The sequence below is a fragment of the Mirounga leonina genome, unplaced genomic scaffold (genome assembly GCF_011800145.1).
Source record: "Mirounga leonina isolate KUSES-001 unplaced genomic scaffold, KU_Mleo_1.0 Mir_165, whole genome shotgun sequence".
Lineage (NCBI taxonomy): Eukaryota > Metazoa > Chordata > Mammalia > Carnivora > Phocidae > Mirounga > Mirounga leonina.
In genome coordinates, this window is record NW_023270415.1 from 12,152,653 (window position 1) to 12,296,831 (window position 144,179).

Below are 144,179 nucleotides of genomic sequence, written 5' to 3' on the forward strand. Positions count from 1 at the left end.
TGCAGTGCAGCAAGCTCTAAAACACAAATATGTCATTTAAAAAAAGGTAATTCTGGGATGCCCAGGTGGCTCAGTCAGTTAAGCATCTGATTCTTGATCACAGCTCAGGTCTTGTTCTCAGGGTTGTGTGTTGAAGCTCCGCATTGGGCTACTTTAACCATGGAGCCTACTTAAAGAAAAGAAAAGAAAAGAAAAGAAAAGAAGGTAATTAAAAAATAAAAAATAAGTTTGTCATTTAAAATAACTGGGTAGGAGTGCCTGGGTGGCTCAGTCGGTTAAGTGTCTGCCTTTGTCTCAGGTCATGATCCCAGGGTCCTGGGGTCGAGCCCCACATCAGGCTCTCTGCTCATGGGGAGCCTACTCCTCCCTCTCCTCCCCACTCATGCACTCTCTCTCTCTTTCACAAATAAATAAATAAATAAAATCTTAAAAAAATAAAATAAAATAACTGGGTGTTATACACAACTGATAAATTATTGAACACTACATCGAAAACTAAGTATGGGGGCACCTGGGTGGTTCAGTCAGTTAAGCGTCTGCCTTCGGCTCAGGTCATAATCCCAGGGTCCTGGGATCAAGCCCCAAATTGGGCTCCCTGCTCAGCGGGAAGCCTGCTTCTCACTCTCCCACTCCCCCTGCTTGTGTTCCTTCTCTCGCTGTGTCTCTCTCTGTCAAATAAATAAATAAAAATCTTTACAAAAAAAAAAATGAAAGAAAAGAAAACTAAGTATGTACTATATGTTGGCTAATTGAATTTAAATTTAAAAAAAATAAAGTAGGGGCACGTGGGTGTCTTAGTCAGTTCAACATCTGTCTTTGGCTCAGGCCATGATCCCGGGGAGCCTGCTTCTCCCTCTCCCTCTCACTCTGCCTGCCCCCCGACTTGTGTTCCCTCTCTCTCTCTCTCTCTGTCAAATAAATAAATAAAATCTTTAAAAAAAGAAATAGAATAACTCAATAATTTAAAAAATAAGTGCAGTTTGATAAAAAAATAATAAAATCATTTCAATAAATTATCTCACATACAGAGGGATAGATAAAATCCTTCTAGTCTAAGACACTAATATTTAATTGTTATCATCTAAAAAGAAACTGAACTTGGTCTAAATAGCAAAACTTACAGGATAAATCATTCTCATTTGAAAACCAATGATAAATACCAGCCACTGAATGAATACTACGTGTGAAAAGATCAGAATCTTACCATACAACACACTTATCCTTATAATTTTAATTTTATTGGTTCTTAGCCTTCTCCTACTCTTTGTTTAGCTGTGTTCCCAAATAACACTGCTCTTTTGTATTTTCTGTAAAATAAGTGACCCTTATTTTCTATCTATGCATTTTAAATTCTCAATTAGGAAATATCTATGTATTAATTTTGGATATTCCCTAGAGTTTAAAACTAGTTAAGTGGCTTAGATCTTTATCTCTATTATTATGAATTTTTAACCACTGATAACATCAGTGGAATTCAGCAATCCCATATTCCTATTCTTTTAGAGATATAATTATTTTTAACTGGTTTATAGTTTTAGTCTTAGTTATTCAATATTAAAAGAAAACATATTGATGATTTCAAATTGGGTATATAATAATGCATTTAGTTTGAGTAAATAAGGGAATTTGGTAGACATAGACTAGATTCTTTTCACCCCCCACAAAAAAAATGTCAAGCTACCACTAAAGAATTTTTCCAGTAAGCTCAAGAATGTAACTATCTATCATGTCAATATGTTAAAGATTTTTAATGTTTTTCTTTTTGTACATTTGCTAGTGCATTTTGCCATAGCGTGTGATGTGGACAAAGATCACATTTTCAGTGACACCATATTTAATCAGTGCTTCATACACAAAGAAGTGGAAACCACTTATTCTGAGAGCAATTGATAGTATATCTCTTAGTGATGTTGGCAAGAAAAGCTGGGTAAGAAAGTAGCTCTCATCTGAAAAGTATGGATGAAGAGCCCCAAAATGGGGCATGTGGAGGCTTAGAAGAGAATTATCAAAAAAGCAGATTACGGATTGAGTCCTGGCCCAGGAAGAAGGCTTGTGAAATTTTATAATTAAAGGAGGTTTTTCAGATATTTGCAAAATTAACACCATGAAGGTGTTAATTCTGGTGTTTCATAAATAACAGTCATTTTCCATAAAACCTATGAAGCTAATTATTATTATCCTAGCACATTGATATGGATGGGATCATTCCAGAAAAGTATTTTAAACCTAAAATATATACTGCTTCATAATTTACCAATTATACCTATCATGTTTCATTAGTCTATTTTATGACTTCAGGTGGAGAAATAATAGATTGCTGACTCAGCTCTACAGTGAGGAGAACAGTTCAAGGTATAGTAATCATTCGTCTATTCTATGCAAATGAAATTAAAATAGAATTCAGATGCCATGCTTTAGTGGGTCTAACACTTATTTCCATAATGTCAATCAACATAAATCAACTGTCTTATCATTAATACAGTCTGATCTATCTCAGGAGAAGACTTTTCAAAGCAAAAAAGAGAAGAAATGTATTTTTGCTTGACATGCTTACTGTTTCCTTACATAAGAACAACAGCTTTGTGCTAACAGATGAATTCTATCATCCTAGTTTTGGAATTAAATAAATGCTTTCAGGCTACTAAGACATCACTCAAAATAACTAAATTCATGCCAACAAATGAGGCATAATGATCATAGCTCACAGACTTAATAATAGCAGAACTTAATAATAGCAAATAATGTTTATTGACTGCCTATTGTGTGTCAGATGAACACTATCCCATAGAAACATCATGGCAGCCACAAACACAAGCCACATACATGATTTTAAATTTTTTAGGAGCCACCTTAAGAAAAAGTAAACAAAAAGAGAAGACGGGTTTATAAGAAGATATACCTAATAAATCTAAAATATTATTTCTTCTATATGTCATCAATATTAAAAATTATTTTATTTTTATTTTGTGAGTGTGCTGAGTCTTCTCAATCCATTTTGCATTTACATCATCATTTACATTTACAGCTCATGTCTATTTGGACTACCCCCGTTTCAAATGCTCAGTGGCTGGGGCCAACTGTGCTGGACTGTGTAGTGTGAGACATGGGCTAGTAAGTCCCTTACCAGGCCTATTTCATTTGGTCCTCACAACCACCCTAAGAGGTAGGCAGCACCATCACCCTGAATTACAGATGAGAACATGTAGATTAAGTAATTGTTCAAGGTCCCACAGCTCATAAGTCACAGAGCCAGGAAATGATCTCAGGGGTTCCTTTTGGGTTGGTTTTTTTTTTGTTTTGTTTTGTTTTTAAGATTTTATTTATTTGAGAAAGAGAGAGAGCATAGACGGAGAGGGAGAGGGAGAAGCAGACTCCCCGCTGAGCAGAGAGCCCAATGCGGAGTTCAGTCCCAGGACCCTGAGATCATGACCTGAGCCAAAGGCAGACGCTCAACCGACTGAGCCACCCAGGTACCCTGATCGCCGGGGCTCTGACTTCAAAATCTTCCTCACTAGATTATCACCAAAGTACAGGAGTGGGTACCCATACATCAGGATAATGGATAAGTATGTTACGTAGGATCAGAGACAAGAGAAATCCAGAAACCAGTTCCACAAGTTCCTCAAAGAGGGGTAATTGGTTGTGATCTTTTTGTAAGGATCCCCGCCTTGTAAAAGATTCCAGACTCAGGAAGAAGGGCCGAAGTGTGTCGAGTTCTAATGTGGACAGTTCAACTTAACGTGAACCAGCTAAATGCACCAACTGGAACCTTAGAAATTCTCCCCGGACCCTGCACTGTGGTTGGAGCCAATCCTTCTGACATTTCTGGGAGGCATAGAACACAGGAGGAATAACACTAGTTTGAGACTCAGCGGCTTTGAAATCAAATCCCAGTTCTCTTGTTTCCTGGCTGTGCAACCAGAGACAAGTTTCATATCCTTCCTGAGCCTCAGTTTCTTTAGGTTTAAAAGGAGCTTTCAAGGGCGCCTGGGTGGCTCAGTTGGTTAAGCGACTGCCTTCGGCTCAGGTCATGATCCTGGAGTCCCTGGATCGAGTCCCGCATCGGGCTCCCTGCTCGGCAGGGAGTCTGCTTCTCCCTCTGACCCTCCTCCCTCTCATGCTCTCTGTCTCTCATTCTCTCTCTCTCAAATAAATAAAATCTTTTAAAAATAAATAAATAAATAAATAAAAATAAAAAAATAAAAGGAGCTTTCAAAATACACTTTTTATAGGCTGGCAATGCAGGTGGAATTATGTAAAGACTCTAATATCACCTCTAGCATGTGGTAGGCATTCAGTAGTATCTTATGTTACTATTCTTCTGGAAAATTAGTGTTTAAGGTCACAAATTCAGTATTTGTCACTTGTACTGTGTCTCAGGTAGCAAGTGAGAGAGCTGGATTTGAACCTAGGCCTTCTGCCTCCAAAGCCCATAAGCTAAAGCCATATGCTCTCCTGCTTCTTCAGGTATATATTCCTATGTATACATATATGCATATGTATTTGTGTAGGTGTGAATATAAACATACATGGGACTTTCATTCTTATATAAGTATCTGTGAGGGAATCAGAAAATCATAAAAAATGGTGATTTACATTCAGATTCATTCTTGTCCCTTTCACAAAGGCTTTGAAAGCTTTAAGATTCAGATTTATTTCAACCTCTCTATCCAATAAACTAGAGAACCAGGCAATATATTAAAGCTTCCTTAGCAGCAACATTAATTCATACCATAGAAAAATAATTGTGCAGACTTGTACAAAGTAAAAATAAAAGTGTGACTTCCAGTTTCTGGAAATAGCTTGTAAGTCATCACCCTCTTCTTCCAAGAAAAAACTGGACAAACTGAAAATCAATGACTTTCATGATCACCCAAAAAATCGAACCCACCATGATGGTTTCCGATGGGGGAATGACCAAACCAGCCATGATGCATCCATACAGTGGAAGATTCTTCAATGATGAACAAGAGCATGAACTATCAAGCAAGGGAAAAACATGGCTGAGTCTTAAATACATATTGCTAAGTGAAAGAAGCTACTGTAAAAAGGCCACATTTGGTATGATTCCAATTATATTATATTCTGGGAAGGGCAAAGCTACAGAAAAGGCAAGCGGATTGATGGTTACCAGGAGTTCAGGGTGGTGGTTAATTTAATAAGTGAAGCACAGGGGATTGTCATAAGGCAGGAACTATTCTTATGATATTTATGTAAGTAAGTATTACTTATGTAACAGTGGACACTATGGATACTATGGATTTCTCAAAACTCATAGAATTTCACAGCACAGAGTGAACCTTAATATATACCAATTGGTAAAAAGTCATTTGGGACTTTGGGGGTCTATCCGAGAAAGGAATGTAGACTAGAACAAAATAATCTAACTGTATTACTAAAGTATGGAAAAGCCTCATTAATGCTGGGGGTAAAGAAGTACCTTTGCAAATGAGTCAAATCTGTAAAACTAAAGGCAAAAGAAGCCCTATGTCAGCCTCATACCCTAACCGATCAAGTTGTTTTTTAATTTTTGCTTTTTACCATGGAGAGTATAGGCTATCGATTCTGAAACAACTATGCATGTATGCTTGACACTGAACAGTTAAGTGGATGGATGGTGGATGGCAGATGGTGTAGCAGTTGGATTTTACAGCCAGCGAGGAGAGGTCAGAAAGTGGCAATGGATTCAAGTTAGAAACATCAGTATGAACTCCTGTTTAGCTTAATATAGAAAAATGGTTACATATTGACAGACACGGGTATATACACATTGGTTAGTATATCCACGTGCATTTCTTTGCTCTCTCATCTGAGAAGGCCTGGAAAGGACAAGTCCCCAGGAACAAGGAGGACACTTAGCGTCCAGTTCTTGATTTCTAATACAATTCTCCATTAAAAGAAACCAGGGCTCCCTGGAGAAATGGCTGATTCTAAAACTAAAAAATGGAGCATCTTATAATGTCAGAAAATAAGAAAGTGCTCAAAACTCACACACAGATACTCACGCACACGTATGCACACAGGCATGCACAGACATACACCCTGATGGGGTATGTCAAAGGATTCAACTGAAAGAGCTGTCAGTGGCCAAAGATGGAAAAATTTGTGCAAGAAAATAAACAAAGTAGTATTGGATTAAAGCATAAAATAAACATCCATGAGTCCATGCTGATATAAATAAGTAATAGAATAAACAAACAAATGGATACAATGAACAAATCTCCTAGGCAGAAGAATTCCTAATAATTTATGTAGATACCCTCAATGAGGGGGAGCATAACTCCCCTTTGTTAAGTGTGAGTAATTTAAAATTACTTCCTTCCAGAAAATACAATGTAAAAAGGCAGGAGGTGGGGAATAACTACACAGTAGGAAAACCTCAAGAACACTAGGTCAGCCAGGTGATCAAGGTCAACAGCAATAGTGGTCATTCATGATGGTGGTATGTTCCCTTGATAGGGCATGATGGGTATGACACTTAACCTCTCTTAATCTTCCCAAAAACTCATAACCCCAACCTGAAAATGAGAAAAACATCTGACAAATCCCAGTTGATGAACATTCTACAAAATAACTGACCAGAACATCCCCAAATTGTCAAGGTCATCAAAAACAAGGAAAGCCTTAGAAATTGTCACAGGCAGAAAGAGCCTAAGCAGATATGACAAATAAATATAAAATGGTAGCCAGGCTGGGGTCCTGATATATTAAAAGAACAATGGGTAAAAAAAAATGGGAAAATCTGAGTAAACTGTGGACTTTAGATAACAAAAGTATATCAGTATTGTTTCATTAATTGAGACAAAGACACCATCCTAAGGTAAGATGTTAAGAATGGTGGAAATGGAGGGGATATATGGGTCCTTCGCTGTTCCAACTTCACAATTTTTTTCTGTAAACCTAAAAGTATTCCAAAATAAAAAGCTTAATAAAAAATAAAGATCCTCCCCCACACCTTATAGGTAGCTATTGTTACCTTTCTTCTCAGAAATAATTCCATATATGTTGCTGCATAACGTTAAACATTGTATTTTGCATATACTCAATACAATATTATCTTTGAAACAGAGTTACACCTTTTAAAATATATACCGGTATTATAGAAATTATATGAATTCTTCATCTTCAATCTTGAATTCTGAAAATTAGGACAAAACTAGGTTCTAAAAACTGCATTTGCAAATGACCTTAACATACATAACCTTATTATTTAACTCTGTGAAATGGACACAACAGATATTTCTGTCATTCTCAGAGGGTCAAATAAGAAAACCGAGGCTAAGAAAGAAATCCAGCCTTTGTTCCAGGCAATGTGACTGATGAGACAGACTCGGGACTGGGATCCAAGTGTTCTGGCTCCTAGTCTGACACCTTACTTCCTGTCCCACGCAGTTTGCCTCTTACGCTCTGTCTGGTGTTCAAACCACCATACTGTAATTAGCAAATTAAATACTCAACTATATGAGAATCAAGGATGCAGCATCTTGTTGAAGGAATTCCATCAATAGAAAAATAACTTTAAATACCAAGTATTCAAGTGCAAGAGTGTGTGACTAAACCTAGCCACGGGAAACTGACAGCTGTCTTTGTCATCATGCATGTATCATGCAACTTTTCCCTATTGACAGCCCCGAAATCAAGACAAAATGTTTTTTAAGAAATCAAAGGTGAGATAAGGAATACTAAAAGGGCCAAAGTCATCAAATCTGGGGAGAGAGAATATGAAACTCTGCTGTGAAGCTTCAGTGGGCAGCTGCCGTCTCTACTTTCATGAGGACTGAGAGAAATTCTGGGGAGTTGTGTGCTTTGTGCTTTTGTGTGTGTACTTTGTTTCTTCATTATTGTTTTTGTCAAAAGTTATAAAGACAGAGACTGGTCTTCATTTCAGAATATCTTAAATTGTGCCAAATGAATTCAGCTGCGAATGGATACAATAAAGACGAGCAATAATAAATAAACTATTGTATTTCTGGGTAACAGAAGTGGTTCCAGCTGTTGGTCTAATTCTATCTATGTAGAAAACTGCTTTCAGCAAACATCCCAAATTGCCTGACTAGCTTGGCTGATTGAGATTTCATTTGAGACCTTACAAAATGTAGTTCCTAACAATTAGGTCAAAAGTATAACAAAGTAAATGAGAAGATAGAGTATTTCCTTAAAGAATTTACATTGAACTGAAGGGGCTAAGGATACTTACCAAAATGTAATTTAATATTAACAAAAACCGGGAGTTCGCAGGTACTAAATTTGGAAAAGCTTCCTTAAAACAATTTGTTTTCATTAAGTATTTGTGGGGGGTGTGTATTATAAAATGGTGAATTCATTTATTATTTGTTCTGTTCACAGAAGAACCTCCACTCAGGGATTAAACTATACGAGCAACATTCAAATAATCAATAACGTCCTCAGATTTATTAAATCAACTTCATCCCTTCACATCAATCTTTCATTAAATTTCTGTCTTACATCATACCTTGGGAAAAAAAAAGATGAAAATTTTGTCAAATCTAAGGAATCAAATAATTATAAGCCTGAAGTTAGGAGATTTTACTGCTTTGAGGGACGTAAGAGATGATATGATGCATTCGCTTTATTTTATAGTTGGAGAAGTTGAGCACCAAAGTGGCGCGTGAACCAAAGTGCACCATTTGGTATAGGTGATTATAAAAAAAGCTGTCCTTGTTGTTCTCTTTCGTAAGGAATCACGCTCTGCTGTTGTTACAGCAGGCTTCCCTCCATGAATGTCTCTCCACAGAAGGCCAGTCCCACCTGCTGCACAGGACCATCCGGGCTTCTCAACGTTTGGTTTGCAGAAAAGCAGCATCAGAATCCCCCGGGTGTTGGTTCAAACGCAAAACCTTCAGCCCAATCCCAGACCTCCTAAATGAGAGCCTGCGGGGGTTGTAGTTCTAAAAAGCCACCGGGTGATTCTTCTGTGTTGTTTGTGAATAATTGCATGAAACTGGTGAGTATACACCTTATCTGATTATAACTCACCTGGAAGGCTTATTGAAAATGCAAAATTCCACACCTGTGCATAGAACCACATGTGTGCACAGCCCCCCCCCCCCCACACACACACACGAATGTAGGTTTAAAAATGGTGAAAACTGGATATGGCCTGCTGTCTAGTTAACAGCAACGTACCAATGGCAAGTTTTAATGTTGTTCTACAGCTGTACAAATTGTCACTATTAGAGGAAGCCAGATGAAGAGTACACAAAATGCTGTGTACACACACATCCCCAGTGCCTCACTAAGAGATTATGATTCCGCAAATCGAGAGTAAATATAGGAAGTGTGTGTGTGTGTGTGTGTGTTAACAAGAACCCCAGTCATTCTTCATGCTACATCAGATCCTTGTTTCATCCTACCTGCCCACCCCCCACCAGCATATAGCAGTGTGCCTACATCTCCTATGAGGACTTTTAAAAGTAAATTTCCCCATTTTTGCAATGCGGGAGCTTTATTCAAAATTCCACCTAAAATTTCAGAAGCACTTACAGATAAAGAGGATTTGCAACAAAGATTTGTACTCTATAAGTAGGATAGACTTCGGATTCATTACATGGTTTGATGGATATGTAGAGGAAATGTTGGGAAAATGCACTGTAAATCTGGCTCAAAGAAGGTGAAAAGCAACACAATACCTTTTATTTTTTTTTAAAGATTTTATTTATTTATTTGAGAGAGAGAGACTGAAAGAGCACATGAGGGGGGGAGGGTCGGGAGAGTCAGAGGGAGAAGCAGACTCCCTGCTGAGCAGGGAGCCCAATGCGGGACTCGATCCAGGGACTCCAGGATCATGACCTGAGCCGAAGGCAGTCGCTTAACCAACTGAGCCACCCAGGCGCCCACAATACCTTTTAAAACAAAATAATTTAAATGAAAACCACACAAACAGTGTATATCTCTTCACCATTGGAATACTTTGAGATAAAAGAACATTTGTTCAGAATATAAATAGGACAACATAGAAGTCATAATGAACCTCATACCATTTATTAAAGTACAAAGACATAATTAGTGAGGTAATACCAGTCCTTGTACTTTTTAGGTACATTTTAATAAAATTAGGTAATGAGACAATGAGATAATAGAATTTTTATCATAAATAATAAACCAAGGTCTAGAGTAAGCATGAATCCATGAGAATGGCCCAGCACAAAATTAATAGAAAAATTAAAAAACCGGAATGTCTATATATGGTTATCTACTCCTGTTGTATTTTTTTCTTCATCCCAAGCCTAACCTGCTGTTAGTTGCAAATTCTGTTCACAAAATACAGAGCATGTGGATACGCAGGTTATTAGGCAGTGATCTTAAAAAAAAAAATTCAACAAAAGCAAAATACATCCATAAAGACCAATCAGTCTCCACTGTGGAAAGTCAAGGGCAATCTGCTTTAAATCAGCATTTTTTTTAAAAGATTTTATTTATTTATTTGACAGAGAGAGAGAAAGTGCACACAAGCACAAGCAGGGGGAGAAGCAGAGGGAGAGGGAGAAGCTGACTCCCCCTCAAGCAGAAAGTCAACGTGGGACTCGATCCCAGAACCCCGGATGATGACCTGAGCTGAAGACAGATGCTTAACCGACTGAGCCACCCAGGCGCCCTACAATCTTTACTATTATATATGCATTCTTTTACAACCAGCTTCTAGTACATAGGAAACAATCAATAAATTTTTTAAATTAAATAGTTAATTAAATGACAATAACAATTGACAAAAGGAAGATGAAAGCTTTTATCTACTCAGAACTGAACCAGGCTTGCATTTTTAGACACTTTCTAAAAATGAAGAAAAGGGTGACAGATCCTCTTTGAGACCAGCTTCTATTACTCTTCCCATGATATCAATGCATTCAGCTGGTGACATTAGTAATCTTCATATATATGGAAAATAAATGGTTATTTATGTATTTTTCATTTCAGTCACTTCATACTCCAAGGTATTCAAATACCCTCACAGAGTCAAAGTAAACAAATTTTATCATTGATGAAATTTTCATATAAAACTATATTCTTCATGATACTGAATTGTTTTCAATGCTAATAATTTCTGTCAATGAAAGTAACTATTTCCTTTGTGAAATTAAATTCCTGTTATAATTTTATTACCTTTGGCAATCATGTCTGCCAGTTTCTAAAGTTAAGCTTGCCAACGAGATCATTTAAAAATATCTTGTCTAAGGATGAGCACTATTTCAGAATGACTTCTCAGGCTAGGATTTCATTGATTATCACATTTCTGGTAACTTGGAGAGATGATTCAATTGACAGAAGAGTACATAGAAAATTTGGTTTCCATTTCAAATTTTAGATTCTACTATTCATCTGTATTTTCATTCTGTTATTCATATATTACTGAGCTTTTATTGAGTGTACAACCCTGTGCCATGTGAAAGCTGTAAGATGTATAAATATTAATAAGTAAGATATACTCATTGTCCTTATGGCATTCACAGTTGAGAATGGGAAATAGAGGCCCGCAAATACCTACAGTACAATACACGTCATTGTTGTTATATTGGTAACATTCTTCATCTTAGTAACTGGCGAAGTTAAGATTCAAAATCAGGGAACCTGCCTGAAGTCAGCAGGCTTAGACAGTTTACTACACTGGGGTAGTAATGACTTCATTTCAATTCTGTGTCTGAGAGAAAGATGGTGTCATTAGGAGAAATAGGAAATTCAGAAGAAAAAAAAGTAACTTAGAAGGTTAAAAAAAATTGATTTTGAATCTACAGTATTTATTCTGAATATTGGCCAGATAACAAACTAGACATATATCATCGGCATTTGTAGGACTAAAGAATAGAGAAAGTTACAGCTGGAGATGCAATCTTCAAAGTAAAACCAAACACAGAAATTTGATTTGCCAAGACAGTAAATCATTCCCGTGTCACCTAGAAATGCACCCTTGTCCAGCTGTCATTTTTTTTAATGTTGAAAAAAGTATACAACTGCCATTATGGGAATGGTTGAATTATCAATTAAGAAATGACCTACCTGAAAATAAGATTTAATCAAACACAATTATGAGTTATGCTTGCTCAGTAAGACAAATGACCTAACAGAAGGCATTGCTTATTCACAAAAATACTTAGAGTCCCACAGCTACATGAATACCAGTTTTCATTGGCGATTATAATAATTATTAAAATGAATAAAAGTTTTCTCCAATTTAAAGTCAACAAATAAAAATATAAGATTATTACTGAGTTCCTAGAAATGACACCAACTTCGCAAAAACAAACAGTATAAAGGATGCTGCTAAAATGTACCCTGCATTTCATTTTCTCACATCTATGGCTTGAGCATGAAGTGTCTTTCAAAGTAATACGAGTCTTTTTGCTTAGTGAGTTTATACACTCTCTATCCAATCCCCAGCTGATTTAATCTAAGTAAGTGAATAAAATCTAGCAGCACAACATAGATCAAATAGAGAGATTTGTAGATGCATTCTCCACCTGAAGTATTTGATGTATAGAAGCTACAATTTAGGGATCCTTCAAAATACCATATGGCAAAGCTTAAAAACAGTCCTTACTGGGTAGCTTTAGATGAATCACACTGTCTAGTTTTTTCCAATGGCAAGTGAAATGAACAGTAATCGTTTAAATGGGAGGAAATTAAGAAATTAATAGGTTTTGAAGAACAAAAAAGGGAATTAACTTGTCTAAAAGACTCTCAGACTGAACTGGTGGGGATTTCCAGCTCTGCTTTCTGGCAGGGAAAATCTGTATTGAAACAAAATTTGTGGAAATAGTGGAAGGAATTGAAGTCTTCTATTGCTTTAAGATAAGGGACTAAACTTTGTATGCTGTGTTGCAGTCAAGTAGGTGGCAGGTCGGCATGCTAATAGATGGCATCACATGGTGAATTTGAGTAAGACCTTCCTACCCACTAAGGGTCACCTTGCGCAGATCACGTCTCCTCCACCTACTCTCAGCTTCATCTTTGGTAAAGTGGGGACATTTGACTGGATGATCATAAAGCCCTCTTGAAATCTATCTAATATTCCATTACAAATGTAAATTCTCAACAAACATTTTATTCAGTTCTTGAATTAATGAAGAAGAATCACGTTGAAGAATTTTCCATTATCTTGGGTAAAGCTCAGAAAGGTTGAAGAAATCTATTGCCTCTGATTTTTTCTTTCCCAATAGACAACAAATCCTGTACATTCCTGAGGCTTCTTTTCTCCTAAAATAGAATTTAGAAGTCAGGAAGAAACACGGCCAGTAACTCTCAAAGAGTTGAGGTGTTCAGTGATGACCTCACTCAGGGTTTTATGGCACTGGAAACTACGCCTACTTCTTGGAAGGTAAACCATTTTTCACAAAAGATCATAGGTGAGTCCCAACTGGCAGTCAGAAAAATGCACAGGACTTGAAGACATACTTCCTTTCCATTAAGTTCCCCTTATAAATTATTTCCGGCTATTAGTGGCACACCAAGCTCATAAAGGCTTTGTAGAGCAATGGACAAGTGTCACCAAACCCAAGAAACATGTAAAAATTGCTTCCTTCTGAGGTTGCTTTTCCATGTGGTGAATGGAAGTTGTAGAGGAAGATTTATCAGATTCTCATTAAATGGAGCTCTGACTATGCTAGGGGAACCAGTGTTGGCTCAGATAAAGTTTAAATCTGGTGGCTTTCAAAGGCTGATGAATGTTAATGAACCCGAGTGTAATATCCACCAGAATAAGAAGGTAAATGGAATAACATTTCTTAGTAATTTACCATGAGCCAGGCATTGTGTTAGAAAGTTTATGTACATCTTTTTGTTCATCTTTAAATATCTCTAAAGAAGTAACTAATGCAAAGTCTTACTCTGTAGATGACAAAAACAGAAACCAAAAATCTGACACTTATAGAAATTAGATAACTTGCAAAAGCCCATACCTTGGTAAATAACCATGAGGGGCATGGTTTTGAGCCTCAGGCTCTCTGAGGCCAAAGTACTTCTTTGTGACCAACCCATCTTACTACTGTAACCCAGCATAAAAGATTTATTTCCTTATCTTCTTAAAGCAGTTGGAGCTTTGATTCCTTCCACTACTTCCAGAGTTTCTTCTCAATAGATTTTCCCTGCCAGAAAGCAGAGCCTCAAATCACCAATTCAGTCTGAGTTCCTTTCAAGAAGGTTAATTTCTTTTTTGTTCTTCAAAACACTGATTTCATAGTTTCCTCCCATTTTAAACGATTAATGTTCATTTCAGTTGCCATTGGGGAATCTGGAGAGGGTGATTTGTCTCATGCTACCAAGTAAGGACCGTCCACTGGGAATGGTGCAGGGTAGGGGTAGGAGGAGAACAGGGAAAGTTGGGATGGGGGGATGGGAGGAGAGAACAAAGAGGGGGTCGGAATGTGGCCAGAGCTCCTGAGATCTGAGGCCTTGGCATTGGTGGATGGAGACAAGATGATGTGGCAGGTTTAGTAGCAGTAAATATAAATTCTTCAAGCTCTATATGAATATTCTTGGCAGCACCCAACCAGTTCATGTGCAAATTAAAAAAGACAGGGTCAAGGGACAATGTAATGAAGAGGAAGGGATTTCAGGGCTGCTGACCCAGGTAGTAGGAGTCAAGCCTTGAAATCTTACTTTTAGGATCACTTTTCACCCTGATGATTCAAGTAGGCCAGGGCAGCCTTAAGGAAATGCAGATAATGTGTAGTCTTAGAGTTTATTTTGGGGTACTTCCTGAGACGATTGTTTTAGGGCTATGACCCACTATAATGACCGTTTCTTTTATCACCTGCACATGCCCTAAATTAGCTAACATCTCCAAGTCTTAGACATAAAGTCAGATCATGCAACTCAGTTGTAATGCTGCACTTTGAGAAAAGGTATTCATTCCGTGATTGAAAGATAAGCATGTGACCTACTTTACATTGCACATTTCAAAAAAAATTGGTGACTCATTGGAAACAGGGCATCCTAGGCCTGAATACCTGACCACTCTCCATTGGTGTTCTCTAAGCCAGTTGGCCCCATAGGAAGGGTACTTTGGCCATCTCCCCAGGGCTGCTCAAGACATTGTGCCTGCGGGGCGCCTGGGTGGCTCAGTTGGTTAAGTGACTGCCTTCGGCTCAGGTCATGATCCTGGAGTCCCGGGATCGAGTCCCGCATCGGGCTCCCTGCTCGGCAGGGAGTCTGCTTCTCCCTCTGACTCTCCTCCCTCTCATGCTCTCTGTCTCTCATTCTCTCTCTCTCAAATAAATAAATAAAATCTTTAAAAAAAAAAAAAAAAGACATTGTGCATGCCCCTCATCCATGCCGCTGAACTTGCACATATACATCCAGGGATAGGAATGCTATCTCCCCTCCTCCAAGAGAGTAAAGAGGGACTATCTTCTTGGAAGTCCTATTGGCTCCCCAAACAACAATATCTTCTAGGGCATGCACCTGAAAGGGAAGCCCCACATGCTCCTAGTACTCGTGACTGTTCCCCTACTCGCCCCTTCCTCCTGCTAGTCTTAGAAGGACAGGAGCTGACATTAGACTTGGACTTTATTCTACTCATACACTGTGTGTTTGTGATCTTGGTGTAAAGGCCCACTCATTTAGAGTGAAATGAATCTTCTCCCAGTTCCATTTCTAGAACTAGAAACTTAGTGGTTAATCTGCTCAGCCCAAGAGATAACGCATACAAAATGCCTTGCACAGTAACCCAAAGTTATTACATGTTTTTACTTTTATGTATTCCTATTGTTTTTTATTACTAGTTATTACAGTACTTTCAGATATATACATTAATATGTATATTCTGTAGGTCTGGTATTACATAACTTGGTTAAGGGAGCTCTAAGTCCATGTGGGAATTGAAGGAAGACAGGAGTTGGGGAGCAAGCTTGTGAAGCTATAATGGGAGAAAGGGTAAAGCAGAAAAGATAGGGCACAAGCCGATTCCAGCATGTTCTACTTATCAGATATCCTGAGAGTCATGGGACAGAAAAATCACTGTAAGAATGCAATCTATCCTTAGCTCGTGCCACGAGAAGCTGGTGGAAGGTGCACTGTTGCGCTGTTACATGTGAACACTATTACGTAATCAATAAGGACATCAAGTTACATCACTTTCAGTTTTTGCACTATTGCCAATAAGTCAACTTCCCCAGTGCTCGCATAACTTGCTTATATGACAAGTTTTCTTTGCAATTTTATTCAGATCAGTCCAAGGTCTGCCAGATATCTCTTGAAGCATCAGAGATAGAGTATAGCCTAAGGATACGCCAAGAGGAGCTTCTTCACTGGAGACAAATGCACTAGGGTCTTTTGAGGGATCCTATTCATTTCAATTGCTGCATTGAGCTCCTGTAGCAAAAATGGGTTCAAGTCCATTCTGTTCCTGTTAAGCCAGTTTTTCTTCATGCGTTCAGAAGTGCAGCAAAAGTTAATTAATCCGAAAGCATGTGGTTTTTCAACAATATTGTCAATATTATAATGTTCCTTTGCAGCTCTAGCCTAGCCCATTTATTAGATGAAGGGAAAATACAGATGGGTTGAAAAGCAAGGCTGTACTTTGTTGTAGTGGGAAAAACTATCAAAGAGCTCATCTGAATCATTTTCTTTCTTCTAATATATGGGCTTCTGCAAAAGTTCAGAAGTTAGTGCTTTTATTATTATTATTTTTCTCCCACCTTCTTTTTATTAGCTGCACTTTTTATAGGTTAAGACAGGCAAAAAGAAAACCTATCAATTATTCCTTTTTGGACTTCAGTGAAATCTCTTTAAAAGAAAGAAAAAGAATTCAGTATAATTTCTGTAGAAAATGCCCTCCCACCAGTATAGTTACATGCAAGGCAGAGAAAATGTCTACTGTTTCCTACAATAGGAAATGAAACAGCCTAGCCTGATAGTTCCGGAATGATTGATGGAAAAATGCCAAGAAGGCATATACTGTAGTCTATGATGTCTGCATTAAAACAAGCTCAGCCCGTGACTGTAAGTGAAAGACAGCTTGCCTACATATGGGCACTGGAGAGCTTGTGGGTGGCTGCCATCTTGGTTCCCTCCAGCCATGCAGTGGGCGATAACCCACAGGACCTTTGGCAGAGGAGGGGACTCAGAATCAGTTCACCCAGATACACTTCCAGAAACTTCCAGCTGAGCAGGATAACATTCTTTATTAACAATATCTTCCAGAATGCAAGTCCCTGTCCCTACTCAGTACAGCCTTAAATAATTTAATAGTGACTCCAACTTAAAATACCTTACCCATTTTATTTTGTATTACATTTTGTGCTCTAGCCACATCCTTTTCTAGCTGAGATCCCAGTGGAGCAGCAAGTTGGAGCCCTTTCCATCTCAAAATTAGGTCAGATATCAGAGACGTTCAAATAAGAACCTCCTCTTTTTCACTCATCTTCTTTAAGGGCCAAGCAGACTAGAAGTCATCCACCAAAATATCCTTTGTCCTTCTATGAAAATGTTTAGATATTCTCCGTTTTGCTATAAGAAGAAAGAAGATTAAAGTACTTGGTTTGTTTAAAGTGGCTGCCGATATTGGATAGAACTAAGTAATGATATACTTCTCAATAAACTAATCAATGTTGATAAATTTTCATTACAGCTTGCAGAGTTGGATTGTAGAATTCTTGTGCTTTGTCCTTCCCACCAATGTAGCAGAGTAGAAAACCACGAGCCATTCGATGCCTCAGTGCCTGCTGTGTTGAGTGCCAAAAGATACAAAAGTGCTTCATATCTGTGCCTTGCTTTCAGCGTGCATATGTCCTAGAATACATGAAGAGATAAAGTCATAACAGCCCTCATTCATTAGAATTCACTACGTGCTAAGCATAGTGCTAATTTCAGACGTTATTTTATTATGTCTCATGTTTTATAGGTGAGAAAATGGCTTTGTAACTTGGAATTGGAATTCTCCTCTCAGGATTCGAAGTTAACTCTAGGTCTCAAGAACATTTGCTGAACAAATGAATGAAAAAAAAGGTAGAATTAAATGTGTACCAGAACACATATTCAAAGGAAATCTGTTGTCCATTATCAATATGATATATATTTAGAATTATTTTTCCCAAACAATCTTATAGTCATGACAATTGGCATGTGCCAGGACATCCGGAACATCTCCAGGGTCCCAGTTTTTACTTATAGTAAGAACAAGATGAGTTAGTTGGCTGGATTAGATATGCAGTTCTGGGCTATGGAACAATGATTCTCAGAGTGAAGCTAAATATGCCCATAGATTGAATCTTGATTTTGTCCTTACTTACTTACACTAAATGACCATAGCTCAGACGATAGGGTTTTTTTTGTGTGTTCTTAGCAATGATCATGCTTTCATAACACCAAAAGGAGAAGCCAAGAAGCAACAATATTATCTTTTGATAACTCAAGAAATGGGGCTGCTTTATGAAAAAGGAAATGCAAAATGGCCCCAGGTAAGCAAAATATATATAATTTTTGCTTTGCTCACAGCAAATAATAAAACAAGTGTGCTTTTTGTTGCTGTTTGTTTTCTTTTGTTAAAGAAGTGTTCCATTGTTGACCTCATTCAAGTACGTGGGAAAGGCCCGATGTGGTGGGAAGGGCATAGGTTTTGGTGTAGGAGAGGCCCAGATTGAAACCCCAGCTCTGCCATTTACTCTTTTTGTGGCTTCAGATAAAATATGGGATCTCTTTGAGCTACTCCCTCATATGGATCTTTAAAATTTACCTTATAGGGGCACCTGAGTGGCTCAGTCGTTAAGCAGCTGCCTTCAGCTCAGGTCATGATCCCAGGGTCCTGGGATCGAGCCCCACATTGGGCTCCCTGCTCAGAGGGAGGCCTGCTTCTCCCTCTCCCACTCCCCCTGCTTGCGTTCCCTCTCTTGTTGTCTCTCTCTGTCAAATAAATAAATAAAATCTTAAAAAAAAAAAAAACCTACCTTACAAGGTTTTAGAAATACTAAATGACACAGTAAACACAAATTGCTCCCTATGTAGCAAGAAAGGTTCCTTCCTTCCTCCTACAGAAAAGCTCAAAACTGCCCCTTTCACTCAAGACAGAGAATACTAGATTTTGAAACCTCGCAAGACAGTTTTATGTTCTTGACAAAGCCTGAAATCGACGAAAGAAAGAGAAAACAGCAAGGCAAACCTAAGGGAGGAGTGCAGGGAAATAGGAGAAGTGAAAATGTAAAAGAGAAAAAGGAAAAGAAAGTTACTTCTAAGTTCCAGTGAAACCTGACTCAATACCGGGATATTTACAATAATGATGACTAAGCCTTCTAATATATGCCACCGTGGAGCCAAGTTTCACATACAGCAACATTTAATTTAGAAAGTAGGGAAATGCTACAATCTGGATAGACATATACCAAGTTATCTCAGGAAAATTTATTTTTCACATATGAAATTGGAATAAATCTATTTTAATGAAGGCTTCAATTGTCCTTTTCTAGATTAAACCATATGCAATTTAAAGAATTTAGATGTACTTCATTTTAAAACATCTTAAAAATCCTGTAAGGCAACTCCCTAAGGTATCACATACTTTCTGAGCCCCCACAAGTGAAGTGTGATTCAAATTAGTCCTCAAGCTGTTCAAATAAGAAGCTAAGGCTGAAAGTAACACAGTTTGAGGAGGAGATGTACGTATTTTTAAAGTTACTTATATCTTAGAGATAAGTCTGACAAAATGGATTAAAAAGTGAAATCTGAATGAATAGGTTTAGATTAACCAGTGAACTCCTCTAATCCTGAGGGCGAGTCAAGATCATTAGGAAGATAAATATTTCTTGCTCAAATCTGCTGGTTGCTGCGATCAACCTCCCTGACAGTGGTCCTCCAGAAAATGGTATTATTCTTACGCATAATATCATTTGAACCTAGGATGTGCTGCTTGATTTGAATTAACTTCTAGCTGGCCCCATCACATTGTAATCTCCCTTCTCCCTCCACTAGATTCTGCCTTAATTCCGAACCAGAATATTCAGATGGCAGTATCTTCAGTTTGCATTCGTTTTCCCCAGAGCTCTGACATCCAAGAACTGTTGTCAATACACCCATTTAACTAACTGAGGAATTATGGTGGAGCGATCCTTCTGACTCGGGCATCCGGACATTTAGTTCTGCGCGTACTGCTAACCTTCAGAGGTAAGTCACTTAACCTTGCCGGCCCTCATCTCAGAGCCCATCTCCAAGGTCCTCTCCTGCTCAATCATCCTGTGATTCTGTAATGTACTTGCTAAGTGCTTTGCCTAACACACAATTACCCGGCGGTCCTCCTGAACTGGAAGTGGATGATCACTTGTCAAGGGCATTGTAGAGGCTATTCGTGAATTAGTAAGAGGTCAGATTATGACCCCTGCCGTCACTTCCAACTGGGATTCTGTTCTGGCAACCCGGTCTGCTGACTTCTAGCCCAAAGCACTATTCATCAGGAGGACATTACCTCTTCTTGGAAGTAGCCAATTTCTAGTTCATTAATAGAGAGATTGCAAGCATTCAAAGCAGGCTGTGTGAGCGAATGATAAATATAAACCATTACCAACTTGTCCTCCTACTAAAATAATTGCATAGAGAATTCTTTTCATCTCACTGTAAAATAATTCTTGCCATGGGAAAGAAGAGAAAACAGAGGCATCATTTTGGTGCCCCCCAGTGGGGAACTATGATGGCTGCAGGGAAATTACACCTTTCCAAGCACTGGGGGCGTCCCACAGCCACTTGAGTGGAACTGTTGGCCCTCTTGTCTTGTTCATTCCTATTTTTGTTCTACAAGTTCTTCTAGAGTTTTTCTAGCTCAGCCCAGAGAGCCTGAAGTTAGCTAGAAAGAGAGAGGCCATTCTGAATATCCTCAGGAACCTATGGTCTTTTCAGGGATTCCAACTGACTTGGATATGTTCCAAAGGGTCCAAAGGAAGTTGGGGGACCCCCCAGATATCTATCCAAGCCTATATAAAGAATTTGGGAGCTATTTAGTCCTCCCTGCACTCAGAATAATGAAAAATTGGATAGTTATTTCTTGGAATAGTTAGATCCCATTCCATTCCCTGCTTTCCACAGCTTACATTCCAGAGGTGGAAATTCTCAACTAGAGCCATATGACAAAACCATGGCTTCATTTTGCTAGCAACTTTATGAGCATTTGAGAATGTTGGTTGTAAATGCAGAAGCTCTGGTGTCATTTTGTCACAAGAGCCAGTGACCAGAAATAGCGACTCTGAGACAGCTCCTCTGAGTAATAGGGTATTGTTTAAGAGTGAGGCATGCTTACTTCTCCATTAATTTTTCCAGTGATACTCTCAGTACTTGTGACTTTCATTTGAACCAGGTCTCCAGCAATTACTATCTGCATAACTTACCTTGGATAATATTTTCAAACCTCAGAGCTTCTGCAAAACTTGGATACTGTAACACATCTCATAAGATTTTTACAAGGACTAAAATGGGGTGATATAAATACAACAGAGAACACAGAGTAAAACACATAATGAACCAAGAGATATCTATTAACATTTTTTAATTTAAACCAACTATATGTCATGAGCACCTACTGCATAAAGGGCAATTTGTTGGGTACACAGTCCTTCTAGCCTTGGAGATTACTACATTTGGTAGACGTGTATAAGCGGACTTCATATATGCCAAGCATTCTACATAGAAGCCCTTAAAATGTCATTAAAGATACAACAAGGGAGGGATGCCTCAGCCGTTAAGCATCTGCCTTTAGCTCAGGTCATGGTCCCAGGGTCCTGGGATCAAGCCCCACATCGGGCTCTCTGCTCGGGGGGAAGCCTGCATCTCCCTCTCCCACTCCCCCTGCTTGTGTTCCCTCTCTCACTGTGTCTCTCTGTGTCAAATAAATAATAAGGAAATCTTTTTAAAAAATAATTAATTAAAGACACAACAAGGGAAATGGAAACTGATACTATAAGAGGCACTTAATAGCTCACACAAAAATACAGGAAATATCCCAAGGTAGTGTGAGCTTAAGTGCCAAATGAACAGTTCAGATGACCTCTGTCATAGAACTTCAGAAGACATTGTTCTGGATTAAAATGGTCTGGGAGGGCTTTATGGAAAAGGACAGATTTACATTAGAAGAAAGAAAGGAGGTAAGGAGATTAAAGGAAATTCTAAGTTGGGGCACCATGCAATCATTCTACAACATGAAAAGTTGGAAGACTTGTTTGAAGAACAATGAATTCTGTAGAAGCAAAATATTGGGAACTATAAATAACTAGAGACATTATTAAAAGCAACTCTGAGTCATGAGCCATGAGGCAAAAATTCAGGCTTTTATTTCTTAAGCTAATAAATATAGTGTTTATCTTGTAGGTCAGGGATGAACACAACATGCATGGTGTATATCTGCCTACATTCCTTCTTCCCCGAGCTATGACAGCCACCACTAAACAATCATCACACTCTTTCTCACTGAGCCTTAATGAGACCTCAGAATCCTGCTTAATACTTTATGTTAGGTAGCAACACCATCCTACAGGGTTGGATCAAAAGATAAAAACAGCTTGCCACTCCTGCACTACTCTAGACCACAAAAATAGGAACATATCTTAAGGTAGGTAGAGAAGCAATTGGATAGGATACTGGGTGGGAAGACGGGGGGTCATTTAGAGGCTGATCATACTAACGTAGAGATGAGATGTCAGCACATTCTCATTTACTCAAGCATTCGCTGAGTGCCTGTTGTGTGCTAGGTAATGTGGTGGTGCTGGGACCCAGCAGGAAGTAGGGTGATGGCAGTAAGCAGCCTAACTGAAGGCTTGTGTGGGAGTGCCTAGAAAGATCGTGGCAACATAGACAAAAGCAGGAAGTCAGGGGAAACTGATCTGGAAGGAAGAACAGCTTGATACATGTTAGAAGTAAATGAGTTTTCCTTGGGAGACTGTACAAAGAGAAAACCCAATGGATATGATTTAATTATGAAGAAATACATACGTACAAGGCAGTAAAATAATAAAGATCCCATGAAGAAGACAAAAAATTACTCATCAGAGAACTAGGAAAAAAGAACAAGCACAGTCTAGAATTCTGGGAGGCAAAATAGGAGTTTCCCAAAGAAAGCTGTGGCTAACAGTAAGCACAGGTTATTGCAAGGAGAATCGAAATGGATTTGACAATTAGCAAAGTATTGGTGACATGAAGGAAATTTTAACAGAGGAGAATGTATATTTAGCTTACAAGGGTGTAAAGAAGAACAAGGAATTCTAGGAAATGGATATAGCAACACATCAAAAGATTTGGCAATAAAAGGATACAAGGAACAAATGTTAGCCAAAGGGAGCGTGAAAAGATAGTGGATGCCTGAATATGTTGAAAACAGAAGAAGAAGTCAGTGGTGGAGAAGAAGAGATTGAAGATGCTGTGGAGAGAATAAATGGTAGGAGCCACACTCTGAGATGGGAGTAGAAGGCAATTTTAAGAACCTATGTGGAAGATCAGCGAGAAGGGCAAGAATAGCCCCTCATTCAAGGTGGGAAGCAACAGTGTAGAGATAGAAATAGTCAAAATAGTAAATAGAAATAGTTGAAGGGAAGGACAGATTCAGAAGCTGTAGGAATCTACAATCTAATGAGGCAGGCAGAACAGATATGGGTCCTGGGAGTCTTTTCCTACAGCTAAATACAAATTAATGTCGAGGCTGTGATAGGACACCTAATTTGGCTTTGTATAAAATGAAGAACTACCAGAATAATAGAAGTAAAGATGACAAAAGGCTAAGTAAAGGTAGAGGCCCTCGAAGATTTACTGCAAAAATAGAGCAGCTCTTTTAACAAAGAACTAATAAAAGCAAAACTCCAACATTAAAAAAAGAAATTTTCCATATCCCATGGTTACAAATTTTTATTTAAGATTTTACTCCTACTATATATCCAACTATAATGGCTTTATTCTAGCTATTATATCCAATCCCAATACCCCAAGGTGCTTTTTACACTATAAAGCATCTTCCTGCGTTATTAGAGTAAATTAGTTAGCAAAAGAACGAGATATTAATCCTGTAAAGGTCACATCCTCTTGATTACAAGAAGCCAATAAAATGGAATTTTTGCCTTTAATAGTTGGATGTCACAAGAGGGAAAATTGAGAGCTTTACACTTCCCTCTGTAATGAAGAGATTGTTTTGTTCAAAAAAATTCTATTCCTCAAAGTGTCACTGGTGTTTGTTTCTCGAGACAACTGAAGTGGCGTGGTCATCGGGGAGGGGATGAAAATTGTATAGGCAGCCCTGAGGAAAACGCTCTTGTCTCTCTCTCATCATAAAATGCCTAACATTTACATGAATTGTCTTCAGGCTTTTGATAAAGATAAGCTTCCTTTCTTCATTCCATTTGCAGACAAAGCAACCAGGGAGAGGGAAGTAAAGCATTTCTTGACTAAGACATACTAATGGGCATCTGAGACCAGAGGTATGGTCATTGGGTTCCTAATCCATTGCTCCAAACGGGGTCCCGCTGCTTCCAGCTCACTTGAAGAGCCCTAATCGAAGTCGCTTTTGCTGGAAATTTGGATTTCTTGATGTAGGATAAAAACTGAAGCCAATCACATTTTCTTCTCTGCCTTAGCAATCAGTTCGTGAACATCCTAATCAAACTAGCAACGTTTAGCTAGAACCTCAATGTGCCAGGCCGAGTTCTGAGCACTTAAATGGATTATTTCATTAACCCCTCACCACAGTCCTCTGAAGTACATATGGATAGTAGCTCTATGTTGCCAGAGATCTAGCCATCTCAGCTGCAGAATTTCACACAGTTCACACAGCCAGGAGACAGGAGAGCTGGCTAGGGTTTGAACCCCAGAAGCCCGGAGTGGAGGGCTGTTCTTCCCACTCCACCACACTGCCTCTCTGTGGACCACATATATTGTATCCCTGGACAGGTATGTGTGCACAATGACATTTACCTCTCTCAGCTCAAACAAAAATCAATAAATAGAGTCAAAAGTCCCCAAGGAATAACAGAAAATGCGTGGCTATGATTGAGACACATGATGACACTAGAGGGTAAATGCCAGAAGAATGTGGGAGGTTGGTCAGAGTCAGCGCACACTGGGACCAGATTACAAGTCTCAGGATGAAAGTGGCCCAGTGATACAGAGAGAGCATCTCTTGCGGTGACTAACGGTGCTGACTCTGAAGTCAGACAGCCCGGGTTCCAATCCTGGCTCCACCATTTACTGTCTGAACAAGGGCAGGTTATTTTCTTTCTCTGGGTCTTACTTTCCCCATGTGTAAATGGGAAGATTAATAACACCTATAATATGTATTTTATTGTTGTCCAGTAAAGATTCAATTATGTAATTCATTTCAAAAAACATGCAACAGTCTCAGGCACACACAGAAGCATTAAAGGTATGTTAGCTCTTGGAACTGTTATTAATAGAAGTAGGAGGGAGAGGGGAAATAAGACTAGAAACAGCAGTAATAATACTAATGCTGGCCGTTCTGTTAGCAGTAAAGACCCCAACTATGCCTAATCTATCACCTTTGGTGGATGGGGTAGGGGTGGTGGGTACTGTCCCATCGTCCTCCAGGGCCCCCACCAGTGCCTAGCTACTTACATCTACTCTACTGGAGATGTAAGGGTGTAGAGGGAGGTAAGTGTTGCTAGTTTTAAACATCTTCTCAGCTCCACCTCAGCATTTCCATTTTCCTTCAGTTTCTTTTAGTTTGAAACAATAATGTGAAAATATATCCATGATCACAATAACACTTTTAGATCATTCATTGTACTCAGAGTCATCAGATTCCCATCACTCTGTGTGTGTGTGTGTGTGTGTGTTTGAGAGAGAGAGATAAGGGGTGGAAGAAGGATGCAAAAATAAATCAAGCCTGGATCCTTCCCCTTTGAGCCTGCAGTCTAAACTGTGGCCTACAGTTGGAGTTAGGAGATGGGAGTTCTGCCCCTTACTGGGGGTCTGGTAGGTTGGAAATGAGTGGAAACACATTGAGCTGCCACACTACTGAGGAGACCTACTGGCTTCCAGGACTGCTAAGCATCCTCCAGCATTCAAGATGATTTTGCACACCAAAGAGTAGTCCCACCCAAAAGGCCAGCAGTGCCCTCTTCGTGAAACACTGAGATAAACTATAAGCTGTATTAGAAACTTACACATAAAACACTAAGACATTCAGAGACTAAAGATAACTTCTTGTTATATGATCCTGGAAAGTCTTTGCACAACAGCCTGAATTTAAACAGGATCTTGAAGAATGGGTAGGATTTGAACAGCCAAAGGGGTGAGGAGAAGCACAGATGACTTTTGAATTCCACGGTGCCTCATAACTAGGGTAACCATATCATTTAACTTCTACACCAGGTCACTCATAAGGAGAATAGGGACCACGAATAATTAGCAACCAAGAAAACGAGCACAAATTGAAACGGCCCCAACAAATTGAGAGGCATGGTTATCTACTCCTAACAAAAAAAATAATGACAAGGAAAGCAGTCTTGGCTTGACCCATGAGGATGCTAAAGAGTTAACATGGCACGAGGCTCATTCAGATGTGAACAGCACCAAGATGTGACTCAGTTTCCATGAAAGTGAGAAATGCTGAGACAGGTGTCCTAACACCTGGGAACTGATTTCAGTTTGTCAATACCAAGTGTAAGGTCTGGCAATTCACTGACACCTTTTGGGTAATGTATCTCATCTGTATAAGGAATAGGTGGGAACATCTGATCTTCTACAGCTCTGATACTATAAGATTTTTCTTGCCAAGACAGAGACTTATCAAACCATTTTTTATTGCCTCTACATAGGTTAACTCTTTTCCTCAGCTCTCCCGTGTCTTTGTTTTAACCAATATAGGCTTTTCTACTGTAATGAAATATGTGCCTTCCCGAAGGGATTAAAAAAAACCTCATGTTCTGCAAAATTACACACTAAAAATAATAAGGATTTGAGGGTGGGGGAAATAAAGCCAGAGGCAGACCCTCAAACCTACAATCTTGTAACCAGAGCACTAATAAAACCAACATAACCCTAATTAAAAATCTAACAGAAAAAAAAGACACGTCCAATTCCCAATTTAAAATAATATTGCAGTAGATATAAAACTTTGCCTTTAAATAACTGTAATAATGATGGCTTGATTGAACGGGAGCATGCAGAGGAGTTGAGGTTTTTAGTTTGGAGGCACAGGATCAGAGAACCCATACAATATACCCTTCCAGCCAGAACACGTGGCAAACTGGGCAAAGAGGAAATGCTTGGCAGGGGGGAGGCAATGGGGGACGGTGGCTGTGCACACTTTCTCCCACCCAGCCTGCTGAGCCCCACCGCACTGGTGTACTTGGAGATCAGCTGGTATTACTTGGTGACACAAATCATTAAAATGCTCGGAAAAATTGCTTATGAACCAACACAATTTCCACATTATAATAAATGGATTCTTCTATTTACTAACCAAAGATGAGCTCATTTGCATTAGAGAAACATGCAATGGAGTAGAAAAATTTATCTGTGCGGTCCCATGTATCTGGGCATATTACCGCTGACTTCGGTCATTCATTCATTGGCTCATTCCACATGCCCTACCCACCTGCCATGTGCAAGGCACTCTGCTAGGACTCATGGGAAGCAAAAACTAAATCTAAATGACATTAAATTGTTATTTGTTCCAAAGTTTGATCGACATTTTTAGTAATGAATTCTCAGGTCAGAATGTGTATCAACCAGAAAGGCTGCGATCATTTTGAGTTGGACCCAGGAGCAGTCATCTGGACTCATATGGCCACATATGTAATATTCTGAAGTGGGCTGAGGTACCTTTTCTCCTTTTCTTGTTAAAGTCGTTCTCTCAGAAACTGATTTGTTTTGTGCTGCTTTCCATTCACATCACGATCCAATCAAACCACAGAATATAGGAAAGATCAAAGTAGTGCAGTCTAGCCATCTACAGTAATTCATAGAATATATGAGGCATTAAAATTTTCATTCCTCATTCTTGTAAGAAAGACTATAAAGGTAACCGAAAATGATGCACAATATGAATTCATTCCTGAGACAATGACTGTAGCAAGAATGGGAAAAGCATAAACCAACAGACCCTTTTTTTTTTTGTGGCCTCGCTCTTAAGCTTTTTTTTTTTGGAAAAACATTTCTTGCTTGTGTCGCTCACACTTTTACTTTTATCCTTGATCTCTTCAGCTCTTCTCTTATCTAAATGGTACATGAAAAAAGCCCAGAAAAGTTTTCAAGTATTGGCTTCCTGCGTTTTCATCCAAAGCAATTTTACGAGCATTCCCCTAAACATGAACAAAAATTTCCAAGGTCATGCCTAACAGATGCAGAAACAATTGATTGAAAAATGAAAACTTCAGTTAGACAGCCCGCAGGAGGGGCGGGTGTTTACTCTGTAGTTTTTACCCCATGAATTTTACTCTTGTTGGTGGATTTCTTTTTCTGTTTATTAACCATTTTTCCCAGAATACGTTTTTTAATTCCACATATTTGTATTCAACAAAATAAGCCTGAAACAGATGATTTACAGCAAATTAAATGTCCTCCATTTTCAGAATTTTGGCCGGGAGACTATCGGACATAAACATTGCAGGCGGAGACAAATATGTGAAATTGCGTCTCTGAACCAGTAACCAAAGTCAGGTCATCCAGAAATTCAAATTCAAAACTTTAAAATTCTTTGTTTTTTCTTTCTTCTCTGTACATAGTCTTTCCACTGAATAGAAAACTCAGGAAATAAAACATATGTGGCTACATCATAACATTAACCAATGGGTAATAAAGGCAAATGATATTCTAAAAGAAAATAAACTTAGTTTGTGAGTTTTTATTTTTATAAGATTTTTTGTTTATTTGAGGGAGAGAGAGCAGAGCGGGCAAGAGAGAATACAAGTGTGGGGGAGGGGCAGAGGAGAAGGAGAAGCAGACTCCCCGCTAAGCAGGAAGCCCGATGTGGGGTTCCATTCCAGGACCCTGGGATCATGACCTGAGCTGAAGGCAGATGTTTAACCGACTGAGCCACGCAGGTGCCCCATGAGTTTTTATTTGTAATCAGAAAGGTTCAAAATGAAGGAGAGTCTGATATTCTACATATCATTCCCCAAGCCATCCATGGTGCCATGAACCTCCCCACCATGTTGGCTGTCCCACACTAGACAGGTGTTGATGATCAAAGGAGATGGACCGATTCAGGGACCTTGGGCAACAGCAGTACCAGAGTGCCCCAAGACCCCTGTGGGTCCCCAGGTTACTATTAAGAAGTTGAGGAACTTAATCTTTGGGCTGCCTCTTCTTCTTTAAGTGGTTTCTCACATGCAATGGCTACCTCCCATGTGATTCATGTTCCTCCCAGGGCTCTCTGGGAGGAACACCAATCACACTACAGAACTGGTCATTGTAAAAGATGCCATAAGAAGGGTATAGATTCATGTCAGATGGATTTGGCTTCATATTCCAGCCCCATTACTGACCAAGTATGTGAATTTGGACACTATTTTGTCTCTCCAAGCCACAGTTTCTCCATCTACAAAATAGGAATAATAAAATTTACTGAAAAGTGTCTTGAGGATGATCAGATAACTTACATAAAGAACCAGACACAGATTGGTTCTTGGCACAGACTCTGAAATGACTTGAGGTTCAGATCCTGGTTCCGTCATTTAACTACTGTGAGACTTGACCACTGATCACTTCATTTCTCAGTGCCTCGTCTATGAAGAGAGTTAATATCACCTTTCTCACAGGGTTTAGTTATGGTGTTCATTATTTGTTTGTTTGTAAAGTATTTAGAAGAGTGCCTGGCATACCATGAAAATTTGGTCTTATTTTATTCACTATCCCAAACATCTGACAGTCAGCAGCTATGTATAATGGGTGAGTTGAAGGGAAAACAGTCCTTGCCAATAAATAGGCCATATGTTAGTAACAAAAAAAATTTTTTTTTTCTCCAGGGCAGACGTTTGGTATAGATGGGGGAAAAAGATGAACATGAAGGTTTGAGGCATGGCATGTCCCTGTTACGAAGCCGAAAGAAACAAAGTAAGAGAAGCAGAATCAAGTATGAGCCCCACACATTGACTTGGGTTGGCAAAATTCAGTGGAAAAGTTGGAAGAAAAGAAATTAGATACAAAAAGAAAGGAAATCTAATAAGTTGCTGCTATAGATCAGGCACTCAGTGAGACTTCACTGTAGTTCCAAAACATTTACCGAAAAATTGCCCTGCACTCAGTAACAAGGGCACTGTGCTGGGAGACAAGAATTCCAAACAGCTGCATGGGCCATGCGAGAGCTGTGCCCCAGCAAGGCCAAGTATGTCATTGCTGATACTGTGTGTGGTGTACATGATGATAATAAAAGACTGGTTAGCTTTCAGTCATTGGTGTTATTGCTTACAGATTCCCTGCAGACAAGCCCCCTAGCACCCAGTGCAGACTGCATTCACCGGATTTCCTGGGTCCTCCACTGACACCAGATGAGATATACCTACCTGTCGGCAAGGGGCGTGCAACATAATAAGGAACCATTTAGGTGAGATATTCATAACCTTAAACATTAAATGGGAGCCACACCTTCTATTAATGACCAAAATAAATTCCAGTTGATGTAAGTATTTAACTGTACAAAATAGAATTACTTTAACATCGAAAGGCAAAATCAAAACTACAGTGCAGGTAAATTTTTATCTTACCTGAATATTAGGCATGTCTCTTTAAAACCTAATAGATTGCCAGATTTAGCAAATAAGGAAACAGGACACCAGTTAAATTTGAATTTCAGATAAACAAGGGGAAAATTTTAGTATAATTTTATCCCAAATACTGCACTCAAATTTAACTGGTGTCTTATGTTTTATCTGGAAACCCTACCAATATGGCAAAATCCATGTGATGAACATTTTATTTCATGAATCCTCATTGGGCTCCTACTATGTGTCCAGCATGGTTCTAAGCATTGAGGCAGAGGAGGATTCACCACTAGGTTAATGAAGTTTAACATTCTGCATCACTCATTTGCGTAAGTCCCTCCCAAGGCCTTGAAGGAATAGGTTGCTTTCACAAAATTTATATAAATAAGCTATTTTGGCAGCAATTGGTTCAGACCACTGTTTCTCATCACTCTGATTCCATAACACTGGCCTTCCAGTGTGACGGTGTAGTTGCAGGTGGTTTGGGAGTCTTCTATCGGAAACTTAGTCGGGGATACATTTAGTTTGTGTTTAGGTGGAATATATTTTTGTGGTTTGCAGTTACATCCAAGTATAGTTACAATATTGTTAGCCACCTGGATGTGGCTATTTCTTCCAAGAATACGCAAGTAACCCACTATGTTGGTTCACCCAACCAGAGCTTGTCTTGCGATCTAGAAATGTCTAATGCCTCTCCACACTGGAAACATGTGTGGAGAGGAGAAAATATAAGGCTGGAAATGGACAAAGCCAGAGGCTAGCATGCAAAAAAAATTCTTCTAAATCAGAAAACTTCTATATGAATGAAACTTGAATAGGTTTCCCTAAATTTGATAACAATTCTAAAAATTTACATTTTACCAGTAATTTATATATAATATAAATATGATATATATGTATATATATAACAAAGACATTAAAAGTTTACTGACCAATGAGGTCATGAGTTTAGAAAGCAGAAAATAAAAAGTAAATGCTGAACATTAAAATGAAAACTACCATACTAATACTTCAGAACTGCTTCAAAGAAATACCGCCTTCGGGAAAGGCCCCTATACGTACATCTACACTTTATAACACTTGATAGCAACAGTGCCACTTGGCAGGGCACTGACAATTTGAGAAACAAGACAGAGGATCATAGGGGAAGGGAGGGAAAAATGAAACAAGACGAAACCAGGGAGGGAGACAAACCATAAGAGACTCTTAATCTCAGGAAACAAACTGAGGGTTGCTGGAGGGGAAGGGGGTGGGAGGCATGGGGTGGCTGGGTGATGGACATTGGGGAGGGTATGTGCTATGGTGAGCCCTGTGAATTGTGTAAGACTGATGAATCACAGACCAGTACCTCTGAAACAAATAATACATTATATGTTAATTTAAAAAAATACATAGAGAAATTCAGAAAGAATACAAGTTCAAACGCCAAAAAAGAAGAAAAGAAAATGAAAGCAAATTTGCTACATTGTGCCATTTTAAAGCATCTGAAAACACAACACATGGTTCATTCAAATTGTTCTGACTACAATGACCAGTATTTATTTACAATCTCTTCCTAACAAGGATATCATCAAATTTATTCATGGCATTAATAGCAAATTTCCACTAGTCATGCCAAATATGCAAGTGATATATGCAAGCAGAAAGGGCAAATGAAAGGGAAGAGTAACTTTCTTAATATATAGTCAACAGTATTGTAACAATGTTGCATGTTGACGGATGGTAGCTACTCCTACCGTGAGCACAGCATAACACATAAACTTGTCAAATCACTGTATTGTACACCTGAAGCTAATGTAACACTATGTGTCAACTATACTTCAATTAATATATACAAAAATATATTTAAGATTTATGTATAAATATATATTTTATATGAATATTATAAATACATTATATAAATAAATACATAATTTATATGTAAAATAAATTTCAGTTGACTATGCTAGAGGTTTTCATTTTCGGTTTTTCTGTATTGAAATTATATTACAAAATTGTTATTTAATATTGATTAAAGAGCACGCAACAAAAATGTTTGGGCAATTAAATTTTTAAAATATATATTTATCGGGCATCTGCTTTCGGCTCAGGTCATTATCCCAGGGTCCTGGGATCGAGTCCCACATCACGCTCCCTGCTCAGCGGGGGGCCTGTGTCTCCCTCTCCCACTCCCCCTGCTTGCGCTCTCTCTCTGCCAAATAAATAATAAAACCTTTAAAATATCTATATATGTATATATATTTATCTATTTTACAGTTTGCATTTGTAAGCTTTTTTTTTTTGCTTTTGTAAGCTTTTTAAAGGGTCTAATGTGGTTATAATTTTTCTTCTCTCCTTAAATAATTACCAATTTTCATACTTGATATTATGCTTTTACGAGACATCCCCAAATTGTATGAGCTCCAGGCCCCACAAAACCTGGATCTAATTCTGGAAACAGTAACAAACAACTAGATTTAAAAAACAAAAACAAAACAAAAACTTGTTGCACGAAGCTTAACTTCTAGTACAGGAAACTGCCAATAAATAAATCCCACAAGTAAAGTAAATATTCTGTGAGATGGTGATAAGCTGTAGAGAAAAAAAACCAATAAAATGGGATAAAGGTTCCATTTTAAATGAAGCTCTCAGAAAAAAGAAATTTGAGCAAAGACCTGAAATTGAGGGCTTGAGCCCCATGGATATCTGGAGGAAGAGGGAATCATCCATAGAAAATCTCGTAGCCCGGAAGGTAGCTGAATGTTTAAAACACAGTAAGAGACAAAATCAAAGAAGAGAGAAGCTTAGTAGGGCTAGCCTTGTGGTCTATTGTGGGCATTATGGTTTTTAACTAAGAGTGAGAGGGGAGACAATTGGAAGATTTTGAACCAAAGAGGCTGATGAGCTGACATGGATTTCAAAGGACTACTCTAGCTGCTATGTTGTACAGATGCAAGGGCAGGAAGACTAGTTAGAACACAACTGATTCATTCAAGAGATGCCAATGATTTGCCAGGGTGGTGAGAAATAGCCAGATCAGGGATCAATTTTTAATGCAATGCCAGCAGATTTGATAAATGAGGTAATACATACTATGAAAAGAAAAGGAGAATCAAGGATACTACTGTGGTCTTTGGTGTGAACAATGGAAAAGATGGAGTTGCCATTTACTCTGATCAGAAAGACTGCGGGAGAAGCAAGTTCTGAGGAAAAATCAAAACCATTAATTTCAAGATGTCAGTTGAGCATTCAATTAAAGATAACGAGTGAGCAGTTGACTAAGTGAGATTGGAGTTCAGGGGAAAGGTCCAGGTTGGAGATATAAATCTGCAAGTCATTGACATAAATCTGGGAACCTAGAAGAGCTCACCAAGGAAGTAAAGTGCAGAGAGCAGTGTGGGCATGCTGTCTCGGAAGTTGAGGAGATGATGAAGAATCCACAAAGAAGACACAGAAGGAACTCCTGGTGAGACAGGAGGAAAACCAAAATACCTTGTCCTGGAAGCCTAGTAAAGTGAACATTTCAAAGAGGAGAGAGACGTTAAGTTTGTCAAATAATGCTGAGAATCGATTAAGGTAAGGGTTGGCTACTGACCTCAGATTTGGCAAAATAGAAGCCACTGGTGATCTTAATAGAAGTAATTTTGGTGGAGTCAAGAGGTAGAAGACCAACTTGGTTGATTTCCAAGGAAAATGAGAGGAGAGGAATTGAAGAGAAGGCTTCATACAACTCATTGGAGTTTTACTGCAAAGAGGAGCAGAGAAATGGGGGTCTACGTGGATGGAAATTGTGTGTTGGTGGGAATGATCCAGTCGAGAGAGAGAAACTGATGATGAAAGAGAATGAAGAAATGAGTTTTTACTAGATAAAAACTTAATTATTACTGTGTATTTGTCATTTATTGAGTGCTTACTATATGTGGTGTGTCCTTTGTTCACAGAGCAATTATTTATTTTTTATATCAACTTAGGAGCCACAAATTATTATCATCATTTTATAAGGAAGAGTTTAGGCCACTTCCTGAGGTTACACAGATACTAAGCAGCAGAGTAAACATTTTAATTCAGGTTTATCTGAATTAAATTTGAATTCACATTCAAATGTGATGTGACTCAAGGCTTTCTCTACGTTGTACTCCTAGAGATGCCGCAAGAGCACGCAGTAAATATTTATAATAAAAATTCTGTGAATGTATGACTTTATGAATGAATGGTGAATATGTATACACACACATATACATACAGCCGTGCACACATAACCATACATGCATATGTACTTGTATGTACACACACATACATACCTATATACATACACACGGGATTATAGAGGGCACTTCATGGGATAAGTGAAAAGCAGAGTGGGGATTAGGAATTCTTTTGCTGGACTAGAAATTCCTCTCCAATTTCCTACAAAAAGTGCCAGCAGGACGAAATTATATAAAAGGAGCAATGGACGCCAGGTACCCACCTCTTGACCATTTACCAAGTAAGCAACGTTTCCCAAGTAAGACATAAGCTTCACAGCAAAGACCTTTAACTAGTAACACTACTTCTAAAAATTGCAGGCAAATAAACAGAGGAGATTCCTTTGTTGGGGACACAATATGCTCTCCCTTTAGACCTGTAACATAGGCAGTGGTTGATACAGAACAATAGGAGAAGTATTAACTAACACTTAAGCAACAAAACTCAGCAACAAGAAAAAGCATCTTCTGCATTAATTAGAATCCTATTTCTTCCTTTTGCGCTCTATGTGTGATTTCTAAATTCCCTGGCATTTCATTTAAACAAATAGACGGAGGTATTTTATAATTTTCAAGACACTTCCCTGCAGAATATAATATGGCTTTAAATCTTGGTGAAATTCCGACCTTCAGTTAACAGTTCCTTATATTGTTTAAATACAAATACTTGTAATCAATCAGGAATGTGTATAACTTCTAACATTCCAACATGTGTAAAATTTACCCTCAAAATAGACACTAGCCCTTTGTAAAGAAACATTATCTACCTTCTTGCTTTTTGCTACAAAGGATCATCATTTTTCAATAGTAATAATGAATCTTTTCTGCTAATCCACTAACATTTTGGTACTGGGGAATGATGAGCATATCGGTTTCTATACATTTTTAGATAATATATTTAGCTCTGAGTTGAACAAATTACACAGACTTGGAGAGTCATTCCATTTTCTTTCCTCATTAAAATTTAGCTTCATTTATAACATCTCTGATATTAGCAATCATATTTTCAATAGAATTTTGAACAGTGTTATTTCAATTTCAGTGCACAAATAAGTGATCTAACCATTCTTGGCTGCATTATAATCTCCTTAGCTTTAATTATTGTTCCTCAGAATACTGTGTCTTCCTATTTTATGGGCTTTAAAATGTATTCCCATTTTCTATTCTAAATCAGTTCCTCCTAGTTGAGAAAGAAAAGGGCACGAACATATATGCCACATTCTTTTGAAATTGTACTTTATCATTTCAACGGTCATTGTATCTAACCCATTAGGTATTGGAATATAATATTGTGCAATCATAAAAGAAACAGAATTTTAGAAAACCATGGAGCTTAACATAAATCAGGAAGCAGGATGAATTTGGGATCAACCATTAAAAAGTGTAGGGGCTCTGAAATAGAGCTCTTCTTTTAAGTTTTGGATAGTATAGAAATATTCAGTTCTAAAAAGATTAATGCCATAGATTTCACTCATGTGTGGAATCTGAAAAACCAAAAACAAATGAATAAACAAACAACCAAAAAGAATCGGACCTATAAAGACAGAGAACAAAACTGATGGTTGCCAAAAGAAAAGGGGTTTGGGGGCATTAATTAAGATGCTAAGGACAGACTTTAATCAGTTATATACTACTCCAACAGGGAAGAGCCCAGCAGAGGCTGATCTGGACTTTAATTTGTAGAGGTGGCTGGACCTTTAAAGAGAGAATGAGGAAGTGGGAGGGGGGCTCTGTGGAGTCTGGGAAGTGAAAAACTACAAAAGGCAGGAAGGAAAGGTTGGTCCATGTGAAACCCATCTGGGTTTGTTCACTGGCTCTTACCCAAGTTCAACTTCTGCCCTCCCACAGACTGGGAGACAGGGTGTATCTTCAGGTGTCCGCAAGAACAAAGAGCAAATTCTTCTTCTGGCAGCTTGAGTTTTCTCAGGCAGGCACTTTAATGGGGCTCAGATCATCCTTGGGATGTGGCCTTGAGCTGTTAGAAACTATGTTAGTGTTTGTTCAAGTCTTTATAGGTCAAGGTTGGAGCTTAGTTGAGAAGTGGGCTCAGAGGAGCCCAGCTAAGTAATGTTGGGTAGTGGAGAACATCTCTTTCAATGTACACATACATACATACCCACATACAGACATACATACTTACCAGCAACAAACACCACTCATGGTGTTAAGACACCAAAGGTGTTGAAACACTTTCCATCTAATGCATGTGTGCGTGCACACGCACACACATATACACATACATACTCCACGTTCTGTGGTTGCAGAACCTGAGAGTTAGTGGTCAAAAAACTTACCTAAGATATCACTTAAGTTGTAGAAGCAGCATTTAAACCTATGTCAGTCTGTCTCCAGAGCTCAGTTGGAATTACTGTGTAAACTGTCTCCTGTTATAGTTCAGAGCACAAAGATACAAATCCCAAGGTACAAGTGCAGAGGTGGAATGTTGAAGAATGTTCACTAAGAACTGTATATCCAGGGGACGTAGGTCACAGGAAGGTTTATTGTTCCCTCCCAGCTTTATTGAGATGTAATTGGCCAAACTGTAAGAAAATTAAAGTATACAACAGGATTATACGTGTGTGTGTGTGTGTGTGTATAACATTGTGAAAAGATTTCCACCATCAAGTTAATTAGAACATTCATCACCTCACATATTTACTCTTCTTTTGGTGAAAACAGTTAAGTCCTATACTTTTAGCAAATTTTAATTATACAATACAGTATTATAACTATAGTCAACATGTTATACGTTAGATCCTCAGACCTTAGTCATCTTATAACTGGAAGTTTGTGCCTCTTACCAGCCTCTTCCAATATTGCCTACTGCCACCCCGCCCCCGCCAGCTCCTGACAAACACCATTCTACTCTCTGTTACTATGAGTTTGACTTTTTTTTATTCCACCCATAAGGGATACCATGTAGGATTTGTCTTTCTCTATCCAACTTATTTCATTTAGCAGAATGCCCTTTGTTGCAAATGGTAGGATTTCCTTTTTTTTTTTTTAAGACTTTATTTATTTGAGAGAGAGAGCACAAGCAGGGGGAGCAGCAGAGGGAGAGGGAGAAGCAGACTCCCCGCTGAGCAGGGAGCCTGATGTGGGGCTGAGCTGAAGGCAGACACTTAACCAACTGAGCCACTCAGGCGCCCCAGGATTTCCTTCTTTTTTAAGGGTTATATATAAATATGTCACATTTTCTTTATCCATTCATCCATCAAGGGACACTTAGGCTGTTTCCATACTTTGGCTATCATAAATAATGCTGTAATGGATGTGGGAACACAGATATCTCTTCAGACAGAGATTGAGTGGGGCTGGACATGTATTGAGATCCATATCTGGGATGCTGGCTGATTTGGTGGTTCTATTTTTAATTTCTTGTGGAACCTCCACATTATTTTCCATAGCATCAATATGAGTTTACATTCACACCAAGAGTGCAGAAGGGTTCCCTTTACTCCATAACCTCATCTGCCTTTGTCTAGTCTTTTTTTTTTTTTTAAAGATTTTTATTTATTTATTTGACAGAGAGAGACACAGCGAGAGCAGGAACACAAGCAGGGGGAGTGGGAGAGGGAGAAGCAGGCTTCCTGCTGAGCAGGGAGCCCGACGCGGGGCTCGATCCCAGGACCCTGGGATCATGACCTGAGCCGAAGGCAGACGCTTAACGACTGAGCCACCCAGGCGCCCCTGTCTAGTCTTTTTTAATAACAGACATCCTGGGGTGCCTGGGTGGCTCAGTTGGTTAAGCGACTGCCTTCGGCTCAGGTCATGATCCTGGAGTCCCGGGATCGAGTCCCGCATCCGGCTCCCTGCTCAGCGGGGGGTCTGCTTCTCCCTCTGACCCTCTTCCCTCTTGTGCTGTCTCTCATGCTCTCTATCTCAAATAAATAAATAAAATCTTAAAAATAAATAAATAAATAACAGACATCCTAACAAGGGTGAAATGGTATCTTGTGGTTTTGATTTGCATTTCCCTGATGATTAGTGATGTTGAGCACATCTTCATGTACCGTTGGCTATTTGTACATCTTCTTTGTAGGCTCCTTGCCTACTTTTTAATTTAGTTATTTGGGGGATTTTTTGCTATTTTGCTTGTTAGTTGAATTATATGAGTTCCTTGTATATTTTGGATATTAACTAACCCCTTATCAGATATATGGTTTGCAAACATTTTCTCCCATTCCATGGGTTGCCTTTTCATTCTGTTAATGGTTTCTTTTGCTGTGCAGAAGCCTTCTGGTTTGATGTAGTCCTACTTGTTTATTTTTGCTTTTGTTGACTTTGCTTTTGGTGTCAAATCAAAAAAAAAAGTCGTTGTCAAAACCAATGTCAAAAAGCATATCCCTTAGGTTTTGTTTAGGAGTTTTTCTGTTTCAGGTCTTACATTCAAGTCTTTAATCCATTTCGAGTTCATTTTTGTATATGGTGTAATATAAGGGCTCAGTTTAATTTTTTACATGTGCATATCCAGTTTTCCCAGCACCATTTTTTGAAGAAATTATCCTTTCCCCATTGCATATTCTTGGCTCCTTTGTCATAAATTAATTGACCATATACACATGGGTTTATTTCTGAGCTCTCTTTTCTGCTCTATTGATCTGTGTGTCTGGTTTTATACCAATACCACTATGGTTTTGATTATAGTTTTGTAACATAGTTTGAAATTTAAAGTGTGGTAACTCTAGCTTTGTCCTTTTTTAAGATTGCTTTGGCTAGACAAATACCATATGATTTCACTCATATGTGGACTCTAAAAAAAAAAACACATATATAAAGAAACAAACAAAAAGCAGAATCAGACCTATAAATACAGAGAACAAATTGATGGTTGCCAGAGGGGAGCAGGGTGGGGGGATGGGCAAAATGAGTAAAGGGGAGTAAGAGGTACAGACTTCCAGTTATGGAATGAATAAGTCACGGGAATAAAAGGCACAACATAAGGAATATAGTCACTGATTTCTAATGGCATTGTATGGTGACCGATGGTAGCTACAGTTGTGAGCGTAGCATAATGCATAAGCCTGTTGAATCATTATGTTGCACCTGAAACTAATATAACATTGTGTGTCAACTACACTCAAATAAAAAAAAATTTTTTTTAAGACTGATTTGACTATGCAGAGTCTTTTGTGGTTCCATATAAATTTTTTGGATATTTTTTTCCATTTCTGTGAAAGATGTCATTGAAACTTTGATAGGGATTTCATTGAGTCTGTAGATTGTTTTGAGCAGTATGAACATTTTAACAATATTAATTCCTCCAATCTATGAGCACAGAATATCTGTCCAATTATTTGTGTCTTTTTCAATTTCTTTCATCACTATCTCATGGTTTTTATTGTACAGATTTTTTTATCTCTTCTGTTAAAATTTAATCCTAAGTATTTTATTGTTTTTTATGCTATTGTACATGAGATTTTTTTCTTAATTCTTCTTTCAGTTAGTTCATACTTAGCATATAGAAACACAACTGCTTTTTGTTTATTGATTTGTATCCTGCAACTTTACTGAACTTACTAGTTCTAACTATTTTTTGGTGGAGCCTTTATGATTTTCTATATAAAAAATTATGTCATCTGCAAACAGACACAATTTTACTTTTCCTTGTCTTATTTGGATATCTTTATTGCTTTTTCTTGCCTAATTGCTCTAGAGTATGACTTCCAAACTATGTTAATTAAAAGTGGCAAGAGTGGACATTCTTGTCTGTTCCTAATCTTAAAGGAAAAGCTTTTAGCTTTTCATCATGGAGTATTATGTTAGCTTGCATACATGGCCTTTATTATGTTGAGGTACAAACTTCTATACCGAGTTTGTTGAGAGTTTTTATCATGAAAAAATGTTGAATTTTGTCAAATGCTTTTTCTGTGTCTATTGAAGTGCTCATATGATTTTTATCCTTCACCTTATTAATGTGATGTATCACATTTATTGATTTGCATGTGTTGAACCCCCCCACACCCTGGAACAAATCCCACTTGATCATGGCATGTGATCCTTTTAATGTACTGTTGAATTCAGTTTGCTAATAATTTTTTGAGGATTTTTGCAGCTTGGCTCACCAGCATCTCCCGCCGCTTACTACTCACCCATGTCTCCAGTTTCAGAAGACTGCTGAGCTTATACCCTTGGTGATTAATAAATGTCACTTCCAGTTCCAGGTCACAGACTCCTGTTAGCCTCACTCTGAGTCTGTGGGGAAAAGGCTGCTTTTCTCATGGGATCCAGTTATACCCAAATACATTTTGTTTGTGACGACTTCAAATCATCAGATTAGCTTGACCCCAGAGCTGGATAACTCATTTCTACCTCAGGAAAACACAAGTTTCTCTCTCCAGGGTGGAAGAGTCAACTTGACATCCAGTATAATTCTCCACGGTTTTCTCAGTCTGTCATTTTCTTTTCTCCTTTTAGAGAAATATCTTTTCTTTTTAAAAAAATATATAAATATATTTAATAAATACATAAATTATGTATACTTACCTAAAAATTACATGATGAATGTACTTCATGAATGTTTGCTGCAGCTTTAATGAAGGTGGAGTTACTGAGTGAAGCAAAAAGAACTTCTGAAAGGCTTTTGAAACCTGGTGCCAAATCACTTTCTAGAAATGTATTTATTTACTTTGCTGGAGCAATGCCTAAGAGCACGAGTTTCATGCACCTATATCAGCACTGATTATTAAATTTTAAAAGATACCCTAATTTGCTGAAAAAAATACCATAACTTTTTAATATATACATTAATTTGAATAATGATGTAAGGTTGAACACTGTGGTATGTTTGTTTTCATATTTGTATTTCCTATTTTGTAAAGCGTTCATGACTCACCTATTTTAAAAATCGGGTTTTAAAGCTTGTCATAATTACTCACGGTATCTTTATATTAAGAAAGTTAAAAATAAATACAACTTAATAAACCTTAATATAAATAAAATGAAATATAAAATATAAATATATTAAATAATAAATATATTATCACAGGTAGAATATTATAAATTATATACACAGCAAATGTAATACTCAGTTTATCACTTACAAGATTTTTACATTGATTTACAATGTCCAGATCACTTTGAGTTTTTGAAAGACAGTCCTATCAGTACTTTTAAGTGTAATTTCTTCATTGTTTTGAAGGTATAGAAGTCTTTTCCCCTGGGCACCTGGGTGGCTCAGTTGTTAAGCGTCTGCCTTCAGCTCAGGTCATGATCCCGGGGTCCTGGGATCAAGCCCCGCATCAGGCTCCCTGCTCGGCAGGAAGCCTGCTTCTCCCTCTCCCACTCCCCCTGCTTGTGTTCCCTCTCTCACTGTCTCTCTCTGTTGAAAAATAAATAAAATCTTAAAAAAAAAAAAAGAGGTATTTTCTCAGGCAGGTAGAAAATATTCATGCATACTTCTTAGGTTTTTCTTTTCCTCTTAATTTTGTTTTTAAATCTAATTGGCTGTAGGTTGTATGGCAAAGACCCAATATGACTTCTTTCCCCAAATAGTCCATTTTACAAAAAGTATTATGTAATGTTAATGTACTGATATCATTGATACTGTGACTTTATCATTCTTAATACTATATTTCCAAATATATGTATATACATATCTATATACACATAACCCATTGATCAATCTATTCTGATATCAACATTTTAATTATTGTAGCTTTTAGTGCACGTTAGTATCTTGAGCCTAAATAATTCAGTTGAAAGAAAAGTATATCTGTCTTTATGTGATATAAAGTTTTGTCTTTATTAATTCAATGTCATTAATTTATTATTCAATTCCTTGATATCCATCAAAGCTAAAAGGAAGATCTCAAATACAATTTCTAAAAGATTTTTGTCTTTTACTAGGTAATGTCACATTTACACTCTTTCAAATCAGTATGTGCAGTCTTCATTCAGGCAACAAAAAACTGGAGTTCTTATTATGATCAGGGGGCTTCTGGTAAATGTTGGGAGATAAGACAAATAAGAAATCTGCCTTTGGGAATTTTTTTAAGATTTTATTTATTTTTTTATGTTGAGAGAGAGAGCACGAGCAAGGGGAGAGGCAGAGGGGGTGGGAGAGAATCCCAAACAGACTCCGTGCCGAGTGCAGAGCCCAATATAGGTTTGATCTCAAGACCCTGAGATCACAACCTGAGCCGAAACCAAGAGTCAGACATTTAACTGACTGAGCCACCCAGGTGCCCCTAGGAACTTCTGTTGTAGTCAGGGGAGTCTATACGGGCAGCATACTTTCTGTTTTTAATACTTTTTTTCTGTATCTTTTATCTTCTGTTTCTTATATGTATTCACTTAATTTTTTTACTTTTATTTACTTTTATTTTCTCCAGGATGTGGAAGTTATATATTCTATTACTAATTTTAAAAGATAACAAAAATAAAATTCCATGTTTTGACTTCTTTCATGTAAGACTGTAAATAAAGCTCGCTTTTACTCATTCTCTAAATTTCAGTATTTGTCTTTGTTTTGTTTTTTTTAAAGATTTATTTATTTATTTGCCGGAGAGGGCACAAGCAGGGGGAAAGGGGGAGGGAGAAGCAGGCTCCCCGCTGAGCAGGGAGTCCAATGTGGGGCTGGATCCCAGGACCCTGGGATCATGACCTGAGTCGAAGGCAGACACTTAACCAACTGAGCCACCCAGGCTTCCCAGTTTCAGTATTTGTTAATACAATCTGAAATTTTGATCAGTTATGTTTGTTTAGTAATTTTTTTTTACTTTCTATCTTTGTTCCTTCAATAATAATTTTAATATTTTTTCAATTTTATAATTGGGATTGTATAAAATAATTACCTAAACAATTTAATTTAAAATAATTACCTACACAACTGTATTTTAAATGGTTTCATATTAGCACTATCCTTTTATGTTATGCCTTCACAATTCTTGAGTTCTTAATTTTGATTTCTCTCTCCTTTAACTGTAATATTCTTTTCTGTAGTTTTTTGTGACAATTTTTTTTGGGAATTCTTATATGTCTGCCAATACATTTTGTGGCCTCGATATACAACTTAGCTATGTATAAAATTCTTGAATAATAAAAATATTATCATTTAGCACCAAATTTTACAAGGAAAAAGTAAAAAAACAAAACCCATATGATTTTTTGTTTCTTTATATATATCACCCAAATGTCTCTTTTTAATAGACATTTTTAATTAGAAATGTCCACTTATGCAATCAGTATGTCTATCCTTAATAGGCATTTTTTCATTAGAAATGACTATGAAGCAGGGCGCCTGGGTGTCTCAGTCAGTTAAGTGTCTGACTCTTGATTTTGGCTCAAGTCCTGATTTCAGTGTCCTGGGATTGAGCCCACACTAGGCTCCATGCTAGCCATGGAGCCTGCTTAAGATTTTCTCTCTCTCTCTCTTTCTTTCTCTCCCTCTGCCCCTCCCCACCTCTAAAAAAAAAGGATTGTGAGGCATGTCAAAGTGCATATTCTAGTCTCTGCCATTGGCTTTGAATAGTCACGTTCAATTCATCCCAAACTTGCTGTATTTTTAATAAGCTTCATGTCTTTTTCTCCTCATTACAAATCTTTAAGTAAGGTCTAGCCAGAGACCGTGTTGACCACTAGAGATATGTGAGGTGTGTCGGTGTGGGCTTCCCCAGAAGTCCTTAGGACAAGAATCCAAGAGAAAATGCTGTATATGTGGGGCGCCTGGATGGCTCAGTCAGTTAAGTGTCTGCTCTCAGCTCGTGTCATGATCCCGGGGTCTTGGGATCGAGCCCTACATCAGACTCCTTGCTCAGCAGGGAGATTGCTTCTCCCTCTGCTTCTTTCTCTCCCTCTGCCCCCGCCGCCCCCTCATGTCTGAGGTCTCTCATTCTCAATCCCAAATAAATAAATAAAATCTTAAAAAAAAAGAAAAGAAATTTCTGTATATGATTGGTGAAGGAAGCACTAAATGCTATCCTGTCCCAGGACGATAGCAGTGTCTCTCCCCAGCGCAAAACAGTCACTCCCTATGGATTGTGCTCTGGCTTTTACTGTACTAAATTGCCTCAAATATATGTTTTCCTTGGTCAGCCATTTTCTATTTTCAAATCAAAATAATTCTTTTTTGTAAAGATTTTATTTATTTATTTGTGAGAGAGAGAGAGCATGAGGAGGGGGAGGGGCAGAAGGAGAGGGACAAGCAGACTCCCCGTTGAGTGCAGAGCCCAACACAAGGCTCAGTCTCAGGACCCCAAGATCATGACCTGAGCCGAAATAAAGAGTGGGACACTCAACCATCTGAGCCACCCATGCGCCCCTCAAATCAAAATGATTATTGTTTGAGGGTTCACTGCGTGTCAGGCAGTTACATGGTTTGCATGATTCCTTAATTAATTTTCACTGTAATTCTCTGAGGATGTTCCTGTTACCATCTCCACTTTCCAGATGGGGAAACTGAGCCTTAGAAATTAAATGAACTATAGAACTGCCCTTGACCCAACAATCTGCTCTAGGGCCCATAAATCTTCCCTAGTGCTCCAGACTGATTTGCTGGGTTGAGGTGATACTCTAACCCTCATCCCATTTCTCTGACACTCTTAAATGATGTCATGCAACAACATTTTTGATCTATGCACATAGCTTATAGGGCTCTTGCTATCTCCTTTCCACTTCTATGCTTTTCCCCCTTGTTACTCTGTGGCTTCCAGTATACTGAATCATTGTCAATTTTTCCCTCCCTGTTGCTTTATGAAAATTGCAAGATCCAAAATGAAAAATGAAAATAGGCACATTTTTTATATGGAAGTGATATCAAAAGGAAGTGATGTTCAAACGATGCATATGCATGGTAAAAACTTTGCTAAGGACTGATAGGACAGTGAACAGACGTGGAGAAGCATTTGTGGTATATCCCCACTTTGGGAAGGGGTGTCGTACACCATTACTTTCTTTCCAGTGAGCAGGATGCTGTATTTTAGGTGTGGCACCATACTTTATCTATTATAACGCACTTTATGCCATGTCTTCTCAGACTCTAACAGTCAGCCTTATATATATTTTATTGAAATATAACTGACATACCATATCCCATTATTTTTGGGTGTACATCAGAGTGCTTTGATATTTTTATACATTAAGAAATGTAGGGGCGCCTGGGTGGCTCAGTTGGTTAAGCGACTGCCTTCGGCTCAGGTCATGATCCTGGAGTCCCGGGATCGAGTCCCGCATCGGGCTCCCTGCTCGGCGGGGAGCCTGCTTCTCCCTCTGACCCTCTTCCCTCTCGTGCTCTCTGTCTCGCATTCTCTCTCTCTCAAATAAATAAATAAAATCTTTAAAAAAAAAAAAAAAGAAATGTACCCCATGATAAGTCTAGTTACCTTCTATCACGATATAAAGTTACTACAATATTACTGACTATATTCCCCATGCCATACATTACGTCCCCATGACTTAATTTATTTTATACCTGGAAGTTTGTACCTTTCAATCCCGTTCACCTATGCCACCCCCTCAACCCCTTCCCCTTCTGATAACCAACAGTTTCTTTCCTGTGTCTATGAGTCTGTTTCTATCTTATTTTATTTGTTCATTTGTTTTGTTTTTCAGATTCCACATATAAGTGAAATCATATGATATTTGTTTTTCTCTCTCTGACTTATTTCACTTAGCATAATAGACTCTAGATACATCTATGTTGTTGTAAATGGCAAGATTCATTCTTTTTATGGTTGAGTAATATTCCAGTGTGTGTGTGTGTGTGTGTGTGTGTGTGTGTGTATCACATCTTTATCCATTCATCTAATGTTGGCTATTTTGGTTGTTTCCACATCTTGACTATTCTAAATAATGCTGCAATGAACATAGGGGTGCAAATATCTCTTTGGATTGGTGTTTTTGTTTTCTTCTGATGCATACTCAGAAGTAAAATTGCTGGATCATATTTTAGTTTTATTTTTTTATAAACTGGTGCACCCACTATGGAAAACAGTATGGAGGTTCCTCAAAAAATTAAAAATGGTCAGCCTTATGTTTTGACATCGTGAATTGTCATGCTTTCATCCTATGTCTTCATTTCTTCATAAGCATTCCATTGGGAAACTGGGAGAATTTATGACATGGCGGTGAACCAGATACCACTTTAAATAAGCAGCCTTGTACTTTAAGGAACACTTCTCGCCTTTTCCCATCTCCCTTTCTCTCTTTCATCTGCACATCGGCCCAATTGCAAGGTTCCTTCCTCCTGGAGCCTTGAAAGAACTTTTTTATTATCCTCATTCTGGAAACCAAAATATCTATTTGCGTGTAAAAGCAATTTTTTCAAATCACTACAAAAATTTTTTAATACTTGGGGTGCTGGGTGGCTCAGTCAGTTAAGCATCTGCCTTCAGCTCAGGTCATGATCTCAGTGTCCTGGGATCGAGCCCCGCATGGGGCTCCCTGCTCAGTGGAGAACTTGTTTCTCCCTCCCCTTCTCCCTTTTCCCCTCCCTTCCACTTGTGTGCACACGCGCATGCGTGCGCACTCTCTCTGTGTCTCTCAAATAAATAAATAAAATCTTTTAAAAAAATTTTTAATACTTAAAATTCCAGTTCACTCATTTGGTAATGGAACGACTATTATCATCATTTTGAGGGATGGGAGTTATTTTTTAAACTACTGACTGAATTAATCTGTTATGGTGTTTTTCAAGTGGTTAGAGTCCTAACTGAATTTAAAAAAAAAAATCTCTAAATCCTTGTAGTGGGTGTAAATAAATAAACTAATAATTTAAGGTTATTTGACCCAGTCTCTTAAGTCTACTTGGCAATCACTCTAATGCCTGAATACTCTCTATGTGGTGCTTTAGTTAATGTAACTTTTTAAAAACATATTTTTTGAACACTAATGTCATCTTCCAGTTCTATAGTTTATTTTTCCCATTAAACTCTAAAGAGTCATTGCCAAGAGATTTTTACATATTTTTACATATTCTTAAAGTCATACCCATGTGCTATAAAATAGATAAACAAAAATGCATGGATCCATATTTAACCATTTTGTAATTAAATACATTTTTCCCATACTTTTTAAACTCCTAAGATGGCATTGGTATCTATTGGTATTTAATTCACACCCAACATCCTTTGTAACTTAAATTAAATCCTTATTGGAGACATTTATTCAAACTGTAACTGTTTTCTCTAATGAACTACCAATTCATTTCCCCACACGGCATGTTCTAATTTGTGCTTGTGGTGGTTTCTAGAAACATATGGGAACCAACTGTGGTTATGTTTTGGGATCTTCTGTACAAAAACATGATAATTGCTTTTATTTTGCTGATTACTCTCTAAGACAGTTTCAAACCTCTTCAATGTCTTCTTTATCGGGAAGCCTTTAATTGCAAATCCCCTTCTGTTTTATCAGATGAATTTCACATGATGAGCATATTGGATGAGCTGGTTAATCTGTCCAGAGGTTCTGTGATCTTTAGAAAAGATCAACCCCTTGCATATAATTTACAAATTGTTCCCAGATATCAGACATCATCAGGCTTGTTATTTCGATCATGCCATAAACACAAAAGCAGAAGAGACATAAAAGGTAAGAGGTCTTCTGCAACACAAAAGAGAAAGCAAGATTGGTGGATCCTTTGCTTATGTTTTTCTTGGGGTGGGGGGAGGGTGGGCAGTGGCAAAAGATACAATAATACAAGCATCTTCCTGATTGATTAAAGTAGTGAAGTGCATTCTTTGGTTCATAAATAATGCTCTATTACTTTTCTTCAAAGACAAGTAAACCTTGACAGAGTGACCTTTTCCAGGGCAGGAGTTGTTTCAGTGCCATAAATTATACTGTAAAACGGGTGGAAATGCTACTGAGAAGTGTGTGACAAAATAAGATTAAAGATTACTATACACAAAAGATTGCTGTTTTATTAATGGATTCCTGTCAATGGGATGAAAAATCCTCGGGTTTCTACTGGATGCTGAGATCATGTCAAGCCGAAAAATTAGGAGGGCATTTTCTAAAAGGTAACTAAATGTGTCAAAATAACAATAGACTGATTAGTTTGTCGCTCCTGTATTATATTTGCCCTTACAGCAAATTTAGTTATTGTCCGCTAAGCTGTACCATCCACAGGCATTTGCTTGCAAAGGGAAGGAAGGTGCGGTGGGCTGGCTTCAGTGCTGGCTGTTCTGTTGCAGGGAAGATTCCAGAGAGATGCTTTGCTGAACAGAAGCTTGGGCCGCGGTATCTCCGCCAGGACTCTGTGCCTCGCCAAGAGGGGAAAGCGTATAGTAATTCTCAACCCATTCATTTATCTGCTGAACACTCAATCTGACAGAGCCATCCATGTCACTTTGAAGAAAAGAAAAATAATCACCTAGTGACTTATGCTGTAAGTGGCTCTGAATTTTTTTGTTCAATTTTATCAATTAGTAAAAAAACAACGTGAAATTATAGGCACTAAAATAAGACTGTTTAAAATACAAGGAAGGATTTAAGTCTGCTTGAATTACATGAGATCATGAGAGTTCAGGGATTTTTTTTTGTAAGTGTCAACATCCTGTCCAAATACCACGTATGAATCCTTTTAATGTTATTACTGCAGTTTTGCTGTTGTGATTATCCCCACCCAATTTCCCCTTAAAATCAAATAAATAATCTTAAATAAATAAATAAAAACCTAATAAAAAAATAGAAAAAATGATGGCAAAAGAATGAAAAGAAGAAAAAGGAAACAATTACAAAATATCAGATATTTTGAATGATTAATTTCAATAGTAAAATTCACTCAAATCTTACAGCCCTTTATTGTGTGGCACACTAGCAGACATACGATCGAGCAAAATAGAAACGGAAACAAAATCATTCTATTGAATTTAATTAAAGTTTTCAAAACTTCCCTTGCAATTTGATCTAGCATGGTTCGCTTAAATAATAACTACCCTTGTTAGATAGAGCATATGCTCAGCATGGCATGTTGCTATAAATCACTCCTTGTCACAAAGAAGAATAGATATACCGGCTCCTTACTGCTTTTTTATTCTTTATAACTAGACACAGGGTATCAGTGTTACCTTCATTATAGGAGGAATAAAAACCTGTGCCTTAATCCACACACACCATTTTCAAGATAGGTGTCAGAAAGCCAAATGACGAAACAGTGAGATTAGTGTTACAATAAGCATCCATTTATTTCTCAGACAAACGTGAAATTGTAGCTAGTGCTTGTGGAGCTTACGTGATGTGTTGGGTAGATATTTTGCCCATGTCTTCAATGGCTAAAGCAGAAAGCCTTTTCCCATTCTTGCATAGCACTTATCCAGGAAGCCCCGTTTACTCAGCTTATGACTTATTTGAGGACAGATCCAACTGCTGAAATTTTACTTTGGTCTTAGCACAAATCAAAGAATATATTAAATCATACTGGTTTTAATAATATACCACACTTTCCTTTAGAAAAAAAAAAGTGTTTTAACCAAATAAGTCCTTTTGATTTACATTCCTACATTCTCCTTGAGTGTACAGCAAGGCTATGCTCTTCTTTAACCAATAAGAGCTCAGGCAACAGAGAAGTGAATAGCATATATGAACAATCTTCAGAAGCCAACACAGTCTTAGAAAATATCTACAATCTAAGAGAACAACAGCAGTGATTGCAAAGATGAACATGAAGCTTTGGGCGTCCCTAATCTTGGAACCTAAAGACGGGTTGGAGGTCAAAAAAAAAAAAAAAAGTTGTTTTAACAATTGGTCAAATGACCTACCCTTTTATCTTTACCATCAAAAAAAAATCTCTTTCAGGACACCTGAGTGGCTTAGTCGGTTAAGTGTCTTCCTTCGGCTACAGGGTCCTGGGATTGAGCCTCACTTCAGGTTCCTTGCTCAGCAAGGGACCTGCTTCTCCTCTCCCTCTGCCCCTGCTCACGTGTGCTCTCTCTCTCTCTCTCTCTCTCACCCACTCTATCTCTCAAATAAATAAAATCTTTTTTTTAAGAATTTTTTTTTAATTTTTTATTTGACAGAGAGAGAGAGTACAAGCAGGGGCGGTGGCAGGCAGAGAGAGAAGCAGGCTTCCCACCCAACAGGGAGCCCAGTGTGGGGCTAGATCCCAGGACCCCCGGATCATGACCTGAGCCGAAGGCAGATGCTTAAAGACTGAGCCACCCAGGCGCCCTATAAAAAAAAAAAAATCTCTCTCATAATCTCTTCTCCAACAGAATGTGAAAAACTATACAATTCTTAAGTAAGCACCATATATGATTCTTAAGTAAGCACTTGCTGGGTGTTTTGCATGAACCAGACAGCAAATCCCAGAGCTTTCATGATTTCTCTGGGCCACAAGAATTACTCCCTGAAGTAGCCTGCTGTTTCTGACACTGAGTAGCTAGCTAATCCCTCCTGCCACTCTGAACTTTTGCATAGGTAGAAAATCCTTCCCACTTCCAAATTCTCAGCTTTGAAGATCCAAATGTGGCAAGATTGGAGCGAGGTTCCTAATCTCACAAAGAGGGTATCAATTTAAAGTACAAAAATTAAGTTGTCAGCATAATTCCATAGAGATATCGATACATGAGTATCTAACTCTTAGTATTTGCAGTTGTGAAGCTGAACTCATTGACGTTTCATAGACGAACATCCTAATAGCACTGCTATGGAATGCTCCAGATTTCTCCTGGAAGATACAAGAAGTTACATAGAAACAATTTATACCTGCTTAAACATTTATATGTATCTATATGCTTATACTCAGAACTACCTCAATTTTTGTCTTAGGGGAAATCTAAAACACTGCGACTATAAATATTGAACACACCTAAGGTAAATTCATCTCAAGAATGGCCCCTCAATCATAATGTTCCCCAGTATTCTGGGAACAACTAGGGAGGCAACAAAGCCAGATTTTTTTCACTTCGTGATAAAGAGTGAGTTTCCCCTAACAAAGCAACTCAAAACAGAGTCCATGTCTCTTTTCCAAGTGACTGCTGAACTTGTTTCTTTTTTTTTCCTCTTGCATCTTTCTCTTTTTTTAAATATTTTTATTGTTATGTAAATCACCATACATTACATCATTAGTTTTTGATGTAGTGTTCCATGATTCATTGTTTGTGCATAACACCCAGTGCTCCACGCAGAACGTGCCCTCTTTAATACCCATCACCAGGCTAACCCATCCTCCCAACCCCCTCCCCTCTAGAACCTTCAGTTTGCTTTTCAGAGGTACAGGTCTGTGATTCAACAGTCTTACACAATTCACAGCGCTCACCATAGCACATACCCTCCCCAATGTCTATCACCCAGCCACCCCATCCTTCCCACCCCCCACCACTCCAGCAACCCTCAGTTTGTTTCCTGAGATTAAGAATTCCTCATATCAGTGAGGTCATATGATACATGTCTTTCTCTGATTGACTTATTTCTCTCAGCATAACACCCTCCAGTTCCACCCACGTCGTTGCAAATGACAAGATCTTAGTCCTTTTGATGGCTGCCTAATATTCCATTGTGTGTGTGTGTGTGTGTGTATATATATATATACCACATCTTCTTTATCCATTCATCTGTCGAAGGACATCTTGGCTCTTTCCACAGTTTGGCTATTGTGGACATTGCTGCTATAAACATTGGAGTGCACGTACCCCTTCGGATCCCTACATTTGTATCTTTGGCGTAAATACCCAGTAGTGCAATTGCTGGATCATATGGTAGCTCTATTTTCAACTTTTTGAGGAAACTCCATACTGTTTTCCAGAGTGGCTGCACCAGCTTGCACTCCCACCAACAGTGTAGGAGGGTTTCCCTTTCTCTGCATCTCCGCCAACATCTGTCGTTTCCTGACTTGTTAATTTTAGCCATTCTGACTGGTGTGAGGTGGTATCTCATTGAGGTTTTGATTTGGGTTTCCCTGATGCCGAGCGATGTTGAGCACTTTTTCATGTGTACTTCTGACTGATTTGACCATATCTCACACTATTAACAACTTATCAATCTATTGTAGTCATCATGATAAAACCAAAACATAGCCAAAAAGTAGCAACATAACCCTAATACCTGAGTGTCTCAAACACTGGGAGAAGACATCTGCCTTATGCCATGACATTCAGAAAACAAAACCAAGTTCCAGATGAAGTGAAAAAAAAGCAACACGTGTTAACAATCTTAACTATAATAGAAGAAAATATAGCAAAATAGTTTTACTTCAGGATAATAAAATATCTTCCTCAATAGGATATGCAATTCAGTAGTCATAGAGAATTGTATTGGCAAATTTGACCACAGTGAAATTTTACATTTTATAAAACTAAAAGCACCATCAAGAAAGTTAAAATAGGGACACCTGGGTGGCTCAGTCAGTTAAGCCTCCAACTCTTGGTTTCAGCTCAGGTCATGATCTCAGGGTCCTGGGATAGAGCCCTGTGTCGGGCTCTGCACTCAGCACAGAGTCTGCTTGCCCTTCTCCCTCCCCCTCTGCCCCTCTCCCCCTCACTCTCTATATCTCTCAAATAAGTACATCTTTTTAAAAAAGAGAGTTAAAATAGAAGCTACAGACTCTAAGAACACCTTCTTAATGTACATAACATAAAAAAGCAATATTCTTCATATATTAAAAACCACCTTCAATTAAGCCAGTAACCCAAGAGAAAAACAGTTAAAAGTTTGAATGTCCAAATCACAGAATAAAATAGCAAATATGAAACTATTGATCACCTCATTGATCAGTAGGAAAATGTAAATTAAAGGAGACACTTCCACCCACCAAATCTGTAGGTATGTAGAAGAATATTAACTAATATTTGCTTCAGTTTAAGAAGACATTTGGCAAAGGCAGTTAGAATTGATGAGCATGAACACTAGCCTAGGCCCTGGATGAATGGTGAAAATATCCACCGAGCCCCACAAAACCGCAAAGTGAGCAGGCCAGGAAACCCAACTCAGAAAAGCTCAGTGAATAGTCAAAGTCATGTAAATCCTTTTTTAAAAAGATTTTATTTATTTATTTGACAGAGAGAGAGAGAGCACAAACAGGGGGAGCAGCAGGCAGAGGGAGAAGCAGGCTCCCCTCTGAGCAAGGAGCCCGATGCGCAACTCAATCCCAGGAGCCTGGGATCATGACCTGAGCCGAAGGCAGACTTGACAGAGCCACGAAGGCGTCCCTCATGTAAATCTTATATGGGATAGCCTGGAATCGTACTTGGCCTTTTGACCTGTCTTTCCAGAACTTTAAGCTTCTTAGAATTTCCAGACCCTTAACCTCCTACTTAGAATTTAATTTGCACTTTAACATTTTTTTCTTCTTTACTTGCACTAGTTGTTAAACATTGGGAATCGTTTTTTTTTTTTCCTTTGTGGACAATGCTGTCCTTTAATGTTGCTTCCATTTCTGAAAATAGTATGATGCTAAATATTAGTTCTTCATCCAGAAATAAAAGATTTAGACTAAGGTTCTTTTTAGGACCCCTTATATCTCTAAAATGCTATGATTTTATTATTTTATGGATTTTTCCAAAGCACTTGCTGTGTGTATGTATGTGTATCTGTGTGTCTGTGTGCATCTATGTGTGTGCATCTTCCCCTCTGCTCTCTTCCTTTTTCAAGCACTAATGAGCATCCTAACTCCAACCTGTGAAGCCAAAATTTAAGGATGCCACTTCTAAGAGTTTTCATTATATTTTATTCTGCTTACATTTTATATTCATAAAATCTTTATCTCTAAGATTCACTACTGAAATACATTGGTGGAAATCCATTTCACTACTATATGATAATATAATTTCATTATATAACATTCAGTATACATTATACATTAAAAAAATAAAGAACCTGCTACTTTAAAGAATTACTAAGCCAAGGATGATGTGTTCATCTTTACAATAAGAGGCAAGTATTTTATAAGAAAAAAGACCTTCATTTGGAAATATTTGCATAAGGTTATATTTAAAAGCAACTGACTGGTAGATTTTGTGCTGGATTACGAATTGGATAATTTCTAATTTTTTTTAAAGTTTGACCACTTAAAGTTTATAAGCAAATTAAGCAAGTGTAGATTGACAAGTTGGCTAAGGTCAATAGTTTCTTTCCTATGCAAACGGCCTCTTAGACTCATATCGTTGCCAGTTCAAAATGAAACTGTCCTTGCTGACATAGTCCATGATTATGCAATAAGCATTAGTATTTTCTTATGCCGTTCAAATTCTGCAATTAATACTAGCTTACTAATAATACAAAAAAATGACAGGGGAAGTAGCCACGGTCCCTAAACATATACATTCCATTTCTTAAAGAATCAGGAGCAGCTTTGCCAAGTTGAACACAGTGTTGATTAAGCATAATCCCTCTGAAAGGCCACAGAAATGTGATGCAAACTTCTAGGGTTTGCAAACTTTTGGAATTCCTGTAGGTCAAACACGAAGAACCACCTTGGTCCCAGCATGATAAGGTCAACCTGGTGCTTGAAGGATTCATGAGAATTTCTTCTGTTTATTCAACTAGTTGCAATAGTGTCAGTCTTAGTGTCAATCTTAGGCTGCCAAGGGTCCATCTGCTAAGCAAAATCTGAATGCAAAATTATTTCTTACTATGTCCCATGATAACCACTATACGGCAGGACTTTCTTCCAGTTCTCAAGCTCCTGCTTGGATTTTTCTTCTTCACTTTGAGAATCTTCTCTCCTTTTGTTATTGCTGACCCTCTCTGGTTTGCAGTATACTACAGCAGCATATTTAGCTCTCAGAACTCAAATAAGAATAATAAAGATTTGCTCCTTTCTTTCTTTAAATGGGTTTCAATGTTTGATTGATGGCAGGTAGGGTTACTGGCTGATAACATTTTCAGGATTTTATCATTAAATAGGCGTGATTATAAAATACCTACTGCCGTAGGCTAAATAATGTCCCCCATCCAAAGATGTCCACATCCTAATATGCACAACCTTGTGAGTATCTTACCTTACATGGCAAAGGAGAATTTGCCGGTATGATTAAGAATCATGAGATCAGAGATTATCCTGAATTACCCAGTGGACCCAAAATAATCACAAGGGTCTTTATAAGAGGGAGGCAAGAGGGTTACAGGCAGGCAGAGAAGGAAATGTAATGATGGAAACAGAGATTTGAAGATGTTATGCTATTGGTTTCGAGATGGCTCCCTCCATGAGCCAAGGAGTGCAGGCAGTTTCTAGAAGCTGAAAAAGCTAGGAAACAAGTTCGGCCCTAAAGCCTCCAGAAGGAACCAGCCCTGCCCATACCTTGACTTTAGTCCAGTGAGACTTAAGTCTTTGCTTCAGACTTCTAGGACTCTAAAATAAATTTGTGTTAAGCCACTAAGTTAGTGACAATTTGCTACAACAAGGAGAAACTCCTAACTTACTGAATACTTGGCTTTCCTGCCAGTGAGTTGTCTCTAGCTAAAGAGTTAAACTTTGGGTTTTGGGCTGTTTTGCATATTTTTTATTTATAAGAGACATTCCAATGTATTTCCAGATCAAGTGATTATCTCTTTAAAAGGTACAGTGTATAACTTTAAATGGTTTGATTGATCCTCAAATAACTCATAAAGGCACCCAGCAAGGAGTGTAAAGATGGAAATGGACCCTCTTTAACGACTATTGTCTGACTTCAACAAGAAGAGGAGCAAAGGCTCCCTCCAGCATCATGTGGTATGGCTGGGCCTAAAAGTGTGAAAACTGTTTTCTTTTCCACAGAAATGCTCCTGTCACATTGGTAAACACATTCTGGATTATCTAGGTATTTACTGGAAGCTCACAAATCACCTCTTGGGGAGAGTGCTATAAAGCAAACAGCAAAAAACCTCTGAAGTTAAGTTTTAGTAGTATACAGAAACAAAATAATCAGCCTCATATTCAACACATTGTATAATGACAAATACATAGTATTTAAAAATATTTGTGGGATCCATTACTACATCAGCACATCAATACTAATAAGGTTTCCAGTTACTTTTTCTTACTATTTTGTTCTTCTTGTTAGAAACTCTCATTATCTCTCAGATATCCCTAAAACCAGCCTCTGAAGGGTCCTCCAGCCCTGGAGATAATGTGATCACAGTTCCTCATCTCCAGGATGTCATAATTTACTAGGAACACAGACAAATCAATTTTTAAGCCTACAAAGAAATCACCAGTGAACAAAAAGGTTTAAAATTAGAGAAATGTAGATTTAAAGCAATGAGAACGAACTTGGCCTTAAGAAGCACATCCTATGAGGGAAGTTATGGAGGATGTTAGCAGAGGATGTACTAAGCAGGGGCACTTGGAAAGGCAGGAGAGGGCATTCGTTACAGGCACAGAGAATGAACAGAGGCACAGTGAGCACAATAAGTTCAAGGAAGTAAAATGTTAGTTCTAACATAGCTTAAATGGGACATGAGAATCCTAAGACCCAAGATGGGAGTTATAGCAGAAGTCAGATCTAGAAGGGCTTGGTAGGACATGCCATGGAGCATAGGTTTTAAACTATTTCCCCAGAAAGGATGAATCTTTAGAAGAGAAATCAAATGAATGTATTCGAAATAAATAGGTTACATTGCTGGCAATGTGGAAAATAGATTGGAGGGAAGAAAACAATTATGAGTGTGGGTGCTATTAGGAGGTGGAGGTATTCCACTCTGTTTACACAAAGTTTTATTCAGGGCAACTTACTGGCAGGAAGGTGGGTGGGGGGTGGGAGAAGGAGGCTGCTGATCCAGGCACTACACAGTTATTCTCTGCCAAGTCCAGAGCCTTCATCCCCAGTTTTTATAGCACAAAGGGCATTGTGGTGAGGTCAAAGGCTAGTTATCAAAAGTGGCACCATTTGTGGACCAGAAGGTCTCTACTAGTTAGCTAAAATGGGACCTGCTGTGTGCAACTTTAGGGAGGATCAGAGCAAGCCTTCTCGCATCTGGTTATGACATACATTAATCTCCACAGGATGAACATGTAGCATGAATAAGACTAAAGGCCAAAGATGGAGTTGGTGTTGCCAGCGCTCTGACGGGTGCTTAGAAAAAGACCATTGCTACAGTCAAGATGAAATAAGATGGAACTAATATCTGCCCTAGGAGCTCATCAGATCCACTCAGGGCATTAAAGGATGAGGTGCAGTCAATATACTAGATAGGCAAAATCTACAGGATTAGGTTATTGATTGCTTATGAAGATTGAGAGGGAAGAAGAAATTAGGGAAGACCTCCAGAATTCCTAGATGAACAACTGGAAAGATTGTATTATCCACCAAGCAAAGAAGTGGAAAGGCATATTTGGGATGAGGGTGTTATTTCTGCTTTGGGCTTGTTGCCAGTGCGGTGGTTGTGAGACAAACAATTACAGATGTCCAGAGCACTATGGGGCATGGGAATCTAGGACACAAGTGAAAAACCTTGAGGAAAAATAGACTTAAGACTCACCAGCCTATATACAGGTCACATTTAAAGTGTGGAACTAAATGAAATCACCCAGAGAAGAGCACACAGGGCCATTTTAAAGAGTAAATTTGAAATAGTTACTGTGAGAAATTAGAAATGGGGATGTTTAGCAACTACTAAAAAGACTATTCCTTTGGCAAGGTTTTGTTCTTTACCCAACTTGTATGTTTCTTGCTTAAAAATAAGCCATCACCCTCAGATGATGCTAAATAAACTTGGTCGATTCAACTACTGATCATTTCACTAGGTGGAAACTTATTTAGACTACCCATTAATTGTGGTGAGTTTTACACCTTTTAATCTATTGATTTGGCTACAATGTTTCCTGGTTGTTAAATCTTTATTCCATTGATGGTATTTTTAACCCCATAAAATCATTTTCATATTTGGAGTTTCTCTAATTTCCCCATATTTGTCTTGTCTTCTGCACTTCTTAATGCAAACTTCTACTGAAGTAAGGTGCTAAGATTTATATAAATATATAAATATCATATATATATGATATATAGCATAGCTAGAATTTTATATATTTCATTAATAAATTCTAGATTTTTATTTTTCAGTGTCATCTTTATACCAACCTTCTCCCACACTTAGTGATAGAGGTCTGGGGCCATAAACTCTATTATGTTTAGTGATTATAAAGGTTTGCCTTAAATAAAGTCCCACATTTTGGTCACGATCAATACATGTATTTGTTCCCAAGGAAGAGGAAACACTTACTCTGATTATATTTGAAAGAGAATATATTATGGTTAATATTTCCTCTTTAATTATACTTTTGATTATGTTACCTTTGATTTGTTTTACAATTGGAACAACTGGGTTAATTAAGGTAATTAAGATGAACCCTAGAAAGAAGAGAATCTAAACAAGGTAGTGGATATATCATCTGATTCCAACTGGTAAAAATGTCTCTTTATTAATTCTGTAACAAAACATGTTTCCATGAACAAGGAAATTGTGCTTTACATGGCAAGGGAGATTTTCATTCATTTTTGTTGATGTCATCTAGTGGCCACATGGCCTAATTTCTAAGTTGCTTTAGCTAACTTTGTTATGCTAAATAGCTGGAGCAATTATAAATTAAATAATCAGGAGACTGCCTGTGCTCACAGAAAGCCCACTTTCTGACTTCCATTGGGAAGGTCTAAATTTGTGAACTAGAAGTCAAAAACATAATTCCTATGAACCACTCTTTAAAGTTTAACATCCAGAATTCTATGAAAAGACCACGATTTTAAAAAGACAAAAGGAAGTCAAAGTATAGTTCTATACTCATTCCTGATTCTAAAGGGAACCTCCTTGAAAATTTTCAAAACCTATTTTTTATTACCTTGCATTATCTCAAGTCATTCTTAGAGCTCTAAGAAATAATAACAACAAAACTAAATGCATTGGCTAGTTTCTGACATGAAACTATGAACTATTTATGAAATTTATTTAATGAGATAATTTGGTGTTTATACATTTTCCTCTAATATATAATTATAAATATTTAATATTTGTCATAAAAATGATGATCCAACATGATTCACAGACCTCTCTTCTCTAAGGAACTGTAAGAATGGGACTGTGAAAACTCTAGCAATGAGGGAAAGTAGATGGTAAGGCAAGCAGTCCTGAGCAAGAATAAAGAATTACCATTATTACTACATGCTGCTATATGCCTATGACACATGTCTGCTTGTTATATATTCATTGATTCAATAAAAATTTATGGAGCATCTATTCAGAACTCTACCAAAGATGTGAGCTAGAGAGGGAAACAAATGAATATGATGCGCTAGGTGCAATAACAACAGTATATTTAACATGATACGAAATAACTATTTCTCTTGAAGACTTGAGCAAAGCAGGTGAGAAAAGGTGATCTTTGGCTAGATGTTGATGAATGAGCGGGACTTCATCCTGCATTTCCTAGGTGCTCCAGGCAGAAGGTGAAGAGGCATCAGTCTAGACCCAAAGGTCTAAATCTAACTCTGCTTCAGAAAAACTCAAGAAGTTTTTACAAACTTCAATTCCAAGCACTTTCCCGGAAAGTTCTGATTCAGTCGATCTAGGGTGAGATCCAAGAATCTTTTTTTTTTTTTCAAAGCTCCCCAGGTGATATTATGTGAAGTTTATGTGCTGCTGGTATAATGAACTGAGAAGGAAGTTAAGTGGCTGAAAAAAATGCTGTGAAGATGTGCTGGGCCTAGTTTGTTAAGACCTTTTCTCCAAAAGATACCCTAAAGCAGTTTTTCTCGACATTAATCCCAGTAAAGGCAAATTCTGGTTCAGTAGATGAGACCTAAGAGTCTGCATTTCTAACAAGTTCCCAACTTATAGCGATGCTGCTGGTCTCTGTATCTATCATACTTTGTGATTTAATCTGATGAATTGACAAGTAAAAAGGCACATATAAAAATTAAGAATTTAAGAGTAAAATGGTAGAGGGAACTTTCTTCTGATTTCCAAGCTGATTGGTTGGTGCTAGTGAATGTTGAGAACTTTTTATATTGTCTCTTTTGGGGATATCTTAGTCAGGAGGGTAACAGGTTGCTTTTATTAACTCCACAAATTAAATGTCTAATTAAATAGAGAAGTAATATAGTGCAGTGGTAAAAAACATAGATTTTGAGCCCAGACTGGCCAAGTTCATATGGTACCTCTGTATTTCACCAGCTATTGATAGTGTAGGTCAAAAAAATGTAACCTCTTGGCATAGTTCCTTATCTTTAAAACAGAGCTAAGAAGAGTACTTACCTCTCTGCAATAAGGGTGAATTACTGAGTTAACGTATGGAAAGCACATAGAACAGGGCCCAGCATGAGTCAAGTGACACAGCAACATCTGCCACTTTCTTTAGTATTTTTGTTTGTTTTCACAGATACCAATATGAGGTCATATTAAAAAGTGAAAACAGGCACCTGGTGGCTCAGTCAGTTAAGCACCTGCCTTCTGGTCATGATCCCAGGGTCCTGGAATCAAGCCCCACATCGGGCTCCCTGCTCAGTGGGGAGCTTGCTTCTCCTTCTCCCTCTGCCCCTCCCCCTGCTTGTGCTTTCGCATGCTCTCTCTTTCTCTCTCTCTCAAATAAATAAACAAATAAAATCTTTGTTAAAAAAAGTGAAAACAGATTTTTTTCAACTTGCTGTTTTTGTCACTACCCTTCCTGCTTTCTGGCAAATCTGGCTTCCAACCTTGTTCCTTTCCCTCGCAGCATGATGAACATGCCTTCCTTTTATTCTTCATCTATCTGTCTAGAGCCACCATATTTTTGAAAATTATACCTCTGCAAGTTTACTGTTCCTTCTCCCCTTTTCAGATTACCTTGTCCTCTGTAAATCAGTGCAACTCTGCCACTCTCAATATTTGGTTAGAACTGCTCTTATCAAGATCAATGAGCATTTCCTCTTGGCAAATCTATTTTTTTTTTACATTGTTAATCACATCCTTCTCAAAATCCTACAACCATTTCAAAGTCCTAGAAATGAGAATTTCTAATACAAATTATAATCCCAAGTGCTATGAAAATTCTGAACAGAGCCTCTGTCATCTAGGGTTCCATGGGTAACCTAAACTGGGGGGCAAGTATCCAAACAGCAAAAAGAAGGCAGATAGGTGTTTCAGATATATCAGACAGCATTAACAATATGCACTTGTAGGATGGATCAGATGACTACGAAATGAAGTAAGGAAACCAAACTGAGAGAAGATGAAAGGCTTTCAAGATTGGGAAATTAGGAGAGAAGACTGACAGTACCACAAGGCGTGGCAACTCCACACTACATCAACTTGGCAAGACTGGAACTATGTTTTGCAGAATCTCCGTCTTCTAGAGTTTCAGGTCAGAGCTGACCAAAAGAGAGATTTACATGAATTTGGGAAAGTACATAAGAGTCAGTAGCCACTACTCTCTGACAATCCTTAAGGTTGGAGATGGTAAGAGACTGAGAGGTTTTAGTGAATCCTTACTTTTCCTTCACTATGCAACCCGTTCTTCTCTTTACCTGTCAGCTCTGCTAACCAACAGTCATGTGAAACCCACCACACGATGCAGAGGCACAGCCTTCTGGAGACTTCTCTAGCAGTCCCGCTCATGGCCCCAATCTAGCAGGGATGCATCTGACTTCAGGAGGGCTCCTGAGGGCCTTCCTTCACGCTCCAACTCATCTTTTGGACTTCCACTCCCTCAGCTTCTTCCGCTAATATTTAGATCTTATTCCTAACATGAATGCCTTATCTTGTAATCCACACAATGGTTCTGCTTCCCTGACTGACACCGCCTGACACCAGATTTCAGAATTAAGCCTTCCTTTCTTGTGAAACAAGTGAACATTAAAGGTTCTCAAGCAGGAGGTGACATGGTAAATGTGGTCTTCAGGAAGATGACTATAACGGTGGTCTTCATCCCGATTTGGCCTTGGATTGTGAGTGTTAGCAACTGAAAATAAGACTAGAACCAGAGGGGCTATCATAGTAATTCAAGCAGGAGATGTTTGGATCCCCAGAATGGAGACAGAAATAAAGGAATAATCATCAACTCTTCAAAGTCATTGACACTGGTTTTCCTCTGAGAGTCTTCACCGCGCAATATAGTCCTGGCATGTGATGGAAACATATCAAAGGTTTACAGAACTTGAGAATGAACGATACATCCATAAAAGATGAGTTGTACCTTTCCTTCATTAATATAAATTAAAATAAAGGAAATACTCCCCAATTTCCATCAAAACGTAAATTCCAAAAGGCCGTGAAAGTTGGGGATTCGCCTTTCCACTGCTCTATTCTCAATGCTTAAAAAGGTGCTTGGCACACATTAACATCTGAATGTATATTTATTGAATGAATAAATTAATGATTGATGTCAGTGGACATCACAAACACTTATATAAACAGGTAAAATAGTATGTTCATTGGATTGAACTCTTTGTTTCAAAACAAAGTTTCCCCAATCACAGGTTACAGAGTGCTATACAACCACATAAACATCTCTAAATACTTACTCCACCAATTAACCTTAACTCAGAATTTCAGAGTGCAGGATCCTATAGAAAATGATTTGATGGAAAAGTCTGTGTTTTTGGTCTACAAAGGCAAGTATACATAAAATATATTTCTGTCACAGGATTCTTCATTGTTGTTGCTTTTTTTCTCTAAGCAAGAGATGATACTGAGAGGTTTTTTCCCACCATTGAGGAAAATCATTTTTTGGCTATAAATATTAATGGGTTTAGTAATAAATTACACACTTGAATGGCATTTTATTACTTAAAACTAAAATATTAAAAACCTTATTTGAAATGCACAGAGAAATCATGTAATTTAAATCACCTTAGACTTGGAAATGGACTCCAAACCACTGCTTAGAAAGAAGTATAATTCTTAAAATATGTATTTTGGTAATGGGCCAACATATTCCAAAGAATCGTCTAAAAAGAAAGTGGATAGGTCCTCCAGTCCAGTATATCTTTCCTCAGATAAGCAAACTATTTTTATTTGCTTTCTCAGGCCATTCTTTAAAATTAACATAAGCTCTGAAGTTAGAATTGATAAAGACTAATTTTTCTAACTATTAAAGTAAGATTTTCTTCTCTCTGGAAATGAATTTACTAACGGTGTTATAAGCCAAGAGCATAATCTTCTCAAAAATAAATTGTACAGATCAGCCACAAGAAATACATACTCTCCAAATATGCCTTGAAATCATATTTCTTTGCTTTAAAAATTTGGAATTAATAATTTAAACACTGATATTAATTTATTTCTTGACTGTATAATAGATGAATTCATCAGATTAATTCTATCTGATCATTTTAGAGAGAGAAATAATAACTTTATTCAGGAATTAATCATTATCATTATAACTTCAATCAGTATTTATCAGCACCAGGGTCTAAGATACGGTCTTTGCCCTAAACTGTTTGGTCTAAAGATCCTTAATTCTAATTAGTTACAAAAATACCTACTAACCATGTGATTTGCTTCAAGATGCTGAGGGTAGTAGTAAGTGGCCTACTTTTGTAGGTAAAGTGAAATAGGTTTTAAATTTAGGTTTTAAATCTTCCTCAGTTCAATAATCAGGGTTGTTTTCATGTTACTTCCCCATTCAGAACTTTCAGTGACGACCCCCCCCCCCATTGCATAAAAAGCAGCCCTGGTTTCCTTGGCTCATTGGTCAAGGACCTCTCTACTCGACCCCCAGTCTTCTCTTTCTGCCTACTTCTCATTCTTCTTGAGCTGTCCCCCTATATACTAGTCACATCAGACCTTTCACTGTTCCTGAAGATGCTTGCACTCCACACCTCCGAGGTGTGTCTATGCAGTATGAAGGGGACACCTGGGAGATTATTCTTCTCTCTCACAACTAACTTCTCCCATTATTGAAGACTACAGATAACCTGCCCTCAGTTGTAAAAAAGGTTCACACCTCTCCCTTACCCGCCCACTCACTTACGGTTTGTACCTCTTTGTTCCCTTATATTAGAGTCTCTTCTCTATCCATCTGCCTTGCCTGCCAGGCTGTGAGGCTGGGATGAAGAGGGATCTTGTCTTATTCATATTGATATTTATCATCCAAATAGATCAATGTCCCACTAATAGTCATCAGTTGAGCTAAACTGAATAGAATTGAACCCAGCTGAATGGAAACTGACAACCAAGGCGGCAGTGGAGATGGGAAGATGATGACCAGGTTCTCCAACGCAGCCACAGATCAATTGGCAGTTACCTTTCTGGGCCCAGCTGAGATCTGAGATCTCTGTTGGTCACTGTGGGGAGTACATAGGGAGTAAAACACCTTCAAGAATCCTCCTAAGAATACCTTAAGTGATCTTATTGAAGGAAGGGGAAGAAAGCAAAATTTGACAGGGAGTTGATATCCAACATCATTTAATCTTCAAAACACATTCAAAGGGGGCGTGACATTTACAAATAGAAACCTAAGGCCCAAAGTCACACAGTGAGTGAGTGGCCAGGTAAGGGTGCAAACTCCCATTTCTCAGGTCCCGGGGTGATGCTCTCTCAACTACATGAAATTGCCTTCAGTCTCATACAAGTCTTGCTATCCACACTTTTTAAAAATGCCACTCCTATTTTTATAATTTAAAGGAAGTACATATTAGCTGCAGAACTGACTCATAAACCCAGAAATAAATAACGTTTTTTTGTTTGCAGTTTTTTTTTTTTGTCTGGGAATAAATAAACAACATACATATATATTTTTTTCTAATATTAGACCACTCTGTATATGTTCCATGGTATAATAATTTTTACTTAATAATTCAACCCTTTCCATAGTATTCCAACACGTGTGATTCCATATTATTGCTACAACATCTTCTTTGTGCTATTATATTCCAATTATGTATCCACCATAATTAGTGCTATCAGTTTTACATTGGTAGATTTGAGGTTGTTTTCCACCTTTTACTATTATAAAGAAAATTTTGATAAGCACCCTTGTGCTTACATATTTTTGTGTATCTCTGATTTGGTGCTTAAATTTCAACTCTATGGAAAAAGGAAAGGAGAGACACAGATAAGTTAAGCTGTAGGTGATTTCACACTTCTGGAAAGTAATGGACTCCTGAAAGACTTCAGTGCAAAGCTAATACAGCATTTCTCAACCTCAAGCACCATTATCATTTTGGAGTAGATAACTCTGGGGAGGATTTCCTGTGTGCCGTAAGATGTTACCAGCATCACTGGCCTTTATCCATAGATACCAGTAGCAGTCTCCATCCATGCATTCATGACTGTCAGAAATGTCTCTAGACATCGCCAAATGTCTTGAGAGTGGGAGGGTGACTCATTAACACCGCTCTTGCAGTGAAAGCCATTGATCTAATGAAATAGACTCAGTGCCGTTATATCCATCAACATTTAGACAGACCCGATTTTGGAAGAGGAAGAAAAAAAAATGGACACAGACATATATTTCATTTTCCCAAACTGGTGGAGATCCATAAAAGAGTGCAACAAATATTTTGCATTATAGAAAGCTATCAAAAGGGCGCCTGGGTGGCTCAGTCGTTAAGCGTCTGCCTTCGGCTCGGGTTATGATCCCAGGGTCCTGGGATTGAGCCCGCATGGGGCTCCCTGCTCGGCGGGGAGTCTGCTTCTCCCTCTCCCACTCCCCCTGCTTGTGTTCCTGCTCTCGCTATGTCTCTCTGTCAAATAAATAAATAAAATCTTTAAAATAAAAAAAAAAAAAGAAAGCTATCAAAATACGCAGCTTCAAGGAAATGCAAGGAGCATTCCGGAACACCCAAACTATATCCAAACATGTATAGAAAATAAGTACGAGTTTTGCCAAGAACGACACAGCTGAATATATAAAAGACAGTCTTTTAATAGCTTGCACTATAAGACACTTCACAGTAACCAGTTGAAAAATGAAGATAAAACCTTGAATAGAGACAGATTGATATGTAAAGAAAAAGAAGGAGTAGAGGTTAATGAATTATTTCTAAATCAATATAATGTAATAAAATTCTCTCTTCTGTGAAAATGTGAAATTTGCATTTATGCCCAGTGAAATATAGATGAACAGTGATTGTGCTTATTACACCTGTCACAGAGAAAAAAAATCAGGGCACGTTATCTACTAGTTACATTTCTTCAAAACTGATTAACCTTAAAACACTTTTTCCCTTCACTGATCTCACAGAGTTTACTGCATATAGCATGTCTTGATTAAAATTGCCCACATCTTAATTTAAGTTTCCCCTTGCTCCAACTCATAGATCTACGATCATTTCTTTAAATTAACTCTTTAGGGCACCTGGGTGGCTCAGTTGGTTAAGCGACTGCCTTCGGCTCAGGTCATGATGCTGGAGTCCCGGGATCGAGTCCCGCATCGGGCTCCCTGCTCGGCAGGGAGTCTGCTTCTCCCTCTGGCCCTCCTCCCTCTCATGCTCTCTGTCTCTCATTCTCTCTCTCTCAAATAAATAAATAAAAATCTTAAAAAAAAAACTTTAAATTAACTCTTTAACTAATGGGAATAATGCAATTTCTTAGTCATAATAGACTTAAAAACTCAAATAGGAAGTCCCCAAAGGAAACTTTCAAGAAAACTCAACAAAAGATATAAAACCAGTGTTTTTGCCCATTTGTATCTGTGTAGGATAGAAATTTGTTATGGGTAAGAGAAAAGTCTTCACAAAGACTCAGAGACGAATTTTGCTGGTGTTCAAACGTGCTATGAGCTTTTGAGTTTGAGACTATTCCTTCCTTCTTTCTCTAACTCAGGCATTTGTGAAGTTCCATTAGTTGACACACAATCTTTGTGGGGATATTTTTGTTGTGAACTGAGTGTGGGGCTATGTTTTTGTCATTTGCCTCTTAGCCATTCATTGTGTTCCCCTAACAGTTGGTCTGATCTCAGCATTGAGAAAACTGCAAACACCTAATTATCCATTTGTCAGCTCACAGCTTAGGAAGAAAATCGACAGCTCTTGTCTTTTCATTTGGGTCAGACTTACTACTGTTGCAGCCAGACCAGCACAACTGAAATATTTGGGAATTCTTTTTCATAACAAATACACAAGTATGAAGACTAGAAACATGGGACCAAAGGAAGTATTTCAAGTGCCACACAGTGAGACCAGGGAATCTCTCAATCAGATTAGTTCACTAAAATAGTAATATTTAAGCACACCATTTCTTTGGGAATGGGACCTTCTGATTATTAAGTCTGAAATGTATTTGTCTCATTGGTATTTTTGAAAAATTCTCCATCAAAGCTATTCGGCACAGCTTGGTAATAATCTTGAGCTATGAAACCAGTACTTATGCTTTCAATTCATAACCTCTTGGACCTGCACTTTATAATATTTTTAAAGGGTAAATTTATTTTCTGTTTGTGTACACATAAAATATAATATAAAAATAAAACTGTCCTGTGTCATGTTAAGTGATAATGGTTGGCTCATTATTTAACTCATGTATACTCCCTAATACCTTGAACCGCACACATAATCATTATAACTCTCCACCTTACACTTACGTAAACTCAGCCCTGACTCTAGTCCTGGTATATGGTATGTGCTTCAGAGGAGGAAAAAAAAATTAGTATATTGAAACAGAAGTGAAGTTGCAAATATTCTGCATAGATGAACAAACAGTAATTTGTCCTTGTTATGTTTGTCAGATGTTACATAACGGATTAAACATAGTACACATACACTTTTGTTAGAAGAAAATTACTTCTGCAAAGTTTCTTTTAATACATAGTAAAAAGAACGCTCACTAGGATCACACACACACACACAAACACACACACAAAACAGGGCTTCAAACTATAGTAAATGCTTCCCTCTTTAAAGCACACTGAAATAGAACTGATTTCATAAAATATTTTAGAAGTATATTTAATTAATTTTAAACATAAAGATGTATGAGGGGAATTCACATTATAAAGTGATAAATGTTTATGTCTGGTATAGGAGAAAGTATACTAGAAACAAGTAAGAATAAGAAATCTACTTGTTTTTGGAACCTGCTGAGATTCAGTTCCTCTACCTCAGATCCAAGAAAAGTGTGAAACAGAATAAATGTCCTATTTTCTTTCTCGTGCCTGGAGATTACTTTAGTTGAATAGGTGACTTCATCATTTTCTTGCACATTTTGTAATTCTAGGACAATTGCCAATGACACGTTTTTCTCAGCTATTCTAAAGCATCAATTCAAACCTTGTTTACACAAAAATTTCCAGGAAAAATATTTCGCTGAAATACAGTACCTCTCTCACTTTCTGGTCAGTGCTACCCATCAAAAGGTACTAAGGTTTTTTTTTCCTGTGGCAATTAATACAAAATTACCAACATCCATCATTTTTAATGCAAGTCATATCCATACCCATCAAGGAAATATGTGAGAGACAAATACCCAGATTGCTTAAGGTTGGTCTCAAGGTCAATCTCAACAATCCACCAGAAACATTTACAGGCAGCTGAAATTGCTTATAATTTGTCAGTCATCTTTTAAAGCACTCTTCAGTAGATAAGTTGTATCTCTGTGATTTGAAATAACCAACACAACTTTTGACTCAAAGAGACAGCCTTGGACTAGGTTAAATCAAAGAGAATATATTTGTAGTAAAGCAAGAAGATCAGTGGTAGACATCTCCCCCAGTGCTCTTTCCACTAGAGGGATTGATATACCTCTTTGATTCAATACAAGATTACCTAGCAATATAACTTGCACTTATTTTTTTATGGAAGGAATAAACAGTGTGAAGTTTGAAAAATATTTCACCACTGAATTTTTTTATGGAAGATGTATCAATCGAACAAATCTAGAAGAAAGTAAATTGCAGGACCTTAGCAAATTTCTAAATTGGATATCCATCCACTTTTACAACAGATTCTGAAGATATCAGTATGTTTCTTACATGACTTGATGATCCCTCAGTCCAGAAACCTTGAATAAAAACCAAAATAAAATTTAAAAACTGGGAAAAAATATAACCCTCCTATAAGAAAGCAGTAAAACACACTGACAATTTAGCAGCACAGACCTAGAAGAAAAAGAAATGTTCTTGGGGGCAAGGGGGTGCTAAAACAAAGAGTGAACCTATTGATTAATCTCTAAGGAAGTCAATTAAAAGGCAAGGGCAAGTAGTGACATTGTCATTCAATTTTGAAATGACACCAGATTTAAAAAAAAAAAAAACACCGTGTACTTTCATGCTTATTTTTTTCCATGAAGAAAAGTTGTATCAGCTCTGGTGAAGCACATCAGATGATTTTAGAAACCACATCCTCATTACTCAGAACCAGATTCCACCTTTCAGTATTTCAGTATTATTAGTTCTGTCCCCAATTTCTTCCTTTGAAACCACTGCATGTGTTCTCAGTGGTCCAGTGACCACTACAGATGCTAATCAGGCCCCTTATTTTCATAACCATAGTGACGTTTAACACGAAGTAGGTCAGGCAAGAGAAGGAAAGTTATAACTGGGGAGTGAGTCAATGTGTGCTAGAAATATTAAACACAGACACACGCACTGACCTTTCCATTTTTAAAAAATGGCCATTAAACTAGAGTTAAAAATGACTGATTTCCCTTTTCTGATTTTTATTTTTTTTTAATATTTTATTTATTTGAGAGTGAGCGTGAGAGAGAGATCATGAGCAGGGGGGAGGGGCAGAGGGAGAAGCAGACTCCCCGCTGAGCAGGGAGCCCAATGCGGGACTCAATCCCAGGACCCTGGGATCATGACCCAAGCCAAAGGCAGATGCTTAACAGACTGAACTACCCAGGTGCCCCCCTTTTCTGATTTTTAAATGATACATATTCACTGTTGGTGAACACTTATCCCACTTCGACATTGCTATAGCAGTTCACATCCCTAGAAGTAAACTCTTCTTGCTTATTTTTGCTTCTATACTTCTTCTCCACGGTACAAGTGACTTATCTGATTTGAGATTGGGAAAAGGCCACAATGCACTTAAACATAATAATCAGAGCAACGTCATTTCATGGAAACAAGGACGCTCCCCATCTCCTTCTCCTGTTTATCTCAAACATAGGATAATCTCTAACTCCTCTTTTATCCATGAGGAAAGCCAAGTGAATAAAAAAGAGCCCTTCAGTAGCTTCTTCCTATGAACAGAGTGTATCTCTTTAATTCACAGTACAATAATGGATGCTGTCCTCTGTCTAATCTAATTTTACCAATATATCGGTTATCCCCCAAATAATACAATTGTCATTTGTAATCTGCCAAAGTTTCTGAGAGTCAGAAAGTCTGACAGGGCAGAATGAGGTCAGCCCATCTCTGTTCCATGATGTCTGGGGTCTCAACTGGAACTTGAAGAATGTGGCTCTAATCAACAAAAGTCTTGTTCCCCCATGCGTCTTGCAGTTGATGCAGCCTGAGATTTTAGCCGGGCCGTTGACTACAGTAGCTACGCATGGCTCTCCATATGACCTGAGCTTGCTTGTAACATGATGCCTGGCTTCCAATGAATGGCAAGTATCCTCAGATAGAGATAATATGACAGAGACAGAGACTGAGAAATACAGAAAGACAGAGACAGAAAAACAGAAAGAGACAGAGAAGAAGAGGGGGCGTTGTATCCTTTTATTGCCTCAGGTCAGAAGACACATAGCATCACTTCCACCATCTCACTGGTCAGGACGGTCACAGGGGAAAGGAACATAGACCCATTCTCCAGTGGGAGGAGAGTCAGCCACGTTATAAGAAGAGCATGTGGGATGGGATCAATGTATTGGGAGGGATATTTTTGAAAAACATAATCTGCCAGTAGCAGAAATAGAATAATATTGTGTGTTTAACCTCAGCTGACTTCTGGAGGAAGGAGGAATTATTAGGCTGTCTTAACCTCCAACTATTGTAAACAATTATTTCAGTTTCTCAAGCCTGAATTAGTTCCAAACAAGGGAATATGCTAGAATATTTGTTTAGAGTAATGTAAGACTCTGCCTTCATAGACCTGATAATTTGTAATGTCTTACGTTTCCACCGTGCTTTGTATTCTCAGAACTAATGCATATTGACTATCTTACTTTATTTCTTAAAGATTGTTATGATTGATTACATCTATTTTGTATATGAGTAAACTGAAATCTGGAAGCATTCAGGGACTTACCCAGGGTCATACGAGTAATAGATAATGAAAACAAGACTCACATTACAGAGAAAACTATTATTTCTTGGTCTGGTGAAGTCCTTTCTTATTTATTTATTTATTTATTTATTTATTTATTTATTTATAATTTTTTATTTAAATTCAATTTAGTTAACACATAGTGTGCTATTAGCTTCAGGGGTAGAATTCAGTGACCCATCAATTGCATATAACACCCAGTGCATATTACATCTTGTGCCCTCCTTAATGCCCATCACCCACTTACCCCATCCTCCTACCTACCTCCCCTCCAGCAACCTTCAGTTTGTTTCCCATAGTTAAGAGTCTCTTATGGTTTGCCTTCCTCTCTGTTTTTACCTTATTTTATTTTTATTATCTCCCACTAGGCTTTAGAGGTTTAATTGATACAGAAAAGCAATTCTATTACATAAAAATACCAGTTCAAATAAAACATCATAATCTCATCTTTAATATTCCTCAGTGTACCCTCTGCTCCCCACATTGAAGAAAAAGAAAACCAACGGAGATAATTCAGGGTAGAGACTGCCAAAGCAGAGACAGCCAGTAACGAGAGCCAAGCCAGATGCTCAGCACTAAACCTGGGCTTTTCTCTGTCCATGGTTGGAATTGATTATGTGCAAGTCAAAAGTTCATTCGGTGCTTTGTAGACACACCCTAAAGGAGTGATGCAGATATTTTACTGATGTAGATTTTAAGAATACCTAAAGCCTACACCTAGGCAAAAAAATAAAGGTTCAACATGGCTATGTAAAGAAAAAGTCATCTCATCTTCGTCTGGAGTTTGTATTAGTCTTCTAGGACTGCCATAACAAAATAACACAGACTTAGGAGCTTAAACAACAGATTTATTGTCTTGCAGTTTCAGAGGCTGAAAGTCCAAGATCAAAGTGTTGGCAAGCTTGGTTCCTTCCCTTGGCTTATGGGGGGGGGGGTCACCTTCTTGCTGTATCTTTACATTGTTTTCCCTCTGTGTGGTCTCTTTCTCTTTATATGGAGTTCTTTTTATAAGGACACCAGTCATGTTGCATTAGGGCTCACCCTAATGATTTCATCTTAATTAATTACATATGCAATGACTCAATTGCCCAATAAAGTCACATTTTGGAGTATTGGGTTAAGACTTCAATATATGAATTTGGGGGGAAGGGGGTACACAATTCAACTCTTAACAGAATTCCATCAACTTTACTGCATAAAAACAAACAGAAAAGTCTGACTAATAACATTTAAGACAGGTGGTCATTCAGTTGTACACTAATCAGGATGAAGTAATATTCCACCATACAGAGCAGAGGAGCTGGCAAAACAAAAGGCAAAACAGGAGCCTTGGTAAGCCATCGATGTACGTGGGTGGGTTGAGTTATTGTAAAGGCAGATGACATCTGTATTTTCATACTGGGGCAAGAGCAACACAGAAGCATTTTCCTATTACTTTTTAGCACATCTATCCACCACAATCTATTTACTTAGGTTGTCTCTATAACACCCTTTATGTCTGGGTCTCTGTCAATGATTCCAATATATGGAAGAACAGGATCTACTCAGAAAGCTAGTTTCATAAAGGTGTTGCTGCCAAATGTGCAGATAGAACTCAGGGATTTATGAATAAATAAAGCAAACCTTCAGATACCTTGCCAAGAGAATGCAAAAAACTATTCTGAAAGCATTGAGAGAAAGGAAAATAAATTTGATTCCAGACTAATCCCAAGACTGTGGACTTCATGACAATTCAGATTTGACTTTTAAAATGTTAGAGGAAGATAACTTGAAAATCAATCTAGATGGTATCTGTTTTAAGTACATTTATCATTTAATTGTTTAAGTCTCTTCTTATTAGAGATATAGAAGGAAAATAAGCATCCCACTACATCATTCTTTTAGTCTTTATAAAGGTATTCAAGTGGAGAAGAGCCTAAATATATTAAATTTTAGCAGCAATGTGGAAAATCCCATTTTAAAATGTTTTATTATGAAAAATTTAAAACATATGAAAAATAGAATAAGATAATGAATTTCCATATATACTTATCACCAGATTCAATAATTATTGAGAATTTGCTTCATCTATTGCTCTCTGTCTTTCCCTGCCACCCCCCACCCCTGCCGCCCCTGCCATGTTTCCTCCCTCCTCTCTCCCTCAATTATTAATCTGAGCGCCAGCCATCATGGTACTCCTACATACTTATAAACCAATCTTTAAAAATTATAAGTATTCTTACAATCCTCAGTACCCATCATCAAACTTCATAGAAAAACAAAATTCCTTAATACCTTCTAATACACATTCACATTCAAATTTCCCAGATTGTCTTCGAATATGTTTGTAGCTGTTTTGTTTGAATCAGGATCTGAGTAAGACCCTCACACCATAACCACTTGTTACATTCAGTAAAATATTTTTAAAACTATGAGTCAATGAGTCCATGAGGTTGACTTGAGCCTTTTCCTTATTTATTTGGCTTAGAGAACTTCCCCACCCAGAACTGTCTTGATTCTGTTCCAATATACATGCCCCAGAAAAGCTGACCCCAAGTCGGGACCTCAAGTTGCCCAGCTGAGAAAATCTCAAGCTGGCAGAGGGAGGAGACAGACAAATCACAGCAGGACCGGAGAAGAAAGGGGATATTCTAGGACAGGATTCATGGACAGAAATTTTACTTCTGGGGTAGAAATTTGAATTTTTTAAAAGTAAGCAGGCTGGGGCGCCTGGGTGGCTCAGTCGTTAAGCGTCTGCCTCCAACTCAGGTCATGATCCCAGGGTCCTGGGATCGAATCCCGCAACAGGCACCTGCTCAGCGGGAAGCCTGCTTCTCCCTCTCCCACTCCCTCTGCTTGTGTTCCCTCTCTTGCTGTGTCTCTCTCTGTCAAATAAATAAATAAAATCTTAAAAAAAAAAACTAAGCAGGCAAAGAAGAGATTGACAATTATACTCCTACTATACTTCCAAAGGTCTTTTTTTTTTTTTCTGGAATCTAATTTTAATTTGGAGCAATTGGTTATTACTAGTAATCCATTGTAGTAAATCACTTTATTGTGATGCTCCTGGAGTGTATAGTGCTTATTATTCTAGGACAGTAGAAGTTTAGGTACTAAATTCAGAGAAAGACTTTCTTTTTATAAAAGTAAATCTGCTTGGGCATAAAAACATATAATTATAATCACAAACCACATTAATATTTTGGTAGGCAGAATATGAAATAGGCTCCAAGATTCCCACTCCCAGGTGTATGTATCTTGTATAATGTCCCCTCCTTGGGTGTCATGGGACCTGTGCATGTGATGGGATAGTTGCTCTCTTGATTAGGGTATGTTATGTAAAACTCCCTTGTTGCAGATTGGAGAGAATTGGAATTCAGAGCCTTTTTGATGGCCTGGAAAAAAGCAAACATCCATGTTGTGAACTCTCTGTGGGCACCACATGGCAAGAAACTGTGGCAGCCTCTAAGAGCTGGGAGCATTCCCTAGCTGACAGCCATCAAGAAAAAGGGGAGCCTCATTACTATACCCCCAGGGAACTTAATTCTGGGAATGAACTGAATCAACTTCAAAGAGGACCCTGAGTTCCAGATGAGAACCTCCGTGCCGCCAACCCCTGATTGCAGCCAAATGAGATCCTGAGCCTGACCCAAGCAAGATCCAGTTTGCCTGGACTCCTGACCCATGAAAACTGTGAGATAATAAATATGTGTTATTTTAAGAGGCTAAATTTGTGGTAATCTGATGTGTAGCAATAGAAAATTAATACATTCTATACCTGTTTACGTATTATCTCTGCATACATTTACATAGCATAATTGTGACAAGAAATATAAAAAACAACTGTTCTAACTTCTTGAACAACTTCTTCCAGGCTAACAAAGTCTTGATTTCATTCGACGTGTACCCATGTCCTTCAGAGAAGGAGGCAAGAAATCTCAGAACGAGGGTCCGGGTTGGTATGAACCCACCATGGCAGCCTCATGGCCTTGGCAGTAATTGGTTTAGGTGTGGGTGTGGGACAAAGTTCCGTACAGTGAACTTAAGGAGAAGAATTATGTAGAGTCCTCACTGTTGAAAAGTCGCACACAAGAAGAAATGTTCCTTTTTATTCCACTAGATGACCTAGGTGTGGTGGCCGCAATTGCACCAGCTATCTTGCATTAATAGAGCCAGTATAAGAAAACAATCCAAAATGCTGAACAATGCAGAATAGAAAAATAGAAAATATGAAGCTATGACCTTGGTGATGTCATTGAACTCTTAATTAAAAAAACATGAAGTCACCTACCATAAGACCTTTTGTTGTTTGCATTGATAAATAATAAATTAAGCCATTTTAGCTGTATTTTCTGTTATTTGCAGCCAAAGGCAATTTAGTTTATACGTTTGTACAGTATTATACACTGTGTGTGTGTGCAAAAAGAGCACATGCTTAATTAGTGCTTATTATCAACAGGTCTAAATAAGTCGACAAACCTCTACTCCCTTGACACATTTTAGACCTATCCTAAACAACAGGAAGCTGGTATTTTACTAGAGTGAAGAGATTAACATTTAACCATGCTCTAGGCCAGGCACTGTGCTTGATATTTTCCCATCTATTTTCTTACTTATTCCCAACAGTAGCTTTTCAGTGTAGATGTACATAAACTTGCAGTGTCTCCTGGAGTCTGTGGTTCATCACAAAAATACCACATATCTTCAAATTCTTCTCTAAGGAGTTATCATTTCCTTATATTAACTGAAACCTGATCATCCCCTCTAGATGGTGTTTCCCTGTTCAGCCTTCCCAGGTGATGCAGGTAGTTTCTCCCTCAGCCCCCTAGCAATAAAACCAGACATGAAATAGCTGTCCAGTTTGCCCTTATCAGTGCTTCCAGACCATTCTCCCTGCTTAATATCCCATGAAATTATATCACCCACCACTCATTCCTGTTGCTTACCAACAGCCAGTTTCCATCTTCTCATTTCTTTTAATTTCTTCTTCTCACTTCTCATGGCCCCCTAACCTTCCAAAAGGTACCCTTGTTTTAATTCCTGGCCATTTCAGTATGCACATAGATACTCCTTCTGATATTCTAGCTCTCAGTCTTTGAACTCCTCTCTCTTCATTTGACTTCCATTTATTTCAGTGACTTCTTCTTAAGGACCTATCTCAGACATTGCCCTTATCCATACCTGTAAACTCTCCACAATCTCAATTCCATGCACCCCTCTCTCTGAGCTCCACCTCTTTCCAGCCCACTTCTTTAGTACTCCAAGGCCAACACTCCTTTTATCCCATGGGTCCTTTAAATTCATTGATCGCCCACCCCTCTTCAATGTCTCTCACCTTCATGATTTCCTCTCTTCCCTCCTCCCCTGAATTAAATTTCATAGTCAATCATTTTATTCACTCCCTAGTATAGACATTCAATTCCCTTGTCCATCACAGTCTTTGTTGGACTTGATTGACAAAACCAGAAACCTGGATAACACCAATCACTTGTGCCCTTTAGAACTGTATAACAAAAGAACGTAGCAAAAGAAAACACAACCACACTCCCCGGTACCATTTTTAGCTAATAACCATAAGCCCCACCATGCTCTTAATAATACCCAGCAATCATACTATGTAATTCCTTAGTCTATTTACTCTCTCACTATGGCAATTGACTCTTTCCCACCTTCTTGCTCTTTAAACTTCCAGCACTTCCTCTCCCCTCCTTGTACAAAACGAATGCCTTTTCTTCCTACCAGACAAAAAAATTGAAGTAATAAGTAATGTCATTTCAAGTGAAAGGGGACTAGATAATTTCCCCACTAAAAGTAAACCATGGAAAAAATATGCACAAAAGTTTTTTGAAGGCAAGACAGAACTAATAAGATAATGAAGAATTGTGGCATTTGCTCCAGAAGAAAAAAACTCAGATAACTGAGGTTGCCATTTATCCCAAGAACATCTACCAACTCAGGATGAGGTGTGTGAAAGGCTGAGCAGCTGAAGAGCACTTTCAATATCCTCTCTGGCTTAGGGAGACAGATGTTGGAAAATAGGTCCAGCCAAGAAGGAGGGACCCTGGTCATCTACACATATTTTAGCTACACAATTAGAATAAAGCAAACCCAGAAATAGATAAGGTTTGAATTATTTCAATCCCTGAAATTGGATTAGGTGATTCAAATTGCTAGTGCCTCCCAGAAGCAAAATTATATCCTCCCTGCAGGAAGATATTAGCCTCAATATTTAAAAATATATATATATGTTTACGTACAATATCCAGCATTTAATCAAAAGAACTTGCATGAAAAGGGACAATACCACATGAATTTTAAAAAAAGAAAAGAAACACAGAAGAAAATAGATACACAGAAAACAGTGTTATTAGGCCTATGGCATTAAGATAACTACGCTAAAAAAGCTTAACATAAGCAAGGTTGAGAATTTCAAAAGAATACTGAAAACTACAAACAAAAGAAGATAATTTTAGACCTGAAAAATATAATAACCAAAATTAAGAATCCAATGGATAACTTTAGCAGCAAATTAAACAGACCTTAAAAGGGGGTACCTGGGTGGGTCAGTCAGTCAAGCATCTGTCTTCAGCTCAGGTCATGATGTCAGGGTCCTGGGATTGAGCCTGGCGTAGAGCCCCATGTAGAACCCCAGGTGGAGCCCCCTGTCGGGGCTCCCTACTCAGCGAGGAGTCTGCTTCTCCTTCTCCCTCTGCCCCTCCCACTCCCTGCTTGTGCTTTCTCTCTCTCTCTCCCAAATAAATAAATAAATAATCTTAAAAACAAAAACAAAAAAAATAAACAGACCTTAAAAGAACCAGAAGGCAGGCAGAAGAAAATATTTTGAACAAAACAAGTAGGAAATATACACATGGATAATAGAAAAGAGAGAAAGGAGGAAGAAAGCTATCTAACATAGATGTAATTAAAGTCCCAGAGAGAAAGCAAAATAGGACCTGAGTCATATTTCAAAAGAGGTAAGTAAATGGTTGAAATTTTTCCATAATTGATGAATTAGAAAGCATAGATTCAAGAAGTACTGTGAGCAACGAGCAGTATAAATTTTAAAAAAAAATAGATCTTTCTAAAATGTTGAATACCAAAATCAGAGAAAATCTAACAGCCACATCAGGGACAAAAAGAGATTAATTCAAAAGGACCAGAAACCAGACTATAGGAGATTTTTCAACAGAAATAACAGAAGACCCCCAGGTTAAAATCTTCACAAAGTATGAGGAGTGAATAGCTGCCAACACAGAACACTCCACCCAAAGGACACATTCTTCAAAAGTGAAGGTACAACAAAGGTATTTTCTGAAAAAAGGAAAACAGGACATTGAGCGCTGGCAGACTTGCACTGAAGGAAAGACTAAAAAGTGTCTTTCAGACAGAAGGGAAAGGAAATGAGGTAGAGCTCAGAAAGGAGTTTGCGAAGGAATGACAAGTCACAGAAATGATAAACATGTATAAAGATTTGAATAGATATGACTTCTAAAACATGATAAAAGTATAGTGGTATTTGACAAATATGCATTTGTGTATATATGTGTGTGCGTGTTTGTTAAGAAAATACGTGTGCGTGGGTACAACATTAATCAGATAATATGGTATTAATAAAAAGGAAATGCATAGGCTAATAAATTGGAATAGATCAAGAAACCTCCTCAATCATATAGAGATATTTATTTTCAGACTAATGTGGCCCTTCAGAGATGTGGAAAAGGGATGATCTTTTTAGTAAGTGATGCTGAGAAAATTGGATTTCCTTATAAAAAAAATTAATTCTGACCTTATCTCACACCATTATCAACTCCAGGTCAATTATAAATCTAAATGGGAGAAACCATCAATACAAATTCTAGAAGAAAATATCTTTTTAATCAAGCATAGGAAAAGTTTTCTTGTAGTATGGGGAAAGCTCTGAGCATTAAGGCAAAAACTGATAAGTAGGACTATATTAAAATTAAGAATGTCAGCGACTTGAAAGTAACATTAATAGAGTTAAAAGGCAAACAACAGAGAGAAAATACAGTTTCAACAAAAATAGCCAGCTGAGGACTGATATCCACAACTTACAAAGATCCCTTGTTGATAAAGAACCTCATAGAAAAAAAGGGCAAGAAAAGGATCTGCATAGATACTTTACAGAAAAAATTTTTATGCAAATGGCCAATACATATATGAAAAGGTACTCAACTTCATTACTTCCTAGGTAAATGTAAAATAAAATCCACATTCACTACAAAGGTTGAATTTTAAAAGTTAACAATTTCAAGCATAGGAGAGAATTGGGGACAATGGGAAGTCGTGCATTGCTAGTAGGATAACAAGTGATACAAAGAAATGATAATGATTGACGTTATGTCCTGGAATTGAACATGGGAGTGCCTGTTGATCCACCAATTCCACCCTAGATATGTATCAACAAAAATGCCTTCCACACGCATACAATAAAGTTCATAGCAGACTAAAAGCTCAAAATGAGAAACAATCCCAATACCCAACAACTATAGAACAGAAAATCAAACTATATGATCTAATAGTCTAATATGCTATAGAAATAAAAATAAATGTACTACAGTAATGTGCAACGAAGTGGATGAATTTCACAAACACAATGTTGTCATAAATACAAAACATTGCATATTAGGTTTTAAAGTTCATAACTGAAGTATGGTGTTTTAATTCAGAATAGTGGTTACTTTGGAGGAGGGGAAATTGCATAAAGATTTTGAAGGAACATGTGAGGAGTTCGTGGGGTGCCTACAGTTTTCTATTGTTTGACTGAGATGATGGTCACACAGTCTTCTTAGGGTGAGAACTTGTTGGGTTGCACATTGATATTTGGTATACTTTTATGTGAGTTCTTTTTTTTTTTTTAAGATTTTATTTATCTGAGTGAGAGAGAGAGAGAGAGAAAGCATGAGTGGATGGAGGGGGCAGGGAGGGAGGGTGAAACAGGTTCCCCGCTGAGAAGGGAACCTGATGCGGGGCTGGATCCCGGGATCCCGAGATCATGACCTGAGATGAAGGCAAATGCTTAACCAACTGAGCCACCCAGGCGCTCCTTGTGTGAGTTATTCTTAACACAAAAAAATTGTTAAAATGTAAAGCCATTCGAAGAGAATTTTCAGACTTACCACCACCACAGCAATCTACTTACTAGAGACCAGACTCATATACTGTCTTCCTACCTACCAATGATAAGGCCAGCCCCCCAACCTGTGCATTAGATTTAGGTCCTGCCTCCTCAGAAACATCACTCCAAGGTTTCTATCCTGTCTTTCCCACATCATTAATATTTTCCTTTTTAATGAATCATTTTCATCAACAGCATTCAAAAAGAAGTTATTTGTTCTAGTGAAAAAAATACATTAGGTCCATGTTATTTCCCCAACCAGTTAATGCCCAATTTTTCCAACTACCTTTTGCAGTAGAATTTCCGGGACAGATTGTTTATACTTGTTGCCACCATTTCCTCTCCTTTCAGACTGTCAAAAACCCTCTCAAGCAGGCTTTTCCCTCACCACTCCATGAAAATTATTATCTTGTCAAAGTCACTAATGACCTCCCTAGTGACCCTCAAAGACCTTCATCCTCATCTCGTTTGACTCATCTGCAGGATTGGATGAAATTGATATCTCTCTCCTTGACATTCTTCCTTCTATTAACTCCCAGGGAGCCCCACTCTGGTTTTCTTTCCACCTCACAATGGGCTTCCCTTTTTAGTTTCCTCCTCTGGGTCTTCCTCTTTTTCTGTATTATTTAATGTTCAAACTGAGTCTTGGTGAACTAGTCTACATACCCACACTCTCTTCATGACCTCAACCTGTCTTAGGACTTCATATACCCTCTCTGTGTTGATGGCAACTCTCAACCATAAATCTCCAGCCCAAACCAAACTCCAGATTCATCAATCCAACTACCTACTTGACATCTTCACTCAGACTTTGACATCTTAAATTCAACATTTCCAAAGCTCAACATCTGATATTTTTTTCTCCCATCCTACTCCACTGAATTTTCCCTATCTCACTGGCAATCCCATCCTTCTAATTACTCAGAAAAAAAAAAAATCTTAGGTCATCCTTGAATCATGTCTTTCCCAGAAACTCCACATTCAATCCATCAGGAAATCCTACCAGGCTCACTTTTTAAAACTCATGTAGAGCCTGACAAATTCTCCTTCTGTCCACATCTTCCACCTTGTTCCAAGCTGCCATGGCATCCCAAATGGATTAATGCAGTAACCTAAAACTCTCCCTGCCTCTCCTTTACCTTCCTCAAACTACTCAAAACTAGCATCTGGAGTGATATTTTAAAACGATTTATCAGGATATACCAAGAGCTGGTGTAAAACTTTTCAAAGGTTTTCATCTCACTCAGAATGAAAGTCAAAGTCCTTAGATCCTAATGATCTGCTTCCTGTTCCTTCTCTGTCTTCATCAGCCTGCTGTCCCCCTCCCCTCCACATTCTCCCCTACAATGGCTTCTTGCTGTTGCTCACACATATGGTGCACATTGACATCCCGGGGCCATTGAACTTGCTGTTCTCTCTGTCAGGAATGCCAATTTTCAGATATGTGGGATTATTTCCCTCACCTATGTCAGTCTTTGCCCATATTTAATCCTCTCAATGACACTTATTATAAGCCTTCTATTTCAAATTACAATCACTTATTATCTTTACAATACCCAATAATCCACATTTATTTAGTGTGTGTGTTATGTATTGTATGCCTCCCTCACTAAAATGTAAGGCATAGGATAACAATTTGTGTCTGTTGTGTTTGTTGATACATTCTAACTGGCTGATACATATAAGTAATAAATAAACTTATTAGATAAATGAATAAATGCAGAAACTCAAAGTTCTTTTACATGTTTTGTGAATAAATTCAAGGATGAGAAAGCCACTGGAAAATTATGAGCAAGTGAATATTTTTCTCAAAGCAAAAAAAAAAAAAAAGAAAGATGAGAAAAAATAAAACTGATATTGATTTTTTTTAAAAGATCAGAATGAATGATGTATGACCATGTTCAGAGAAATAAAAAAATCCATTAGCTGAGCATGGAGAAAAGGTCTTTTTATTTTCCCCAGAAAGTTTGCCCCAGACTCTATCAAGGGGAGGAGGTAGAGAATATTAAGTTGAAAGTTGGAGAGAAAAAGGAAGAAAATGGTAGAACACCACATAATCATGGAGTACTAAATAAGTGGGAATAAAAAAATTAGATGGCTACTACAGAGAAATTTCCATCATCCTTCACTCTACGAAGAAAGGAAAGCTTCCAATCCTAATGTAATGTGCTAGCCTCATTCGTGATGTTCTCACTGGTTATGCCGATATGATGCATAGTTAACACATTTGTAAACATCATTTCTCTTAACTACAGAATGTCAGATTCTATCTAAAACTCTAAATCTGAACTATTTCCCTACATGATCACTAACATCAACACATAAAGAAAAGCTATTTTATAAAAATATTTTCTCCCTTATGCTAGATATTTGTAAATAAATGACAGGAAACAAGCAAGCATCCTACAACTTCAGAGTCTCAGACCTCCAGCAGGCTGAGGGCTTCTCATAAACTGGACTTGCTTTAGGACAATCTTTAATTTACCAAATAATGAGAATTCTCCTGTGGCCAATTTTCTCAAAATCTTTATCTAAGCTCTCTGTCACCACGGGTCTACTTTGATCAGGAATAGAGTAGTATGGGTAATACTATTATTGAGAAACTCAAAGAGAAAGCAATGCCCTCCATAAAATAAAAGGGGGCGAAAGGGTATATGAAATGCTCTAATTCCTCCATGATATTTCTTAGAAAGAAAAGTGCTTTCTGCTATAGCATTTAGAAAAAACCTAAGATGATTCCAGTAGGGTATTTAAAGAACAGACTCAGACCAATACTTTCATTCATTTGATAACACTATATTAATTGAATCCCTACTGTGTGCCAGCAACAAAGATAAAAGCCGTCTACAAAAGAACACTCTATTTCTGAAAGAAATGTTTACCGATTCTTTGAATGAAGTATTGTAAATGTCATGTTAAAGATAAAGAATAATCCGTGGACAATGGGATCCAAGAAGAGAGAAATAATCTAGTTCAGATTAGAGGAGAGATAGCGTCAACCTGACACAAATCCAAAGGAAATCATAGAAGATGGTGAAAGGGGAGAACAACTGTCTCAAGGGAAGAATTAGAACAAAGGTGCAAATGCCAGGAGGATCATGTCTCAAGAGCCCTTAATGGCAAGCAGTCTACGCTTCAGGTTGTCTGGGGTGAAGCTGGCATGTGGACTGAATGAGAGATAAAGCTAGAAAGAAAGACATGGATCCCATTATGAAATGCCTTCTGTGCCAAACTCAGCAGCTTAGACTTTCCTGAAGGCTATGAAAACCCATTAATAGAATTTAATCATGGGAGTGCCTTGCTTTGATTTGCATTTAATATCTTTCTGTAAGTCCTGTGAAAGATGAATTGTGAAGAAAAATGTCTGAAGGCAGGGAGAAAATTCAGGAGGTTAATACAGTGATCAAGGCAAGAAGAGCTAAAGAAGTGAACCAAAGCAGTCACAAGTAAGGATGGAAAGAAGAGAATGTGTTCCATACAAAATATAGGAAGTAGACAATAGGAGGTAGAGGTGGGGGGAACAGTTGAAGGAGAGAGAGGTTTAGACTAATTCCAATTTTCTGGTTTAAGTGACTGGATGCCGTGGTCTTACTGATAAAACAATGGAAAGAATAATTTTATAGGAAAAGATACGGAGTACAGTTTTTGACTCATTTTTGAACTATGTGTAGAACAACCAAATGGAAAGGATCAACTAAGGGCTGTGGTTTTGATTTTGAAGTTAAGAAAAGACATCTGAGCAGTGGATATAAATTTGGGCATCACCAGATTGAGGCAAGTTTACTGATAGTGACTATATAGATAAGAAGAGCAAAAGACCAAAGATTGGACTTTGGGAAAGACTGATATTTCAGGGTTAGATCAAAAAGGTAAGTCATCAAAGGAGACTGAGGATGAGATGCTAAAGGATAAGAGAAATAGGGAAGTCAGGGGAGGGGAAAACTCAAAGAAGGAGAAAATGGTCCAGAGAGTCAGATATCACAGAGCGATTACGTAAGATAGGCAGAGAAGAAGGTGTGCATTATTTGGTGATTGAGAAGTTAGTGATAACTTTGGTTAGAGTAGTTTCCACTGAGTAGTGAGGAAAGAATAAAGTGCACTGGGTTGAGGGTAAATACGTGAAGAGGTGGAAATGAGTGTCCATCATTTTAAGAAGTTTACCTTCAAATAGCAGGAGAGAGATGAAATAGCTAGAAAGGCTAACACAATTTTAGGATCTAGAGTGTGTTAAAGCTAAGTGAAATAAACCAGTCAGAGAAAGACAAATACCATATGCTCTCACTCATACGTGGAATTTAAGAAACAAAACAGCAAACAGCAAGGGGGGGAAAGAGAGAAACCAAAAAATACACTCTTAATTATAGAGAACAAACAGATAATTACCAGAGGGAAGAGGGCTTGAGGGGATGGGTTGAAATAAGTGAAGAGGATTAAGGGTTGCCCTTGTCATGATGAGCACCAAATAATACATGGAACTGTTAAACCACCATATTGTACACCTGAAACAAATATAACACTGGATGTTCACTACACTGGAATTAAAATTAAATTTTAAAAAATTTCTAAAACAACTTTGTAATGGTTAAAGAGATTTTAATATGGTGGGGAAAAGCATATGGAAAACATTTTCATGCCACATGTGGACAAAACAAATGATGGAGCAAGGTTTCTAGCAAGGTACAAGGGATGGTTCCAGAGCATAGGAGGAGGTGATAGCTTTGGAGATGAACACGTACCTTGTAGAGAACAGGGTCTCTGCTTAGTAATGATTGGAACAGTAGATGGAATGAATAAATGAGTGAAAGACAATGGCTTACTATTTCAAAGTCTGCATTTTCTCCCCATAAAATATAGAGATAGAAATACCCATCTCATGGGAACAATACAATAGTTATCAAGTAAGATTTCAGATGTAAAGCAGTTAGTAGAGTGCTTGGCCTCGTGATAGGTTCTATTGATTGGTAGATCTTATTATTGTATTAGAGCCACCTACTAGCTTTCCACCTGCTGATAATGATTACTGCCAAGAGCGCCCCATGACATTTTTCACCAGGCCAGAGGCTATAACGCATGTACTTAAGCAAAAGCAACAGCAGAAAGGGAATGACATAATCAGGTTCTGCTCTAGGGAAAAGTAAAGAGTAGGTCAAATTTTGTTTTGTCTTTGTTGCTTTGAAATTATCCTTACATCTTAGATTTACTTCTCTCTGTATTCCAAGCTTCCGGACATGGATAGGCATCCACTTTGAAAGATACACATATGTGTCTCCATTTTAATGCAGATTTTCTCTCCTTAGCATTAAAGAAAAACCTTTCTCTCCCAAATGTTCTTGCCAAATCTTATATATATTCTATATGTCAAATCTTATGTGTATTCTACATATTTCATATACTGTAAGTAATTTCCCAACCATATAATAAGTGTTATAAGATAAAGAACTACTTAACTGAAAAAGACATCTTTTTCAAACACAAGTTAAATGGTGTTATTATGATTAATCACTGAAATATAAATTGCCTATTTACAGCTTGCATATGTTTAATTTTCCAACTCATTATTGTCATTGGTTTTGCTATTTTAATTCTGTTCTGATAAAATTTGGAAATACGATAAAACTATTCAAGTCTTTTAATTTTGCACTAACAATATGATGAGTTTATTTCTGTCTCAAAAAAAAATTTCTCACTCCTCCAACAATTCATTTGGTTATTATTGACATCAAGAATCCCAGGAAATATAGTACTGTGATTTGGTTAAAAACAAAGGTTTCTTGGAACACCCCAGTGGCTCAGTCAGTTAAGCATCCAACTCTGGATTTCTGCTCAGGTCATGATCTTGGGGTGGTGGGATTAAGCCCTGCATCAGGCTCCATGCTAGGTGTGGAGCCTGACTGAAATTCTCTTTCTCCCTCTCCCTCTGCCCCTCCCCTGCTGGTGCATGCACATGCTCACTCGCTCGCTCTCTTTCTCTCTCTCTCTCAAAAACAAAGGGGGGTTCTTATTTTATTTTGGGGGGGTTCTTATTTTAGAACTAACTTATCCTTTCTTTTCTCCCTTCCTGACTTCATTTCTTCCTTCCTTCCAACAGATGACATTTATCTGACTGTTGATCGGGGACAATAGTAGTGCACCAAGGCAGATACGAAAAATGGCGAGATGCTGCCCATGCCTTTGGGAGGTTCACAGCTGTGAGAGGGACAGACATGGTAAAAACCCAGGCAAAGTAATAACTGAGCATAATGGGGAGGGGTGTTTGTGACTTAGTGAAAGATCAAGGAAGCTGTCACAGGGTTGCCATTTGATTTGAGTCATGAAAGATGGCTAGAACACAACCAGATAAAAAGACAAGAGATACATGAATATGTATGGTAGCATTATTCAAAATAACCCCATACTGGAAGTAACCCAAATGTTCATTAAATAATAAATAGATGAATAAAATTGTAGTATAGCCATAGAATGGAATATTATTCAACCATAAAAAAGGAATGAAGTACATGATTCAACTTTGATGAATCTGAAAACTTTATGTTAAATAGAAGAAGCCAGTCACAAAGACCAATATTGTATGATTCTGTATGAAATGTCCAGAATAGGCAGATCTATAAGAGACAGAAATTGGGTTAGTTGTCGATTAGGGCTGGTGATTGCCAGTGGCCATGAATTTCTTTATAGGAGGAGGAAAGTCTTCTCAAATTAAATTGTGGTGGTGTTTGCACACTCTGTGAATTCACTAAAAACACTTTAAACAAGTAAATTATATGGTATGTGAATCATATCTCAACAAAGCTGTTATAAAAAAGAGGTGCAAAGGGGCCCCTGGCTGGCTCAGTGGATAGAACATGTGACTCTTGATCTCAGGGTCATGAGTTTGAGCCCCACATTGGGCATAGAGTTTACTAACACAATAAAACAAAATTTTAAAAAGAGATGAGAAAGAGATCTTTCCTTTAAACAAAAGGAAAGTCCATGCTCAAACTTGGTGGCATAAAACAGCTCAGTGAAGACTTCCTTCTGCTGAAGAATAAGTCACATGAAGAAGATGGGGTGTATATATACATATATAATGGAATATTACTCAGCCATCAAAAAAATGAAATCTTGCCATTTGCAATGATGTAGATGGAACTAGAGGATATTATGCTAAGCGAAATAAGTCAATCAGAGAAAGACAATTATCATATGATCTCACTCATATGTGGAATTTAAGAAACAAAACAAAGGATCATAGGGGAAGAGGGGAAAAAATAAAACAAGATAAAACCAGAGAGGGAAACAAACCATAAGAGACTTTTAATCATAGGAAACAAACTGAGGGTTGCTGGAGGGGAGGGGGGTGGGGGGATGGGGTAAGTGGGTGATGGGCATTAAGGAGGGCTCATGATGCAATAAGCACTGGGTATTATTTAAGACTGATGAGTCACTGACCTCTACCTCTGAAACCAATAATACACTATATGTTAATTAATTGAATTTAAATAAAAAGTTTTAAGAAAAAGGGGGAAAAGAAAAGCGAAGAAAAAGTCACATGGCAAGGGGAGACACGTACTATTGGCCTCACCATTTATTTGGTGAGATTTATGGGCAACATGGAGACCTTACACATCTTTACACAGAGTGTGTCATAAGTGTGTGTTTGGGCATAAAAAGTTGGGCAGCAACTCTCTGTCTCTCAAGTCACTGAACCCATTTCCACTTTCTCCCTTATCCCACACCTATAAGATGTCATTAGGTCCAGCTTATTGTACCCTCTGCCTATTTCTTAAATCTGTCCATTTTTTTTTTCCAACTCTTCTACCATTTTCCTAGTTTAGGCCACTATTCTATCTTAGCTAAATTATCACCTTATCCCTGCCTCTAATCTTGCCACATTCCCATCCCCTCTCCACTCTTTAGTCCGCTTCTTACCACTGTCTTAGAACACTGCCTTAAGGATCAAGACTGTCCATCTTGTTCTTTCTGCCATCCCATGCTCTTTAGCAAACTCTGGCTCATCATTCCATACCCAACAGAAAGAATGAGCTCTCTAAATCACAAATGAGAAAATGTCATACCCCCATGACTGCTTTAAACACTTTGAAAATGCCCTCCACCTTGTGGACAAGATCTGAGTTCTTTTTCAAGGGTTAAATGGCCCTTTGTCATCAAGCTCCCATTTCCTTGTACAGTCCTTGTCCATAGTTCAACTCTGTGTCCTCAGCTTTGCTGAATGTAGAATGTTCTCTTTCCTCCCTGAAGACCTCTGTGTATGCTGTTTCCTCTGCCTGAATACTCACAAGTGACTTCCTCCACAAAGCCTTATCCTGAAATTGGATTGGGTGTCTATGGCAGGTTTTATTTCCCAAAGATGATCATAACAGTGTTTTTCAACCCATATGTTTTTATGCAGTGTGATTTTTACAATCCTCCCAAGGAGATATGGAGTCTATTTTCCCTTTCCTAGAACCTGGGCAGGCTCATGCCTTGCTTATAACCAATAAAATGTGGCAAATGGATGACGTACAACTTTTGAGGCCAGGTCCAGAAAAGGCAATGCCATCTTGCCTATTGAAAGACTTGTGCTTAGAACCTTGAGCCTCCAAGTAGGAGGTCCAACTCCTCTGATGTGTTGCTGCAGTAAACAAACCACACCACATCCAGGAGACACTCAGGGGTCACTCTGAGCCCTCCCAGCTCCGGGGCCAGATATATGAGTGAATGAGCTTTCAGATCATTCTAGCCCTTAGCCATTGGGTCATCTTCTTTCACATTTTCACACCTTCCCAGATGAAGATCCTGATATCACAGAGAAGAGACCAACTATTCACCATGTTGCCTTTTTGAATTCCTGACTCAGAGACTCCATGAGCACAATATACCACTGTTTTTTCACACAACCACACTATGGGTGGTTTATTAGGCAACAGTACTAAACTGAAGTGTCCTTGGTACCCTGTACTAACCCCTAATGTAGCACATAGCACACTGTATTGTCATTTCCTGCATCGACAAATACAGAGCCCCAGGACTGAAAACTCCACCATCCCTCTCTATCTGACTTAGAACAAACCCTCAGGAATTCTTTTTTCTTTTCTTTTCTTTTCTTTTCTTTTCTTTTCTTTTTTCTTTTCCTTTCTTTTCTTTTCTTTTTAAGATTTTATTTTTATTTATTTGGGAGAGAGAGAGAGATAGCAAGAGCAGGAACACAAGCAGGGGGGAGTGGGAGAGGGAGAAGCAGGTTTCCCGCCGAGCAGGGAGCCCAATACGGGACTTGATCCCAGGGCCCTGGGATCATGACCTGAGCCGAAGGCAGACACTTAATGACTGAGCCACCCAGGTGCCCCCTCTTTTCTTTTAATTTAGATATAATTGATATATAGCACTATATTAGTTTCAGATGTATAACATAATGGTTTGATATTTGTATATAATGCAAAATGATCACCACAATAAGTCTACTTAACATTAATCACCACACATAGTTAATGAAATTCTTTTCTTGTGATGAGAACTTTTAAGATATATACTCTTTTAGCAGCTTTCAAATATACAATACAATATTAACTATAGTCCCCATGCTGTACATTATATCTCCATGATGCATTTACTTTATAGCTGTACTTTTTAACCCCGTTCACCCATTTTGCACACTCCCCCAAGCCCCCCCAGCCCACACTTCCTGCTTCTGGAAACCATCAATCTGTTCTCTGTATCCATGAGGTCAGTTTTTTTGTTTGGTTGGTTGGTTGGTTTTGGGGTTTTTTGTTTGTTTTAGAGTCTACATATAAGTGAGATCATAAGGTATTTGTCTTTCTCTGTCTCATTTCATTTAGCAGTAATGCCCTCAAGGTCTATCTATGTTGTCACAAATGGTGAGATTTCATTCTTTTTTATGGCTGAGTAACATTCCACTGTATGAGTATACCTATCTATATAGATATAGACATATGGCATTTCTTTATCCATTCATCCATCTACATACACTTAGGTCACTACCATATCTTGGCTATTATAAATAATGCTACAGTAGACATGGGGATGCAGATATCTTTTTGAGTTAGTGATTTTGTTTTCTTTGGATAAATACCCAGAAGTGGAATTGCCAGATCATATAATAGTTTTGTTTTTATTTTTTTGAGGATAATTATTTTCTTAATAACTAAGCTTCCACACTAGAAACTTTTACATCATCTTCAATGCTTTTCTTTCTTACATTTCCAAATTTTATGTTTTCTGCTTCCTAAATGTCTTTCAAATCCATCCACTCCCCTTTGTATCAATCCTTAGTGGAACTCATCATCTCTTGATAGGAATTTTTTTTTAAAGATTTTATTTATTTATTTGACAGAGAGAGACACAGCGAGAGAGGGAACACAGCAGAGGGAGTGGGAGAGGGAGAAGCAGGCTTCCCACCGAGCAGGGAACCCAATGCGGGGCTCAATCCCAGGACTCTGGAATCATGACCTGAGCTGAAGGCAGACACTTAACTGACTGAGCCACCCAGGCACCCTGTTGATAGGAATTTTGAAAGAAATTTCTATCTAGTCTCACCAAAATTCCTCTCAAAAGCCTAGACAAAAATAAAGCAGGATTCTGTTACTCTCCATTGCCAACTAGCAGAAGGTAAATTTTCTTTGCTGACACATCAGACCCATCCTAGTCTTGCCTTATTCTGCCACCCATGACTCATCTCCTTCCCTCCATCCCACACACTCTGGTTCCAAGCCCACTAAATGTATCACCCTCACCCCCGATAAGACTCTGGCTCTGTTCCTCCTCCTTAGCTTATTCTCTTTCCATCTCTAATCCTCTCTCCTCTGTCTCAGGAATCCTTCAATCTGCCAATTCAAATAACTTCTCAACTTTCCCAAGCAGACTTGATCAGTCACCATCCATATGCCTTCACCTTGGTGATTTTCATAGTATGTTCTAACTTACCAGTTTACATATTTGTCTCACTAGAATAGTAATTCTTCAAAGTGAGGGAGGTGCAACTTACTCATCCTTTTATCACCCAACATCTACTGCAGTGTGTGGGACATAATTGGTTCTCAGTTAATGTTTGCTGAATAAGTAAATAAATGAAAATTTGAATACAGAAATTATCATATAGCTTAAGTATATAAAGCCAAAGCTCATCAATATTTGGGGAGAAGAGGTGAATGAGGGGACATATGAGAAATTCACCATCGAGCATCCTACAAATATTATATTTTCCAGAGTGTTGATTTTCTTTTTTTAATTTTCACTGAGATGACCAATTTAGTTAACCATCTGCATTCATTAGAATCGTGCTTTGAAAAATCTATGGGTGTGATGAGTTTTATATATTTTACATTTCCTTTTCAGGAAAAAGAATGGATCTTGTTAACTGAGCCTGGGCTTTTCTTACCATTAAGAAAGACTAAGCAAGCTATGGGGGGTTATGGCTCACACTGACAAATGATAGGACAACTTTCTCTCCAGCCCATTAAGTCTTTGTTCATAAACCATCAAGTTGGATTGTGGGATTCTACTACTTTGAAGTGGTAAAATGTGCAATATTGAAGGTATGGTTCAAACAGGTCCAAAAGGGAAAGGGAAATGGTGAGGGGCAGGGAGAAAGCACACTGAGTGTGGAGCACTTTGATGCTGAGTTTGACCTTGGCTTTCTTCTTAAAGAATAATTCCAGAGGCCCTTTATGGCTCTGAAAAACTGTGACTGGGGAGACTGAGACATTTGCTAGACTCAAGCAACTCAAGCAACAACTTCCTGGGTTGTTGATGACTTCCTGGGCTTCAAAGCCTCTCCTGGTAAATCTTTAAGGTCCCACATGAGGAAGCTTCCCCATAACATCCCAAGATACATTTAACTCCTGGAAACACTAGACCAGAGCTTTCCAGTATGTGCCACAAAGGAGTCACAGATGTACTTAGAACATGGATCCCCTCAGCCCTTGGGGAGGTTGGAGGAGGCTCAGGGCTGCTGGTTGGCCTTCCTCAGTCTTGATAGTACTGATCATAACCACAGAAAGCAGCATGGGAGTCAACAGTATTGCCACTGGATGATGTACTTCAGGCATCTGTAGGGCACCCTGATGCCCATGTTGGACAAGTCCAACTTTCCAAAAAGTCTTAAGGGGCTCAAATTATCTTGTTATGGGATTTCTCAAGATTATAACCTTCCCAGTTATAAAGGGAGAATTACGCTATGCCTGACTTTCCCAGACTCCTTAGGCCTTATAACCCCATGCAGTCCCAATAGCCAGCTCACTAGCCAGGCTCACCAGGTCTCCACTAAGACTAAACTGCCAGAAATCATGGGGAAATAACCATAATGACACAACTTGCATGTATTGAATGCTTACTTCATGTCAGGTAGTATATGAAGGTCTTAATATGTATCAACTCATCCAATTCCTAACAGTGCTTTCTGAGCTAGAGAGTAGCAATAACATAGCAGAAAAGTGAGGCACAGAGTTAAGTTCCTTGCCCAAGGTCACCCAATCAGTAAGAACTAGGATTTACATCAAGGCAACATGACTTCAGACCTATGCTCTTAACCACATGCTCTACCATTGTGGCATCCTGCAGTTAAATTAAAAATATGCCTCAGTGGCAAGAACTTCTTCTCTATCTTTGTGTCCTGAGGCAGGTTTTCCATCCACTGAGAGAACTACCCTTATTACCCCCACCTAAAACAGCCCAATCCAGCTCCATGCTAGTTGCTTCCCATCATATCTACCAATTGAACTCTATTATTGTAGACATCATTGCATGAAAACATCTTACTTACCAGATGCCTACCCCTCTCACTAGGATATACATTCATTAAGGACAAGAACCAACGTTACTTGGTTTAGCTCTGTAGCCAACAGGCTTAGAGTGGAAGCAAACACATATTTTGTCAAAAGGAAGATGGAGGGTTGGATGGATGCGTGGATTGATGGCATGACGGCACAACTGAATTTGATCTTTCTTCCACTTCTTGCTAAATTTGCCTGCTAAATTTACAGAGCCTCCCTTTGGAAAGTAATTTAAGCTCTGTGAGTACTTCACTGGCTAGCTCTGAGAAATAAAAGGGAGGTGACATAGAATTAAAAGGAAAAAGAAAAAACAGTGTCGGTGTGTCTCAAACTGTGTTTTTCTCAAGACCAGTATTCCTTAAGACATCAGAAGGTATCATGGATAATTGAGAAATGCTGGATTAAATAAAATTCACTGTGGTTTTTCATTGCTATTTCCCTGAGACTTTGCTATAGACCAAATGTTTGTGTCCTCCCCCCACCAGATTTGTATATTGATAACCCAAGCAGCAAGCCACTACAGGGCCATCCTGCTGAACTGTGGGGGTGACATTGCCACCCCAGGGGGCTTGAGAGGCAGAACATTGATCCAAAGTGGATTATCCTCGAGACTTGACATCAAATGAAATTTGTCCCATCAGGTTTTGGACTTACTTGGGACTTGTCACTCCTTGTTTCTTTTTCCTATTTCTTCCCTTTGGAATGAGAATGCTATCTTGTGGCTGTCCCATGATTGTGTTTGGGAAGCATATCATGTATTTGGTTTCAGAGGTTCACAGCTTGAGAGGAATTTGCCTCAGGATGAATTGTACCTTGAGTCACATACATATTTGTTTTAGTTGATGTGTAGATGAGATCTCAGACTTTAAAGTTGATGCCAGAATGAGTAAAGACTTCAGGGGCTATTGGGATGGAATGAATGTATATTGCATGTGAGAAGGACAAGAGTTTGGGAGGCCAGGGGTAGAATGCAATAGATTGAATACTGGTAACCCCCAAGGTTCATATGTGGAAGCCTGATCCCCACTGCAAAGGTATTAGGAAGTAGGACCCTTGGAAATGTGATTAGGTCAAAGGGTGGAGCCCTCATGCATAGGGTTAATGCCCTTGGAAAAGGGACCCCAAAGAGCTCCCTCACCCCTTCTGCCATGTGGGGACACAGTAAAAACACTGCTGTCTATCAACTGGGAAGCAGATGGGCCTTCACCAGATGCCAAACTTGCCACCACCTTGATCTTGGATTCCCCAGCCTCCAGAACTGTGAAAAATAAATCTGTGCTGTTTCTAAGGCACCCAGTCTATGGTATTCTGTAACAGCAGCCCAAACTAATTAAGACAGACTTTCATTTGCTAAATGGGCACAATGAAACTGCAGCACTGTAAATGTTTCCCAAACTTTATTGACATAAATTCTTTTTTTTCCCCCTCAGATCACCCTGTGATATATTAGATTTCCATGAGAAATGTTTTGGAACACACTGAATCTTAAAATTGTTAGGCATTTTTATTATTGTTCTACAATTACATAAATGGATCATTAAGTTGGCATTACCTGAAGCAGAACAAATGAAGCCAAATTAGATCCCCAAATCATATTGAATATTATGGCTGGCTTGGATTAATGTGTAAAGCTTTTCTCTAACCTGGATAAATTTTAATAAATATCCTATGTAGAATTCCATGATCACCAAGGAATACACTGCAACCTTCTGATAACTAGGTGATTCATCATGATAAGAAAATTTGCCGAGGAAGCTCTCATTTTATTGTCACTTATGTAGGATAATAAATTAGCACTGTACCCTATAATAAGGTGTCCAATAAAGTTCTAACTCATAAAGAAATTCGGGGCATTAGGAAGATGAGCAGCATAACTAGTTGCTATGTCCTTGTGGTGTTTCAAGTGGGAAATAAAATTGATTGTTGAGGCAGAGACTGTCTTCTAAACTTTAAATATTTTGGAGTACTTATTATGTGCAAGACCCTCTTTTAAACACAGTAGCTTACTCCTGGTAAGCTTCTGCTTGGCCCAGAGGCTGGTCCCTATCTGTGTCTCCCTTCTAACTTGACGGTAGGGTTTCTCTGGGAGTTACAGGGTTCAAAGGCAGCACCTGTTTCAGCGAGGACTGCACCACCACCACCACATATGGGCTATACTTTGGAGATATTGTGGGTTCAGTTCCAGACCTCTACAATAAAGCAAATATTGCACCAAAGCAAGTCAAATGAATTCTTTGGTTTTCCGGTACATATAAATGTTATGTTTACACTATATGGTAGTCTATTAAGTATGCCACAGCAATATGTCTAAAAAACAATGCACATGCTTCAATTTAAAAATACTTTATTGCTGGGCGCCTGGGTGGCTCAGTCGTTAAGCGTCTGCCTTCGGCTCAGGTCATGATCTCAGGGTCCTGGGATCGAGCCCCGCATTGGGCTCCCTGCTCAGCAGGGAGCCTGCTTCTCCCTCTCCCACTCCCCCTGCTTGTGTTCCCTCTCTCGCTGTGTCTCTCTCTGTCAAATAAATAAATAAAATCTTTAAAAAAAAAGAGAATTCACCAAAACTTTTAAAAAAATTAAAATTAAAATACTTTATTGCTAAACAATGCTAACCATCATCTGAGCTTTCATCTGGGAAAGAGTCTTGCCTCAGTGTTGATGGTTGCTAACTGATCAGGGTGCTGGTTGCTGAGAGTTGAGGTGGCTGTGGCAATTTCTTAAAATAAGACAGTGAAGTTTGCCGCATCAATTGACTTTTCCTTTCATGAGTGGTTTCTCTGTAGCATATGATGCTGCTTGATAGCATTTTACCCACAGTAGAACTCCTTTCAAAATTAGATTCAGTCCTCTCAAACCCTGCTACTGCTTTATCAATTAAGTTTATGTGATATTCTAACAACCTTTGTTGTCATTTCAACAGGCTTCTCAGCATCCTCACTAAGAGTAGATTCCAGGTCAAGAAACTACTTTGCTCATCCATAAGAAGCAACTCCTTATCTGCTCAAGTCTGATCATGAAATTACAGTAATTTAGTCACATTTTCAGGCTCCACTTCTAAATCCATTCTCTTGCTCCTTCCACCACATCTGCCATTACTTCTCCACTGAAGTCTTCAACCCCTGCAAGTCATCCATGAGGGTTGGAATCCACTTCTTCCAAAGTCCTGTGAATGTTGATGTTTTGACCTCTTCCCAATGAATGATCATGAATGTTCTTAATGGTATCCAATATGGTCAATCCTTTTCGGAAGGTTGTCAATTATTTTGCCCAGATTCATCAGAGGAATCATTACCTGGGGCAGCTGTAATAAATTTATTTCTTAATAATAAGACTTGAAAGACAAAATTACCCCTTAATCCACAGGCTGCAGAATAGATGTTGTGTTAGCAGACATGAAAACAACATTAATCTCATTGTACATCTCCATCAGAGCTCCTGGGTGACCAGGTGCATTGTCAATGAGCAGTAATATTTTGAAATGAATCTTTTTTTCTGAGCAGTAGGTCTCAACAGTAGGTTTAAAATATTCAATAAACCATGTTGGAAACAGATGTGCTCTCCAAGCTTTGTTGTTCCATATGCACAGGCAGAGTAGATTAAGCATGGGGCTCTAGGATTTTCAATGGCAAATAAGCATCCGCTTCAACTTGAAGTCAGCTGCATTAGCCCCTAACAGGAGAGTCAGCCTGTCCTTTGAAACTTTGAAGTCAGGCATTGACTAGCTATGAAAGTCCTAGATGGCATCTTCTTCTGATAGAAGGTGATCTCAATCAATGTTGAAAATCTCTTATTTAGTGTAGCCACCCTCATTAATCACCTTAAGTAGGCCTGGATAACTTGCTGCAGTTTCTACCTGAGCACTTGCTGCTTCACCTCAGCTTTTATGTTATGTGGATGGCTTCATTCCTTAAAACTCATGAATCACCCTCTGCTAGCTTCAGATTCTTCTTCTGCAGCTTCCTCACCTCTCTGAGACAGAATTGAAGACAATCAGGGCCTTGCTCTGGATGAGGCTTCAGCTTAAAGGAATGTTGTGGCTGGTTTGATCTTCTATCCAGACCACTCACACTTTCTCCATACCAGCAATAAGGCTGTTTCACTTTCTTATCATTTGTGTGTTCACTGAAGTAGCACTTTTAGTTTCTTTCAAGAACTTTTCCTTTGCATTCATAACTTGGCTGACTGGTGCAAGAGGCCTAGCTTTCGGCCCATCTTGACTTACAAAATGTCTTCATCACTGAGCTTACTCATTTCTACCTTTTGATTTAATGTCTCTCATTCTTCCTTTCACTTGAACACTTAGAGGCCACTGTAGGGTTATCAATTGGCCTAATATCAATATTGCTGTGCCTCAGGGAAAAAGGGGGTCTGAGGAGAGGGAAATAGATAGTGAATGGCTGGTTGGTGAAGCAGTCAGAACACACAATGTTTATCCATTAAGTTTGCCATCTTATATGAGAGTAGTTCATGGCACCTCCAAATAATTACAATAGTAACATCAAAGATCACTGATCATAGATCCCCACAACAAATATAATAATAATGAGAAAGTTTGAAATATTGTGAAAATTACCAAAATGTGACACAGAGACACAAAGTGAGCAAATGCTGTTGGAAAAAAATGGCGCTGGCAGGCTTGCTTGGCTCTTGGTTGCCACAAACCTTCTATTTATAAAACAACAACAATAACAACAACAACAAAACAATATCTGCAAAACACAATAAAGCAAAACATAATAGAACAAGGAATGCCTGTATATATGCCCCAAGATCACAGAGTTTTGTTTGCTTTAACCTATTTCTGCACAGAACCCTTCTTTTTAAGGGAAAAATCAGGCTGCAGAGGAATACCAGAAAAAGACTGTAGCATTCCCATATTTATAATTTTGTACAGATACATATTTTACTGAGGAAATTAAATATGAGGCCAAGAGTCTTTGGATGTTTGTGCACATCTAAATGAACGTCTGGAATGTTTTTTCTCTTAACCCAAATATTGTGTCATTATGTGGCCAAAGCCTGTAGACAAATCCTTAGGAATCTGGACTCTGAAGATTTTGACTCGGATCCAAAAGTCAATTAAATGAATGAAACTACAAGAAATAAGCATGCAATTCTTAGTTTAAAGCCAGCCAATTTTAATCAACAACCTACCGAAGATTCATTTCAAGGGATCATGTGTTCTAATTTTCTGAGAGTTTAGTATCTATTCATTCTTATATTTTACATATGTGATAATTGTCTGTAATTCTTAATAGTTTTTATAATTAATATTTATGTTCTCTTCTATGCCTTAATACAAATTCAATTTTTCAGTTAACTTTATTAAGGTATAATTGACATATAATAAAATACTCTTCATATTTATAAGTACAGTTCAGTGAGTTTTGACAAATATACACAATCATACAGCCACCAACCTAATCCATACTTAGGTTTCTGCCACTCCAGAACATTCTTTTATGCCTCTTTCCAGTTTATCTCCCCCTACTTCCTGCCCCAGGCAATCATAGATCTGATTTTAATAACTATAGGTTATTTTTGCCTGTTTTAGTACTTCATATTAGTGCAATCATCCTATAAATTTATCTTGTTCCACATCTCTCCTCTGTGGTTAGAATATGGATTTTTAATGATATGGAAGTTGTTGAATATAGAAGTTTGATGGTTCTTTCTTTTGGATTCATTTCCTAAGAATCTAGTCCATTCGCTGCAAATGCCTTAATGGGAAAATATCATCCACCAAGTTTAGCATGTTGCCAAAAGTTATTTATAGGTTGTAAATTATCTGAAGACTTTTTTTGTCCTTCCTTTCCAAAATTTGATTAAAATTTCCACTTTTCGGGGTTCCTGGGTGGCTCAGTCATTAAGCATCTGCCTTCAGCTCAGGCCATGGTCCCAGGGTCCTGGGATCGAGCCCCACATCGGGCTCACTGCTCCGCGGAAAGATTGCTTCTCCCTCTCCCACTCCCCCTGCTTGTGTTCCCTCTTCTCGCTGTGTCTCTCTCTGTCAAATAAATAAATAAAATCTTAAAAAAAAAAAAAAAAAAAAACTTCCACTTTTCAGCCAGAAGAGATATTTGCAGAAAGCATTTGCAAACTGTCTAAATATGTAAGAGTACTGTTTTTTAAATTATAATTTTAATAGGTTTTTTTCATCTGACTTAACCCATGAGCCCATGAAAACACTCATTCCATTCCCCTGTCCTCATGTTTATAATAATCCCTTATTTAAACTTTGAAACCTTTCCCCCTTTGACTCATCTTGTTAGCTGACTTTTCTCAGTTGGTTTCTTGTGGTTTTTTGTTTCTTTTTTCTTTTTTTTTTTTTTTTCAGTTATACCAGTGGAAACTTAGTAATGTGTGTCCTAAGATAGAAGATTCTAAAATACGCTCATCATCATCCATTCTGAGCCACACCTCAGCGATTTGGCTACACATACAAATAAGGAGCAAGTTGTATTTGAAGAGGAAAGGGGAAAAAAGAAAGAGAGAAAGAAAATGATGCTTTTTGCAGTATGGATAGAATCTCCTGGGCCTGAAGTGTTGTAGAACTAGGGGGGAAAAAAGACACAAACAATGTAAACATGACTGTCAACAATACCATCCTCAATCGTTCCCAAATGGCCAGTGTGTCAACAAAGCAATCCCTGTTTAAGCAACACAATGTAAAATTGCAGAAAGAAGCTGCCAAAATCTTGCAGAATGCAACTGGCATCCACCCTTGAGGAAACAGAGAGATTCCCTGAACACTCGAGGGGAAAGATGGGTGCTCGGCCCCTGATGATCAGCCTGGGAGCCAGACCACACCTGAGGCAGAGACGGAATTGTCAGGGGGCAGCTCCTGCCTTAATCAGGAGGCAGAGGTGAGAAGAGCTTCCAGAAAGGCAAATGCAACAGTCGTGATAGTAATAATGACCAGATATCAGCATATATTAATCATATTCTAGGCACCCTATAGGCAGCAATCCAAACAAACAGGTACTATTATAAAATTAATGGATCAGCAGATGTAGGCTCAGAAAAATTAGCTAGATTGCCCATGATCGCTTGGCCAAAAGATGGCTTAGCTGGGATTTGACTCGCATCATCCCTTCTTTCAAATCAGTTACCATTTGGGAATGTTCGTCATTCATCCTTCAAGTGCCTGGTACCGAGCAGGATCCCAGGCACGTGATAACACATTAACCCCCTTGCCACTGACAACGGTAGATCCCATCATCGTTGTTTCACGTGGAGCTCGGACAGGAGAGGAAATGCTTGTGAAACCGATGACAAAGGGAGACCGAGGATTCGGAACTTTGTCTCTCTGGCTACAAAGCAAAAAAGTGTGAATAAGTGTGTCTTCTCCCATATGGCTTGTAGTCCCCTCCACCTGAAGAAATTGGGAATTTGTTTTCAGGTGGGAAGTGAGTCCATTCTCAAGATGGAGGATGAATGCTTATCTTTCAATCTTCAGCTACATCACAGTTTATACTACAGATGAAGTTTGGGAGTACAAGTTTGTGACAACGTGGTTTATATCCTATAAAGAAGGGGAAATAATAAAAAATAAATAAAAAGAAGGGGAAATGATAGACAATTATTAGGAAAGTTCCCTCACCTAGACTACAAACATTTGTTGCCATGTATTAAAAAGCAGGTAGCTATAATAAGAGTTTTCCAAAGAATTGTTCTAACACAACAGAAGATACTCTCCAATTATGAACATAATTAAGTAAAGATTTCTTTTCAAACTATGGGCCTTTGGATTCAATGTGTTTGACTTTAACTTCCAAAAGAAGAGTAGGAGAAAGTCATTGTCATTAGTAAACATGATTATCTATTTTTCAATATTCAAGTAGGAATTCTTTTGCTAATGCAAAATTTTTATAAAAACAATCAACAATAACCATTTTATAAAATGCTGAACTGGATTCAGAAAGTATTGTAATTATACATAGACTTTCAGAGCCCCTTAACTAATAAGAAAGGTTACTCAAGAAGTAGTATTTGAGCCTACACTATAAATCTAAGTCCCTTGGTGACATTGCTTTCAGCAAAATAAAATGTTAAATATACATACAATTTCCTTAATAATATCCACTCTGAAGAGAGCTATGGAAAGAAAGCAATTGACCATGCTGAGAATTTGCAGTGGTACTACATTTCTGCGCATTTGTTCAGAATCGCAGTCCCGAGCAGGGTCCATGTTCCCCTGTGATTTTCAGCAAGCCACCTTAGCTCAAGTTATCAGAAACAGATGACAAATAGCTAAAAATATTTCTAGATAATGCCAACCCAGCTACAGCCCAGCTGACTCATCAAGTTTGGCAAATCCTGCCGAGAAATGCTAAAATAGTCCAACCTTCGGATCAACTGTCTTGTAATGCTGCATCATCAGAACTTAGGCTCTTGTCCCAAATAAGAGGACAGGAACACAACTTTTGCACCAGAGAAGCTCAAGGACACCATGTCACCCGGGCTCAAGCCCTTTCCTATCTTCCAGGCCCTGAGGAGGGAATGACAAGAGTGGAAAAGCCATCTGTGTCTGAACAATAGGTTTTCAGTGTAAAATCTTAAGGTTTTTACATTGTTCTTAGTTAAATTACTCTCACATATTCTCATGGGAACTTAAGAAGGGGGGGGGAGAAAAAGTCACTGGATCAGGTGCATATCTTCTGAAAATTTTTGTGGTGAGAAGCATTATCCCTGGAAGGAGTTCATTCCGTCACTCCATATAATGGTGCTCTCAGAGCAGATTCTTTTATCATTGCCCCCCAGGTACCAAGAGACAGGATGATAGTGCTGATCTCAGACAACAGAAAAGCGCTGGAAGGTATCAGACCAGAGTCAGGGTTGTACCAACTGACTGGGCAAAACAATAGGACTGTGTCCAACAAGGCAGAGTGACATGACATCCCCACAGAAAACTGAGGGGAAGGAAGGGGAAGGAAGAGCAGGCAAGCCCAGCCCTTCATCCTTTTCTCCAGCTGATGAGCTGGATTCATGCTCTCTGCTGGCATGTTGTCGACCGTCCCCACTTGCTGTTACTAATAACAATACCTGCAAGAAGGAAGCACAGAATCTTCTGCCTTATCAAACCGCAAATCTGAAACTGTCACAAAAAGTGCTGAGCTAATAATATTTATTCTGGGTATTTCCAGCAGTAATCTCTTGTGAATGTAGGCACAACTTGACAAGAAAAATGGCTTCTATAAAAATTCTCAACCATCTGCGAATACTAGATTTTTTTTAAATATGTTTTTAATCTTGCCTAAATCAATCCCTGGCCAGTCTGAGATTTACACATTATTAATTTCGTTTGGGTCATAGCTGATGTTTTCTGAGAGATTTTCTTTCTGATCTTATGCCAAGGACAATAGTGTGGTCTTACGTTCCCCCAATTTTCAATGACTGCAGAGTTCATTTCTCATGTATTTATCTTATTGTTATGTTCTCTTCAAGTTGTCAGACTTGACTTTGCCCTGTTTAGGTGTTGCCAAATTTACATTTTCTTTTTCTATTCAGCAACTAAAATGTTTGAATGGAATGAAGTAAATGTGATACTGTAGATGTCCTCCGTGTAAGACTAAATCTCCCATGTGAATGAAGTGTTCTGCTATAAAATCTAACCTAAAAGATTGTTCCCATGTCCCGATTACTCTTGGGTTCCATTGAGGTGTGGGCAGTGACACAGAGGGGGCAGCATGGCAGAGACAACAGTTTGGACGGGTCATGTGGGACACAGAGATAATGACAGAACCTTGGCTCTGCTACTGATTTGCTGTGTGGCCTTGGGTAAACTACTTATTCTCTCTGAGCCTCAGTTTCTTCACCTATAAACTGGGAGTAGTTATTCCCACTTTATGGGTTTATTGTGAGGGACTGGCAAATGTTCCTTCTCTTTCCTCCCACATAAGCAAAACATATTTACCATGAGGTAAATTGAAGTAAACAGCCATAACCATGATGGACTGAAAACTTCCTCTCCTCCCAGTCTTCCTCTTCTTCCCTCTGCTCCAGCCACCTTGTCCTTGCCCACAGCTTTAGATTGGCTTTTCCTCTTCCAGGAATGTGTTTCCTCCAGACACCCCCCAACACAGCACCCTACAGGACCTCAGTGAGATCCACCCTATGTAAAATTATACCCTTCTTCCTTTCTTTTTCCCTTCTTTCCTTTCTTCTTTCCTTCTTACTCTTTACTGTTGGACTCACCTGTCGCACTAAAGAAGTGCCACAAGGGCAGGGATATTTCTGTTTTGTTTGGTTTTGTATCACCATTGCCTAGAACACCACATTATAGTTTTTCAGTAAATACCCTTTTCCTATTTTGCACTTTATAAGATTGTATAAGACGATGGAAGACAAGGTTAAATTTAGATCTCTCATTTTGCTATCTCTGTGAATATTTTTAATGTTTGCTTAAACTTTTTAAAGTTTCTGTAATAATTTTAGATTTACAGAGAAGTTACAAAGATAGTACAGAGAGTTCCCGTATGTCCTTCACCCAGCTTCCCCTAATGATAACATCTTACATAACCATGGTACATTTGTCAAAACTAAGAAGTTAATGTTCTAGCAGTACTTTTTTAAACAAATGAATTGATAAAAAGCACCAAAACATCTATGAAGTTTATAGTCGTATGTTCAGGTCATTAACCCAAAATAGATACTGACAAGAACAGAGTGTCCTGAAATTATTTCACTTCCTCTTTTTTCTTTCATATTTTGTCATCTTGGAAATCCTTCCTATGTGAATAACATGTATATTTAAGGGCTTGGGTTGGTAGATTTGCAAAAGAATTTCCCACCACGGATATCTAGAAGACCCCTGGAAATCTCTGGCAGGAAAGCCTTTAGAACTCTCTTAAAAATAGCCTGTGACTGTCTACTAAACCACCAGCTGAAAAGAAAAGTTCCTTCATTTCTAAAATAGTGGGATAAAGTACAGAGAGACCATATAACATGATTCTTAATGAGAAGCTTGTTTAGTCTCTAACGTGTAAATGTTTACTCAGTGCCCTGGGAAGTGGTTCTAGAATGCCAAGGTGTTGACAAATTGCTAAGGGCTGTGCTAAACGCCCTCATTAGCTTGAGCTTAGATAAAGTAACTCACAAAGCACCCCCCACGCTTCACAATTTGTCAGCGGGAGATCTGCGTACCGCAGCTATCACTTTTCCCCGTCCACAGCAAAAGCAGCTGGGAAGAGGCAAAAGCATGATGGCGCTTGATCTGTGACTAAATTAGGCAGGATGGGACAGCTATGTCTTTTGCAACTGCAAGACAGTCAACAGTCACAGGAGCTGGGTCTCCTTCTCTGTGAACATGATCACTCTTGGTCCTGGGCCACCTTGCCATAGTCCCTTTATTTAATTCTCCTTCTTACCCTGCACCGCCTCTCGTCTTGTTTCAGTTCAACTCATTTTACTAACTAATTCAACAACGTTTAGCTGCCATTTGCCAAACAGATTTACACAAATTATTTCACTTAATTCTCATCATGACCCAAGACCCATTACTATTTCATTTAATAAATGGAAAAAAAATGAAGTTCAAAGGCCTTAAGAAACTTACCCACATAAATGACGGCCAGCAAGTGGCACAGTCAGTATTTAAACCCGGACCCGGGAGTCTCCAAAGTCATTATCCTTCCCTTCGATGATGTTCTATTGCATTTCAAGAAAAATAAAAATTATGAAGGAGCTCCTTTTATTCAAATAATTTCATGAATAATTAAATAAATTTGATAAATTGGTGTTTGTCGGTCAAGAGTAGCTTATGATTGAGGGTTAGCCACATTAATGGATTCTTGACCTCATGCACTTGTCAGGATGTCAAAGCACGATGTGGAGGGTGGGAGGGGGAGAGCAAAAGGGAAATATTCCTTTTTTTCAATGGAAGATGGAAAAAACAAACTGAGAAAACGCGGCCTCAATTTTAATGTCTACCTCACAAAGATGTTCTCTGAACCCCAGCTGAATAGGAAACCTTATGTCCCAACCCACCCTGAGCTCCCCCAACTCAAAGCCTTTGTTCATGAGGTTCCCCTGCCCTTACATCCTCCCACACCCTGGGCTTTGATTTCTACTTCTCTGCTCTATAATACTGTATTCTCCCAGAACGGCATCTACCATCATGCTTACATGCTCAGCCTATTTTGACCAAAAGAACAAACCCCCCAAGATGGATATCCTAAGGACAGGTTATGTAAACTCCGGCTCATGTTAGATAACTCAGTCATGGTCACAGTGGTGTCAGTGAGGACGTATCAGGAGAGGAGGTGGTGTGGTTTGAAAACAAAAAAAAAAAAAGCATTTTCTTACTCCCTTGAATTATTTTTAATTATAGTAATTCCTTATTCTGAGTCTCAAATAGCATAAAAGGAGGCCATAGAAATGTATACTTGCCTTATCAAACCGGGCATGGAAATTATTTTACTTCTCTGGGCCTCATTTTTTTCATTTGTAAAGCAGGAAAAATAATCTTACCTATAAGGACCGAATAAGATGTTCTACTAACACACTTAACGCATTATCTGGCACATAGTAATCACTCAAAAGAAGTAGTTTTATCATTGTTAGTATTGTTAGTATCACTATCTTTTAAATTTTAACTACCTTGAGCATGTCTCTGGGCCTGAGTTTCTCACCTGTATGTAATTTGTGTGCAACCATTAATGTCCCTTCCAGATATTAATTTCTAAGATTTTAAGCCTCTCAATATTTATATATTTCAAATTATTCCAGAGTTAAATAAGAATTGCAGGCCCCTAACATTTTCTTCCACCATAGGTTGTATATTTACATGATAAGTTTTTGTGTATATTTCTCTTTTTTTTTTTAAGATTTTATTTATTTATCGGCTCAGGTCATGATCCTGGAGTCCCGGGATCGAGTCCCACATCGGGCTCCCTGCTCGGCGGGGAGCCTGCTTCTCCCTCTGACCCTCCCCCCTCTCATGAGCTCTCTCTCTCTCTCTCATTCTGTCTCAAATAAATAAATAAAATCTTTAAAAAAAAGATTTTATTTATTTATTTGACAGAGAGAGAGACAGCAAGAGAGGGAACGCAAGCAGGGGGAGTAGGAGAGGGAGAAGCAGGCTTCCCACAGAGCGGGGAGCCCGATGCGGGGCTCGATCCCAGGACCCTGGGATCATGACCTGAGCCGAAGGCAGATGCTTAACGACTGAGCCACCCAGGCACCCTTATGTGTGTATTTCTATGTATGTGTGTGTGGTGTCTAATAGAAAAGTTTGAGCCCACTAAGAGTTATTTTTTCCAACATTCTAAAGCAACAAGCCAAACTTCCAGAATACTAAAAATATTTTTGTTTGGTTTTAATCTGATAGTGTATTGTTTGAAAGAAATTAGTTTCAGAGAAATTTCAGTAAGATGTGCTCTCACCAATAGTTATTGCCTTCCTGAGATATTTTGAAGTTCTAACTTTTTATGATTCTTTAAAGTAAATAACACTAAGTTTAACCCAAGATCCAATATGTTGATATGAAAAAGTAATTTTTGATATACCATCACTTTTCTCTTATTCTTAAAATAAGATATTTTCAGCTTATCTCTTTTCAAATAGTTCTTAAATAATAGTTTGCTTTGGATGATTGACTATAGGAATTCTGCTCATACAATATCTCCAAAGCATGACATTTTAAATCACATACTCCTTTCACTTGCAATGTTTAAAGTGAATTTCATATCATTACACAATTTAGCATTGGGAGATGGAATAAGATAGTTACACGGGTTCCATCTCTACCACCACAATTGAAAAAGTATGGTTAAGTCTTATTAAAAGCGTGCATGCTTCGTTATTGAAGATGAATAACAATAGAGAAGAATGAATATACATATGCAAGGACATATGCATGGAAATCAAGTCCCAGTGATATAGGATGACATACAGAGCTCCCCTCCATATTACTTTTCAGAGGTCCCTGTGAGAACGTACTCAGCGGACTCCCCCAGCAGTACAGTCCTGCTCTTTCCTGAATGAATGAAAATGGAAGGTATCTAGCAGAAGGACTCAAATCTGTATCAGCTGAACAGTATGACATGAATTAAACTTAGATGACCCAAAGAATATTTGGAGGACAGAGAGGCAGAGATCTACAAGACTCATGAAGCAGGAAGGCGTCAGGTAGGAGGTTAGATGTGGAATAGAGGTGGCATGTTGGGAGGATTTAGGAAATAAATCTCAGTTATGTGGGGCCAGACCAGGAAGGGCCTTAAAAACTCTACAGAGGGGCTTGGGCTTGATGTGATTGGCAGCCAGGCAACATTGCAGTGTATCGTGAGGAATCACTATGAGAAGGAGTGACTGGATGGCAGGATGTAAGATGACTCAGAAGGGAAGAAAACAGACAGGACATTTGGTAAGATGGTTGGCAGACTGTGCAGGCTTGAATCCTAGGTCAGCCACTGACTACAGGTACACGCTCTTGGCTTTAATTCCTTCTCTGTGAAATGGAGTGTAGTGCCGAGGTGGAAGGAAGCCCAGGGCAGTACCTGTCAGCTCCTGTTATGGTTTTAGAGGCATAAAGTGTGTGACGCAGGCGTGAACAAGGTGGCAATGTGACCGAACAGAGGTCACATCTGAGAGGTGCTTTGAAGGAGACAATCTCAAGCTTGAATGCAAGAAGAAATGTAAAATGTAAATCTCATACTAGTAGCATGAAAACTTAAAAAATTACTGAACCCTAGAGAAAATCTTAATCAATTGGAAAGGGAGCTTTGCCTCATAGAAAGAGTACATGATCACACTACTGGTCACCCTAGTTGGCTAGGTCTTTGTATCATGGGTCATTTTATCATGCTTCTCAAACAGAGATCTTTGGGAGAATGGAAGCCACTCATACAATCTCAAATAATCCTAAAATGGTAGTTCTAACTAGAAAATGAGGAAAAAATAAATTATCTGCAAGTTTACTTGTAATTTGGCATTTAATATTTTATTGATTTTGCATATGGCCTTACATACATCATATCAAAAACTTTGCACTTGACACATTCCAAATAAATCTTAAAGGCTTTCAGCTTTTAGAAACATAATTTGAGGGCAAACTTCATCAGGTACCAAATTATACCTGAATAAAGAAGAAATAATTTGCCCCACAGGGGTAGCATTAAGGGTAAGGTTATCTGTTTACTGAGGTACTTCATTGGGGCCTTTGATGTTCAGAGTAAAACACAACCACAGATTTTTCTAGAACTGCGATTTGTCCACACACACTCAAGCAGAGTTCAGTGCAAATGGAACTCACATAAAATCAAATAGTGTATAATAATACCAAAAATTTAACTTTGTGTTGGAAATTGCTTTCTATATAAAAGAGATAAAGGGATATAATAGAAAAATATTTTATGTATTTACTATTACTACCAACACTGCAGTAATAAAACTGATCTGTATTTTATAAAAACATCTCTAATGATCCATGCAACATCTTTTGGATGTAAAATTGTATGTGATTCTAACATATTCCACCTCTCAATATCACTCTCTGTGAAGTGCTTATTCTATATAGAGCACTATGCTGGGCACAGGAATACGTCAGTGAGCAAGATGGGTGTGAAGTCTGCCCTCACATACAATATCGCCTGAGAAATCTGAAGCTCAGACAACTTGAGTAGCATCGAAGTCTTTCATTGTAAGACAGCAGTAAATCCAAGACCAGAATCCAAATCTCCTACAGTCTAATATTCTGTCAAAGATAACATTGCCATTTCACATGAAAACCAGATAATAATCAGTCAACCCCTGGCCTATGCAATCTGTCACCAGGTCGCCTGCATTCCACCTCCAAGTCCTTCTGTCCATCTTTTCACATTTCCACCACCATCACCAGTCCACCTCACCAAAGGTGTCTACACTACTGCAATAACATCTTCACTGAATGTTTGCCATCTAATCTGCCCCCACCCACAGATAAATTTCTCTATATTGCAACCTGAGTGATCTTTCCAAAGAGCATGTTCTGATTATGTCACACGCCCATCTCTCATTCCCATGACTAAAGCAATGCATTGCCTTCACTTTGCTCAGAAGATAGAGATCAAACTTTGTCATATGCTCTGTAGGGCCTTCTACCTCTCCCGGTTTGTCCCACAACTTGCCTCCTTCCCCAGGTCACACTCCAGCCACACTGGCTTTCTAGCAGTTTCTCAGCACACTATGCTCTCTGCCATCAGAGATTGGGCACATGCTTTAATCTCTCTGTAAGAAGCAATTCTTCCATTCTCTTGTTCACCTTTTTAAGTTGTCTTCCTTTCCTAGATAGCAGCTCAATCATTACTTGCTTAGGGAAGCCTCCCTTGATCTCCCAGACAAAGTCAAATCTCATAACATCCATTTATCATAGTTTCAGTTTTATACATGTATGTGTGATTACTAATATCCATTGCCCTTACAGACTATAGGGTGTTTGAATGGAGCTATATCCTGGGTAGCTAGAATGTCACCTGACATATAATGGGAATTCAGTGATTTGAATCAAGTGGAAGAGACTTTGTTTTTCCTCACGATTCTATCTCAGTGCCCAACACTCAGTATAAGATTGGTAAGTGTTTGTTAACCAAATAATTAAATTGACAAATATTTGTTAATATTTGTGTGGTATGCTTACAGAAATGGCAAACATGAAAACCATGTCTCCTGCCAGTATACATTTATAGAAATAGAAAATAACTGTAATAGAGTTTTATATGAAAATAAAAACGTTTTAAATATATATATGGCCTGAACCCCATTATCTTTCAGAGCTCTGCGTAGGTGTGTATGAGATTAGAAACTTTAGGATATACTCCATCTCATAGGGGACAAAGAGTCAGTTTTTTATCTTTTATTTTTTATATTTCTGTCTTAAAAAATAAAAGATAAAAAACTGACTCCTTGTCAGACAATGCCAGAAATATAAAAAATAAAAGATAAAAACTGACTCCTTGTTCCCTAGAAAAAAAGAAATTTAGAAGACAACAGAACACAAAAATATTTTCAGACATAATTATTTACTCAATAATTTGCCACTTGGCAGATTGTCAGAAAGAACTACTCACAGATATTCTTCAGCATAAAAAAATGAACTCAGAAGTTGCAATGAGCAAAATTGTTGATTATTTATAAATGCAAATGTATTTTGTCCATAAAAATATATTAATAATCTTCGACAATTCCAACATGGAAATTATAGGATGAAGAAATGAAAGAGGTTGCTAATGCGAAGTTTTTGTTTGAAAAGGAATTCTGATAGACTTTAAACTTTGAGGAAAAATATGTTTTTGTGTGTATCCTAAAATTTATAGGTAACACTATTGTAATGGCTCTCAAAATGGGTCTGAGGACTTGTGAGTGTCATTCATTTCAAAGAGTCTTTCAAAACCGTATATCTGCATGAAGCTTGGTTTTATTGATACTCATCAATTGAAACAACATATTGGAATAGATTAAGTGCAGAAGCAGATATAAGAATCCACTTATCTTTTTTGAGACAGATATTAAAGACATTTGTCAAATGTAAAATAATGCCACCCTTCTCACTAATTGTTTTTGCTTGGGAAAATATAGTTATTTTTCAAAAAACAAATTATTTATGTTAATATGTAGTAAAATTTTGTTTTTAACAAATAAATATTTTACATTTTTTCATATAGCAAATATTGAAAGATATAACCCACAGAAACAAAAGCTATTTGGATTCCTGAATATATATTATGAATGTAAACACTCGAAAACCAAAGTGTTTGAAAACTGCTATACCTATATAATAGCTATGTAATGTGTAATTTCCAATAAGCTAAGAAAAAAAGGAGGAAAAAATTCAACCAGGCCTTTTTTTGATGAAAGGAGTCACACCATCTAATTAACACATTCATCATCTTGGGAGGGGGGGAAAGGTGGCAGAGGAGTAGGGGACCCTATTTCAACTGGTCCCCGGAATTGAGCTGGGTATCTACCAGACCACTCAGAGCACCCACGAAACCAGCCTGAGATGTAAGAAGGTCTGGATCTCTGCAAACAGAGTATCACAGGCGGTTGGTTTTGAGGTACTAAGCCAGGAGCCCTGATTCCACAGGCAGATATCGGAGGATAAATGGCAGTGGGAGGATGCCTGGCCATGGGGATCCTACACCACCTGTGAGCGACAGCCTCGTGCCCTGGGGATGAGCACAGACTCGCAGACTGGTAGCGGGCGGGGAAAGGACTTTAGGGCAGCCCCCAGGGTGGAAACCCTGAGTGGCGGGGTCGCGCCAGTGAACTGGGAGCTACTGGCAGTTTTAGAGGCACAAAGGGCAGAGACGGGCCCGACATGGAGGCAGGACTGGGAGCACTGTGGAGGGGCACACAACCCAGGGCACTGCAGTTTATAGCAGCACGGACAGAAACGGAGACAGTGTGGCCTGGAGAGCTCATTGAAGAACAGACTGCAATCTCTCTGCTCTGAGGCAGAGGGTTGGAAACAGTCTCTTCTGCTCTGACTCACAGAAGAGATGCAGAAAGCCGCCAGGGAAAGCCACCAGAGAACAAAAGCCCCAAAAACTGATTCCCGCTGAGCCCATCCCCCACCACAGGGGCGCAGGGCAACTCCGCCCAAACAGGGTTGCCTGAGTAACAGCGTGGCAGGCCCCTCCCACAGAAGCCAGGCTGGGAAAACAAGAGGCCAGCAACCCTAAGGTCCCAAGAAAACAGGTGCATCTTGCTTGGGTTCTGGTCAATAATTTCAACTCTATACATTCCCTCAAACACTGGTCAACAGAATGACTAGGAGGAGGAGCCCCCAAAATAGAAAAGACTCAGAGATTATGACTTATGCTGCAGATTTACAAATGGATGCAGATATAACCAAGATGTCGGAGATGGAATTCAGGCTAGCAATTGTGAAGACAGTGGCTAGAAGGGAGAAATCAATTAATGGCAACATAGAGTCTCTAAGGGCAGAAATGAAAGGTGAACTGGCAGAACTTAAAAATGCTATCAATGAGATCCAATCCAATCTAGATAATCTAACAGCTAGGGTAACTGAGGCAGAAGAGTGAATAAGCGACCTGGAAGACAATATAATAGATAAAAAGGGAAAAGATGAGGCCAGGAAAAAGCAACTCAGAATCCATGAAAATAGAATCAGAGAAATAAGTGATACCATGAAGCGTTCCAATGTCAGAATAATTGGAATCCTGGAGGGAGTGGAGAGAGAGAGAGGACTAGAAGATGTATTTGGGCAAATCGTAGCTGAGAATTTCCCTAAGCTGGGGAATGAAACAAACATTTGAGGCCTAGAGGCAGAGAGGACCCCTCCCAAGATCAAGGAAAACAGTCCAACACCGCGGCATGTAATAGTAAAACTTGCAAATCTTAGAACGAAGGAAACCATCGTAACAGCAGTTGGGGGAAGAGATTCCTTACGTACAGAGGGAGGAACATCAGAATAATGTCAGACCTATCCAGAGAGACCTGGCAAGCCAGAAAGGCCTGGCAAGACATATTCAGGGTACTAAATGAGAAGAACATGCAGCCAAGAATACTTCATCCGGCAAGGCTTTCATTTAGAATGGATGGAGAGATGCAGAGCTTCCACGACCAGCAGAAACTGAAAGAATATGTGACCACTAAACTGGCCCTGCAAGAAATATTAAGGAGGGGGGTTCTATAAAAGGAGAAAGACCCCAAGAGTGATATACAACAGAAATTTACAGGGACAATCTATAAAAACAATGTCTTCACAGGCAACATGATGACAATTAATTCATATCTTTCAATAATCACTCTCAATGTGAATGGCCTACATGCTCCCATAAAATGGCACAGGGTTGCAGATTGGATAAAAAGACAGGACCCATCCATATGCTGCCTACAAGAGACTCATTTTGAACCTAAAGTTACATCCAGACTGAAAGTGAAGGGATGGAGATCCATCTTCCATGTGAGCAGACCTCAAAAGAAAGCTGGGGTAGCAATTCTTGTATCAGACAAATTAGATTTTAAACTAAAGTCTGTAATTAGAGACACAGAAGGACACTATATCATTCTTAAAGGGTCTATCCAACAAGAAGATCTAACAATTGTAAATATTTATGCCCCCAACATGGGAGCAGCCATCTACATAAGCCAACTGTTAACCAAAATAAAAAGTCATATTGATAACAATACGTTAATTGTAGGAGATCTCAATACTCCACTCTCAGCAATGGACAGATCATCTGAGCAGAAAATCAACAAGGAAACGAGAGCTTTGAATGATACATTGGACCAGATGGACCTCATAAATATTTACAGAACATTCCACCCTAAAACAACAGAATACTCATTCTTCTTGAGCGCACATGGAACTTTCTCCAGAATAGACCACATACGGGGTCACAAATCAGGTCTCAACTGATACCAAAAGATTGAGATTATTCCCTGCATATTCTCAGACAGCAATGCTTTAAAACTGGAACTCAATCACAAGAAAAAAATTGGCAGAAATTCAAACACTTGGAAGCTAAAGACCACTCTGCTCAAGAATGTTTGGGTCAACCAGGAAATCAAAGAACTTAAACAATTCATGGAAATCAATGAGAATGAAAACACATTGGTCCAAAACCTATGGGATACTGCCAAGGCTGTCCTAAGGGGGAAATACATAGCTATCCAAGCCTCACTCAAAAAAATAGAAAAATCCCGAATTCACCAACTAACTCTACACCTTAAAGAACTAGAGAAAAAGCAACAAATGATGCCTAAGCCACGCATTAGAAGGGAAATAATTAAAATTAGAGCAGAAATCAATGAATTAGAAACCAGAAACACAGTAGATCAGATCAACGAAACTAGAAGTTGGTTCTTGGAAAGAATTAATAAGATCGATAAACACCTGGCCAGACTTATCCAAAAGAAAAGAGAAAGGACCCAAATTAATAAAATTAGGAATGAAAGGAGAGAGATCACGACTAACACCAAGGAAATAGAAACAATTATTAGAAATTATTATCAACAATTATATGCCAATAAACTGAGCAATCTGGATGAAATGGAGGCCTTCCTGGAAACCTATAAGCTGCCAAGACTTAAACAGGAAGAAATTGACAACCTGAATAGGCCAATAACCAGTAACGAGATTGAAGCAGTGATCAAAAACCTCCCAAAAAACAAGAGTCCAGGGCCTGATGGATTCCCTGGGGAATTCTACCAAACATTCAAAGAAGAAATAATACCTATTCTACTGAAGCTGTTTCAAAAAATAGAAACAGAAGGAAAACTTCCAAACTCATTCTATGAGGCCAGCATTACTTTAATCCCCAAACCAGGCAAAGACCCCATCAAAAAGGAGAATTTCAGACCGATATCCCTGATGAATATGGATTCCAAAATCCTCGACAAAATCCTAGCTAATAGGATCCAACAATACATTAAAAGGATCATCCACCACGACCAAGTGGGATTTATCCCCGGGATGCAAGGGTGGTTCAACATTTGCAAATCAATCAATGTGATAGAACACATTTATAAGAGGAGGAAGAAGAACCATATGGTCCTCTCAATTGATGCAAAAAAAGCATTTGACAAAATACAGCATCCTTTCCTGATTAAAACTCTTCAGAGTGGGTGCCTGGGTGGCTCAGATGGTTAAGCGTCTGCCTTCGGCTCAGGTCATGATCCCAGGGTCCTGGGATTGAGTCCCGCATCGGGCTCCCTGCTCAGCGGAGAGCCTGCTTCTCCCTCTGCCTCTCTCTCTCTCTCTCTGTCTCTTATGAATAAATAAATAAAATCTTTAAAAAAAAAACTCTTCAGAGTATAGGGATAGAGGGAACATTCCTCAAGTTCATAAAATCCATCTATGAAAAACCCACAGCGAATATCATCCTCAGTGGGGAAAAGCTGAGAGCCTTTCCCTTAAGATCAGGAACACATCAAGGATACCCACTCTCGCCACTATTGTTCAACATAGTATCAGAAGTCCTAGCAACAGCAATCAGACAATAAAAAGAAATAAAAGGTATTCAAATTGGCAAAGAAGAAGTCAAACTCTCTCTTTTCACAGACGACATAATACTTTATGTGGAAAACCCAAAAGACTCCACCCCCAAATTACTAGAACTCATCCAGCAATTCAGTAATGTGGCAGGATACAAAATCAATGCGCAGAAATCAGTTGTTTTCTTACACCCTAAAAATGGAACTGTAGAAAGAGAAATTAGAGAAACGATTCCATTTACAATAGCACCAAAACCCATAAGATACCTCGGAATAAACCTAACCAAAGAGGTAAAGGATCTATACTCTAGGAACTACAAAACACTCATGAAAGAAATTGAAGAAGACACAAAAAGATGGAAAGATATTCCATGCTCATGGATCGGAAGAATAAACATTGTTAAAATGTCTATGCTACCCAGAGCAATCTATACCTTCAATGCCATCCCGATCGAAATTCCAGTGACATTTTTCAAAGTGCTGGAACAAACAATCCTAAAATTTATATGGAATCAGAAAAGACCCCGAATCGCCAAGGAAATGCTGAAAAAGAAAAACAAAGCTGGGGGCATCACGTTGCCCGATTTCAAGCTATATTACAAGGCTGTGATCACCGAGACAGCATGGTACTGGCACAAAAACAGACATATACACCAATGGAACAGAATAGAGAACCCAGATATGGACCCTCAACTCTATGGTCAAATAATCTTTGACAAAGCAGGAAAAAACATGCAATGGAAAAAAGACAGTCTCTTCAATAAATGGTGCTGGGAAAATTGGACAGCCACATGCAGAAGAATGAAACTCAACCATTCTCTAACACCATTCACAAAGATAAACTCGAAGTGGATGAAAGACCTCAATGTGAGACAGGAATCCATCCAAATCCTAGAGGAGAACATAGGCAGTAACCTCTTTGACATTGCCCACAGCAACTTCTTTCAAGATACATCTCCAAAAGCTAATGAAACAAAAGCAAAAATGAACTTTTGGGACTTCATCAAGATAAAAAGCTTTTGCACAGCAAAGGAAACAGTCAACAAAACAAAGAGGCAACCCACAGAATGGGAGAAGATATTTGCAAATGACACTACAGATAAAGGGCTGGTATCCAAGATCTATAAAGAACTTCTCAAACTCAACACCCAAAAATCAAATAATCAAGTCAAAAAGTGGGCAGAAGATGTGAAAAGACACTTCTCTGAAGAAGACATACAAATGGTTAACAGACACATGAAAAAATGTTCATCATCATTAGCCATCAGGGAAATCCAAATCAAAACCACATTGAGATACCACCTTACACCAGTTAGAATGGCAAAAATGGACAGGGAAAGAAATAACAAATGTTGGAGAGGTTGTGGAGAAAGGGGAACCCTCTTACACTGTTGGTGGGAATGCAAGTTGGTACAGCCAATTTGGAAAACAGTGTGGAGGTTCCTCAAAAATTTAAAAATAGAGCTACCTTATGACCCAGCAATTGCACTACTGAGTATTTACCACAAAGACACAAAGGTAGTGAAAAGAAGGGCCATATGCACCCCAATGTTCATAGCAGCAATGTCCGCAATAGCCAAACTGTGGAAAGAGCCGAGATGCCCTTCAAGAGATGAATGGATAAAGAAAATGTGGTCCGTATATACAATGGAATATTACTCAGCCATCAGAAAGGATGAATACCCAACTTTTACATCAACATGGATGGGACTGGAGGAGATTATGCTAAGTGAAATAAGTCAAGCAGAGAAAGTCAAGTATCATATGGTTCACTTATTTGTGGAACATAAGGAATAGCATGGAGGACATTAGGAAAAGGAAGGGAAAAATGGGGGGGGGAATTGGAGGGAGAGATGAACCATGAGAAACTATGGACTCTGAGAAACAAACAGGGTTTTAGAGGGGAGAGGGGAGGGAGGATTGGTTAGCCCAGTGATGGGTATTAAGGAGGGCACATACTGCATGGAGCACTGGGTGTTATATGAAAGCAATGGATCATGGATCACCACATCAAAAACCAATGATGTATTGTATGGTGACTAACATAACATAATAAAATTTAAAAGAAAAGAAAAAAAAGATATATTAAGAGAGAAACTAGAAGGAGCAATGCATGGAACCATAATCATAGTTAAAGATTCTAACAAGCCTCTTTCAGTACTTAATAGGCACAGCAGTAAAGAATCAGCAACAGTATAGAAGGGTAAAGGAACAGGATCCACCAGCTTGACCAGAGTGTTGGTAATCCGGACATTTCACTCAACAACTGCATAAATCATACATATTTTTTCAACACACAGGGAACATTTTACAAAACAGACCATATGTGAGCCATAAAAAACATATTAACACATTTCAAAACTTTGAAATGTTACAGAGGATATTCTCTGATCATCAAGTTTTTTACAATTTGTCATGTTCCTAGTTGACTATGTATCCACACAGATGCGTAATGTGTTTGCTGTGGTTTCTAGTTCATCTCTTAACTTCCCAGATTTCACTTCCATAATACAGGATCTCTCTGCTTGTGTTCCCTCTCTCGCTGTCTCCTTCTCTGTCAAATAAATAAATAAATAATCTTTTTAAAAAGTCACAAGGAGAAATGTATACCATAATAATAGGAAAGTTTTAGTTTAATTTTCAAACTGATACATCAAGGAGACAAAAATGACAGATATTTGAATAACAACATTAACAGGAAGATAGATCCAGAAAGAGATCAATTCCAAAGAATTGATATCACATACACTCAGCCATTGTAAAGAATTGATATCATATACATTACCTCTAACCATAACGCAGTAAAATTGGGCATAATTCTTAAAATACAGCTCTCCTGCTCTCCCAAAAAATTGTATGAAAACTAAAAAAAGCAAAAAAAAAAATCCTAAATAATTCATTAGCCACAAAAATAATAAAAAGTACATAACAATTAGAGCACTAAAAATATATATTGAAAATTATATAATATGAATATAGAAATATTTAGAAGCAAATTTATACTTTTAAATTCCCATATTAGAATATAATAATAGTTAAAAATACATGAGTTAAGCATTTGACTCAAGAAAGTAGAAAATAGCAATGAGATAAACTCAAAGAAAAAGAAAGAAGTAAACATGGCTTAAAGAAAATTTTGATTAAACAGAAAGCACACAAATGTGCACACATATGTACACAAACACTGGATATCAACAACACAACAGAAAAGTTGACATTTGAAAAAATAAAACAGAAAAATCTCTGGCAAAATTAATCATGAAAATAATAACAATAGGAATTGGAGAAAAGGATAACTACAAACAGACTTAATATTTTTACTCATAGTGGAATACAGTGGATAACATGTCAATAAATACAAACCTAGCAGAAATTGACAATTTTCATTGAAATTAAAAAATTCAAAATTTAGTCAAGACAAAATAAAATCTGCAAATAGATGAATAGGGGCACCTGGGTGGCTTAGTCAGTTAAGCATCTAACTCTTGATTTGGGCTCAGGTCATGATCTCAGGGTCATAGGATCAAGCCCTGCATGGGGTTTTGCACTTAGCAGGGAGTCTGCTCGAGGTTCTCTCTCTCCCTCTCCCTCTGCCTCTCTCCGCTCTTTAAAAATAAATAAATCTTAAAAAAAAAAAAAAAAAAAAACTAGTTGAATAAACATTAAAGAAAACTCCCTCCAAGAGAGTCACCATTCTAGGTGACTCTTGTACTAAATCTTAGAGTAATCCAAAATTCCTAACTTAAGCAAAATATTCCAGAGAATGGAAAGAGAGGGGAAAAATAGAAGAAAAAAGAATTTTGTGAATCCCATCCAACAATGTTTCAAAGCTTAAAATATTGCAACAAAGTAGCATGTAACCCAGGAATTCAAGAACAGTTTAACATTTGGTGATTTATTTATATTAATTGTCACGTTTCCAGATTAAAAGTGAAAAAAAGTCATTCAATAAATTCAATATCCATTCATGATAAAAGCTCTTAGAAAATATATTTTAGAAGGGAAATTCAATAGCCAAAATAGAGGATTCACCTTATGTCTAGCATCATGCTGAGTAACATTTTTGAAGCAGAAATGTTTAAGTTAGGAAAAGGACCAGGATACCCACTAGCATTCCTAATATTCATCACTGTACCAGAGGTACTAGCCATTGTAATAAGACAAAATAAAAAGTAAAGAAGTAGAACAATTGAAAAGGTCATTATTTGCATACAATGTGTTTGTACAAAAACCCAAAAGAATCTGCAGGCAACCTTTTTTTTTTAATTAAATTTAATTAATTAACATATAGTGTATTATTAGTTTCAGAGATAGAGCTCGGTGACTCATCCGTCTTATATAACACCCAGTGTTCATTAATCCCATGCCCTCCTTAATGTCCATCACCCAGTTACCCCATCCCCCCACCTCCCTCCCCTCCAGCAGCCCTCAGTTTGTTTCCTATGATTAACTAAGAGTCTCTATGGTTTGTCTCCCTCTCTGATTTCATCTTGTTTTATTTTTCCTTCCCTTCCCCTATGATCCTCTGTTTTGTTTCTTAAATTCCACATATCAGTGAGATCATATGATAATTGTCTTTCTCTGATTGACTTATTTAGCTTAGCATAATACCCTCTAGTTCCATCCACATCACTGCAAATGGCAAGATTTGATTTTTTTGATGGCTAATATTCCATTGTATATATATACCACATCTTTATCCATTCATCTGTCAGTGGACATCTGGGCTCTTTCCATAGTTTGCCTAATGTGGACATTGCTGCTATAAACATTGGGTTTACATACCCCTTCGGATCACGTACCCCTTCGGATCACCACATTTGTATCTTTGGTGTAATTACCTGGTAGTGCAATTGCTGGTTCATAGGGTAGCTCTACTTTCAACTTTTTGAGGAACCTCCATACTGTTTTCCAGAGTGGCTGTACCAGCTTGCATTCCCACCAACAGTTTGAGAGTGTTCCCCTTTCCCTGCATCCTCACCAACATCTGTTCTTTCCTGACTTGTTCATTTTAGCCATTCTGACTGGCATGAGGTGGTATCTCATTGTGGTTTTGATTTGGATTTCCTTGGTGCTGAATGGTGTTGAGCATTTCTTCATGTATGTCTTCTTTTGAGAAGTGTCTGTTCATGTCTTCTGCCAATTTCTTGATTGGATTATTTGTTCTTTGGGTGTTGAGTTTGATAACTTCCTTATAGATTTTGGATACTTGCCCATTATTTGATAAGACATTTGCAAATATCCTCTCCCATTCTGTAGGTTGTCCTTTGGTTTTGTTGACTGCTTCCTTCTGCAGGCAACTTTTAAAAGTAGTCTGGGAGCCCAGAAAGGTTGCTAGAGACGAGCCAATGTACAAAAATTAATAACATTCCTATATGCCAGTTATATCCAAATAAAAAATATAACAAAAATATTTCATATGCAATAACAATATAATCCATAGAGCACCAAGAAAGCCAGAAATTACCTTTACATAATGATTAGAATCCATGGAGTCAGATCAATTTGGTTTCAATTCAGCTCCTTCAATAAATAGCCTCATGACATTGGTCAAATTACTCATTCTCTCTAGACTGATTTTCTCATTTGAAAAAATGAGAATAATAATTGGCACTTTTCTCAGAGGGTTAATGTGAAGATTAAATGAAATAATACATGCAAACTACTTAAAATGGTATCTGGCTCAGCCTGTGTGGGAGTGGTAGTAACATCTGTAATACACATACAGGCAGAACCTGGGTGGGGAAAAAATGTAAAACTATATTCATGGACATAAAATAATTGAGATAGAAATAGCAAAATTGGGGTAGATAAGTCCATTATCTTGAAGATGTTGAATTTTCCCCACTTTCTTCTATCAATTCAACTCATTTATAATCAAAATGCCAATAAGATTTTATGGAATTTGAAATACTAAATCTAAAATTGTAAGGACTAATAAAGGCATAAGAATAACCAATATAATTTTGAAATATAACAAGAAGAGTACCAAGAATTCAAATATATTACAGAGCTATAGTAATAATGGGGAGCACTAGTGAAGGGAAAGGGCTATAAAAGATCAAAAACAGTTTCCTGTGCATACATGAACTTGGAATATGATAGCATTGAAATAAGGGGGGGTTATTTCTTCAATACATGAACAACTGGTTTTCCTATGAAACCTTACAAAGGTAGATCTTTCTTTCACATCAAACACATTTGAAGATAAGAATAAACTATTTTTACATTTTTAAATATTTTTAAATATTCACAAAATTCAACAACAGCATCTCCAGTAGTTAGAATCTGCTAGACCTACCTCAGACCGGAAGGGACAGACCAGGCAGCTCAACTCTGTTCCCTAGAAATGTACTTTTCTTTCAAAATTCACTTCAGCCACCAGCCCTGCTAACCTCAGTGGGGGAGGGGGAAGGATGCTTCTTTGCACTGGCTCCAATAAGTACACACTATTATTTTCATGACTATCTGCATCATGACTACTGGGTTAAATAGTGGAGGAAACTGTCCTGGGAGCCCACAGGGAGAAACTGAACCCAGTGCTATGATGGAACAATCTGGTTCAGGCCTCAGATGCCTTCACTGGCCCACCTCCTCAGGGGCCGACTGATGCTTCTGCTTTCCGTCTGGTTCCATAGGAAAAGTGTCACTGACCACAATCCAGCCCATCCAGTTGTGTTTCCGTCTTATTGCCTCCCACTTTCTTAAGGACCTTCCCCTGCAGAAAAGTTCACTTTCCTGTGTGGTTTGCTATGTTGGGGAGGGCGAGGAAGAAGGCAGGGAAGGGCTACGCTGTCCCCGATAGGAGGGCAACCCATTAACCTCCTCAATAGGCACCATACATCCACGAGGCATTCTGGGAAACCAGGACGAGGTTTTTGTTGCTACCTCATTTTTGCTAAAAAATGGAGTGAGTCATGTTGCGTTTTGTTTAACTAACATGATGGAAAATTTTTTTCCAACTTATCCTTTGCTGAATAAAAAAGGCAGGATTATTCCAGAAGTATAGGCATTTCCAGCTGATCTGTAAGTATTGCTGTCATAATCATACGCACTTGTAGTTTGTTAACTGTAGCTTCTTCCTTGTGGCCCAGACGCTGCAAATAAAATAGTATAGGACAGGCAGCATGTCCAGTCTGTCCTAACAAAGCACACAGCACCTCTTAATCAAGTCTCGGTAGTTAAAAAAAGAGCTCTCTCCTTTCTATTCTGAGAGAAAAATCTAGTAGCATTTCTTCCAGTTAATTATCTCTTCTCTTTTTAATTGGAAAGAGGATTTCAAATGACTCATAACAAAAATTTGACCTCAGTAAAAACAGAAAGCAAGGGTAATTGTTAAACAGTGCGGTTTTTTGAACAGTTAATACTATTTTCATCCTCATAAAATTCCAACTCCATCAAAAAAGGAAGGTGGCATCAGCCAAGAAATACATATCCTACCACTTTTACTTGTATGATTTTGGAAACCATTAAATAACTGAAAAAAAAAATGAAATGTAGCCAAGTAACAGAGAAAATGGGACTCTGTGTCTTTAAGCTAGAGAGAAAAATAAAACCCAATCATTCCAAATGTATTGCTTTAGTCATCTGGTTTCATTCTATTAATGACCTTTAACATCTGCAAAAATATTGTGAAAAGCTAATTTTGTTTGTACTGAGGTGGTGCAGAACAGTTTCTGGCTGTCACTCTAGGATGTGCTATAAAATAAAATTGTCTTTCTGGGAGTCTGACAAAAACCTACTGTACAGATCCAGTTTATTTACAACATCTAGGAATGAAAAGAAAACAGAATTTTACAACATGCCAACATGCGAAAAATGAGTAGTACTTACACATTTGTGTGTGCGTGTGTGTGTATTCGCAATACACATACAGCTATCTCCCAAGATTAGAGATTTTTTAATAACATTTTATGACATTCAACAAAAATTCTAACCTGCAAAACTATTTCTTGATAAATGTTATGCTGCTAAAATATGAGAAAGCGTTATTCAACGTAATAGGTTTTGATTTACTACAGGAGCTCTTTAGAAAGGCGAAATGGCCTCATTTCCTTGTTTTGACGAGCCTTAAGTTTCTATTACTTAAATAAGAATCTTTGTAAAGAGGTAGTGTCATCAAGGTTAATGTATTGACTTTATATCCTTAGAGGCCAAGGTTAAAAATATGCCACAGAGTCATCAAAAAGAATAAATTTAATCATGCTGGCCTTGTCCTTATATCCACTCCTTCTCAACTGCACTATCCAATTTTGTGAATGATTTGTGGACCCTGCCTAGAAGCATCTGGGCCTGAAGAATGTAGGACTTTGATGGTTCAGGAGTTTGATGAGCATGGTAGGCCCAGCTCAGGAACTGGAGAATAGTAGATCTCAAAGCTGGAAGAGGCCTTGCAACCATCTAGCCAAGGCTCCAATCTGATCAGTAAGTCCTTCTGACAACATACCTGCCATGAGGCCAAACACAGATGCTTAATAACTTCTAATAAAAGGGAATTCACTACCTTTTAAGGCAGCATGCTGTTTTGAGAAAGCTTTCAGAAAGTTTTCAAAATATTGAGCTGAGACATCTCTTCTGGAAATTCCCCTTTGGGACCACAGAGGATTCCCTTCTTCATCAACATCCTTTGTATTTGAAAACAGATCAAATGTGTCTAGTTCCATTAACACGTGGCCTATGGCATGACTCAAGATCCACACTCATTATCAGAGATTTTCAGTCATTTATAAATAGATGAAGATTGATAGATTAGATAGATAGATAGATAGATAGATAGATAGATAGATAGATAGATAATAGAAAGTAGACAGGTAAGTACACCTCTGCAGACGTTCTGAAAAATGATCACTGAGTCACAAGACTATCACTTTCCTTGACCAGGTATCAAGATTTGGGTAATAAACAGTATCCTCGGGCGCCTGGGTGGCTCAGTTGGTTAAGCGACTGCCTTCGGCTCAGGTCATGATCCTGGAGTCCCTGGATCGAGTCCCGCATCGGGCTCCCTGCTCGGCAGGGAGTCTGCTTCTCCCTCTGACCCTCCTCCCTCTCATGCTCTCTGTCTCTCATTCTCTCTGTCTCAAATAAATAAATAAAATCTTTAAAAAAAAAAAAAACAGTATCCTCTGGCAGATATATCAATGTTTGCCCATACTGAGCTTTACCAGCTTAGCCAAAATCGCTAAGCCTTTTACAGTAAGTTCCTAAACTTATCTCCTGGATCTGCAATGATGATTTTCAGGACCTGGCTCAGAACTTCACATCATGTGTCTGAAGTTTGATATTATTCCATTTGACCTGTAATCCCAATAGGTTATATCTGATACAGACCTACAAGGAAAAACACCCAGATTTTCTGGCCATTCAATCCTCTATATCACCCAGCATACTGTCAAGAGCACCCAAGGGGAAGGAATCCACACTTTCCCAGTGGTCATTACATGAGAGTTTTACCCTGTTGTCCTTACACCATTTCATTTTGGCCTCCTAACTGTAGTCATAATACAGAAAGTTTCAAAGTTGCCCTGAATGGTGCCAAATAAATACCTGATTAGATAGAATTCTTTATATAAGCAGGGAGAGGCAGCGATCTATAAGCAATCTACAGGTCAGTGGACATGGTTTCAAGATGAATAAAGTTTTATTTTAACCTTTCCTTTCCGGGCGCCTATTCTCACCCCTCTCAGTGATCATATCCCCACTTTTTTTATACCAGCACAATGAACGGACTTGAGAGTGATGTATTTTCTTTTCATCTCCAAATATGTACAGTTTCATAATGGGCCATCTGTCATTTTGCGATTCCATGTAGACAACAATGCCCTAAAGTTTGTTGTCATAGCAACCACACCAAAGTCTCAAAAGCAAACTCTGTAGTCTCTCCTAATCTCGGATTCCAGGCAACACAGGGTGGGGGGGTGGGAGGCTAAAATTTCAGAAAATGTAAGTCCCTAACGTTTGTTTACCTGTGTACAATTAATGCTCACCCTAGTGCCCCTCAAATTTCAATGAACTAGATTATAATATTATTTTTTCTAAAAGGAGGAGCAAAAATGTCTCCTGTGAGCGGTGATTTATTTCATTTCAGGTTCCTGTTGTTAGAGAGAAGTTAAGTCTCGGTTTGAATTCTGGGGAGATACGCACATGTAGCAATCAAACCTTCCTTTTCACTTTGCTGAAGACCAATTTTAGAGGAGGCAAGACAAAATTCAGCTCATTGTTCATATTCTTGTCTCCCGTCTCATAGCATTCCAGAATGCCTGTGGCACATTCTAGCAGCATAAAGGAACGGGGAGTGGATTCCATGAGGAAGGGGAACAAAAAAGCACAGTTTTTCATCTTGATTCACTTTATGTCTTTTCTTCAGAGACTATCTTTTACTTATCTTTAACTTCTCTCCTGTCCCATAGGCATGGAAATGATTCATTTTCTTTCCCTTTGATTTGCGATCTTTAACAGCTTTTCCAGGAGGTGCGGGTGCGTGGCACCGAGTGCTACCGTTTCATAGGGAAATAAGTAGAATCCCCTTGTTCTTCCTTCTAATGTCTCTTGAGCACTTTACCCCTTTCCCACTTTTTTTTAATTTTTTTAAAAATTAAGAAACGGAGATTCGATCCGTTTCAGTGACTTATTCAAGAAACAACGCAAGCCGCCCAAGTAGGAGGAGAAAGGGAAACAAGTTGTAAGAATATTAGAGCCCATTGCAGAAATCTGAGCAAGGAGTACAAGTAGGGACAGCAGGAAGGAAGAGAAGGATACTGATGGCAGAAAATACCTTAGGGTATCATTCATTCAACAAAATGGCAGGCACTGTCAGTTTGCATGGGAGGAATGCAAAAATGGGCAAAATATGATCCCAGCAACTGAGGGTGTGACAAGTGGGCTCTCTCACAGGCAGGGATAAAATCCATACAACTGTCTGATAGGATAACTTAGCAGAATCTGTTTTTTGAAGGATAAAGAATTTTATCTCATTTTTATTGCACTTACAATACATGCTCATGTTTCACGATGTTGAAAAAGAAAGAAAATATATTTTTAAAAATATTCATAGTCTCACCACCTAAAGATAATCATTCTTAATTTTGGCATCCACTTTTCAAGCTTTTCTCAGCTATATAATATAGCTGCTTTTTATGTATAGATATTTAAAAACATATATACACTGTATATTTATATATAACATCTATGTAAAATTATATATACTTACAAGTTTACATATAAATTGGTATATATTCATATATATTTATATAAACATTATACACACATTTATATAAACATTGTATAAATGTGTGTGTGTGTGTGTGTATATACAGATATATAACCAAAAACATGTGAGATATATATATATATTTAATTCTGGATTGCCTCCCTTAATGTGACAACACAATACTTTCTACATAAGCACTAATGTATAATTATCATTTTTAAAGATTGTATAATTGTTTATAATGTGGTTATACCCTAATTAATACCCAATAAACCGGACACTAAATGTTAAGAAACAGTATCTACTAGCTTTCCCACTTTTGAATTATTTTCTTAAAATACATTCACCAAGTAGAATTAACCTTTCCAGGATATAAAAAAATTGTATCAAAATCAATGGCTACCAAGTTACATTTCATATCAGCTTTTCTGATACTTTTTGGCACTCTCTGTTTTTGTTGTCCTGTGGCTGATGTGTGATTTACTGAGTATTAGAACCACATGCCCAGGTAAATCCTTCTGGGGTCTTCTAGAGTCTGCACTTTCTCATACTCTTTGTCTAAGTCACAGATACCTTAATTTTGTTCCTTCCTACCACCTTTCTCAATTAGCTCACTAAAAGAGTGAAATGCTCAGGTTGCCTGGGTGGCTCAGTCGTTAAGCATCTGCCTTCGGCTCAAGTCATGATCTAGCCCCGCATTGGGCTCCCTGCTCTGCAGGAAGCCTGCTTCTCCCTCTCCCACTCCCCCTGCTTGTGTTCCCTCTCTCACTGTGTCTCTCTCTGTCAAATAAATAAATAAAATCTTTAAAAAAAATAAAAATAAAAGAGTAAAATGCTCCCAATATTTCATCTCCTAAGGATTTCATAAACATCTTGTGCATTCAGGTTTGGTTGTATAGGGGTGACTTTTCTGGTGAGAACTGATGGAGTTCTAATATGCTGGGTCCAGGATTATTTTAGACCAATTTAATCTTCATACTTTCAATGTTCAGCCCCCACTCCATTTCTTCTGATGGTCTGCTGTAGCAAGCCAGGCTTATTAATAAAGATGTATCCCCTGCAGTGAATGTGTGATTAATAAAATAAAAATTATGTTATGGACTAAATATGCCACCCCCCCAAAAAAAAATCCTTATGTTGAAGCCCTAACACCAGTGTAACTATATTTGGAGATAGAGTCTTTAAGGAGGTAACTGAGGTTAAATGAAGTCACAAGGATGGGGCCTTAATCCAAAAGGATTGATGTCCTTATAAAAAGAGAAGATAAACCAGGAGTTCACATGCATAAAGGAAAGGTCCTGAGGGCACAGTGAGTGGTAGCCATCGGTAAGCCAGGAAGAAAAGTTCTCCTCAGACCTGGTTTCATCAGATCTTGGATTTCCAGCCTCCAGAACTGTGAGAAAATAAATTTCCATTATTAAAGCTACCCAGTCTTTGGTATTCTGTTATGATAACCCAAGCAGGCTAAGACAGATTTTGATACCAAGAAGTAGGGTGCTGACATAGCAAATATCTAAAAATATGGAAGTAATTTGGAAACTAATAGGTACAGACTGGAAGGGTTTTGAGGTACATGTTGGGAAAAGCCAACATTGCTTTAAGAGACTGTTGATAGGAAAATGAACTTTTAAGGTGCTTCTGATGGGGTTTCTGACAAAAATGAGAAACATGTTGCTGGAAACTGGCTGAGTTGTGTTCTAGTGTTTTGTGAAAGGTAGAATTTATGAGTAACAACCTGGATTTTTAGCAGAGGAGATTTCAAAGAGTAGTGTTAAAGGCATGGCCTAGCTCCTTCTAACTGTTTATAGTAAGTTGTGAGAGGAGAGAGATAAATTGAAGGAATTATTAAACAAAAAGGAACCAGAACTTGAAGACTTGGAAAATTCTCAGCCTATCCATATTCCAAAAAATGAGAAAGCATGTTCTGAAGAGAACACCAAAGGTGCAGCTGGACAAGCAGTCCATCAAGAAATTACCTATGGATTTAATCAGTCATCTCAGCAAAAGCCAGAAACAGGTGAGATTTTCCTAGCAGAGACACTGCCCATTTGGACTAAGGGGACAGAAAGGCTTTTGGACTGCTAAGGTTCTACAGGATGGGACAATAGAGCTATCCAGCTACAAGCATATTGCATCCTTCAAAAAAAGAGAATAATGGTCCCAAGGTGATTCAGGGATCAGCAGGGCTACCAATGGCACCACAGGCTCAGAGTACACAGGCCTCCAGGGAAGGCCATTTCCTCCTCAGTTTCAGAGGGTAGGGCCACCTCCTTGGATTCAGCAGGCAAGGGCCTATTGTACCCCCAACAAAGGCCTCTTGGACAAGGCTGCAACCCATGATCAAAAGGGCAAGGCCACCGCAGAGGCTCTAGAAGGCAAGACAACCACTCCAGTGGGCCTGGAAAGCAGAGCATGGAGGGGGATTATTCTTAAGATCTAGGATCTAATGGAATTTGCCTTGCTAGATTTTAGACCTCCTTGATGCCCACCATCTATTTCTTATTTCCAATTTCTCCCTTTTGGAATAAGCCTGTCTATCCTATGCCCATCCCACCACTGTATTTTGCAAGTACTTCTCTGGCTTCACAGGTATACAGCCAGAGAAGAATTTTGCCTCAAGATGAATCATACTTCAGGTTTCATCCATACTGAATTTAGATGATATTTAAATATGACTCTGGACTTTAAAGTTAATGCTGGAATGTGTTAAGACTTAGGGGCTGTTGGGATAAGGTAAATGTATTATTCATATGAGAGAGACATGAATTTTTTCTCTCTCTCTCTTCTTTTTTTAAGTAGGCTCCATGCCCAGTATGGAGCCAAATGCAGGGCTTGAACTCAAGACCCTGAGATCAAGACCTGAGCTGACATCAAGAGTCGGATGCTTAACTGACTGAGCCACCCATGCACCCTGAGAGACATGAATTTTGATGGACCATAGGGCAGAAGATTATGGACTCAACTGTGTACCACCACCCCCACCACCACCAAAGTCCTATGTTGAAGCCCTAAACCTAATGTGACTGTATTTGGAGATAAGCCTCTTAAGAAGGTAATAAGGTCAAATGAGGTTATAAGGGTGGAGCCCTAATCCAGTAAGACTGGTAAAAGTCCTATATAAGAAGTCCTTATAAGAAGTGAAAGAGTCACCAGAAGTGCATACTCAGGGAGGAAGAGCAATGTGAGGACAGAGGGAGAAGGTGGCCATCTGCAAGCCAAAAAGAAATTTCTCACCGGAAACCCACCCTGCCAGGACCTTGATCTTGGACTTCCAGCCTTCAGAACTGTGAGAAAATAAAATTCTGTTTTTAAGCTGTTCAATCTATGGGATTCTATTACAGTCATTTATAATAAGCTGAGCAGACTAATACAGAGGAGTAAGGCTCTGCCCTCAAGGGATCTACAGGGAGTTGTGAGGAAAATGTTTAATCCACTGTTTCATGCCTCATCAGCTCAGGCTATACAGTAACATCACAATAACAGTCCTTTTCCAGATGAACATCCTTCCACAGAATATGGCAATCCCGGGCGCCTGGGTGGCTCAGTCATCAAGCGTCTGCCTTCAGCTCCGGTCATGATCCCAGGGTCCTGGGATTGAGTCCCACATCAGGCTCCCTGCTCAGCGGGAAGCCTGCTTCTCCCTCTCCCACTCCCCCTGCTTGTGTGTCTCCCTCTGTCAAATAAATAAATAAAATCTTAAAAAATATATATATATATGGCAATCCCATTCTATCTTAAACTCACCCAACAAATTCAGGAAATCCTCAGGTTCTGCTATGGTATCAAAACTGTGCTGGCACATCGAGTTCTTCTGGAAACTCGTTTGCTCCTCATGCATACTTTATTGTGGCCTTGTGAGTTCTGTTCAAGTCTCTCCTGTTTACTAACACCACTGCATAGGAAGTGGGGTCCAGCACCCAAGGTCCTTAGGTCCCAGAGATGACTGTGGCTTTCCCCTCTTCCCATGGCCAAGTCTATGCCATAGAGAGTCCTCTTTGCTTTACTTGTGCTGTGAATGCTTCAACAGTCACTTCACTAAAACAGATGAAAAAATATTCTCAGCCCAATAACATCACAGTCTGTCGCCTGAGGCACAAAATCATGTTGACATTTGCCTTCAGTATATTTTAGAGATTTTCTTGACACACTCCTATTATTTTTATACACTATTAAATGGAACTCATTTATCCCACGTCTTAGACAGAAACCTTGGGGATCTGGACTGAAGGATCATTTGAGAAAAAGCGTGCTGCAAAATTGCTTCCTTGACTTTCAACCACCCACAGGTACATTCCTTCCCTCGAATCTCCTAGAATCCTCATAAAAATAGATGCTTGCTTTGCCGGCCCAAAGCCCTCTTAATAAGCCTGGTTGTGTGTCTGATCCCCTAACATACATATTTGGGGTTCTGCTTGGAAGCACCCATATATAAAGCATTTATACATAAGGAAATCTATGCAATACAGAAATACAATACCAATGCAGTAATTATGAAAGCTAATTTTTATGGAACACTTATCACGTACCTTGACTTGAATGATTCATCTGCACGAAGGGAGGAAATACAGCTTAGACATGTTGTGCAACTTGTACAAAGACAAAACTAGGATTCAAATTCAGGTCTGCTGACTACGGAGGCTAAGCTATTAACCTCTACGCTGTGCTTGACATGAGCTACAGAAGAATTATTATGAGATGTTCAAAAGAACGAGAAGTTGGCCATTCTCAGGGTATTGGTCGTTGAGGAGGTATAAATAAGGCATGCGGACTTAAGGTACGTATGTAGGCTTAGAAAAGATTCAGATTAAAATCTTGAAAATGAAGGGATGTGAAGGGATTTTCTATGGGAGGTTAAAGGACTGAGAACTTCAGGTTTGTGAACAGGAAGTCGAGACAATCATGTTATCACGACATTCCTTCATGAAGGGTGCTTCCCCAGCAAGTAAAAAACAACAGAGCTCACAAGCTAACACATTAGGGATTTTAAGCATTAATAATGATGAAATAGAGTGATAAAGTAACAGAATGTTTCACTAGTGAAGACAACCATATTGTCTTGAAAGGTTAAAGTCGTGGGGGACACCTGCGTATATCAGTTGGTTAAGCATCTGCTTTCGGCTCAGGTCATGATCCCGGGGTCCTGGGATCGAGCCCCGCATCGGGCTCCTTGCTCAGTGGGGAGCCTGCTTCTCCCTCTGCCTGCAGCTCCCCACTGCTTGTGCTCTCTCTCACTCTCTGACAAGTAAATAAATAAAATCTTTAAAATAAAAAAAAAAAAAGAAAGGTTAAAGAGAACAGACATTCTCCAATCCTGATGGAGACCTGGAAATGTCCTCAGTGTGGAGTTATCCAAGCCCATTTTTTAACTCAGCAAGTGGAGTGCAAGTCTCCTGTCCATACAGATGATGATTCCTCCTTAAAGGTGGAGATATCTGTTCTAAAACGGTCTGTTTGAAGTTTCATGCACCTGAAATTCATGCACCTGAAGCCTTCAAGTGATATAAATGCTGTGTATTAGTGTATGGATATGAGCTTGCCTATATGTTTCAGGCTTGTCTATATGTATTTATGTATATGTGTATGTAACTGAAAACATCGTAAATTGCTCTTTTTACATTCTTTTACACTGATAGCATGGTTTTAAAATAATAGAAACTATGCAGGCATTACTTGGTCTTTGGAAAAGGTATCTCTCTCCTTGGAAATCTATGACTGAGATAAGGAACGAAAAGCAATATAAGACACCAGTTAACCTTTATACCTAGCTCTGCATTCTAAAACAGAAAAATAAAGGCTGCTGAACACATTCATCTTACTGCCTCAATTACTTGAAGTGGATAATCAGCTTAACACTGTAGGGACGACGTTGAATATGTGTTGATTTTTCTTTGGTATTGATTGCTGTGCTTTGACATACTGTTCTGGTTATTATGCTCCAAGGTACCACCTGGCATCATTGTCTGTCTTTACTCCCACATCCTGTGATCATCCTTTTTCCAGTTTTTTCTTCATTGTATATAGTTTCCAATGCATATGCCTAGAGCTGAAGACATGGCTTATTGGTTTAAGTAACAACAGTTTATACTTTAAAGTACTGCTTGATGAAAACTAAGCAGTTTTAGACAGAAATCTCCGAAATCCAATGGCAGATTTTTCTAGAGTTTATTTTTTTCTTGTTTCTCTAAGGAAAATTGCTGTTTCTCATTTTGGAGAACACTGCAGTGTCTTAATAGGTAGTGGTCCAAATGTAAGTTGTAGATGCACCATGGCACACATTCTTGGCATAAATACCTTTATGGGAACAACCAAAATGTGTGTGTATGTTTACTGAATAACAACTATCATGAGAATTATTACTGTCAGCTTCCACAAAGAAGCATATGCTTTAATAGATCACTTGTTTCTGCCTACACACCTGTCTACCTGGCAACAGGCAGGCAGCAAGTGCCCCCTCCTCCCAGGAATCAGCAAAACTTGTTCCCTGCACTTGGGGCACCTGAGGTCCAGACATCCCTTTTGTAGCTCCAGCACCTGAATTGTTCCAGAAGAGAACTCTCTCAAAACCTTATAGTTGTCCTTGTAAACAGTGTCCATCAAGTCAAAATCCTACCAAAAATCTGTCCCAACCAATTCCCTAACCTTCCATGTGTAAGTATGGGAGCCCAACAACCTTCCATGTTTCCATGGTTCCCATTTTACAAAACAGTCAACTGTGTTGACTGCCCATAGTCTATTAGTCTGAGAAAGTCCCATCAGTCCAACCCCACCAGGACGTGAGGCTTAGTATTTTTCTGACAGTGAGCCAATGAGAGTCCAGCCCCTGAGTGTCCTGAAAGCCCCAATCCCAACCCTTACTAAGTCTCTGCCCCCTTGCCTGTTATCTAATGTGCTTGGGACTGAGCTTCTGAAAACCACCCTGAGCATTGACTTTCCATCCTCCACCCCCAACATATCCAGGGGACATCTCCCACTGTTCTCCTGATCCTTTGTAATTCACTGTGTTTGCCTTCCCTGGACAGCACCACTGCCCTGGCCTGGCTTAGTTCCCACACCCCACAATGCCTCTGTGACAAACCACTTATCCAAATGGCTAAAGATGAGTCCCCTGCTTGCCTAAGAGCGCTAGCAATTCAGCTGCTGGCAGATGTTCTTATATGGAAATTGGTCTTTAGAAATTCCTCAACCAGAAAATGTGGCGATTGCTTCTTCATAGAGAAACTAGAGCCTGCCCTTTCTAGAGATAGGAACTTTACCTCAGAACTGAAGGAGTGTCCACTTTAAAAACAGAATCTGCAGAGATGAATTAGAGCTGAGGAAATAACACTATGCCTTCTCAACTAGGAGAAATGCACTAGTTGTTGACATATTTAATCTCAAATGGAGATATTTAAAAAAGGAACCTCACTGGGGGCTGTACACTCTGCACGGTGATGCTTATTATCATATGCCCTCCTTCATCATGAAGGGGTCTGATGAGTGCTCTAGAAGAATAAGTTTTCCATGCCAAGGAAGGAGCTAGTTTTAAAGAAAAATTTTCACACTATGCATCTCTTTCCCCAAGACACACACACACACACACACACACACACAATTGTTTCAATTGTCTGAGGAATTGGCCAGGACAATAAGAATTGATTTATGTTTAAGACCAGCACAACCAGTGAATTGACTAATTTTTATTTCCATGTTAAAATGTTTTTTTTTTTTTGGTTGGGGCACCTGGGTGGCTCAGTTGAGTAAGCATCCAACTCTTGGTTTTGGCTGGTCCTGATTTCAGGGTCATGGGACCGAGCCCCACATCAGATTGCACTCAGCATGGAGTCTGCTTGGGAATCTCTCCCTCTGCCCCTCCCCTGACTCATTCTCACTCTCTCTCTCTCTGTGTCTCTCTAAAATAAATAAATAAATCTTTAAAAAATAAATAAAAAAATTTTTGGCCACCTGGGTGTTTGTAGACCTTTATCATTTTTCTTCTCTCAAACAACACAGAAATTGATATTTTTTGGTATTCAGGCCTCTTATTAACCTTTACATAAGCAAAGGCTTCCAACCAATCTATAACTACTGGACAAGCAATGAGGAGGGTAAATTTTCATAGAAGGCCCCATCTTGAGCAACAGGACCATGAGACACTCTGAATTGTTGGTGTCCATTTGATGCCTGCAGTGGACGAAGAGCTAGAAACTTGTGTTGCCAGCTGCCTTGCAAAAATACACAGAGAGAATAGAAGGTATTGAAAGGGATGTTGCAACAGGCTTCCTCTCTTTTGCCTTCTCTCCTCAAAGCCTATCTTTTACAGAAGTAGGTCTTTGGGTTTCCCTGTAGTTCTGACCTAGATTCTCCCTCTCCCTTTTCCATCAAATTGCCAAGACACCAGAGCAGAGATTCACTGAGGTCAGCATTGGGCTTTTGCCAACCATGGGCAGTGTGTGTTATTCTATCAATACAGTTAGCTGCAGGGTAGGTGCTGGGTATATGGGAAACCAGATCTTGATGTTTCGTTCTGCTGGAATCTACAGTCAGATATCAAGTCACTTAGTACCTGGTTAATTTATGTTATCCATATTGCTGAAAACAAAACCATCATCAAGTTTTATCACTGACATCTCTTCGACCAGCCTTGCTTCCACCCTAAATCAATGTCAACATCCAGAGTTAAAATCCGGCCAGCCCTGACTAAAAACCTTCTTACACTTGGTCTTGTAGCACTGATTTATTTCCCGTTTTTTTCTCCCCACCTCCATGTTTTCCTCAGATTCAAGAGGCAGGTTCGTTCCCTGGAAATGTCTCTTATTAGTTGTGGAAACTTGTGCAAGCCACCTATTTTCTCTGAGTGTGTTTTCACGTGAAGAAAATGAAAGAAATCATGTTTGTTTCACAAAGTTGTTATGAAAATCAGATAAGGTATTCCTACGTGAGAAAGTACTTTAATGAAAGATAGAGTGTGTGTATACTTCCTAAAACTGGGGCTACTTCCTTAATGTGTTGGCATCTTCATTCCTGTCCTATATCAAAATTCTCCTATAAATCACATCTTTAATAAAATCCACAGGAACTATATTTGTTCCCAATAAATAAGCTGCCCATTAGTATGTACAATGGAAGGCCAAGGAGCTATTTTTCTTTCAGTCAGATATTTTAAAACTTTCTCTTTATTTTCACGAGTCTGCGTCTCAGAATCAAAATTAACATATTCCAAAGCAGTCACTCTGCCTTAGCAAGTCGAGATCTGGGCTCCATCTTAACCAGCACAAGCCTTCACTTGGATTAGTAACAATTTAGTCAACAGATGTAAAAAATTAGAACCCACGAATTTGAAAAATATTGTTGCTGTGTTTATCAAATGAAAGAATGCGTTTTGGAGAGTAAAGAGTCAAATCCTTCCCCTGCCTGAGTTACCATGCCAGCCCACCGCTTCCTCTTGCTGCTATTAGCCTCTCATAATGTAAAACATTTCTTCATTTCCAGCAGATAATACTTCCAGTGAAAAGGTAATTTTTGAAGTCTATTACTTGCATTCTTAGTGAAGAGCACAATGTAGCATTTTGTTCTAATATGCCATTGAAATTGTTTGAGTAGGTACACCATGGAATCAAATACAAAATGTCAAAATGGTTTCCATTAACTATGCACATTTGCACTGCTTCCGTTAATGGCCATGTTTTTGTTCTTTTCCTTCATCTTTACGTCTATGAGATGAAATGATTCAGTTGATGTAACTGAAAAGTACATTGAAAAGGTAGAGAGCAAATTACAAAAGCATCAAGCCACAATTCCACCCACATACGTTATTTTATAATGAAGTTTAGTAATGATAGAAACTGTCGCTAGATTTAAACATCAGTCATTTCAGCAATTGTAGTTAATGTGAATATCTCATACCGAGTAATGTTTTATAAAAACATGGCAGGGATTGTGTATTATATTGAACTGAAATGTCATAATGAAATCTTAACTAGATGCTATTATTGTAACATATATTAAGAGAAATTTACTTCAACTTGAAAAGATAAAATAAGTACCATGTTTCCTTCAACATCCTAAGTTCAGATAAAATCATTTTACTTGGAAGAAAGTTTTTTTTTCTTCTCTAGACTTAGCATGAGCGTAAATAAACACCCACTACTTATTACAATAGGCGTTGTGCTGATGTATCTTGGTGGTAAATACACAACGAAAATATAATTACTTATTTTTCTTTGACCAGAAAAAAAAAAATTAACTCTAGAAAGAAATTTGCAGTTCTGACACAGTGTATCCTTCCAAACCCCAGAAGTATTTGAGTAGCCCCTTCAATCAATCAGCAAAAAGAAAGGGTATTCCTAATGACAGAACCCTAGACACAAACCTAGACTAGCTCAGTTACAAGGGGAGAGAGCCCATAGTGGCATGAGGAGGGTTGAGCCAGGTGGCCGTGCTTGCTGAATCATTCCACAGCAGGCTTCTCTGCTTCGCTTCCTGATCGTATGGGTTCCTGCTGATGACTGCAAAGCCGGCATGGTGATATCAAAGTAAGTCAGCACCTGAAAACTCTCATTTTCCACTGCCTACCCACTTTCCACCCCACTCACGGCAGTCTCTGCCCACATCAAAAAAGTTTAGCAAATCCCTAAGAGTGCTGAGGAACGTTTCACTTCATACTCAGATGATGAAGAAAGAAGCAGGCAGTGAACTTTCACCTCTGAGTACCAGCCCTTCTCTTTCTTAACCTAGGAGAAAAGAGATGAAAGTTAGCCTGCTTGCCATGGCACCATATTGGCCTACAGTCCACAGCAGTTCTAGAGAGAGTGGGAGCTAAGAGCCGCTGGTTGGCCACAGCCCTCTTGCAAGGGGCATGCACTCAGTCATTTTCAGCCCTTTCACTTCACAAAATGGTTTTCCTTGTTCCTTTTGGTCCCTGGAGTTCTCTGTGCTTATGTGTGCATTTTCATATTTTAACAGTTTCACAAATGCTACTGGCTCAACTCACCAGATTCCATGAAACATCCAGAACAATTAGTTTTTGCCACCAGATGGCAGTATAATACCATTCAAGTATGGAAAGAGGTTAAAAAATGGGCTTAAGGGACTTTGGATAAGTACTACTCAGTAAGCTATCCCCAGAAACTGGATATCATGTCCTTTGAATATTTAATACTGATCTATTTAAGAGAAAGGGGTCTATAGCTATGGCAAAAGAACCGTTTCATTCATCTACCTCTGTGCAGCAAACCACTCAACAAAAGTTACTGAATGAAGGGATAATGATGTATTATTTATCACAATTCTGTACACTCAGCTGGGCTGTTCTGGGTTTATCTTCTGCTTCACAGGATGGAGCTGAGGTCTTTCACATCGCACTTGCAGCTGGGGCCATGGCTGGGACTGGAATTTCTAAGATGTCCTTTCATCCTCCAGGGCCTCTGGTTACTTCTACTTGGCTATCACTCTTCAAATCTAGCATAAGCTTTCCTATGGCATAGCAACTGGCTTCCAAAAGGTAGCTTTCCGAGTGAACAAGACCCATTGTTCAAACATTTATAAATGTTCTGCTTACATCTCACTTTCTAACGTTCTATTGGCCAACACAAATCAAGTGGCCAAACCCATGGTCAGCATGAGAGGGACCACATGTGGACATAAACACCAAGAGGCAAGGCCAGCAATGGGACTGTCTACCATAGATCCATAAAGGATTTGCAACTCAGCAGGCACAAAGAGTGAGAAAATTCTTCAATTCTGATTTACATTAGAAATGTCATATACAGACATCTTCTTATTTCAATAGTCATAGATAAGACAAATGGTGCTGACAAGATTTTACAATGTCAGAAAAATAGACCTTCTGGTTTTTACTCCTCGGTAGAAGGGTATAATTCCAGGTTCTGACCTTAGGATTGCAGAGCCCCAAATTCAAACTTTTTAAGGACACCCATTATCCATCAAGCTAAAAGGGAACACTAGGGCTAAGTAAACTTACAAAAGACAACTTCATCAACCATATATAAATTCAAAGGTTTACAAAGACACACATACCTGACTTACAAATGGAGACTATTTGCAAACCAATCTTGGTAGATAAATCTCCCCAGGAAAACAAATTATAAAAGCAGAGGTTGTTTTATGAACACAAATTTGGAACAAGGGGAGCTGGATATTCTCACTGGATACTTCCATTAAGGTTGATGAATTGTTCTTCTCTGTTCTACAAACATCTCTATTTTAAGAACTGACTTAGTTCTGTTGAATTACAGCAACATTGCCTCTTCATAGGACTAGAAAAGCACTGATAGAACATTATTCTCACTAGCAAAGACTATGAACAGGATTAAGAATGAAAGTCAAAACTTTTTCTCAACATTACGTGTTGCATAAAGCTAGTAATTTTTTTCATCCAAGATGATATTCATATTTATTATGCATGACCCAGAAAGTACTGTTGACACATAATGTTGATTCAGTAATGAGTGCACTTCCATTTTTAATCTGATAATCCCCATGGCTAACAGGTTGCTTCAGCCAAATGATGCTTTTGTAGTTTAGTTAACATCTGCTGATGATTGAACCTAAGGACAGTATCCATCAGCAATTGCAAATTTGCTTCCCAGCATCAAGATTAAAACTAAACAACAAGGATTTGCATCCTCTAAGGCAGTCTATTAAGGTCATTTACATAGGAAATTCATACACTCTACAAATGTAACTAACTGTAAATAACTGCTGTTATTCCTGAACTTTCAGTCAATCAGAAACAAAATGGGGTAAAGTGCACTTACTGATATTCTTCAGTAAGAGTTCATGTTTCTGTTTGGGCCTTAAGATAACAAGTACATTGTCTGGGAAATGGAAGATGTGAATTTTATAGATAGCATTTCTTTCTATGAAACTTGTAGGCCAAACTCTCAAAATTCCATTTTCATGAGGGAAATGCAATTTTTCTATGATTGTTTTTCCTCCCATGGCAAACTACTTTTCATTATATTACAGACTGGGATTAAGTGATTCGTTAGATGAGGATGGAGAAATATTCAACCCATTAACTGTATCATATGCAAAAGAGCTTTGTCTCTTTAAATATTCAATATCTCGTGTCAATATCACAACTTCAGTTCCCAAAAACATGGCCACACAAGTCTTTCTTGATAAATGTATTTATCTGAGCATTTATTGAATATATGTTCAATGCATGAAGAGCCAGTAAGTAACTCTCCATTTGGAAACACATTAACTATTTTAAGCACTCAATTCTTGGATTTACAACTCACAATGAAATGTCTCACATTTGAGCAGTTTGCCATCACCTCAAACTCAACATGTTTGTTTAGAATTGATCAATCATGTTCATGAGAAATGCCAGGGGTTCTCAGAGCAAACCATAAAGCCACAGAGTCAAGAGGGAATCATGTAGAACTCAAGACTTGGCCAACTCCTTTCAAGCAGAGAAATCCTTCTTTTATTTGTTTTATAGAATGATTTCCCCTGAAGCCCTTATGAATTTTGATAAAGGGGAGTAACTATGGAGCACATATCAAGTGCTTGCTGAACATTTATTCTTTGTTCCCTCCCCTCCTCACCCTATGCCAGAATCTGGTATAACTAGCAAAACTTTCCTATTGTTATCAACATTATTTCTTTCCCCTGGTCTTAGAGTCTTCAGACCATGAATTCTTCCTAGGTTTTCCGTTCCTTTCACACTCACTCATTACTCTGCACCATTGGTGACCTTTCATACATCTCAGACTCCAGCACCAGGTTCTAACATTCTTGTGCTGGGAGCTCTAGCAGCACCTTTCGATCTGAACTGCTGCCCTTGACCTCTTATTTCTATCCAGACAATGCTACCAAATCCTACAGCTTTCCTGCTCCAGAATACTTCAGTACAGTCTGTCACATGGGCCTGTAAGGCTGCTTAGATGGACTCTTTTATGTAAAGTAAGTTTTTAAAAACTCCAGGGTGCCTGGGTGGCTCCATCCTTGGTTAAGTTTATGCCTTCAGCTCAGGTCATGATCCCGGAGTCCCAGGATCCATCGAGTCCACATCCTGCTCCCCCGCAGGAGTCTGCTTCTCCCTCTGACCCTCCCCTCTCTTGCGCTTTCTCTCTCTCACTCTCTCTCAAATAAATAAATAAAATCTTTAAAAATAAATAAGTAAATACAAACAAACTCCAAAGCCATGACTATTCAATGTTGCTGTTCGAACAACCTTTGTAGGAGAAGTACTGGGGGTTAAATAACTAGGTAGGTGACCAGAAGTTACGGTTGATACTATGTGTTCAAATGTTCAAGGCATACCTTAGTAGGTCATTCCCTAAAGAATTTTCTAAGATGCTTCCCCTCAAGAGATCTTCCTTAAAAAGGCAAGGAAGAGAGAGAGAGAGAGAGAAAACTGCATTTGTCAAGTACATTTGAGAACCCCCCATAATATATTATGTTCCTGAATATAAAAATGGATATTAACACATTAAAGACTCCGATAAGTACTGCAGTTAAGAAACCTGCTTAAATTTTTTAACCAACTATTCCACAGATTTATTTAAAGATTAAATCGCTCCTTTTTGTTTATTTTCATTCTTATCTTTGACAAAATTTTAAAATCCTGCAGAATTTCTGCTCCAAAAAATCTGGTAAGTGCCCCCTGAGTAGGTACCACAGTGGACACAATTATTCAGTATAGTAAAGAATAATGATTACTGTATTAGTACTATTTATAATTATTACTATATCAGTACTATTCATAGATGATTAAGTCTTAAGTTCTTTTTCTATAATTCAAGATCCTTTACTATCTGCTGCTACCTTACATTTCCCCCTTAAAATGGTGGCAGTGAAAACCACTGTTGAAAGTTCAAAAAGTTCAAAAGTTAAAGATCTGAAGTTCAAATCCTAGCTGTACCACTTACTAGCAAGGGGACCCTGGGCAAATTACTCACTGTCTCTGCCTCAGTCTCCTCATTTATAAAACGTGAATAATAGCAATACCTCTATTTCCTGGGTGAATAGATTTCTCGACCGTAACACAGAACTGAATCTAATGATCTGGAAAAACCACCTGCATTTTAATCTCCCCCAGTGAATCTCATGCAAGTGTAGAGAGAAACACTGATCCAGAGGAACTAATGGATATTTAGTATATAAAAGAAGAGCGTCACTGCTACTCTAAAGGATCAGTAGCGGTGGTGAGCCGAATAAGAGGATACCCGTTTTATCTGGCCCAAAACACAACACTAGGGTCTTGGTAAAAGTGAGAAACCAATTTTGGCTCAATATAAAAAACCTTCCAACAACAATGTCTATGCAAAGATTGTATAGGCTTCTTTGAGAAATAGATGTCTGTCCCCTTGTGCCTGGGATCATTCATTTAATTGAAGACTTTTCCATCATATTTTAGAGGGCACTTCGGGGTTTGTAGACTACCTTCCAACCTTAAGTGTCATGATCCTGAACGTTCTGTCACACATGAAAGGAGACATTTACTCAGTAACATCCATGCCAAACGTGCTGGGGTCTTCCTCACCTTCACCCAATACACTGGTTCAAAGAAGAGTCTTTTTCAAAGAGTTTGGTATATGGAGGGTTCTTTGGAAGATCGCTTCAGACATTCTCAGATGAGGATACTAAATTTGTGTGCCAAAATGCTCTGCCAACATAGGAAAGTGTCTTAGAAACAGACACAGGAAGCTCTCCCTCAGGGGACAGAACCTGCGCGGAGACTGCAGGAGAAAACAGGAGTTTCCACCAGATGTCCATGTCCACAAGCAACCACTCCTTAAACAGCTCAGCCATGCGCATGGAGCTCTCGAAATTAATCCTTGAAGCTGGATGGAAACATTCTGCTCCTTCCCACAGCTGCCACTGAGAGTCTCATAAAACACCACCTTGGTTATGAGACGGGAACTTTAATCATACATTAGGGCTGAAAACACAGCCTAAAAAGGCACAAAATCCAGATTGTTTCCATGCCACTGTAGCAAGTATTAAAAAAAAATACCTATATACTTTTATAATATAGATTTGTGGAATGATGGAAATGCTGCTATCGTTCACAGTTTCCTCTCAGAACAGACACTTATTTATAAATGAATGGTCTGTAATAACCCAATGGCACCTTCATAAATCTCTCCAATGTATGGTGCTCTGTAACACATCTGATGAGAAATGTGTTTACTCTTTCAGGATTAAAAATAGAAAAACACAATAGAACAAGTTCATTGGCAGGTTCAGGTGGCCACTTAGTTTATAATAGAATCAGGAAATGAAAGTGCCCCGTGGTGCAGTAAAGAATCCACTGGAACCCATTTTTAGCTAACACAAGCAAAGCATGTCGGTGAGTTTCCTCAGTTGTCAGCATTAAAAAAAAAAAATTAACTGTATACCTCCTTTCAATCAGCTAAATATTTATTCAAATCTTCAGCTTGTTATTTCTTCATTAACAAAGTTTCCCCTGCTGCTCAGCAGAATATGTGAGGAACTTTGCAAATGTCAGAAGCACTCAAGTTGAATCAACCAGGGAAAGTGATAAAAAAGCCTCATAATCAAGTGAAACTACAATAGTGGCACATTTCAAGCTGGGAAATAATAGATCAGTACACAAGGCTCGTTCCCATAGGATAATACTGCTGTTTGTTCTTATTTTGTGATTTGTTTTTACTCATCAAATCACAAGTACAATGCATTTCTGTGTTAACCTTCAATTTGTAAATGATCATTTGTATTCGGATCCTAGGAACACTGCAACAGAGAAGAGAGGGTGCAATTTTGAAAGAAAGGCTGAGTCTTGTGAACAAAGGAGAGCAAAAAAATAAAAAAATTTTAAAAATAAGCAAAGCATTTTAGGGAAAGAATTAGTGCTTTAGGAGCTCCAGGCTAGCCTGTGAATATCCTCTCCTAATAGGTAAATCAAGCCTAATGAGGCAGAGTTGGAGAAACATGGACAAATACAACAATTTTCTCCTCAGAAGGGGAAAAAAATGTTTACAGCTTCAGGTTAATCTGGCATTAGGAAAGTTTAGCATGTTCATTTGCTTGTTTTGATAAAAAAAAATATTTATTATCTTGAAAGTGCCGATGTTTTACATTTAATTTTGTGGTTTGGTAAGGATTGTGCTTTGCAAGAACTCAGCTGCTACTGGTCTCATACAAAACCTTATCACACCGATTTCTTTTACATAATTCTGTGTCAGCTTCAGCACCATTGCCAAATAATAAAACACGCCTTAGCCAATTTATCTTTTGACCAGTTTTCTTACATTACTTCAGATGTATATTACAATCTAACAGCTCCCAGTTATTAAAAAAAAAAAAACCTAGTTCATAAACATGAACCAGAGATATAAACCACAGATAAATCTAT